Source organism: Trachypithecus francoisi, unplaced genomic scaffold (genome assembly GCF_009764315.1).
Source record: "Trachypithecus francoisi isolate TF-2019V2 unplaced genomic scaffold, Tfra_2.0 Lachesis_group21, whole genome shotgun sequence".
NCBI lineage: Eukaryota > Metazoa > Chordata > Mammalia > Primates > Cercopithecidae > Trachypithecus > Trachypithecus francoisi.
Genome location: NW_022681467.1, coordinates 25,074,496 through 25,188,095, shown reverse-complemented (window position 1 = coordinate 25,188,095; position 113,600 = coordinate 25,074,496). Strand labels below are relative to the sequence as shown.

Below are 113,600 nucleotides of genomic sequence, written 5' to 3'. Positions count from 1 at the left end.
ACCTTAAGCAGAGGCTTGAAGGAGGGATGAAGGGAGCCATGCAGCTGTGTTGGGGAAGAAGCAACAATTTGACTTTTCCAAAAATCACTGTAGCTGAAAAATGAAAGCCAATAGAGGCTACAGAAGTGTTCCCGGAAGAGATGATGCTGACCAGGACAGGGAGGAGTGGTGGAGGTGAGAAGTGCTCAGGTTAGGGATGGAACTCAGTGTTGTCCTGCAGCAAGCTTGGACTGGCCCCTGAAAGCCAACCGTTAAATTTCAGGAATTTTGCAATCCAGTTGTTAAACTTCTAGTAGCTTGAAACTGGCCATGTTGGGGGTGATTACACCACAGAAATTGTCAAGCACAACAAATCAGTTTTTATTTTTTTTCATTTAAGAGAGTCCGTTTTTAAACACTTACCATCTCATGAGTGATCATAAGTATTCTGAAGGCAGATTTGAATATGGGGTGTAAAGCGACATCAGGGAGGACTCCAGGAGTCAAGGAGGCTTTTGGACCGTGGCAGCATTTCCGCCATGAGCAGCAGGGCTGGGAAGCCTGCAGGATGCTAGAACTAGTGTTCCCATCACAGAGAGAGCAGGGAGAGCTTCTTTGTTTCTGAGTGTGAGGAGAGCTTCTTTGTTTCTGAGTGTCTAAGGAGGACCCTTAGACAAAGAGGAAGGAGAATATTTTTGTTTTCTTAAAACCACTTTGGGAGTGCATTTGTATTCAAGAGGCAATAGAGAACCTCGACAAGGCTGGGGAGTTGGGGTAGGCAGGAATCTGGAAGACAGGATAACTCTTGAAAGCCTGGAGAGAGTCTGTGGTTTACGGCCAGTCCCAAGGCGATGGATGGGAGGAGTCCTGGTGTGTTTAGATATGGCGTGTTTCTCACATTCTAGGGAGGTGTCATAAGTCGGCGCCCAGAGCCCAGTCCCATGGCCCCTGCTCAGAACCATGAATGAACACCCTGCTCTGGGGCATCAAGGTCTGTGTGAAGGAGCAACAGGAGCCTGTGGGCAGGCAGATGTCTTGGGAGGGAAGGCGTTTGGAGCCAAGTCTAGAGAAGCTTCTCACTGACTCATTCTCTCAAGCTGAGCCTCTCAAGAAAGCAAGGAGGCAGCAGAGATGAGGGTCCCACGTGGCAGGGGAGGAAGGAAGGAGCTGTGGGAAAACACATCCACATTTAGTCATCTGCTCATCATTCAAGAAATGTTTCCTGAGAGTCTGTTATGTTCCCGGGGCTGGTCTCCTGTGATGCCTGTCACGGGTGGACAGGCAGACCTGAGATAGAACTCTGCGTGCTCAGCCATCCTGCCAAGTCCTGATGACCTTTCCCATATTCCTTCCACTCAGACACACAGAGGGTCAGAGCACAAATAGCCGTCAGAGCTTCTCATCTGGGCTTCTCAACATTGGTCTACAATGTGGATTCCTCTGACCCCATCGAGTCTCAGCATTCAAATAATCTACAGATAGCCTGGAAGGAACCACCCACACATCACTGCCTCCATGAAACTCCTAGGGCACTGTGGACACCTTTGAACACGTTTCAAGCATCCCACATCGTATACCACCCACATAATTTCTGGGGGTTGGGAGCCTCTTAGAGGGTTCCCCAAAACTTCCCAGGGTGTGGAGGGAGCTTAACTCCATGGACACTGATGCTGCATGGCATGTGGGCTGGGCCTCCCTGTTGGCCTTACCCTTCTGGAATAGCCCTTGGTCGGTCCTCCCTTCCTTGTACTTACAGTCAGGTCTTCTGCTTCCAGGGGACGTAGATGGGGCCCAGGAGGACAGCTATGAGGAGCAGCACAGTAAGAGATGATGCTGGGCCTGGAAATCACGGAAGAGGAGGAGCTATGAGAGAGGCCACTTGGGAGGCCATTGTAGGGACCTCAGCCTCCACTTATCCCATCTGAGGCTGTCTGGGCCCATCTATGCCCCGCCTTTGAACCTGCATCCTGCCCTGGCTATCCTCACTCCAGCACAAGGCAGAAGCCACAGAAAGAGGCTCCCCATTCTCACTCATCCTGTCCCGGGTTGCCACCTTATTCTCCTGGAGGGAAGAGGTGGAGGGAGCGTGTACTCAGGTATTCATACATGTGGCAACTGGGTTCCTTACTTGACCCTCACAAGCTTGTGGGAGCAGGGACTATCATTCCATTCTGATAGGGAAACTGAGGCCCATGGATTTTAGGGAGGGTCACAAGGTTACTTGCATTCAAATCTAAAGAAGCTCATCACTAGTGTTCCTTAGGATGATCCATGAGACCGTATCTTTTGGAACAAAACAAGTCCAACTTCCCAGGGAAATTTTAATGACTGTAAAAGCGTGGGCGGGTGGCTTGAGGATGGCTTCACAATGAGAGTTGCAGGTTCCCGGTTTAGCCCCAGAAGTAAGGGGAGGACTCCGTGTTCTCGGAACCTGGAGGAGCCGTGGAGCGCTGGACATAATGAAACCATCTGGCTAGAAAACACCCTGGTGAGTCATGGAAATGGGTCTCATGCTTGCGAGGGCCTCAGACGTCACCTAGGCCACCTCCACCCCAGTGCAGGTGTCATCTGAAATCTTTCTGTTAGTTGGGCACATGGGGAAGCACATGTTTGGACTCTGCATTTTTAACATGAGCAGTTCGGGCTTTTAAAATCAACATTTTTAACACGAGCAGTTTGGACCATTAAAGATACTACAGTGTATTTTACATAAATAAAATGGTGCTGGTGGGTCCTTAAGGAAGAAATGGAAATCTCAGCATCTTTGGCTGCTGGGGTATTAGAGGCCAGCAGTTCTCGGCTGGGTGGCTCTCTGGGGCTTCTCCCTTGAGGAGAGCTGCACTGCCCAAGTTCACTCCTCCTTCTAAGGGACAGCCCACAAGAAAGATTGGCTGAATTGAAAATAGGAGGGCCACGCCTTTCTCCTCAATTAAAAAACCCTCTCAGCTCTTGGGATCTCCCCAGGAGCAGCTGGGTCTTTGTCCTACCTGCACTACAGCTCAGCACCTCCCTCCTCCTACAGTCCTGCCTCCCCATTTCCTGAGGCATGTTGACCCTACAGCTCTTCAGGAAGCTTCCTGCATTCCTGTATCCATCTCTAGTCTGCCTTATAGAGAAACTGACCTTGGTAAGTGGTCTGGAAAACAGACTCTAAAATATAAGTTTGAAACCTGTATACTCATCAGCTCATAATGAGGACCCCAGGGCTGGCAGTGAGTGGGGCTAGGCACCATGGCTTGTGGCTGTGATGCAGTTGATAAAACTTTCACTGGCAGTAAACTGGGATGGTGTAACCACAGGCAGGAAATTCCTTGGCATCAGACTTTTGAAACAGATTGGGAAATGGTAGTTATAAGGACTAAGTTGTTCAATGGCTATCACTGGGCATCAATTTTTGGGGGGAAAGATGCTGAGAAGCTAAGAGTGATTGATTATGAGTTAAGGTTCGCTGTGAAAGCAAGAGGACTTCTTGGCAGCGCTGTACTTTCTTATCTCTTGTGACTAGAGGGCAGAAAGAACAGAGGGTTGGGCTCTGGACATCATTAAAAGAGTAGCAGAATCACAGAGGAGGATGAATCTCAGCTTCAACGGTTGCTATGCTGGGGTAGGGCCCTGATGGGGAAGTTGTGGGACCCTGAGATGTGGGAGTGGACATTTGGGTCAAAGCACTTAAAGATCTTCAGTTGATGTAGGAGCTGCCAGGTACAACTGCAGCAGCATAGCTACTTATCTCTACAAAATATCCTCCCCAAATCAAAATAAAAAATGAAAACAAAATAGTAAGTTCTGCACAACCCTGCTCTCAGTATTACTTGAAGATAGAAGGCCAAACTGCAAAATGACTGTGAGTCAAAAGAGAACACTCATCTAACCCTAGTGCACAGTCTGTCACCAGGCTCCCACACCAATGGCGCAGCACTTACATAATCACAAGGCATCTTGCACTTTACCTGCCAGCCTAGACAACTTAAAATGCATTTCCAGCCTTAGTACCTGAGCAAAGATGCTACATCTGGCAAACCAAAAGCACCCAAAAATGGCAGCCCTGGTCCTGGTCCAAGCCAGTGTGGATGAATAACTAAAAAGCAAATGCAATCCAGTCTTGATGGTGCAGTTTCACCTCCCTGAGAAGTAAAACTATGAACCTTAGAAACATCACAAGGAACAGGAATAGGAGAAATTTCAAGGTGGGAGAGGAAGAAGGGAGACTGACTAGGGCCCTCAGGACAGAGGGACAGCCCTGCAGCCAGGCACCTGGAACCCACCCCCCAATACCAGCCCCAGCCATAAACAGAGGCAAAGGAATGACATAGAAAAGAGCAAAAGCCTCAAGTCAATTAAATCACCACTTCAAGAAACTAGAAAAAGTAGAACAAAATAAACTCAAAGCAAGCAGGAGACAGGAATTAATGCAAAGAAGAGTGCAAAAAATTAATAAACTGAAAACAGAAAAACAATTTAAAAGCTCACTGAAACAAAGTGGTCCTTTGAAAAGATCAATAAAATGAGGGGAAAAAAACTATAGCAAGGCTGATGAAGAAGAAAACAGAAATGGCATATTTTCAATATCAGGTTGAAACAGGGGATATCACCATAGATCCTTCAGACACCAAAAAGATAACAAGGAGATATTATGAACAATTCTACACACAAAAATATGACAACTTAGATAAAATGGACACAAACTTCTTCAAAAAGCACCACTTACCGGAACTCACCCAATATGAAATAAGTATTATGAGTAACCCTAAACTATTGAGGAAATTGAATTCATCATTTTAAAACACCCCCCAAAATTCTTGAGACCGAAGTGTTTCAGAGGAAAATACTGCAAAGCATTTAAAGATGAATTAAATCCAAATTTAGTGCACAGAAAAATAGTCATAATAGAAATTTGAGGAAAATTTGCATGTATACTCCATTTTAGATGATATAAGGGAATTGTTTTAATAATTTTATGAAATTCAGTGATTAAAAATTTGAAATAACATAATATATATTATATATATAACTATAATAATGATACTGGTTTTGTAAAGCTGTCTTTAGTCATAAGATCACCCAACTATGGACTCCATTTGCAACTGAGTGTACACGCATGACTGAGTTAGCTGTGGACGTGATCACATGCCTTCCATACATCTCTGATTATAGAAGACATTGTTTGCCCTCCATTTCCTACATCTACTCTTCCAGCAGGCAGGGACGTGGACAAATCTGTGACTTAGCACTGACCCAGCAGATAAGACTAACCACCATAAGGTATGTGGGAGGAACCTGGGCCTCTGAAAAGTCTCCTGGAGTTAAGACCCCTCTTGGTATTACCTAAGAGGGAAGTAAGACATATTTTGGTCATAGAGAGGGGAATACAGGCCAACTTCAGGTCCATGGGACAATGCCCAGCAGAAGAGGAATGTTTCTCTAACTAGCACAAATTTGCATTTTAGGCTGATACTGACCTTGTCCTCAGGGACCCAGATTTACTTTAATTAGTTTGAACCAATCACCTGACCTAAAGGCAAGAGGTCTTCAACAACATCCCCCATGACTTCCCAAGTCCTGGTTTCCCCTTCTTTAAAACTCCAGACTCACCGGGTGATTGAAGCAAAAACAGAGATCATAGAGGAATGGAAATTTGCACTTAATAAATTTGCAGAGGAGGTTGTAATTATTGTTGCTCAAATATCACAATCAGGACACAGAAGAGGTCGGTTCTGTGACCATTCATGGTCACCTGCAGGCCTGGTACAGTTTTAAACTACATTTGTCTTTCTGAAATATATACACAGCAGATGTCAGGGTGTACTGGGATGAGGTCATAAATGTGGATGGAAAAGTTTAGGATGAAACAGAAACAAAGCAGAAGTTAGAAAAAGTAGGGAGCACGAGGGTGGGTTGATGAGAAACAGGGACATAACAACTCTCAAGGAATAAGGGAAGGCAAAGGACTCTATGAAAAGATGGTTCCCCCTGCCTCCCTCTTTGTTCCTTAAATATCTATTTATGTCAAAAGTTCTACTAACTTGTGCATCAAATTCTTACTAGTGGTGACTCTTGGTATGTGGGATTTGGGGGGATGGAGCTGACATTAAAATTTTACTTTGTATTCATAGGCTTCTAGCTTATTTTATAACAAGCATGGATATTACTTTTAACATGAAAGAAAGAGACAAAATTTAAAATTTTTGAATAACCTCACCAGGGGGGGCATCTGAGCTCTGGTCCTTCTGGTGGGCTGAGACCTCCAGGACAAGGCTTTTGTTGACCGCCAGCTGTCCATCATGCTTCACCTGGCAGGTGAGGACCACATCATCCCTTTGGTCAGATGTGTCCACCAGGAGCCAGCTTGTCCAGTTGTAGGTACCATCCTTGTTCTCTGTAAGGGTCGAGGCCATTTCTGTCTGGCACACGTTTCCATTCTCCAACCAGGTCAGCTGTAGTCTCTGGGGGTAGAAATTCCTCACCTGGCAGGTGATGTTTACCTGGTTCCCTGCCCTCATGGGCTGTTGAGTAACCTCCAAGGTGGGTGGAACTGAAACAGGACAGGGCAGGAGCTCTGACCTTGTGGCACAGACAGATCACAGGGAGGGCTCCATAACGTAGCTCCCACCACCACGGTGAGGGCCTCACCAGGACAGTGCTAGGCAGGCAGCAGGTGCTCAGACATTGAGGGCGCTCTTTGCACATGAGTGAAATTACAAAGCACAATGCCTGGCACACAGTAGGTGCCATAGGACTGGTAGCTCCTACTAGGGTAAGATTGAGTGAAATCTACAAGTACAACCCCTGGCATGCAGTTGGAATGTCGTAACTGTAACAAAATCAGTGCAACCACCAAGGACGTAGGGGCTTGGCTCATAGTAGGTGCTCACTAATGGTAGTTGTTCTTGGTGAGATAAATTAAGCTCTCTAGTGGAGAGCTTGGCACGTGACCAAGTGCCAAGGTCACCGGTCCCCTTGGTCCCATGACTGCTGCCAATAAAATGGTAGTAAGTGACCAGCACACCTAGGTGCATGGGAGGTGGGCAGCACAATTAGGGAATAGATTCCGGGCCATTCAAACTCTGGAGCAATAGCATGGGGAGAGGGGAGTGGGTATGGCAGCCAGATGTGGGCTTGGGCTGGGTGTGAGGGTCCTCTACCTCGGATGGCTTCAGACAAGTTTGCAGTCCCACGAAGAGGGTCCCCCTTCAAAGTGACGTGGGCCACCTCACACGTGACCTGAGAGCGAACGTCCCAGGGGGCCAGAACCACCCTGGCTGTGCTGCGGATGCTGTAGGACACGCTCTCTCTTGCGGGGTCCACTTTGGTCTGGAAGTCTGAGAGCTCATTCCCATTTTTGAACCATTTCAGGGTGATGTCTCTGGGGGAGAAGCCGTGGGACTCGCAGGTGAAGCTCACTGTGTGCTCAGCTGTGGCCCTCGCTGTGGGGCCCGATACCACGGGGGCAGAGGGTTTGGCTGCAAAAGGAGCATCGATAAACAAGAGACATGACTGAGATGATGATCACTAATGATGAGTGTGTGACACTGTTAAGAACCTTCAGATACATTAATTTTAATCCTTCTAATAATGTGGAGAGGGCGGTGTTCTTATTCTCATTTTACGTAGCAGGATGCAAAGGTTGGAAGAGGTGAGGACCAGCCCCAGGTCAGACAGTGTAGGGGAAGGTCCCAGAGGGAGGTCCAGGCCTGAGTTCAAAGTCCTCCTCTCCACACAGGGTGACTTCCACCAACCTGGGCACAGGAACAAAGTTACTGATTGGTCTCCCTTTGTGTATTAACTGGTCCTACCCTGTTTCCCCAGGAGAGCTCACCAACCTCAGAGACGGTGTTTACAGAAGTCAAAGTAGGGAACAATGGCAAAGTGGCGCCACCGTGAGACCTGCAACCAGGCTGTTCAGCCCATGAGAGGGGTGGCCTGGCATACCCAGCTCCTCATCTGCAAAACGGGACAGCAGTATTTTTTCTTCCCGGGGTGCAACAAGGATTAAATGAGGCAATGGAAAAAGTTTTGCTTTTGATCAGTCAGAAGATGCTTCATAAAAATAAACACAGATCTGTCTTTAACCCAGACTTTATATACACCCAGAGCTGTCTCTTTGTGTATTTATGAATTTATTTCATATTTTTCATTCTTTTCATAATATTCCAGTAGAGTTTTTGAAAGAAAATGAAGTAGTTAAGGTTAAAACTTTAACATGGAGTCAAGCGTTTGTAAGAGCATTGCACTCACACCTGCTAAAGGTCAAGCCACAGGATGTTGCTGTAGACCTGGATAACAACGCACTGAAGTCAAGGTACATGGGATTTTGATCACTCTCATCCTGGAGTGTCCTAATTAAGTAACCAAAGAATACGAGTTTGCAGTTTAGCATTTCTGCCAGCCAATGAACTGTTTTCAAAAATAACCTTTTATGAAAGTCCCCTGTAAAAAACCTTTCCTGCATTGCCCTATGGGGCACTATTCAGGGCTGCCATGACTCGGGGTTCCCAAATTGCAACTCTTTAATTCACAAATAAATGCTATTTCCTTTGGCCTTCCTATCAATCATTATTTTTTTTTTAGTTAGCAGGTCTAATCTGTGACAAGTCCCAAATTTGAAAAGAGGGAAGGTTTTTTGGAATCTAGGTCTTCAGTTGGGCCAGTTTGGGGTCAAAAACAATGATCACTGAGTACTAAGAAAGCCAAAGGCAGGTGATTTCTTCATCGTTAATCCATTACAAGAGACAAAGATCCAGGCCACCCCAACAGGCAGAAATCTATCCTGGGTCCTGAAAGCACACAAACTGGAGAATCAGAAAAATGAGGGTAGTTTCTCCCTGTAGATGAGTCCTAAACGTGTCTCCAGATTGCTAATTATTACCCTGCACCTCCTATAGCAGTCACCAGGAAACATGTGTTAGGCATACTTGCATTTGTAAATATTAAGTTACTCCCAACCACATGCAAACAGTTTATGGGCACAGTAAGAAGGGTGTCACTTGAAGAAGTCAAGTCTTCAAGACAACAGCAGCATTGGGCATCCCTAGAGGGCTGAGAGTCTGCAATCATTTCCCATTTGTTGAGGGCTTCTCAGGAGCTGGCTGCTCCCTCTGTACCTCTCAGCTCTTTAATCCTCCCTTCATTGCCTTGAGGGGGTCCTCGTGTGAGTCCCTTCTAGGACCAGGGTCTGAGGGGACCCCAGCTGGCAAAGGGCCAAAAGTGAATAAAAATCCCACCTTTAGGAACAGGCTTGATACATGAGACACATGCAGGATCTTTCTGATGGCAGTGTAAAGCTAGCCCCTCTTACCCCTTCAGGGCTTTTTTTTTTTTTTCATTTTGTTTGTCTGCTTGTTTGTTTGTTTGTTTGACTGACAGAGTTTCACTCTTGTTGCCCAGGCAGGAGTGCAATGCTGCGATCTCGGCTCACTGCAACCTCCACCTTCCGGGTTCAAGCGATTCTCCTGCCTCAGCCTCCCCAGTAGCTGGGATTACAGGCATGTGCCATCATGCCTTGCTAATTTTGTACTTTTAGTAAAGACGGGGTTTCTCCATGTTGGTCAGGCTGGTCTCAAACTCCTGACCTCAGGTGATCCACCGGCCTTGGCCTCCCAAAGTGCTGGGATTACAGGCGTGAGCCACTGCACCCAGCCTCGGTTTTGTTTTTAATGCTTTTTGCTATAGAACTGAACAATGCCAGAGTTTGGAAAGAGAAGTTTGGAGCATTTCTCCACACTTGAAAAACCAGAGCTGAGTGAGTACTGCAGAGACAAGGGCGGTGAGTCAGGCTGGTGGGGAGGAAACCTTGGCTCCCTGACCTGCTCACCACTCAGGTCTCCTATCTGAGCCTCAGTGTCCTCATCTTTAAAGGAGGCAACAAATGGCTCCTCCCTCATAGCGCTGGTTATAAGGAGACTTTGGCACAACTGTAGCTCCCTGGCCCCCTTCCCTGCCTCCCTCCTTTGTCATCCAGGGCATCATTTAGGCTAAGAGCATGGCAAAGAGGGGTGAGCACCCTACTAGGACTTAGCAGATCTGAGTCACACCTGAGCTACTTTCTGGCTGTGATTGCCTGGGCAGGGGAGGCACCATCTGGAAACTTCAGTGTCTTTGCCTATATTATCTGCACAATCAGGATAAAGCCACTTCCATATCTATGTTCAAGGGTTGTGGGAAGCCCTGTTGCTACACTATCTAGGAGGGAAATTAGACAATATTCTCATATATGAAAACACACACACCCTCTAACTTAGCAATGTCACTTCCAGTGGGTGTCTCCCACCTGAGTAGGGTGATACATGTACAAAGCCATCCACTGCAGGATTGTTAGTAGCTCAAGTTTGGGAACAACTTAAGTATCCATCAACAGAATGCTGTGAAATAAATTTTGGTATTTCCATACATTGGAGTATTCTGCAGCTGTTAAAGAGTGGAGCAGTTCTGTGTCCTGACGTGGAATCTCAATATGGAATGATAGGGCTTATGTTTGGAGGAAGCTTTCCAACCACCAGTGGGTTTTAGTGTCTGAATGTGAGGTGCCTGCTGAACCTTTGGGAAATGGATGGAAAAAGAAATCCTGGCTCCCTGAGCCATGGTTCTGTCTGAGGAGCTTTTATTTAGCACCTGTGATGCACCAGGTTCTTCTATGAAGACAGTGTCTTAACAAATGCTGGGGAAGGAAGGAGACTGCCTCCATCTGGACCTGGACTCTAGCTTTGATTCCATCAATAACTGGCCCTGTGACTGTGGACAAGGCCCCTGTCATCTCTTGGCTTAAGTCCCTCATCTGTAAAGGGGAGTTGGGCCGAAAGCCTGAAGGTCTTTCCCATGTTGAAATGTCAGGATTCAGGAGGTAGGATGAGGATTCTGGGCCTCTGGCTGGAAACCCCAAATAGGTTTTATTGCTGCCTTAAATTGGGCACCCCTGAGCCAGCCATATGTATGACCTCTTTCCTGAGGTGAGGGATATTCTGAGATGACCCAGCCCTGTTCGGAGCCCACAGTGACTGTGTGACTCAGTCCTTAAATCACACAAGGCTTCAAATAGACCCACAGCAAACACCAAACTTGTTGGCATCTCCTCCCACCAGGCCATCAGACTGAAGAGTGAATCTGTGCCTCCCAGGAATTTTCCCTGTGTGATGTTTCTGAAGATTAAATAAAGAAAAACATGATTTACACTCTCCATCCCCTGGATGAATTTCTCCTCATTAGAATGGAAGAAAATGTAAGCTTGGTGGAGGAAGAGCTATTGGCTGTTTCATTCACTGCTGTTTGCACAACATCCAGGGTGGAGTCTGGCACACAGTGGGTTCTCAGTGAATGCCTGTTGCATAAAGAAGAGACTCGGCCAGCCTGAGACAGAAGCACTCTTTGGAGGCAGCAGGTGAGCTCTGGCTCTGTACCCGGGCAAATCACTCAATCTATCAGTTTCCTCATTCGTGGAACTAAAGGGCTGGGCCAGATTGGGAAGGACAAGAGCTGTAGAGCCAGACAGATTGGAGATGCAGTCTTTCCCATCATTTACCAGCCATGGAACCTTGAGCAATAGTGTGATGTCCCTGGGCCTTAACTCACCTGATCTGTAGAAGGGGGTGACATCAGGTCATGAAAATGAGCACCCACCACCACACCTGATTGTTGCTCAAAGAATGGAGGGTGCTATTATTGAGTTATTGTCACACATCAAGGGATGAGGGAGATCCATGCTGTACTCACCACGCAAAGCCATCTCAGTGCCTGGTCCAGACTTAAACTCCACGTTCTCAGGGCTCCCTTTTCGAAACTTCACACAGTAGTAGGTGCCGGCATCTGCTGGGGTGATGCTACTGATGCGGATGGAAAAGTCCATGTTGTTTCTTTTTGTGAGGTCTGAAACTGTTGTTACCCGGGGGAAGTGGCCTTCTTTTTGATTGTAGATTAATTCTCGGCCTGGTCCAGCTCCTTTGAACCACAGGACAGGTCCCACGGGAAGCAGGGAGGTCACAGTGCAGCGCAGAGTGGCCGTCTCTCCAACTGCGACCAACAGGAGCTTCTCAGGCTGAATCATCTGTAGCTCCTCTTCACCTGTCACTTCTGGAAAGGAGCACAAAGCAATCATTTTTTCATCCTTACATAATCCTGTATTTCTTCGTGTTTATCAAAGACATTCAGTGACTGGGTGCACATCAGGAATCAGGAGCAGGACTTGATCTCAGCACACTGCGTGTATTATCTCATTTAACCCTCACAACAAGCCTATAACATGAAGTCATATTACAGTTGAGGGCACTGAGCCCTGAGGCACAGAGAGTTTCAATTTCTTTTTTTTTTTTTTTTTTTTTGAGAGAGGGTCCTGTTCTGTTGCCCAGGCTGGAGTGCTGAGGCATAATCATGGCTCACTGAAACTTCAACCTCTCAGGCTCAAGCCATCCTGCTACCTCAGCCTCCAGAGTAGCTAGGACCACATGTGTACACCACCATGCCAGGCTACTCTTTGTATTTTTGTAGAAACAGGTCACACCATTCTGCCCAGGTTGCTCTTACTTGAGTGCAAGTGATCCACTTGCCCCGGCTTTCCATAGTGCTGGGATGGCAGGTGAGAGCCATCAAGCCCAGCCAAGGGATTCAGTTTCAAGGTAGGGCTTTGGGTTGAGGACCTGAGTAGAACTCCTGAACTCTACTTTGAAGTGTTTATATATATATATATATATACACACACACACATATATACACACATATATATACACACACATATGTATATTGTATATATAATATAATATATTATATATTATATATGTGTGTATGTGTGTATTTAAAAGCTGTCAGTAAAGCTATGTGTCTTCTGCAGGCTGTTTTTTGCCTTTCCAAGTTCTAGAGGCTGCCCACATTCCTTTCTCACTGTCACATCTTCCCATCACTCTAACATCTTGCTTGCATCCTCACATGTCCTTCTCAAATAATTAATCTCCTTCCTCCTTCTTATAAGGACCTTTCTGATACATTGGGTCCACTCTGACACTAGATCCAGTATTAAAACCACTGTCTTAAAAATGCTGAAGAAAGCAAAGGAAACAATGGACAAAGAACTAAAACAGCAGGAATATAAACACATTAACAAAATAAGAACAGCCAGAATGAGAAATTATAAAGAGAAATCCAATAGGAACTTTGAAGTTGAAAATACAACAATTGAAAGTTCAGTAGAGGGGTTCCCCAACAGGTGTGAGCAGGTGGAAGAAAAGTCATAAAGCTGCAAGGTGGAATAATTAAACTTATTAAGACTGAGGTATGGATGGAAAATGGAATAAAGTATAGAGAACAGAATCTAAAGGAATTCTGGGACACTATCAAATGGATTGAAATACACATTATTAGAGTCCCAGGGGGAAAAAGAAGAGGAAGAGAAAAAGGAGCAGACGATTATTTGAAGAAATCACGGCCAAAACCTTCACAAACTTAATAAAATACATGAATGTACAAATTTAAAGACACTGAAGAAATGCAAGTTTAACTCAAGGATAGAATCTGAGACCCACACTAAGATACATTATAATTCAACTGTCAAAAACTAAATTCAAAGAATCCTGAAAGCAGTGGGAGAGAAATGATTCCTCGCATTCAAGAGACCCTCAGTAAGATTATCAGCTGAGCTCTTATATAAAGTATTGGAGGCCAGAAGACCGAGGGATGATGTGTTCAAAACGCTGAAAGAGGAAAAACCTGTCAACCATGAATTCTATACCTGGCGAAAGTGTCCTTCAAACACAAGGGAGAAATTAAGACATTCTCAGATAAACAAAAACTAAGATAGTTCATGACCACAAAACCTTGCTTACAAGAAATGTTAAAGGGAGTGCTTCAGCTGGAAATGAAAGGATGCCATATGGCAACTCAAAGTTATATGAAGAAATAAAGATGTCCAGTTATATGTAATTTTTTTTAACCATATTTACCTGATACCTCAACATCCCACAAACAAGTTGTGAGCACCCTGCCAAACCAGGTACAACACTGTGATAAAGCTGGTCCCAGCCACAATTCCTCTTCTTGTCCTCCTCTACTGTGACCTAGTGATACTGAAACATTTTAGTAAAACCCATCATGCTTTTTCTTTGTGTCCTCCATCCTGACTTCCAGAAAAGGCAATGGCTTCCCGTCTCTCATCTCTCTTGCTTCCCCATCTGCTTGGTTGAGCCTTCTCCCTGGGAGCTCCTCCCATATGGCTTCCTGTGTGGCATGCCCTACCCCGCTATGCCTCTCCAGATGAAATTTTCATAACCATGGTAGAGTGATCCTTTAAGACATAACCTGCAGGACTTACTCTACCATTTTCACCACTAGTGGCAATGAAGAGGGGATTATTCTAAACCAGGGTAGAAAGTTCCTAGGAGATGCACTTTGACTGTTCATGGCTTACTGATTTGCTACTTATTGGCTCCACGAATTTGAGAAGGCTTTTTACCCTGATGGCTTTCCTGTGCTGTGCTATGCACAGTTATGTGTTGCCTTCTGGAGTGCTGCCAAAGCTCTCTATCCTAAAGTGTGTATCCTATTCCAATATCAATAATGACAGCCGCATTTCTTCAGAGCACAGGATGATATAGCAACCTCTTCAAAGAAGACTCATATGATACTTACAATAATGTCACATAATCCAGAATCTCTAAGTTGTTCTGAGGTACCAGTGGCAATGTATTCTTCATTTACAAATTTTACTTACAAATTAAAATCACAGGCACTCCTTTTAGTGCTTTCAAACAAACAAAAATACCTCTTCTCTCTAGAGACTTTGGCAATGATTTTCATTCCTCTTGGAATCTCTAGACCACTCCTGATGGTCATAAACTTCCCCAGGGCTTCTAATGCAAAACAAAAAATAAAACAAAACAAAAAAGCCCCTCTCTGCCTTGTTCTTTACTTCATTCTAACAAAAAATGACTAGAATCTACTGGGTTGTGTTCCAGATCTAGGAGGAATACTTTCTGTTGCAAGCATTAACCACTGGTTGTCTCACAGGCCAGTCCCTGCTCATCTGAAATGGCTCTCATTGGAACTTAAACTTCTACTGAAACACAAAATTTAAATTTCTGTCAGGCACAGCTGCACACCTTTCTGTTGACAGTGGCCTTATTACTACTGGATTTGTTGATGCAACAATCCTCAGCCAAATACTAGATAACTGAATTGAACAGCATATTAGAAGGATAATAAACCATGAGCAAGTGGTATTTATTCCTGGAATACAAGTATGTTTCAATATACGAATGACAAACAAACAATATGGTATGCCATATTTATAGAACAAATAGAAAAAACATCTATTTTGATCCTGATAAAATTTTGATCTGTTTTGATCAAAACATCTATTTTGATCATGATAAAAACATGATCATCTATTTTGATGCAGAAAAGCATCTGATAAATTTGTACATCTACGTATGATGAAAACAATCAATAAAAGGGATATATGAATACTTTCACAAGATGATTAACATTCACATACTCATACTTTATTTTTATTGTACTGATCATTGCCAAAAATTAATTTTTTCATTCACCTATTTACCATGTGTGTTGATTACTGTCTTCCTCCCCAGTGGATGCAAGCAGCAAAAGGGCACTTACTGTTTCTTTTTTATTCTACTGAAGTACCCCATGTTTCTATGTCAGATCCTGGCACATAGTAGGTATCCAATAGATATGTGTATAATGTTTGAATTGCTCAGTGGGACATTTCCCTCGAACACGGAAATCTTCTATTTTAGGTGGTTTACGTCTGTGGAATTTGACAGAAAATGAGTTTCCCACGTAGAGGACTTAGTTAAAAAAAAAAAAACAACAACAACAATCAATTTGCAAACATATAGAAAGTAGAAGAGCCCAGAGAAGAAAACCACAATCCTCCTTCACACCACATCGCCCACTCCACTCCCAAGAGCAGCAGCTGCAGAAATCTCATGGAATAGAATCAAGGCCGGAAGTGTTTGAGTAATGGTGAAACCTGTGACCTCTAGAGTCAGAGTGCCTGAGTTCAAATCATAGCTCTACCAGTTACCAATGAGTGAGCTTGGAGCACTTTGTGCTTCTGTTTTCTTATGTTAGGGAATGTGACAAGAATATCTACTTTGTATATAATGATCACATGAAGAAAAAGATGTAAGGCATTTCCAACAGTGTCTGTCACATGGTGAATGTTCAAAAATTGTAAAGTTATTGCCTGGTAGATTTTCTAAGGCTTGGAGGCTTCAGTGGACATCAGATGACAAGGATAAGGATAAGGATATGGATACGGATATAAATATGACTATAATTATAGGTAATATAGGCAGATCTGTGTCACTTGTATCCCCACATTTTTTTCCTCAACTCTACCATTCATGGAAGAGGAAATTTCAGAATAGAAATGCACAGAAATTCAGTTTTGAGGGAAATGCATTTTACCAAAGGAGAAGTTTGCTTACCTGTTGCTTATATTAACAGATTGGGGGACTTTGAGTGGTAAGATTAGAGAAATAGGAAGGAGGCAGAATGGCTGGGCAATAGAGAAAACCACGCATCTTTTTTATGTGCATTTCATGTAGACTGAAAAAACGAGTTGAAGGTTATAGTAAAGAAAGTGTTTTTAAAATCCTGTGTGTGTTTCAGCATGGTCACATGAGATTTATCTCAGGAATGCAAGGGTGGTACAGCATTCATAAATCTCCAAATGTGATATGCTACGTCAAGGCAATCTTGAGCAAAAAGAACAAAGATGGGGCCAGGCATGGTGGCTCATGCCTGTAATCCCAGCACTTTGGGAGGCTGAGGCGAGCAGATCACGAGGTTAGGCTATTGAGACCGTCTTGGCCAACATGGTGAAACCCTGTCTCTACTAAAAACACAAAAAATTAGCCAGATATGGTGGTGCACACCTGTAGTTCCAGCTACTTAGGTGGCTGAGGCAGGGGAATCGCTTGAACCCGGGAGGTGGAGATTGCAGTGAGCCGAGATCGTGCCACCATACTCCAGCCTGGTGACAGAGCGAGACTCTGTCTCAAAAAAAAAAAAAAAGAACAAAGATGGAGGCACCACACTGCCTAATTTCAACATTGACTACAGTGTCAAAGTAATCAAAAAGGCATGGCACTGGCATAAAAAGAGACATTTAGACGAATGGATCAGAACAGAGAACCCAGCAATAAACTCACACATTCACACTCAATTGACTATTGACAAAAGTGTGAAGAAAACACAATGGTGAAAGATCTGTCTCTTCAAAAAGTGGTGTTGGGAAAACTGAATATCCATGTGTAGGAGAATAAAATTAGACCTTCTTCTCATGCCGCATACAAAAACAACTCAAAATGGATTAAAGATTTAAATGTAAGATCTGAAACTGTATAAGAACTAGAAGAAAAGTTTCATGACATTGGTCTTGGCAATAAGTTTGGATTTGAGCCCCAAAGCACAGGCAACAAAAGCAAAAATAGACAAATGGCATTAATAACAAACTAAAAAAGCTTATACACAGCCAAGGAAACAATCAAGAGTGAAGAGACAATCTACAGAATGGAAGAAGACATTTGCAAAGCATACATCTAATAAGGAATCCATATACAAAATATATAAGGAAGTCAAACAACTCAACCATAAGAAAACAACCCTATTAAAATATGGGCCAAAGATCCAAATAGACATTTCTCAAAAGAAGATATTAAGATGGCAAGTCAGCATATTAAAAATATCCAACCTTACTATTCATGAGATAAATGCAAATTAAAACCGCAGTGAGCTATCATCTCACACGTGTAAGAATGGCTATTATCAATTGATTATTTAGCAAGACCAGATGGCAGGCTTAGTGGCCTGACAGCAGTCATGCCCTGTAGTGCCCCCAAAGGGCACGTGCCATTTATAAACCACCCTGGAATTCTCTGTTGTTGTGTTGATGGAAGTGGCTATAACTAAAGGCAAACGTTTTATGTCAAGAGGAAAGAGGTCAGGCATACAGCTGGCGCAGAAAACCTTGACTGCTTTCTGCCAGGCTCAGCAGTTTTTCAGCTGTTCATCACCCTTAGAACAGTGAGTGGTAGAAAGTGTGGCTATGCTCTCTAAGGGCCCTTGGATTATGGTGGTAAGCAGCATATATGCTTCATCCCAAATGCAAACTCTTTGCAATTTTTAAATCATTTGTATTAAGGATTGGTGAAAGTTTAAACTGTGAGATGGAGAGGGGAAGAGGAGAGTTTAACAAGCAAGTCCATAAAGTGAATGGGATGTTTAACCTCCTTTGATATTTTTTAGCACTTTAAGTATAACTTTGTACCCAAATATTGTAAAAATTGTAGATCAGATCTACCAAAATCTTCTCTTGGCTATCCTTGGTTATTCAACAGCTTATATTACTAAATATTTTTCCAATACCCTGAAATGCAAAGTCTTTATTAATTCAGACTTGTTTCTCTCTCATTGTTAGAATTGGGTTTTAACATATGTACTTTAGTTGCTGAAAAGAAAAATAAATACTGATGTATTTCACTTGAAAAAAAAAAAAGAATGGCTATTATCAAAAAGAGGAAATTTAACTAGTGTTGGAGAAGATGTGGAGAAAAGGGAACGCTTGCAGACAGTTGGTGGGAATGTAAATTAGTAGAGCCATTAGTGAAAACAGTATGAAGGTTCTTCAAGAAATTAAAAATGTAACTCTTATCTGATCTGGCAATCTCACTACTGGCATATATCCGAAGGAAATGACATCAGCATGTCACAGAGATATCTGCACTTCCATGTCCATTGCAGCATTATTTACAATAGCAAAGATATGGAATCAACCTAGATTTCTATCAGCAGGTAAATGGAGAAAGAAAATGTAGTATATATGCACAATGGAATTCTAATCAGCCTTACAAAAAGGGAAATCCTGTCATTTGCAACAACGTGGATGAACCTGGAGGACATTCTGCTAAGTGAAACAAGCCAGGCACAGAAAGACAAACACTGTACGATTTCACTTATATGTAGAATCTAAAAAGTTGAACTCATAGAAGTAGAAAGTAGAATGGTATTTATCCAGAGTTAGAGAGGGGATGCAGTTGAGGAGATATTAGTCAAAGGATACAAAATTTCAATTTAGATAAGAGAAATAAGTTCAAGATATCTATTGTACAATGTGGTGTTTATACTTAATAATATGAGTTGTATTCTTGAAAACTGCTGAGATAGCAGAGTTTACGAGTTCTCAGAATAAAAAATGATAAATATATAAGGTAATGCATATGTTTATTAGTTCAAATTAGTCATTCCACAATGAATGCATATTTCATAATATGTTGTACGTAAGTATATATACTTTTGTCAAATAAAAATAAAATATTTATTTTGTTAAAAATTTCACTGAAAACAGAAAACTAAATAAAATGTTGGAGAAACAATGATTAAAAATGAAATCTCATATGTGAATGTACATGTACATGCATATGCACATGTGCATATATATATGTGTATATGTAATGTGTACACAAATATATATAAAAGTTTGGCCTATCATGTTATTACGTAAGGTTGTTTTATGCATTAATTACAGTTATTACAAATTTAAAAATCTCAGTAAAATATTTGGCACATAGAAATATTCCAACATATTTTTAACAACATTTTGGAAATACATACATATGCTAGCGTTTTACCTCTGGTTGTTTCTGACTGGCGTGATGGGTGACTATTAATCTAATGTTTGCTTCGCTGCATTTTCTAATATTTCTGTACATAGCATAACATGGTTAAAAGGGTGATAAGCTCTGGAGCTGGTCAACCTGGACTTGATCCCAACTGCTCCATGGACTGAGGTAGGGGACAATGAACAAGTTCCTCCCTCTGCCTCACTCTCCATTTGCAAATAGGGCACAAGAGTTGTAGCTTTCACACAGGGATGTTGTGAGGATTAGTTGACTTCATACAAGCAAAATGATAAGTGTGTCTACCTTACAGGAAGAGAGCAATTGCTGAGCTATTACTGCTGTCATTTGGGTACAGTGTATGTGTAAGAAAAATAATTTGAACAGTGAGACCCTTGCCCTCTAAGACCTGTGAGGTAACATCACAGGAAGGCCCACTGGGCAACTGAGAGGCTATTGTGCCCAGCCCTGTGACCAGGGGTCAGCTGCATGGTCTGAAAAGGGGTGAGGACAGGCAGTCTGTCTGGGAGCAGTGAACAGGGCTCTCCCAAGTGGCACCAGGAAAGACCTCCCAATCCTGTCTGCCTGGGGGAAGGGAAAATAAATTCTCCAGAGGAAAGTCAAGATGACTAAGGGAGTTTGTGGTGCCTGTTATAAGCTGAATGTGTCCCCAAAGCAAATGGGTTGAAGCCCCAGTCCCCAGCGCCTTAGAATGTGACAAGGTCTTTAACCCATTTATGCCTGAGGTTGCAATTTTTTTAATTTGAAAAATCAGAACTTAACGATGCTCTTGAGCAGTAGGATATAAATAACTCCCACAAGCTTAGTGATCCAATAATGGAGCACTAGGCATAAATGGGTGAAGCATTTTAGTTAAATGAGGTCATTGGTGGGGAGCCTTAATCCAATATGGCTGATGTTCTCATAAGAGAAAATGAGAATACAGACACATACAGAGGAAGACCATGTGTTAAGACACATGGAGGAGATAGCTTTCTACAAGCCAAGGAGAAAGACCTCAGTAGAAACTAACCCTGCTGGCACTTTGATTTTGCAATTCAGCCTACAGAACTGAAAGACAGAAAGCAAATGTCTATTGTTTTAGTCACTGAGTCTGTGGTGCTTTGTTATGGAAGCCCTAGGAAAGGAATATAGGGCGCTGTAAGCACAAAATGTGGAACTTCTTAAAGAGGAGGAGGGCACAGAAAAATGGGTGGGAGGACTCAAGACAGGTAAGGATTTAATAATGATTCTTCTGTGTTTGTCAAATAAAATACTATAAAAATGTAAGTAATTGTGATGGTGGCAGAAGCATCACAAGGTTTGATGCCTCTGGTAGCCAACTGCAGATCCACAGAGAAAGTGCTCAGCTCCCTGATCTTCTGCTTTTGGACAATGTCCAGTCCTTGACTTTCCTTGGCAGTGCTTGTGCTGATCTGAAATCGCTGCAAGTCCAGGGGCAAGGCTAGGTCCAGGAGGCAGGGAGAAAGGGTTCTAGCCCAATGCAATGCTCACCTGTAAGTCCCAGCAGTAGAGTCAGAAGCAGGAAAGGACCAGGAGGATGGGACCAGGAGGCTGGGACAGGCATTTTGGAGACCTCAGAAGCCTGCTCTGTTCAAACGTCTGTTCTGGGGAGATCTCAGACCCTGCTCTGAAGAGAGAAGACAAGCCCTGCCTCCCTCAATTCAAGAGGAAGTGGCTGTGATGGAGTGCAACAATAACCTGCTTCTAGATTGTGACATACAAATCAGGCACAGCAGGCAGCTACAAAGCAAGGAGTTACTCGTGCTCCATTTTCAGGAGAATCAGACAGCATTAGCAGAAATAATGCTTCCTGCCTGCCTGGGGCCTGTGCTCCCTCCTCATGACCCCAACCCCATTTTCAGGTCTTCTTGGTGATTTGCCATTTGGGGCTTTTAAGCCAAGAAAGACCTGTTGTTAGGAACTGTTTTCTAAAGTCTTTATTTCAAGACCCTAGGATGTGGTTGGCTTGTGGTCTCGTTCTGCCTCAACCAAATGCCACTCAGCTGGAGGTAGGAGAAGTGTTCACAGGACCTGCTCAACACTGGAGAGGAACCAGATCTTCTCCTGAAATGATTTTCTATTCCAACCTTTTATTCCTATAATTGGCAAAACTTAGCCCAAACTCAGTCTCTTGAGGACCTTAGCACTTTCATTTGCCTGCACCCAGCAGAAGGAATTATTTCTTGACTCCTTCCAGGAGAGAAACTGGGTTTGGGGTAATAATCAACTGATTTGTGAAGTGAGGTGGAGATTGTGGGTTCTGGAAAGGGGATAGGGTTATCATGAGGGAAGATTATGGTGGGCAGCTTCCTGGGGCTGTCACATCAATTTCAATACCCTTTCTTCTACATACAGAGCACCTATTTCATTCGCCACTGAGTTCAGATAGGAAATGAGGAAAAAGGAAAAATCCATGCTCCCACCAAGAGTGTGTACCAAGGAGTTGGGGAAGTCGCTGGGCCCTTCTATACTCAGTTTCAATCTCCTAAACTGGGAATAGTAAGTCTTTTTTTGCAGTGTTTTAGTGACGATTAAAGAGATAACGACTATATCATGCCTGAAACCCAGTAGGTCATTATTGATACTCACGGTGCCAGGTGAAGAGCAGGCACTCAAATGTTGTTTTTGAGTGGATCCCTACTGCATGCTGAGTTGCCCACCAGTGGCCTTCTCCCAGCAACCCAGGCCTCCTGAGACCCAGCTTATATGGTATATTTGGACTACCCCTGCCACCTTGAAATCAATTTCTCCCTCTGGATTCTCTAAATCCTGCTCCTTGTTCATCCGTAGATTAATTGCTCCTCTTACAATTTCCAGCTGTATGATTTTCAAAAAGACACTACTTTTCTGAGCCTTAGTTTGATTATATGTAAATAAAGGTTAGAATATGCACCTTGTAGAGCTATGGTAGGAATAATATAAGCCATACTGAATGCTTGAATCATAATTAATTATAAGCAAAAAAAGTGGCTATAATTATTTTCTGTGTACAGTAAGAGTCCACTGGTTCTCTGCCACGGTTGTGCTTTAGAAAAGCCACCTTGTTAAAATAAATGATTTCTCTTCCAGCATCTATGACTAAGAAAGACCTGTCCAGAATCCTTATTTCACATGTGGGTTTTAGATCCTTAATCTGTCATGAATAATTGTCAAATCAAATTGTAAATGTTATCATGTTTTAATTGAAAGTTCTGTTTTAATGTGGCAGATGTATACAGGGTAAAATCTTCCCCTCTTTCTCCACATCCACAGTAATGAAAACACAAAATGAAAAGAATATATGAATCAATGTCTAATTACACTTGAATACAAACAATTGGCCTCTATGTGACATGAAGGAATTATAACAGCTATCATTTATTGAGAGTGTCCTGTGCTCCAGATATGATGCCAAGCATTTTTCCATTGGTAATGTCATTAAATCATTGCTCTGACCCCATGAGGTAAGCTCAACCATTAACTTCCTTTCACAGGTGAGAAAACCCGAGGCATATGGAGAGTAATGAATTTGCTCAAGATCACCCAACTTTTAGAACTGGAACATAGGCTGCCACACTCCACAGCCTTCACTTTTAATGGTTGTACTATGATACCTCTCATAGGAAGGGAGAGGCATCCCTCAGGAAGAAAGCAGAGAAGAAGCCATAGTCTCAATTAGGAGCAGCCCTCACAGTGAGGCTGGGGCAGGTGCAATGCTCCATGAGGCCCTGACAATCCATGATCACGTGAGGAATTATTCCTGGGAAGATGGCAGTGCAAACAAGAATCACCAAAGATTTGAAGAACAGCACTGCAGCTAACAAATTCAAGAAAAACAGTAACTCAAAAACAAATAGCAATCAAAAGAACTTCCCACCTGAGCAAATATGAAAAAATAAAATGTGCAAAGTTCTTTAAAATTAATATACTTAATGATCTTATAAGGAAAAGAAGAGGGAAGTAAATTCATAAACCAACATCAGGCATGTGTTAATATGAAACAGAAATAGGCGGGCATGAAGTAACAACAATCCTCTTGAAAAAATATCAAAACACAGACTTTGGAAATGAAAACATAATCAGTGCTGACATTAAAAAAAAAAAAACTTAATAGGTTGACTAGCTGACTATACATAAATAAGTGTAATAGTAAGTTAGTAAACTGGGTGATTATGTAGGGGAAATCTCCTGTGATACAGCACAGAGACAACCAAACAAAGCAACGTGGATAGGTAAAAATATACCACAATACTGTGGTAGATCTTTTCCTATTGCTCTATTTTTACCTAGCCACATTACTACACTACCTTGAGAGGTGTGAGTCATAAAGTATTATGTCTCCAAAAATAAGAATTGGGAATATATGACTCAAAAATACATAGAATGGTGTCAGGAAGATGGCAGAATCTGTGCTTAGAGCAGCAAATGCCTTCTTGTGAACTTCAATCCTTCAGTAAAGATCAACTAAGTAAATAGATGCTTACAATTTTTGTGGAAATCATGTGGAGAATTGAGTTTTCAATTTAGGCTGACTTGGGGAAGCATGGATAAAATCTGAATGCTTGAGAGGACCAGGAGCCTGGGAGTCCATGAGCTAAAATTCTTCTTTATCTGCCATGTTTCACCCCAACTCATCACAGCAGGTGCGGATAACCAGGGATGACTGTGGGACACATGAGAAACTGGGAGCTGGATGCCCCAGAAGACTAAAGACGGAAGACTGTGGGCTTAGGAATCAAAACTTCCTAGTCTGAAATCCAGCTCTAACAGGTCCCAGCTGTGTGATCTTGGGGTCACTATTAACCTCCCTGTTTCCTGAGTTTCCCCAAGGGTACAACGGAGAGAATAATCATACCATCTTCATAAGTTTGTGATGGGAATTAAATGAACCAATATATGCAAATTACTTAATACTATCTGACCGTGTCCCCCAAAAGTTATATATTCAGTATTACCTTTATCATTATAGATAGTAGTTAAACATTATTGTTATTAGATAGTGTTTTGGTTATAGCAACAATTTTAAAAAACAGATCCTCTGCCCTCAAGCACTTATGATGCAGTGTGACAACCTTGGCCAGTGGCTGGCAGAGGTGGAGTACCACAATAATGAGCTGAGGTCATGTGCCCAGCCCTAGAATCATGGAGTCATTACTAGCACCAGGGGCATGGTACAGGCATGATGTCTGGGGAATCAGTATGACCCCAATAAGGGTCTACACAAATGCTCATGGAAAAGCTGTTCCAAATCTTGTCTCCTGCTGGGATGGGAGAGAAGACATGCTCCCAAACGGAAATCAACAGGAGCAAGTGAGATGGGCTGAGAGGGTGAGGAGGCATCATGTAGAAACACACCCGTGTAGAGCAGGCTGCACTCACCTGTGAGTCCTGGCAGCAGAGGAAGTGGCAGGGGTTGTCCAGATGGGCTGGGAGACAGGGATGGACATGGCCTGCCCTGTCAGACTGTGTCTCATAGAGAGAACCCAGACTCTGCTCTGTAGGAAAGGAGGGCATCTGCTCACCTGCTATGTTGTCTGAGGAGTGAGGTAGCTGTAGGGAGAAAGGACCATGAGACTGAGACCATCCTCCATTGTGAAAGAGGAAGCGGACACAGTTGCCACCTCTGGGAAGTTGTCAATGTCTGTGCTTGGGGTTCCCAGGCCTGGGGAGGTCAACTGCTCCAGAACCTGCTCTCTGTTTCAGAGGCACTCATCTCATGCCAGGGGTCCCATGACCCTTCCTCATTGACAGCCCAGACCGAGAGGGTTCTGCAGCTAAGGACTGAGCTTGCAGCTTCAGAGACCATAATTCCAGGTGTGGCACATTTGAGGGCTTGTGGCTGTAGTAACCTTCTGGGATGAAACCAAATCCCCTGGACAACCCCTGCAAAAGTCCCTTAAGCCAACACCAAGGAACAAGCTGAGCAAATCAAAAATGACAATTCTTCTTAGATCTGTCAGAAAAAATGAGGTCACAGGGCAAACCACTGTCCCCAGAAATGGGGAGTTGGGCAGGGTGATATAGAGAATCACAACTTCCTAAAGCCAAAGCCTCTGTGGGAACCAGTACCGGGGAGGAAAAGCTGCACTGCAATTGAAGAATTTCTTGAGGCTTAGTGTGGGCCAGTCTTAGAAACAGACTCCAGGAGGACCCAATAATGGAGGTCTCCCACACTTTTGTGAGTTTTACCTCTGGGAACTTGATTAGCTCCTCAGAGTGAATATGGGAGAAATACTCACTTGTGCTCCCAGGACACGGAGAGGAAAAGCAATCATTTAAAAATATACCAGAGTGTCCTGCTGTTCTTTCGCTTGTTCCATATAGTAAATACACAAGACAAAGGCAACATTCTTCCAATTACTGTTGATACATTTTTACAAAGAAATAAAACAATTTGACACTCAATGTTTCTAATGCTTTGAATTATAGTGTACTAAATATTTGTTTGAACTTCCTGCTACATTTCTAACTGACAATATGACAGTTTCTAATATTTTGACAAAAATTATGAGGATCACAGAACAACCATTATTTTTCCCACTGAATGTAGAGTTGTTTTCCAGGACTTCATGGCTTCCAGTTATCTTTACAGTCCTGCACTGCCATGCAAAGTAAGAACATGCAGAATAAGCACACGTGGTAATATAATACAGTGCTAAGTAGAAAAACTGATCAGGATAAGAGGAACTGAAATTCTAGGATAAGAGAGGAAAATGACTATTTTTCGTAACCGTGGTTTACAAAATGTGTCTTTAATAAAGTGAAATTTGAACAGAAACTTACTTAAAGGAAAGAAGAGAGTGAGCCATGTAGCTGTTTTGGGGAAGAAGCAGAGGAATGATACGATTTGACTTTTCCAAAAAAAAATCATTGTGATTGAAAATTGCAATCCAGTAGAGACGATAGCAACAGTTTGAAAGAGATGATACTGATTGGGACCAGAAAGGAGTGATGGAGGTGAGAAGCACACAGGTTATAAACACAACTCAGTGGTATACTGGAGCAGGCTTGGGCTGATTCAAGAGAGCCAATTGTCAAACTTTCAGGAATTCTGCAATCCGGTTGCTAAACTGTTGGAAGCTTGAAATTGGCCATATTGGGAGTATTTACACTACCAAAATTGGCAAGCGTTATAAATCAGCCTTCTTTATCCTTTTGAAGAGTCAACTGTTATACGTTTGTCATCTCACCAGTGGACATAAGCATTTTGAAGCAGAATTGAATATTGCATGTAAATGAAAACGAAATCGAGGAGGACTCCAAAGCTTTTCGACTGTCACAGCATTCCTGCCATAAGCAACAGGGTTAGGAAAGTTGCAGATTGTCAGAAACAACTAGTGTTTCCATCCCAGAGAGAGGAGGGAGAACTGCTTTCTTTGTAAGTGGGAGGAGTAGGACACTGTCTTAGTCCATGTGTGTTGCTGTAAAGAAATACCTGAGGCTGGGTAATTTATAAAGAAGATACATTTGGCTTGTGGTTCTGCAGACTGTACAAGAGCATGGTGTCAGCATCTGCTTCTGATGAGGCCCTTGGACTGCTTCTACTCATGGTGGGAGACAAAGAGGAACGGGCATCACATGGTGAGAGAGGAAGGAAGAGAGAGAGAGAAGAGGGAGGTGCTAGGCTCTTTGTAACAATCAAATCTTGTGAATACTAATCGAGCAAGAACTCAATTATTACTGCAGACAGCACCAAGTCATTCATGATGTATCTGCCCCCATGGCCCAAACACCTCCCTTCAGGCCCTACCTCTAACATAGGGGATTAAATTTCAACATGGGATTTAGAGGAAACAAATATTCAAACTATCTTGGATGCTTAAACAAAGAGGAAAGAGAATTGTCTTTTTCTTTAAAACTGGGATGGGGGTTCATTGGTATTCAGGGGACATAGAGAACCTCAACAAGGCTGGAGAGATGGAGTAGGCGGGAATCCAGAAGACAGAGTAACTACTGAAAGGCTGGAGAGAGTCTGGTTTATGGCCTGTCTCAAAGAGACGGATGCGAGGATTCCTGGTGTGTTCAGATTTGGTGTGTTTTTCACATTCTAGGGCGATGCTGTGAGTCAATGCCCAGAGCCCCATTCTTTGGCCCCTTCTCAGTACCATGTGTGAAGACTCCACTCTAGGGCGTCAAGGTGGTAGAAACTGAGGGTTCCACGTGGCAGGGGAGGAAGGAAGGAGCTGTGGGAAACATGTCCACGTTTAATCATCTGCTCATCCTTCAAGAAATGTTTCCGGAGAGCCTGTTATGTTCCTGGTGCTGGTCTCCTCCTGAGATGTCTGTGGTGGTTGGACAGGCAGCTCTGAGATAGGATTGTGCCAGCTCAGTCCTCCTCCTAAGTCCTGGCGCCCCTTCCCGCATCCTTTCCACTCAGGCACTCAGAGGATCAGAGCGGGAACAGCTTTCAGAGTTGCCTATCTGGGGCTTCACAACATTACAGTGGGGATTCCTTAGAATGGAGTTCAGCATCAAATAATCTAGAGACGGCCTGTCAGGGACCACCCACAGAGTTGCCTCTCACTTAGCACCCTCTTCTCACTTCCCGCATAGGCCTCTAAGGCACTGTGGACACCTTTGAACAGCCTTGCTGTAACCCACTTCCTGCAGCACCCACACACTTCCTGGGGCTGGGAGCCTCTTAGAGGGTTTCCTGAGACTCCTGAGGGTGTGGAGGGAGCTCGGTTACCTTCTCTAAACTCCACTGAACATGATGCTGCATGGCATGTGAGCTGGGCTCTCTGGCTGGCCTTGCCCTTATGGGGCAACCCTTGGCCAGCCGTTCTGTCCCCACACTTATAGTCAGTCCTCTGCTTCAGTGGATGTTAGATGGCAGAGACATCAACCACCAGCCGCACCCTGGGGTCCAGGAGGAGAGCTACAAGGAGTGGGGTAGTAGGAGCTGGCATGAGTCCTAGAAATCATGAGACATGTCCCAGGCCATGAGAGGGGCCACCTGGGACAGACCTCCACTTACCCCATTCAAGGCTACCTGCACCCAACAAGGCTCCAAAACTTTTGAATCTGAGTCCTGCCCTGGATGCCCTGGATCCAACCCAAGGCAGAAGCTGGGGAAGGAGGCTCCTTCTTCCCAGTCATCCCATCTCCCAGTGCCAGGCTCTCCTACTGGAAGGAGAGGGCGGAGAGAGCTAGTACTCAGGTATTCATACAATGCAAGGAAGCCATGGACTTGTTTCTGAAAGGAGTGATGCCTCCTCAAGAAGAGTCTCAGGCATGTCCTTCAGGAGGGATTCCAGAAGAAGGTATTGTGCTCCTAGGAGATGACAGTTCTAGGCAGGTTGTGGTCCCTGAAGGCCTTCCAGTGGGACAAGACACGAAGGTGGAAGACAGCATTATTGATGATCCTGACCCTGTGTTTGCCCAGGCTAATATATGTGGGATGTCTTGGTTTTTAATAAAGAAAGTTTAAAAAAGAAAAACAAAAGACAAAGTTCTAAACTAGCAAAAGCCTCATAGAATAAGGATGTAAAAAAAAAATATTTTTGTACAACTATAAAATGTGTTTGTTTTAAGCTGAGTGTTGTTACTAACAAGTAAAAAAGTTAAAAAATTAAAAACTCTATAACATAAAAATTTTACAGCAAGCTAAGGTTAATATATTATTGAACAAGGCAAAATATTTAAAAAATCAATTTAGCATAGCCTAGACCAGGCATTGTGTCACGTGTGTGTAGTCCCAGCTACTCAGGAGGCTGAGACAGGAGGATTGCTTGAGCCCAGAAGTTCTGGACTGAGTGTGTACACTAAGTTCAGAATCAATGTGCTGACCTCCTACAAGAGAAGGGAGCACCAGGTTGCCTATGGAGGAGTGAACCAGACCAGGTCAAAAACGGAGCAGGTGAAAACTGTCGTACTGATCAGCGGTGGAGTCACACCTGTGAGTGGTGCCTGGGCAGCACAGTGAGACCCCAGCTCTTCAAGAAAATTAAAAATAAAAAATGTATATACTTTCAGTGTGGCCAAGGTGTATGGTGTTTATAAAGTCTACACAGGGTGATTTCCTAGGACTTCACATTCATCCACCACTAACTCACTGACTTAACGAGAGCAACCAGTTCTGCAAGCTCCATTTATGAGAAGTGCCCAATACAGGTGCACCATTCTTAAAAATCTTTTTAAAAATTATTTAAAAAGTCTTTTATACCATACATTTACTGCACTTCTTAATGTTTAGAAATATTTATTTACTTACTTTTTTTTTTTTTGACACAGAGACTTGCTCTGTTGCCCAGATTGGAGTGCAGTGGTGTGATCGCGGCTCACCACACCCTTTAACTCCTGAGCTCAAGTGATCCTCCCACTTCAGCCTTCCAAGTAACTGAAATTACAGGTGTGCATCAACACACCTAGTTAATTTTAATCTTTTTTTGTAGAGACAGGGTGTCATCATGTTGCCCAGGCTGATCTCGAACTCTTGGGCTCAAGCCATCCATCTGCCTCAGCCTCTCAAAGTGCTGGGATTACAGGTGTGAGCCAAAATATCTGGCTAGAAATGTTTAGATACACAAATACTACTGTGTTCTAATTGCCTAAGTATTCAGTACAGTAAAATGCTGTACTGGTTTGTGGCCTAGGAGCAAGGAGCCATACCATATGGCCGAGGTGTATAGTAGGCTATCCCTTCTAGGTTGGTGTAAGTACACTCTGTGATGGTCACACCAAAAGCAAATTAGCTTGTTGAAAGCTGTTGTGAGACCTTGGTTCTTGTCTTCTGAGTTTGAAAGAATTTAAACAAGAGACACACAGCAAAGGAGATGCAGCATAGAGTAATTTATTGCAAAAGGAAAATAATATTTTGAAAGTTAGGTGCAGAATAGACAGTACTTACTGAGAGAGAGAGAGGATTCAAGATGGGCTATTCATAAGGATAAGACAGCAAAGACTGGCACTAGCGAGGCTCCCTTTATGGGAGTCTTCAATGATTATTCATAAGGAGGTGGAAAGAGGTGTTAGAAGTAAGCATGTTCTGGGCAGTCCTCTGGGTGCACCTGAGCAGTAGCTGTACATGCTTGTTCATACATTGCCTAGCTCATTAGCATCTTAAATCTCCACCCAGGGATGTGTTTTTTACTATTATAATGAGAAAAGGGTCAGTTTGAGGACAGGTAAAATCAAAATGCACAGAGGGGAAATCCCTACTATAGATAGCTTTGTTTTAATCAGCTCAGTTAGAATGCCAGTGCTGAGTCTTACTGTATTGACTGTTCTACCACCACTGTTGCTGCATCATGAGAACATGGTCACTTCTTTGACTACCTATCCTCCCTCAAGGTAATGACACATTTCTTAGGATGTATCCCCCTCGTTATGAAATGCATGAACATGTTAAGGAAATTGAATTGATAATTTTAACACTTCTGAAAATATTTCTTGAAGACCAGATATTTTCACGGGAATATTTCTTTCTTTCTTTCTTTTTCTTCTTTTTCTTTTCTTTTCTTTTCTTTTTTTTTTTTTGAGACAGAGTCTTGCTCTGTCACCCAGGCTGGAGTGTAGTGGCATGATCTCAGCTCACTGCAATCTCTGCCTCCTGGGTTCAAGCGATTCTCCTGCCTCAGCCTCCAGAGTAGCTGAGACTACAGGCATGCGCCCACCATGCCCAGCTAATTTTTGTATTTTTAGTTTCACCATATTGTCAGGCTGGTCTCGACCTCTTGACCTCATGACCCACACGTCTCAGCCTTCCAAGGTGCTGGGATTACAGGCGTGAGTCACCGCACCCGGCCTTTCACAGGAATATTTTACCAAAAAATTAAAGAGGAATTAAAACCAATTGTAGCACACACACACACACACACACACAACAGGAATGAAGGAGATTTGAGAAAATTGTAAAATATACCCAATTTAGATGATATCAGGAAATTTTTGTTAATTTTATTAGCTGTGATAACAATATTGAACTTGTAGGAAAACGTCCTCAATCATCAGATCACCCAGGATGGACTCCATTTGCAACTGCAGGTGCATGCATGACTGAGTGAGCAGTGGACGTGACTATGCACCTTCCATGCATCTCTGATTACAGGGGAAATTGTTTGTCCTCCAATTCCTGTCTTCACTCTTCCAGCAGGCAGGGACATGGACAAATCAGTGACCCAGCATGGACCCAGCAGATGAGGCTAATGCCTTAGGGCATGCAGGAGGAATCTGAGCCTTTGAAAAGTCTTCTGGAGCAGAGAGCCCTCCTGGTATTGTATGAGAGGGAAACAGGACATATTTTGGTCAAAGAGAGGGGAATATCGGCCAACTTCAGGTCCTTGGGACAATGCCTAGCAGAAGGGAATATTTCTCTAATTAGCACAGTTTTGCTGTATAGGCTGATACTGGCCCTGTCTTCAGCGACTCAGATTTACCTTGATTCGTTTAGACTAATCTCCTGGTCTAATGAGGAGACATCTTCAACAACGTCTCAACATCCGCCATTGCTCCTCAAGTTCTGAGTTTCCCTTTGGTAAAACTTCAAACTACTGGATGTTTGAAGCAGGAAAGGAGAGTATAGGTGAACAGAAATTTGCACGTAGTAAATGTGCAGAGGGATGTCGTGATTATTATTGGTCAAATATCAGCATCAGGACACAGAAGAGGCTCATGCTGTGACCAGTCATGGTCCACATGGGGCCTGGTCCAGTCTTAAATGCCTTTTCTGATTTTCACACAGCAGATGCCAGAGTCTGCTGGGATGAGGTCGCAGATGTGATGGAAAAGTTTAGGACAGAACAAAAATGAGGCAGAGAAAGAACAGCAGGAAGGCTGATCTGACAAGGAATGGAGAACATAAGTAACCGTCCGAGACAGAAGGCAAAACACAGGACTCCATGAACAGATGATCTCCCTGTATCCCTCTTCCTCCTTTAATATATGTTTGTGTCAAAAGATCTACCAAGTTGTGCATCAAACTCTTAGTAATGGCGACTCTTGGAGTGTGAGATTTGGGGTAGACAGCTGACTTTAAAAAGCTACTCTATATGTATACATTTTCTAGGTTATTTTATAATAAGCATGACTATTACTGTTAACATGAAGGAAACAGACAAAATTTTAAAACCAGGAGTAACCTCACCAAGAGTGGCCTCTGAGCTCTGCTCCTTCTGTTGGGCTGAGACCTCTAGGGCAAGGCTTTTTCTGCCAACCAGCTGCCCACCATGCTCCACCTGGTAGGTGAGCACATCATCCCTGTGGGCAGATATGTTCACCAGGATCCAGCTTGTTCAGTTGTAGGTGCCATCCTTAATCTCAGTGAGGGTGGAGGCTGTTTCTATCTGGGACACGTTTCTGTTCTCCAACCAAGTCAACTGTAGGTTCTAGGGGTAAAAATTCTTCACCTGGCAGGTGAGGTTCACCTGGTTCCCTGCCTTTATGAGCTGTTGAGTAACATCCAAGAAGGGTGGAACTGAAACAGAACAGGGCAGAAGCTCTGACCCTGCGGCACAGACAGATCACAGGGAGGGCTCCATAATGTAGCTCCCACCACCACAGTGCGGGCGTCACCAGGACAGTGCTAGGCAGGCAGCACGTGCTCAGACATTGAGGGTGCTCTTTGCACATGAGTGAAATTATTAAGCATAACACCCAGCACATAGTAGGTGCTCAAGGACTGGTAGCTCCTACTAGGCTAAGAATAAGTGAAATCTACAAGCACAACCCCTGGCATACAGTTGAAATGTCATAACTGCAGCAAAATCACCAAGCACGTGGGGCTTGGATCATAGCAGGTGCTCATTAATTGTAGTTGCTCTTGGTGAAATAAATGAAACTATCTAGCACAGAGCTTGGCACCTTGTGGGTAGACATCTAGCTGCTGCCATGACAATGATAGTAAGTGACCAGTACATCTAGGTGCATGGAAAGTGACCAGCACAGTTAGGAATTAGATTCCAGGAAATCCATGCCCTGGAATAAAAGCCAGAGGGGAGGAGCAGACTTGGCAGCCAGATATGGGGTGAGGCTAGGAGTGAGGGTTCTCTACCTTGAATGGCCTCAGACAAGTTTTCAGTCCCACAAAGAGGGCCCCCCTTAAAGTGACATGGGCCACCTCACAGATGACCTGAAAGCAAAGGTCTCCAGAGGCCAGCACCACCCTGGCTGTGCTACAGATGCTGTAGGACATACTTTCTCCTGCAGGGTCCACGTTGATCTGGAAGCCCGAGAGCTCATTCCTATTTTTGAAACATTTCAGGGTGATGTTTCAGGGGGAGAAGCTGTGGGACTCACAGGTGAAGCTCACTGTGTGCTCAGCTGTGGTCCTCACTGCAGTGCATGATACCACAGGGGCAGAGGGTTTGGCTACAAACGGAGCATCGAAAAACAGGAGACATGACTGAGATGACCATCACCAATGATGAGCGTGTGACACGTTAAGAACCTTCATGGACATTAGTTTTTAATCCTTCTAATAATACAGAGAGGGCGGTGTCCTCATTTTACAAACCAGGCTGGAAAGGCTCTGAGAGGTGAGGAAGTCCAGACTTGAGTTCAAAGTTCTTCTCTCTAAACAGGGTGACTTCCACCAATCTGGGCACAGGAACAAAGTTACTGATTAGTCTCCCTCTGTGTATTGACTGGTCCTAGCCTGCCTCCCCTGGAGAGTTTACCAATCTCAGACAGTGCCGAGACCAGCTGGGTTGGGGAGACCCTAACCCAGGGCACTAGAGGAATTAAAGACACACAGAAAATATAGAGGCGTGGAGTGGGAAATTGGGGTCTCACAGCCTTCAGAGCTGAGAGCCTTGAACAGAGATTTACCCACATATTTATTGACAGCAAGCCAGTGATAAGCATTGTTTCTATAGATTATGGATTAACCAAAAAGTATTCCATATGGGAAATAAAGGAGTGGGCCGAAGTAAAGGGATGGGTCTGGCTAGTTATCTGCAGCAGGAGCATGTCCTTAAGGCACAGATCACTCATACTCTTGTTTGTGGTTTAAGAATGACTTTAAGCTGTTTTCCACCCTGGGTGGGCCAGGTGCTCCTTGCCCTCATTCCGGTAAACCCACAACCTTCCAGTGTGGGCATCATGGCCATCACGAACATGTCACAGTGCTGCAGAGATTTTGTTTATGGCCAGTTTGGAGGCCAGTTTACAGCCAGATTTTGGGGGGCCTGTTCCCAACAAGAGAGGGCATTTACAGAAGCCAATACAGGGAACAATGGTGAAGTGGTGCCACTGTGAGAGCTGGAACCAGGCTGCTCAGCCCAGGAGACAGGTGGCCTGACACACCCAGCTCCTCATCTGTAAAATAGGACAGCATTTCTGCTTCCCAGGATGCAGTGAGGATTAAATGGGGCACTGTTTGCTTTGGATCAAACACAGAGGATGCTTCATATAAGTGAACAAAGTTCTATCTTTAACCCAAATTTCATGAATACACAGAGATCTCTTTTAGGTATTTATTAATGTGTTCCATATAGTTCATACTTTTCACAAATATTCCAGCAGGATCTGTGAAAGAAAATGAAGTAATTAAGGCTAAAGCTTTAATGTAGAGCCAAGAGTTTGTAAGAGCATTGCACCTACACCTGCTAAAGGTCAAGCCACAGGATGTTGCCATAGATCTGAATAACAACTGAAGTCAAGGTACGTGGGATTTTGATCTCTCTCATCCTGGAGTACTTTAAGTAACCAATGAAAACAGGTTTGCAGTTTAGAATTTTTGCCCAGCCAATGAACTCTCTCTAAAACCAACTTTTTTGAAAATCCCCTATACAAAACCTTTCCTGCACCGCCGTATGAGACTGTATTCAGCGCTTCTCTGACTCTGTACACAAAGTACAATTCTTTATTTCTCGAATAAATGCTATTTCTTTGGGCCTTTCTGCCAATATTTTTGTTGTTGTTGTTAGCAGGCCTAATCTGTGCCAAGTGCTGCCTTTCAAAAGACGGAGCATTTTTGGAATCTGGGTCTTCAGTTGGGTCAGGTTTGGATTGACAAACAAGATCACTGAGTACTGAAAAAGCCAAAGGTGGTTACTTTTTTCATCATTAGTTAATTACAAGAAACACAGACCCAGGCCATCTAAGCAGGCAGGAACGTGTCCTGCGTCCTGAAAGCACAAAGGTTAGAGAATCAGGAAAATGAGGGCAATTTCTTTCCATAGACAGGTCCTAAAGGGCATCTCCAAATTGCTAATTACTACCCTACCTCTTCTACAACAATCACCAGGAAGCATATATCACACATATTTGCCTTTGCACATATTAACCTGCTCCCTAACATGTGTCAAACATTTTGAGGGCACAGGAAGGAGGGTGTCACTTGAACAAGAGAAGTTATCAAGACACCACCAGCATGGGGACCCTAGCGGCATGACAGGCTGTAATCAATTTCCAATTATGGGAGCCCAATGCCGCTTGCTGCCTCTATACCTCTCTTTACTCTTTTTAATCCCCCTCCATCCGTGTGAGGGGCTCCTCGTGTGAGCCCCTTTATAGGATGAGGCTCAGAGAGGAGGCCTGGCTGGCCAAGGGCCAAAAGTGGATACAAACCCCACCCTGGTAAGATAAGAGAAGACAAATGAAAAGCACAGAGCCTGGCATGTAGCAGGTGCTTAACAAATGACCCCTGTGACTGTTATCAGGAGGTTTGGTCATTACTGCTTCTGAATCTACACATTTATCCTTTAGGCAGAAGAACAAAGAAACCCTGCTCCCTGCAGCTCATGACAAACCCAAATGACAATAGGAGCAGAAACCGAGTGAGGATTCTCTCCCCTTTACTGAACAGTCCCCTCAGGAAACAAGTTTGGCAAATTGGCTTTCAAAACACAAACAACATCACAGACGCCTCTCTCCAGAGGAACTACTTACAGAAGCTGGAAGCATTTTGGAAGGCATAGGGAACAGACTCCTCCATGACATCTTGGTGTGTGGGGGGCAGGGAGGATCCTGGGGCTGAGGAGTGAGTATTTGCTGGGATTCCAGTGCTTGTTTAAACACAAACATGTTGAAATTGTTCCCAACACTGAGGCTGGGACCTGAAGCTTAAACCAGGCTTCTCCTCCTCAGCCCCTATGGCCTGCTCCATGGGAGGGGTCCTGGCCAGGCCACTGGGGCCTTCTGAGATGTCTCTGGCCCATGTTGTTCTGAAGCATCCACACCCAGAAAAACTGCTCTCAATGCTCAGCAAAATGGGGGACCACTTTTGCTAGGGGGCTGTGTATTAGAATCTTCTGGAGTCATTAAGAACTTTGGATGCCCAGGCTAACGTCAGACCAATTAAACTGGCATTTTTAAAGGAGGGAGCCTTGGGCTGGATTAAATTTTTGTTTTTCAAATTTCCCAGATGATTCTAACGAGCAGCCAAGATCGAAAGCCGCCAGACCCCACCCCAAACCCCATGTATCCTTGAGGCCTGGAGGAGCACTGACCCATCTGAGGTCTCATAGCTTCAGCATCACATAGTTCACATTTATGGAACATTTACTGCACTCCAGGTGCTGCTATGAGCATTGAACAGGATTTCACTCCTCCAGTCTCTGTCCCCAGTCTGTGAGGTCAGTGTCATCATCAACAGGTGCAGACACTGAGACTCACTGTGGTAGAGCACCTTGTCCCAGGTCACAGAGCCAGGAAGTACCAGAGCCCGGAAGTGGCCCAGGCAGTTGGGCTCCTGTCTGCCCTGCACTAACCACTGTTCTGCGGAAACTCAGTAATAACCTGAACACCACCACCATTCAGGACGCTGTGCACATCCTCTCCCATCTTCACAGAACCCAGAGGGGGTTTGGTGCATGATTATCACCATTGCACAGATGGGGAAACTGAGGACTCAAGGGAAGGCAAGAGTGGCCCAAGATAACAAAAAATAACAGCTTGATTTAGGGGTGCCTACAATGTGCTAGGTGATTTACAGAGAGAACCTCAAATCCTATCCCCTCTCCTAAAGGAGTCGTGATGATCACCATTTTACAGATGAGGAAACTGAGGCTGAGAGAAATGAAGGCGCTGCCTCCTTGTCCTCCATGTGTCCCAGTGGGCACCTCCTGTGTCCCACCAAGCACTTATGTCCATTAACAGAGCAAGTAAGTGCCCTGAATTCTTGAGTCCCAACACTGACCGCACACCTAATTGTCCCTTTGAGATTCTTGACTTCATGCAATTCTAGACAGAAGCCTGCCTCCTGGATACCCAGGCCCAGATACCCTGTAGCCATAAAACACTGTGGGCTCCTGATAGCCCGAGGGGAGAATGGAAACTCTTGCTCACAGTGGCCCCACTCACCCACTACAAAATACCTCATCTCCTCATCTTTAGTCCTCAGCACCAAGAAGGGGTGGGCACATGCTCTGCTGGGCTGCAGGAGGCCTGACTTTGCTCCACAGATGCTGCTCAGTGAAGGAGAAACAGCACAACACGGGGGAAGAGTCCTAAATGCTTCATGTGTGCTGAGACCTGTCCTTTAGGAACAGGCTTGACATAGAATGAGCCATCTGCAGAACTTTTCTAAAGAGAATGTAAAGCCAGCCCCTCCTACCCCTACAGGACTTATGTTTTGTTTTGTTTTGTTTTGTTTTGTGTTGAATGCTTTTTGCTGTAGAACAGAGCAATGCAAAAGTTTAGAATGAGGTTGGAGCATTTCTTCACACTTTAAAAAGCATAGTTGAGGGTTGCAGAGACAGGGGCTATGAGTCAGACTGGTGGGGATCAGACCTTGGCTTGGCTCCCTGACCTGCTCACCTCTCAGGTGTCCTCTCTGAGCTTTAGTGCCTCATCTTTAACCCATACTCTGTTTGCCCCAAGAATACTCTTGTCTCTAATCCTAATGTAACAGAAATGTATATAATGTTACATTAGAATTAGAGACAAGTTCTGTTTAGGAATAACTCCAAGAACAGTTTTTATATTTTATTTTCACATTGAATATCAGTCAGATTTACTTCAACCTCAGAGAGCATGTTTATGTAAAATTCAATGAGCTCTGGCAGGGAGCTGCACTTTGTTTTTCTTTCTAAATGGGTTAAAAGAAGCAACAAATGGCTCCTCCTTCCTAGCACTGGTTATAAGGAGACTCTGGCACAGCTGCTGCTCCCTGCTTCCCTCCTGCCTCCCTCCTTTCTCATCCAGGGCATCAATTAGGCTGATAATAAGACAAAGAGGAGTGAGCACTTTACTAGGAGGTAGCAGATTGGGGTCACACCTGAGCCACTTACTCGACGTGATTGCCTAGGGTGGGAACACATCAGCTGGGAACTTGTGTCTTTATCTGTAATAAGTGCAAAATCAGGATAAAGCTACCTTCTCCATCTGTGTTTAAGGGTTGTCAGGAGCCTTGATTGCTAATCATCTAGGAAGGAAATTAGGTAGTATTCTTATATATGAAAACACACACACCCTCTGACCTAGCCATGCCACTTCCAGTGGGCATTTGTCACCTGAGTAGGATAACACATGTACAAGGTCACCCACTGCAGGATTGTCTTAATAGCTCAATATTGGGAGCAACTTACATATTTACCAACAGAATACTGTAAAGTGAATTTGATATTTTCATAAATTGGAGTATTCTGCAGCTGTTAAAGAGTGGAACAACTCTCTATGTCCTGACATGGAATATCAATAAGGAATGATAGGGCTTGTGTTTGGAAGAGTTTTTCCAACCACCAATGGGCTTTAGTGTCTGAATATGAGGTGCATTCTGAGCCTTTGGGAAACTGATGAAAAGGAGAAATGCCGGCTCTCTGGTCAGTGGTTCTGTTTGAGGAGCTTTTATTTAGCTCCTCGAACCTAGTCCGTGTTGTTTCTCTTTGTCTAGTCTGAAATAGTTGTTGCCTGGGGGAAGCATCCTTCTCTTGGACTGTAGATTAATTCCTGGCCTGGTCCAGCTCCTCTGGACCGCTGGACAGGCCCCATAGGGAGCAGGGAGGTCACAGTGCAGTGCAGAACGGACGTCTCTCCAGCTGCGACTGACATGAACTTCTCAGGCTGAATCACCTGCAACTCCTCCTTAGCTTTCACTTTCACAACAAAGCAGTCATTTGTTCATCTTTACATGATCCTGTGTGTTTCCTCATGTGTATCAAAGACTTTCATTGATTGGGTGCACATCAGGAGCAGGGCTTGAGCTCAGCCCACCGCATATATTATCTCATTTAACCTTCACAACAAGCCTGTAACATGAGACTGTATTAGAAGTGAGGACAATGAGGCACAGAGAGGTTCGATTTTATGATACAGCTTTGGGTTGAGGACCCGTATGGAGCTCCTGAGCCCTCCTTGAAAGTGTCATGCTTTGCTAAATATTTTTGCCTTCACTTTCTGGCCATATGGAGTGTTTCACTTTCTGAACCATTTCATTGACTGAGGCCATGTAACTGCTTTAGACCATTGAGTTGTAAGTAGAAATGATGGGTATAATATGTGGACTAGGCATTCAAATGCAAGAACCTCTGTGGATCACCTTGTCCCTTCCACAGAGACCCACAAGGCTCTAATAGGGTCTGCTCCATCAGCCTGGATTCCTGAGCGATAGTGACATGCAAAATCCCCAATACACAATGAAAATGCAGCTTAAAAAGAAATAACATTGTTTTAAGCCCCTGGGAGTTTTTCACCCATAGGGTAAGTTTCCTAATGCTGATGTGACTAACTACCAAAACTTGGTGTCTTACAACAAAAGAAATATATCATATTGTAGTTCTGGAGTTCAGAAGCCCAAAGTTGTGTGACTGCATTACAGTCAAAAAGAAAAGAAGAAAAGTCAAGTAAGTAAAGGTGAAGAATAAAATGATAGTGACCAGGGTGAAGTGCAGGGAGGTAATGGTGAGATACAGGTCAAAAGATACATAATTGAAGATAGGTCGGATGAGGAAGTCCAGAGATTGAACATGCCATATATCAACGACTGGAGTTAATAATATTGTATTGAGTTTAGTATTTTTGCTTAAAGAGTATATTTCACGGGCTCTTGACACACACCCACATGCAGGGTAACTATGTGAGATGATGGATATGTTAATTTGCTTGACTATAATAATCATTACACTATGTATATGTATATGAAAGCATCATGTGGTACACCTTACATATATACAATTTTTTTTTTTTGAGACGGAGTCTCGCTCTGTCGCCCACGCTGGAGAGTGCAGTGGCTGGATCTCAGCTCACTGCAAGCTCTGCCTCCCGGGTTTATGCCATTCTCCTGCCTCAGATATACACAATTTTTAAAAAGGTATCAGTACAGCTATATGTTTTCTGGAGTCTCTGTTCTTTGCCTTTACTAATTCTGGAGGCTGGTAACATTTCTTTTCTCATAGTTACATCTTCCCATCACTCCAGCCTCTGGCTTGCATCCTCACATGTGCTTCTCTAACTCCTAATCTCCTGCCTCTTCCTTCTTGTAAGGACTCATGTGATACATTGGGCCCACCCTGATACTAGACCAAGATGTTAAAACCACTGTCTTTAACATGTTCAAAGAGCTAAAGGAAACAATAGACAAACAACTAAAATAATTCAGAATTATGATACAGTAACAAAATAAGAACTCTAATAAAGAGAAATTATAAAAAGAAATCAAACGAGAACTTAATAGTTGAAAGTGTTACAACTAAAAGTTTGTTAAAGGGATTCTCCAACAAGTGAGCAGGTGGGAAAAAATCAGGAAACTGGGAGATGAAATCATTGAAATTATTGAGAGTGAGGTATAGATACAACAAAAATGAAAGATAATAGAATCTAAGGGAATGGTGGTACATTATCAAACTGATAAAAATACACATTACTAGAGTTCTAGCAGGAAAAAGAGGAAGAGAGAAAGGGGCAGAAGATTATTGGAAGAAATTGTGAACAAAATCTTCCCAAACTTGATAAAATACATGAATCTACAAGCTTAAGATGCCAAGGAAACCCAAATTTAACTCAACAATAAAGTCTTAGAAACTCACGTTAGGCCGGGTGTGGTGGCTCAAGCCTGTAATCCCAGTACTTTGGGAGGCCGAGACCGGTGGATCACGAGGTCAGGAGATCGAGACCATCCTGGCTAACACGATGAAACCCCATCTCTACTAAAAAATACAAAAAACTAGCCGGGCAAGGTGGCGGGCGCCTGTAGTCCCAGCTACTCGGGAGGCTGAGGTAGGAGAATGGAGTAAACTGGGAGGCAGAGCTTGCAGTGAACCGAGATCCGGCCACTGCACTCCAGCCTGGGCGACAGAGCGAGACTCCGTCTCAAAAAAAAAAAAAAAAGAAAGAAAGAAATCCACGTTAAGACACATTATAATTCAACTGTCGACAATTAAAGATAGAATTCTGAAAGCAGCAAAAGAGAAGCGATTCCTCTCACACGAGAGATCCTTATAAGATTATCAGCTGAGTTCTTATCAGAAGCACTGGAGGTCATAAGACAGAGGAATGATATGTTTAAAATGCTGAAAGAGGAAAACCCTATCAACCAAGAATTCTACACCTGGCAAACTGTTCTTCAAACACAAGAGAGAAACTAAGATATTCTCAGATAAATCCTCAGCCATGGATCCTTAAGTGAATAGCATGATGTCTCCAGGCCCAAACTTCCCTGATCTGTAGAAGGAGTGGCATCAGGTCATGAAAACGAGCACCCACCACCACACCCAATTGGTGTAGTGAGAGTTTATGACCGCTAAACCTTACTTACAAGAAATGCTAAAAGGAGTGCTTCAGGTGGAAATGAAAGGATGCTATAGGGCACTCAAAGTGGTATGAAGAAACAAAGATGTCTAGTGAGGTGTACATTTAAAAAATTCATATTTTCCTGATGCCTCAACATCCCTGAAACAAGCTGTGAGCATCCTACCAAATGACCAGGTACAGCAGTGTGATAAAACTGGTCCCTGCCACAATTCCCCTTTTTGTCCTCCTCTACTGTGACCTAGTAAAGTAGTGTCATTAAAACATACCAGTAAATCCCATCATGGTTTTTGTTTGTGTCCTCCACCCTAATTCCCAGTAAGACACTTGCCTGGGGTTCCAATCTCTCTTGCTTCCCCATCTGCTTGGTTGAGCCTGTTTCCTGGAAGCTCCTTGCATATGGCTTCCTACCTGGCATGCCATACCCCACTCTCTGGGAACTGTGAGTAGAATAAATTGTTCATCTTCATATGCCTCTCCAAATGAAATTTTCACAGCCATGTTAGAGTGTTCTTTATAGACCCAATCAGCAGGACTTACTCTACCATTTTCAACACTAATGGCAATGAGAATGGCATCATTCTAAGCTGGGGTGGAAAGTTCCTAAGAGATAACTTTTGAATGCTCATGGATTGCTAATTTGCTACTCTGATGGGCTCTACCACTTGGAAGAGCTATTACCCTGATGGCTTTCTTGTACTCTGCTTTCTTCAGCTTTGTGTTGCCTTTTGGGAATGCTACCAAGACTATCCATCCTAAAGTGGGGATCATGTCTCAATATCAATAATGGCATCCACCTTTCTTCAGGAGCGCAGAGATGACATTACGTTGATAACAACATTTTTAAAGCAGATTCACTTGACATACTTATTAATGTCATATAATCCAACACCTTTAAGTTTCTGTTAAATGCTAGTGGCAACATATTCTTTTATACATCATCAAAAACAATACTCTTGTTAGTGCCTTCAAACGAATAGACAAACAAACAAAAATACCTACACTATATAAATTTCATCAACTTCTTTCATGTCTGTTGAAGTCTCTTCACCACTCATGATAGCCATCAATTTCTCCAGGGCTTTTGATGCAAAAATAATGCTCCACTTGGCCTCATGCTATACTCTATTAGAACAATGAATGTCTGGTTACCCACTGGGATCTCCTGGTCTGGAGTACAGCTCTATGAGGCATACTTTCCTGTTGCAATCATTAACTGTAAATTGTCCCACATCCAGGCTTTGCTTATCTGATATGAAGCCCATTGGAACCTAAACTTCCACTAGAACACAAAATTAAATCACCGCCAGGTGCAGCTGCACACCATTCTGTTGACAGTTGGCATTATTGCTACTAGGTTTGTTAATGCAACAATACTCAACCAAATACTAGTAAACTGAATTGAATAGCATAGTAGAAGGATGATATACCATGAGCAGATAGTAGTTATTCCTGAAATCCAAGGATATTTCAGTAAACAAATGACAACAATGTAATATGCCATATTTATGGAATAAAGAGAAAAATACATGATTATCTCATTTCATGCAGAAAAGCATTTGACAGATGTGGCTATCTTCCTATGAGAAAAATATCAATAAAAGGAATGTATGAAAACATTCAAAATTATAAAAATTATATACTCATACTTTCTTGTTTTTTGCACTATCTATTTTACTATTCACTGTCTGATTTACTATTTTATTTACCTATTTATCATGGATATTGGTTACTGTCATTCTCCAGTGGATATAAGGAACAAAAGGGAAACTACTATTTCTATTTTATTCACCAGTGCACCCCACATTTCTATGTCAGGTCCTGGAACACAGTAGATATCCAATAAATATGTGTATAATGTGTGAATTGCTCAGTGGGATACTGTCTTAGGAGACTGAAATCTCTTATTTTAAATGGATTGTTTCCGTTGAATTTGGAGAAAATAAATTTCCCATGTAGATGAGTTGGTGAAGAAAAAGTCAGTTTGCAATCACACAGAAAGCAGAAGAGCCCAGGAGAAGAAAACTACACATCCTCTTCCTCATACCACACCCCTGCACACACTCACACTAGCAGCAGCTGCAGAAATTTCATGGAATAGAATTAGGGCCAGAAGTGTTTGGGAAGAGTAATGGTGAAACCTGTGATCTCTAGATGAAGAGTGCCTGAGCTCAAATCATAGCTCTGCCAGTTACCAATGAGTGACCTTGGAATGCTTTGTGCTTCTCTTTCCTTATCTATGTGTATGTGTGGTGAGGGGCAGGGGGTGACAAGAATCTCTACCTTGGGTATGATGATCATCGAAGGTAAGAGCTGTAAGACATTTCCAACAGTGTCTGCCACATGGAGGGTGTTCAAAAATTATAAAGTTGGCCAGGCATGGTGGCTCAAGCCTGTAATCCCAGTACTTTGGAAGTCTGAGGTGGGCAGATACCTGAGGTCAGGAGTTTCAGACCAGCCTGGCCAACAGGGCAAAACCCCACCTCTACTAAAAATAAAAATTAAAAAAATAGCTGAGGGTGGTGGCATATCTCTGTGGTCCCAGCTATTCAGGAGGTGGAAACATGGGAATTGCTTGAACTCAGGAGGCAGCAGTTGCATTGAGCTGAGATCACAACACTGCACTCCAGCCTGGGAGACAGAGTGAGACCTTGACTCAGAAAAAAAAAAAAAAAAAAAGGAAAGTAAAATTTTTACTCAGTAGATTTCCTGAAGTTTGGAAGCTTCAGGAAACTATAGATATAGTTACTATATAGACATAGATGCTATAGGCAGAAGTTTCTGTAACTTTATCCACTTTTTTCTTCCTCACCCCTACCCTTCATGAAAGTGGGTACACTAATACACCAATGCACAGAAGTTCTATTTTGAGGGACTATGCATTTCACCAAGACAGAAGTTTGCTTGTCTGTTGCTTACCTTAACAGATTGGGGGACTTTGAGGGGTAAGATCAGAGAAGTAAAAAAGAAGACAGAGTGTGGGCAACAGGGAAAACCAAACATCTCTTTAATGTGCATTTCATATAGACTAAAAAAAGGTTAGAAGGGAATAATAGGAAAAGTATTTTAAAAATCCTGTGTGTGTTTCGCATAGTCAAGTGAGATTTATCCCAGGAATGCAAGGATGGTTCGACATTCAGCAATCTCTCAATGTGATACACTACATCAATAGAATGAGGGACAAAAACCATATGATCATCTCAACACAGGGTCCAAAAATGCATATGACAAAATTCAACATTTTTAAATGATAAAAACTGTCAATGAATTACATATAGGATGATTGTTCCTCAACATAATAAATGCCATATGGGACAAATCCATAAAAATGAACTCACACATTTACAGTTAATTGACCTTTGATAAAAGTTTCAAGGATACACAATAGGGAAAAGTCAATCTCTTCAAAAATGTTATTGAGTAAACTGGATATCCATGTATAGAGAAATAAAATTGGACCTTCATCTCATATCACATATAAAAATCAACTTGAAATGGATTAAAGACTTAAATGTAAGATCTGAAACTGTAAAGTACTAGAAGAAAAGTTCTGTAACACTGGTCTAGGCAATCAATTTCTAGATATGAGCCCCAAAGCACACACAACAAAAGCAAAAATAGACAAATTGAATTACAACAAACTAAAAAGCTTCTACATGTGCGTTTCTCGTGGATATAGAAATGAATGTGTGATTACATACATAGCCAAGAAAACAATCAACAGAGTGAAGAGACAACATACAGAATGGGAGAAATATATTTGCAAATTATACATTTGATAAGGAGTCAATATACAAAACATATAAAGAACTCAAACTCAATTATAAGACAACAACTCAATTAATATATGGGCTAAAGATCTGAATAGACATTTCTCAAAAGAAGACATTAAAATGGCCAGTAGGCATATAAAAAAATCCAATCTTACTTTTCATCAGAGAAATGCAAATTAAATCCACAGTGAGGTATCATCTCACACCTGTTACAATGGTTATTACCAAAATGAGGAAATTTAACTAGCATTGGAGAGGATGTGGAGAAAAGAGTACCCATGCCCACTGTTGACGAGAATGTAAATTAGTACAGCCATTATTGAAAACAGTATGGAGTTTCCTCCAAAAATTAAAAATAGAACTATCATTAGATCCAGCAATCTCCCTTCTGGGTGTATATCCAAAGGAAATAACATCAGCATGTCACAGCAATATCTGCACCCATGTCCATTGCAGCATTATTTACAGTAACAAAGATGGAATCAACCTAAGTGTCTGTCAACAGATGAATGGAGAAAGAAAATGTGGTATATATACACAATGAAATTCTGATCAGCATTATAAAAGAAGGAAATTCTGTCATTTCCAACCTGAAGAATATTATGCTAAGTGAAATAAGCCAGGCACAGAAAGACACATACCACATGATCTCACTCATATACAGAATCTAAAAAAGTTGAACTCATACAAGTAGAGAGTAGAGCCTATAATCACAGCACTTTGAGAGGTTGAGGCAGGTGGATCACCTGAGGTCAGGAGTTCGAGACCTGCCTGGCCAACATGGTGAAACCCCGTCACTACTAAAAATACAAAAAATTAGCTGGGCATGGTGGCAGGCACCTGTAATCCCAGCTACTTGGGAGGCCGAAGCAGGAGAATTGCTTGAAGCCGGGAGGTGGAGGTTGCAGTGAGCTGAGATCTCACCATTACACTCCAGCCTGGGCAACAAGGGTGAAACTCTGTCTCAAAAAAAAAAAAAGAAGTAGAGAGTAGAGTGGTGGTTACCTGGGGCAGGGCAGTGGGTGTAGTTGGGAGATACTGGTCAAAGGATACAACATTTTAGCTTAGATAAGAGAAATAAATTTAAGAGATGTATTGTACAATATAGTTTCTAGAGTGAATAACATGAATTGCATTGTTGAAAATTGCTAAGACAGCAGAGTTCATAAGTTCTCACTATAAAAAGTGATATATATGTATGGTAATGCATATGTTAATTAGCTCAAATTAGTCATTTGTCAATGTACACATATTTTATAATATGCTGTACATGATAAGTACATGTGCTTTTTTCAAATAAAAATAAATTTCTTTTCTGAAAAATTTCATTGCAAATAAAAAGACAATGATAAAAGCAAAATCTTATGTACATGTATGTACACTTATAGTCACTTATACACACATGTATGTATATATACACATGCATTCACAAATATATATAAAAGTTTGTTCTGTCATTATAGTATATAAAGATGTTTTGTACATTAAATAAAATTATGAAACCTGTTAAAATCTCAGTAAAATATTTGGCACATAGAAGTCTTCCAACACATTTGTAACGTATGTTGGGAGTATATACACCAGAGTTTTAACTCTGAGTATCTCTGACTGGTGTGATGGGTGATGATTAATCCTGTGTTTACCTCCCTGCATGTGCTAATATGTCTACAAGTAGCATAACATGGCTAAAAGAATGAATTCTGGAGCTGGTCGACCTGGACTTGAAACCCAGCTGCTCCACTGACTGTGGTAGGGGACAATGGACAAGTTCCTCCCTCTGCCTGACTCCCTGTTTGCAAATAGGAGTTAATGGGTGTAGCTTTCAAATAGGGATGTTGTGAGGATTAGTAGAGTTAAAATACACAAAATGCTAAGAACTATGTCTAGCTAGTAGGAAGAGCTCAATTGCTGAACTCTTACCACTGTCATTTGGGTAAAGTGTATACATAAGAAAAATAATTTGAAAAGTGAGAATCCTGTCCTCTAGGACCTGTGAGGTGACTCACAGCAGGGGCCAGTGGGGAGCAGGGAGGCTGCTGTGCCCAGCCCTATGATTCTGGGGTCAGCTCCATGGCCTGAGTGGGGCATGAGGACAGGCAGCCTGTCTGTGAGCTGTGAGCCAGGTTCTCTCAGGCTGTACCAGGAAAGGTCCTCCAATCCTGTCTGCCCTGGGGAAGGGAAAATAAATTCCCCATGGTAAAGTAGAGAGAACCAAGATAGATTGTGTTACCTGTTATGGGCTGAATGTGTCCCCCAAAATGCATGTGTTGAAGCCCCAGTCCCCAGAACCTCAGAATTTGACTGCATTTGTAGACAGGGTCTTTAAGAAGCAATTTAGTTAAATGAGGTCATTTGGGTGGGTCTTAATCTAATATGACTGGTGATTTCAGAAGAAAAGGAGATGAGGACACAGACACACACTGAGGGAAGACCACGTAATAAGACACAGAGCAGAGATGGCCATCTACGAGCCAGTAAGAGAGACCTCAGTGCAGACTAACCCTGCCAACACCTTGATATTGCATTTAGCCTCCAAAAGTGCACGAAGTAAATGTCTGTAACTTTAGCTGCTCAGTCTGTAGTACTTTGTTATGCAAGCCCTAGGAAAGGATTACAGGGCCCGGTAAGCAGCAAATTCCTTCTTAAAGAGGAAGAGGGCACAAAAAAAGTGGGTGGTAACACTGAGATTACAGAGGAGTGGGAAGCAGGGGGAACAGAGGGCAAAGTATGCAGCATACTGAAGAAGGACAGTGGCTGAATATCCCCGGGAAACATTGCTCCCCTGCCCAACTCAGGCACTGTTTCAGACTTCACATCCTCAGGGTGCTGAACAGAGGGCTGGGCCTGGAGCCACACACCCTGTCAGGCTGTCCCTTAGCTCACTCTGTGGCCTTGGGCAGATGGCTTTGCGTCCTGGAGCCTCAAGACTGGTAAGGATTTAAATAATGATTCCTCTGTGTTTGTCAAATGAAATATTATAAAAAATGTAACTAATTATGGTGCTGGTTGAAGGATCACCTGATTCCATCCCTTGGTAGCCAGCTGCAGATCCACAGAGGAAGCGCTCAAGCTCCCTGATCTTCTGCTCTCAGACAATGCCCAGTCCTTGGCCTACCTTGGCAGCACTTGTGTTTGTCTGGAATCCCTGAAAGCCCACGGGCAGGCTATGGCCCTGCAGGCAGACAGAAAGGGTTCTAGCTCAAGGCAGTGCTCACCTGTGCGTCCCAGCAGCAGAATCAGCAGCAGGAAAGGACCAGGAGGGTGGGGCCAGGAGGCTGGGATGGGTATCCTGGAGACCTCAGGAGCCTGCTCTGTCCAAACGTCTGTGCTGGGGAGATCTCAAACTGCTCTGAGGAGAGAAAACAAGCACTACCTCCCTTGATTCAAGAGGAAGTGGCAGTGATAGAGTACAACAGTGAAATAGAAATCAGGCACAGTAGGCAGTTACAACGCAAACAGTTACTCATGCTCCATTCTCAGGAGAATCAGACAGGCTTAGCAGAAATAGTGCTTCCTGCACACCTTGACCATATGTTCTCTCCACATGGCCCCTAACATCATCTTCAGGTCTTCTTGGTGATTCACCATTTGGGGCTATTAGTCCAAGAAGGACCTGTGATTAGGAACTGTTTTCTAAACTTTCCATCTCAAGACCCTAGGATGTTGCCGGCTTGTTGTCTTCTTCTGCACCAGCCTCAACCAAGTGCTACTCAGTTTGGGGCAGGAGAAGGGTTCACAAAACCTACTGCTCAATATTTGAGAGGAACCAGGTCTGCTTCTGAAATTGTTCCTTATTCCAAACTTTTATCAATATAACTGGCAAAACTTAGCCCAAATTCAGTCTAATCTGGGAGCTTAGCACTTTCATGTGCCTGCATCCAGCAGAAGGAATCATCTCCTGACTTCCTCCAGAAGAGGAAGTGGGTTTAGGTTAATAAGGATATGCTTTGTGGGCTGAGGTGGGAATTATGGGTTATGGGTTATAGGTTATGGTTTATGGAGAGGGGATAGGGTTATGATGGGGGGAGAATATGGTAGGCAATTTCCTGGGGCAGTCACATCAATAGTCTTTGTTTGGCACACAGAGCACCTATTCCATCCAACACTGCGTTCAGATTGGAGGTGATTTGGAGGTGAAGAGAGAGAAAGAATAAATACTCCAACCAAGAGGGTGTGTTAAGGATTTGACGAAGTCACTGGGCCCTCCTAGGCTCAGTTTTGCTCTCCAGATTGCAAATGATAAGTCTTTCACTGCTGTGTTTTTGTGGATGTTAAAGGAGATAATGACTAAACCACACATGAAACCCAGTAGGTCATTATTGATACCATGGAGCCAGGTGAAGAGAAGGAACTCAATTTTTTTTTTTAATGGATCCCTACTGCATGCTGAGTTTCCCACCAGTGGCTTTCTCCGAGATTTCCAGGCCGCTGAGACCTGGCTTATATGGTGTACTTGAAATATCCCTGCCACTCTGAGATCAGTTGCTCCCTCTGGATTCTCTACACTCTGCTTCTTGTCAACGCATAAATGAATTCCTCTCTCACAATGTCGAGCTGTGTGACTTTAAACAAGACACCTAAGTTCTCTGAGCCGTAGTTTGATTATATGTAAATAGAGGTTATAACATGTGCCTCGTAAATATATGGTAAGAATAATATAAACCATACCGAATGCTCACCTCATAATTAATTACAACTAAAAAATTATGGTTATATTAATATTTTGTGTACAGAAAGCATTCACTGCTTCTCTGCCACACTTGTGCTTTAGAAAAGTTACCCTGTTAGGAGAAATGGTTTCTCCTTCATCATCTATGACTAAGAAAGGCCCACATGGAACCCTCCCCATCACACACTGGGTTTGAAGTCCTTCATCTCTCAGAATTAACTGTCAAATGAAATTATCCAAATTATCATATTTCCATCCAAATTTCTTTTTCTATGTGGCAGATGTGCAGAGAGTGAAATCTTCACCTCCTGTTTCATACCCAAAGAAATGAATATAAAAAATGATAAAATTATCTTAATCAATGTCTAATTACACTTTAAAACAAGAAAGTAGTCTCTATATACCATGAAGGAATAGTAGCAGCTATTATTTTTTGCAGATGTCCTGGACACCAGACATGGTATCCAGCATTTTATGTCAGTCACCTCATTAGTTCAACACTCTGACCCTGTGGTAAGTGCTACCATAAACCTTCATTTAGAGGTGAGAAAATCCGAAGCACACAGAGAAGAGCAAGTTTGCCCAAGATCACTCAGCTTTTTTTTTTTTTTTTTTTGAGACGGAGTCTTGCTCTGTCACCCAAGCTGGAGTGCAGTGGCCAGATCTCAGCTCACTGCAAGCTCCACCTCCCAGGTTCACGCCATTCTCCTGCCTCAGCCTCCCGAGTAGCTGGGACTACAGACGCTGCCACCTCGCCCGGCTAGCTTTTTGTATTTTTAGTAGAGACGGGGTTTCACTGTGTTAGCCAGAGATGGTCTTTATCTCCTGACCTCGTGATCCGCCCGTCTCGGCCTCCCAAAGTGCTGGGATTACATGCTTGAGCCACCACGCCCGGCTGATCACTCAGCTTTTAGACTGAGACATAGGCTGTCACACTCCACAGCCTTCACTTTTAATGTTTGCACTACAACCACCTCTCATAAGAAAGAAGGGACATCCCTGTAGAAGTAAGCAGTGAAGAAGCCATAGACTCAGAAGCAGTCCCCACAGTGAGGTTGGGGCAGGTGCCATGCTTCACAAAGCCCTGATAACCCATGAACACGTGGGGAATTTTTCCTGCAAAGACAGCAGTGCAAGGAGAAATCACTAAAGATTTGGGGAACAGCAGCACCATGAGGGATAGTTAACCAATCCAAGAACAATAACTCAAAAACAATAAAACAGTAATAAAAAGAACTTCACACCTGAGAACACGTGAAAAAATAAAATGAGAAGGTTTTCAAGATTAGAATATTTAATAACCTATAAACGTGACAAAAAAAGCAAATCCATAGAACAAAACAAACCATGTATAAAACAAGAATAGGCAGACATGAAGTACAACAGGTATCTTGGAAATGTAACAAAGCAGAGGATTGAAAACATATATATAGGTTTTTAAAAATAACTAGGTTGACGTATTAGTTTGCTCTTGCATTGCTATACAGAAATACCTGAGACTGGGTGATTGATAAAGAACAGGGGTTTTGTTGGCTCACTGTTCCACGGGCTCTGCAGGAAGCATGAGGCTTGTATCTCCTCGGCTTCGGGGGAGGTCTCAGGAAACTTACAATCATGGCAGAAGGCGAAGGGGAAGTAGGCTCATCTTACATGGTCAGAGCAGGAGGGATAGGGAGAGTAGGGAGGTACTACACACTTTTAAACAACTAGATCTCATGAGAGCAGCACCAAGAGGAAAATCCACACTCAAGATCCAATCACCTCCCACCAGGCCCACCTCCAACACTGGAGATTACAATTCTACATGAGATTTGGTGGGGATACAGAACCAGACCATATCAGTTGAGCAGCTGACTATACATAAATGAGTAGTAAGTAGTGAGCTGGGTCATCATGCAGGGGCCATCTCCTAGGACCCAGCACAGAGAGACACACCCAAACAAAGTAATGTAAACAGGTATAAATATAGCAATAGCAAAAGAAATACCATAACATACTTTGCAAATGTTGTGCTAGAAATACTAATATCTTAAGAAGTATAATTTGAGGCAAAAAGTACAAATGGTTGAAAGAGGAATATTTCCTTTTATGAAAGTAACAACTAGCCTGGAAGATATGAGTCACAAAATATTATACCTCCAAAACTATAATTTGGAATATATGACTCAAATATTGATAGAATAGTTTCAATAATTTGGCAGAATCTGTACTTGGAGCAGCAAAGCAACTTCCTGTGAACTCCAGTCTTTCAATAAAGATCTATTAGATGCACAGATGCTTATATGAGTGAAACAATTTTGTGAAAATCATATGGATAATTAAGTGTCAAATTTAAGTTGACTTTGCGCAGTACAGATACAGCCTGAATGTTTAAGAGAAACAGGAGGCTGGGAAACCATGAGCTAAAATTCTCCTCCCACCAAATTTAGCCCTGCACTCATGATACAAGGTGCAGATAATGAGATAAGGCTGTGGGACAAGTGAGGAGTTGGTGGATGTTTGAGAAGAGCACAGTTTAAGCTTATGGGCTTAGGAATCAGAACTTCTAGGTTTGAATTTAGTTCTATCAGTCCTAGCAGTGTGACCTACGGGAACTTGTTTAACATCTCTGTTTCTTCAGTTCCCTAAAATGGAAATAATAATCATATCAACTTCATAGGTTTGTTACAGCCATAAAATGGATTAATATATGCAAGTCACTTAATAACAGCTGACTGTGTTCCAGAAGTTAGATATGATTCTTATTAGATAGTGTTTTGGTAATAGTAATAGTTTTAAAAAACAGAGTCTCTGCCCTCAAGGATTTATGATGCAGTGCAACAACCCTGGTCAATGGCTGGGGGGTGTGCAGGTACCACCACATAATGAGTGTGGGTCATGTGTCCAGCCTTATAATCACAAAGTCATTATTAGCACCAGGGTCATGGTGTAGGCTTGGCCTCAGGGGAATCACTATAACTAGAGCGAGTCTCATCCCAGTAAGTGTCTACACAGACATTTATGGAAAAGGAGCTCTGAATCTTGTCTCATGCAAGGATGGGAGAGAAGAAAGTCCTCCCAAATGGAAATCTATAGGAATAGGTGAGATGGGCTGAGAGGGTGAGAAGACACCATTTAGAAATACACCTGTGTAGAGCAGGCTGCACTCACCTGTGAGTCCCAGTAGCATAGAATGAGGCAGGGGTTGTCCAGGTAGGCTGGGAGACAAGGATTAACATTGCTTGCTCTCTTCAAATGTCTACATGGAGACGCCCTGTCCTCTGTGATCTGGACCTTGCCTGTCATGATGTCCGAGGAGGGAAGTTGCTGTGGGAGCTAACGGCCGTGAGACTGGTGCAGTCCTCCATTGTGAAAGAGGAAGCAGACATGGTTGCCACTGCAGGGAAGTTGCTGATGTTTGTGTCTGCAGTTCCCAGGCCTGCAGAGCTCAAGCCAATACTGGAGAAAGGTTGACTAACCTAAAGCCTGTTTTCTGTCCCAGAGGCAGTCTTCTCATGCCAGGTGTCCCATGGCCCCTCCTCATTTGACAGCCCTGATCCAAAAAGCGCTGCACCTAAGGACTGAATTTGGATCTTCAGAGATTGATTCTAGGTGCGGGAAGATTGAGGCTCTGTTGCTGTAGCTGCTTTTCGGAATGGAACCCAAACTCCTGGATGACCTCTGCACAAAGTCCCTCAAGCCAACAAGTAACAAGCTGAGCAAATCACAAACAACAATTCTTTTAAAATCTATCGGTGAAATGAGGTCACAGGGCAAACCACTGTCCCCCAGGTTGGAAATTAGACAGGATGATATAAAAAATCACAATCTCCTAAATCCAAAACCTCCATAGAAACCAGTGCTGGGGTAGGAAAGCCTACACTGTAATTGAAGAATTGCTAGAGCTTGGTGTGGATCAGTCTGAGTTACAAACTCCAGGAGGACCCAAACACAGGGGGTCCCACACTTCTGTGAGTTTTACCTCCTAGAGCTTGATTAGGGCCTCTAAGTGAATATGAGAGAAACGCTCACCTGTGTTTCCAGGGAGGAACAAGGAAGTATTTTGAAATACACCGGAGTGTTCTTCATTCTTACCATGCCCAGCTCCCAGGAGAAACTATTTTACCAGAGCCTAACCTGCTGGGGTTTGACCAAAGCCTAACATGGGGAAGGGAAGGACCCAACTCCATTCCCCTGGAGCTATTCTGGGGGCACAGGCTAACAAGATTGTGACCTCTTCTGCCAGTGATGAGTCCACATAACATTTTAGGGAAACACATAATTGAAAGAGAGATTTGACAACAAAGATGAAAATGCAGTGAAGAAATGAAAAGTGAAAATGCTAGACGTGAAGGTCAAATTGAATGTGAATGGAATTATAGAAGTATAAATAGCTGACAATGGCATTGTAGACCCTGTTACTATTCAAGAGACTTCAGATGGGCACCAGGGGGACTTAGAAAAGGCAAACTTACCATAAATGAAATAAATGAAACAGGAGTGGTGACAAACAAAGTGTTGGTGTCCCAGAGAATGTGACGCCAGCAACAATCTTCACATAGAAGGAACTTTTGCAGAGATTTCACCACATTGAAAGTACAAAGGGAAACAGCTGGCAAGATGATTGAATAGGAACAGCACCAGTCTACAGCTCCCAGTGAGACCAACACAGAAGGTGGGTGATTTCTGCATTTCCAACTGAGGTACCCAGCTCATCTCATTGGACGGATTAGACAGAGGATGCAGCTTACGGAGGGTGAGCAGAAGCAGGGTGGTGTGTCGCCTCACCTGTAAAGCACAAGGGGTTGGGGAACTGCCTCCCCTAGCCAAGGGAAGCTACCAGAGACTATGCCATGACGGTGCTATCCGGCCCAGATACTATGCTTTTCCCATGGTTTTCACAACCCGCAGACCAGGAGATTCCCTCGGGTGCCTAGACCACCAGGGCCCTGGGTTTCAAGCACAAAACTGGGCAGCTGCTTGGGCAGACACTGAGCTAGCTCCAGGTTTTTTTTGTACCCCAGTGGCACCTGGAATGCCAGTGAGACAAAACTATTCACTCCCCTGGAAAGGGGGCTGAAGCCAGGGAGCCAAGTGGTTTAGCTCAGTGGATCCCACCCCCATGGAGCCCAGCAAGCAAAGATCCACTAGCTTGAAATTCTTGTTGCCAGCACAGCAATCTAAGGTTGACCTGGAACACTCAAGCTTGGTTGGGGGAGGGGCATCTGCCATTACTGAGGCTTGAATAGGTAGCCGCCGGGATGTTCAAACCAGGCAGAACTCACTACAGCGCAGCAAAGCCACTGTAGCCAGACTGCCTCTCTAGATTCCTCCTCTCTGGGCAGGGATCTCTGAAAGAAAGGCAGCAACCTGTAAGAGGTTTATAGATAAAACTCCTATTTCCCTGGGAGAGAGCACTTGAAGGAAAGGGTGGCTGTGGTCACAGCTTGAGGAGACTTAAACTTTCCTGTCCACCAGCTCTGAAGAGACCAGCGAATCTCCCAGCACAGCACTGCTCTGCTAAGGGACTGATTGCCTCCTGAAGTGGGTCCTTGACCCCCATGCCTCCTGATGGGGAGATACCTCCCAGCAGCAGTCGACAGATACCTCATACAGAGAGTCCCAGTTGACATTGGCAGGTGCCCCTCTGGAATGTAGCTTCCAGAGAAAGAAGCAACTTCACTGGATGGCTAGACTCAGAGGAACAATAACACTCACAGTAGCCTGGCTCCCAGGGATCCCCACTCCTAGGAGAAGGGGCAGTGCACCACATCAAGGGAACATCCTGTGAGACAAAAGAATCCAGACAACAGGCCTTGAGGATCAGATACTTCCATTGGTGGGAAGTTTAGCAGAGGCACAATTGCAGTGCTGGACTCAACAGGGAAAGTCTTCAGCTCTAGCCCAACAGTCAGACAGCCTTGGTGCACATTAAGGGCCTTGAATAAGGAAATATATTTTCTCCCTTTTCTACCATCACAGGCTCAGTTGGGGCTTCTCTCATGGGAGCTAAGTGTGGGTGCAGCTATAGACACCCTTTCTGGAACACGTCAGGATGATGGCATCCTCACAGGAGAAGCATCCTCCAGGTGCCAGCTTGCACAATAGAGAGTCACAATTCCTCTCTACTTGAACATCAACAATCCTACCCATGAAAAGAGGTGCCTGTCTGATCTGAATGCTGGAGTACTGGGACGGGAGTGTGTCTGAGGATGAATAAATTTCCTGCTGATCTGGCAGGGGATCTAAGGTGGCTTCAACCCTTCCCTCTGATAAGATCTCAGTGCAATTCACTGAGAGCTCCTCCAAGAACCTCTGTCAAAGCTGGGACCTCTGCCCACCATTTGGTATTGCATTTATCCACCTGCTGTAGCCACAACTAGTTCCTACCCAAGGACACCTCCCCTCCTGGCCCCTACTGCAACTAGCATGTGGGGAAGCCATTATACAAAGACTTTATAACCAAGGAATTCTTACAGTCTTCATCCCTGGAAGCACCAACAACCAAATTAGGCTGTAACTAACTATAAGTATTAAAGTCTCATCTTTAAGGGGAAAAAGAAATTAAAACAAACAACAAATACAGTCAAATCAAAGATAAATTCAAGAATAGTTAGAAGAAATAGTCTACTCAAATGAGAAGGAACCAGAATATAAACTCCGGTAATATGACAAAATATGGTTCCATAGCACCCCCAAAGTATCACACTAGCTCTACAGCAATGGATGCAAACTGAGATGAAATATTTGAAAATGCTAGATAAGGAATTATTAAGCTACTCAAGGAGATATCAGAGAAAGGTAAAAACCATAATAATTTTTTTTAAATTTAGGATATGAATGAAAAATTTTCTAGACAGATAGATATCATCAAGAAAAACCAATTTGAATTTCTGGAAATGAAAGATGCACTTAGGGAATTACAAAATGCAGTAGAAAATTTTAACAAAATACTAAAACAAGTAAAAGAAAGAATTTCAGAGCTTGCAGACAAGGCTTTTGAATTAATTATATTAGGCAAAATTTTGTTTAAAAAAGGATCAAAAGAAATGAACAAAGTCTCCAAGAAAGACAGGATTATGTAAAATGACCAAGCATAAGAATAATTGATGTTCCTGAGGGAGAAAAGAAAATAACAAGTCTGGAAAAGATATTTGAGGGAATAATTGAGGAAAATATCCCTGGCCTGGCTAGAGATCTAGATAGCCAAATCCAAGAAGCTCAAAGAACTCCTGGGAAATGCATTACAAAAACATCTTCACCAAGGCATATAGTTATCAGGCTATCCAAAGTCAACATGAAGGAAAGAATTCTAAGAGCAGTAAGACAAAAGTATCAGGAAACCTACAAAGGAAAACCTATCAAACTAACAGCAGACTTCTCAGCAGACACCTTACAAGCTAGAAGGGATTGGGGACCTCTCTTCAACCTCCTTAAACAGAACAATTTTCAGCCAAGAATTTTGTACCCTGCAAAACTAAGTGTAATAAATAAAGAAGAAATGAAGTAATTTTCAGACAAACAAATGTTGAGGGAATTTGTTACTACCATACCAGCACTACAATAAATGCTAAAAGGTGTTCTAAACCTTGAAATAAAAATCCAATATGCACCAAAACAGAATCTCTTGGAAGCTTAAAACTCACAGGGCCTACAAAACAATAACACAATGAAAAAAAAAATCTATCTAGATAACATGTAACATGATGAAGAGAACAGTACCTCACTTCTCAATATTAATGTTGAATGTAAATGACCTAAATGCTCCACTTAAAAGATACAGAATGGCAGAATGGATAAAAAAATCACAATCCAAATATCTTCTGTCTTTAAGAGACTCACCTAACAGAAAGATTCGTATAAACTCAAGGTAACATGCTGGAAAAAGATATTCCACATAAATGGAAGCCAAAAGCCAGCAGGAGTAGCTATTCTTATTTCAGACAAAACAGGCTTCAAAGCAACAACAGTATAAAAGGACAAAAATGGTCACTATGTAATTATAAAAGGATCAATCCAACAAGAAGATATTACAATCCTAAATTTCTAAGCACCTAACACTGGAGCTCCAAGATTCATAAAACCATTACTAATAGACCTAAGAAATGAGACAAACAGCAACACAATAATAGTAGAAGACTTTAATATATCACTGACGGCGCTGGGCAGACCATCAAGACAGAAAGTCAACAGAGAAATAATGGACTTAAATTACACCCTAGAACGAATGGACTTAACAGATATTTACAGAACATTCTACCTCCAAATTGCAGAATATATATTCATCTCATTAGCACAAAATAGACCATACGTTAAGTCACAAAACAAGTCTCAATAAATTTTTAAAAATCAAAATCATATCAAGTATCCTCTCAGACTACAGTAGAATAAAACTGGAAATTAAGTCGAAAAGAAACACTTCAAACTACACAAATACATAGAAATTAAATAATCCACTCCTGAATGATAACTGGGTTAAAAATGAAATCAAGATGGAAATCAAAAAGTCATCTGAATTGAATGATAATAATGACACAAGTTATCAAAACCTCTGGGAAACAGCAAAAGCAGTGTTAAAAGGAAAGTTTACAGCACTAAATGCCTACAACACAAAGTCTGACAGAGCACAAAGTGACAACCTAATATCATGCCTCAAGGTACTAAAGAAACAAGACCAAACTAAACCCAAAGCTAGAAGAAGGAAAGAAATAGCAAAGCTCAGAGCAGAACTAAATGAAATTCAGACAATAACAACAACAAAATACAAAAGATCATTGAAACAAGTAGCTGGTTCTTTGAAAAAATAAACAGATAGACCATTAACTGGATTAACCAAGAAGAGAGAGGATGCAAATGAGCTCAATTAGAAATGAAACTGGAGACATTACTACCAACACCACAGAAATACAAAAGATCATTTCAGACTACTATAAACACCTTTATGCAAATAAACTAGAAAACCTAGAGGAAATGGATGAATTCCTGGAAAGATAAAACCCTCCTATATTAAATCAGGAAGAAATAGAAATTCTGAACAGACCAATAACAAGTAGTGAGATTGAATTAGTAACCAAAAAAGTGGCAAACAAAGAAAAGGTCCAGGACCAGATGGATTCACAGCTGAATTCTATCAGACATTCAAAGAAGAATTGGTATCAATTCTACTGAAAGTATTTCAAAAGATAGAGAAAGAAGACTCCTCCCTAAATCATTCTATGAAGCCAGTATCACCCTATTATCAAAACCAGAAAAGGACATAACAAAAAAAGAAAACACAGACCAAGTTCTCTGATGAACATAGATGCAAAAATCCTTAACAAAATACTAGCTAACCAAATTCAACAGCACAACAAAAAGGTATTTCATCATGATCAAGTGGATTTCAACCCAGGGATGCAGGGATAGTTTAACATACATGAGTCAATAAATGCGATACGTCACATAAACAGAATTAAAAGCAAAAACCATATGATCATCTCAACAGATGCAGAAAAAGCATTCGACAAAATCCAGCATTCCTTTATGGTAAAAGCTCCCAACAAACTAAGCATAGAAGGGTCTTACCTCAAAATAATAAAAGCCATATATGACAAACCTATGCCAGTATCCTACTGAATGGGAAAAAGTTGAAAGCATTCCCCCAAGAACAGAACAAGACAGGGATGCCCACTTTCACTACTTCTATTCAACATAGTTCTAGATATCCTAGCCACAGCAATTAGGCAAGAGAAAGATAAAAGGTAAAGGGCATTCAAATGGGAAAAGAGGAAGTCAAACTATTGCTGTTTGCAGATGATATGATTGTATACCTAGAAAATCGTAAAGACTTCTCAGAAAGACTCCTAGATTTCATAAACGAATTCAATAAAGTCTCAGGTTACAAAATCAATGTACACAACTCAGGAGCACTGCTGTACACCAACAACCACCAAACTGAGAATCAAATGAAGAACTCAGTCCCAAACAACTGCGAAATAAAATACCTAGGAAAACAAACAACAGCTGCAAAATAAATAAAATACATAGGAATGTACTTAATCAAGAAGGTGAAAAATCTCTACAAGAAGAACTACAAAACACTGCTGAAAGATATCATAGGTGACACAAACAAATGGAAACACATCCCATGCTCATGGATTGGAAGAATCAATATTAAGAAAATGACCATATTGCCCAAAGCAATCTGCAGATTCAATGCAATTCCCATAAAAATGCTAGCAACATTTTTCACGGAATTAGAAAAAACAATCCTAAAATTCACATGGAACAGCAACAACAAAAAGCGCCCGCATAGCCAAAGCAATACTAAGCAAAAAGAACAAATCTGAAGGCATCACATTACCAGACCTCAAATTATACAAGGCTATAGTTACCAAAATAACATGGGACTAGTATAAAAGTAGGCACATAGACCAATGGAACAGAATAAAGAACCAAGAAATAGAGCCCAATACGTGCAGCCAATTGATCTTCAACAAAACATGCAAACATATAAGCTGGGGAATGAACACCCTATTTAATAAGTGGTGCAGGGAAAACTGGCAAGCTACATGTAGAAGAATGAAACTGGATTCCTATCTCTCACTTCATACAAAAATCAATTCAAGACGAATCAACGAATTAAATATAAACCTGGAACTATAAAAATTCTGGAAGACAAGGTTGGAAAATCTCTTCTAGGCATCAGCCTCATTAAAAAATTCATGATTAAGACCCCAAAAGCAAATTCAACAAAAACAAAAATGAATAAATGGGACCTAATTAAAAAGCTTCTGAAGAGCAAAATAAGTAATCAGCAGAGTAAACAAACAGCACGTAGAGTTGGAGAAAATATTCCCAAGTCGAGTTACAATTGACTGGTAAGGATACTGAGGCCCACGATGGCACAGTGCCTTGTCCCAGATCACAGAGCTGGGAAATGGCAGAGCTAAGATGTGGCACAGGTGGTGGGGCTCCAACCCATGCTCTCCTAACCACTGTGCTACTGACACTCAGTAATAACCCTAACACCACCACCATCCAGAACTCTGTGCACATCCTCTCCAATCCCCACAGAGTCCATAATGGTGGCCATAATCATCACCATTTTACAAATAGGAAAACTGAGGACTCGAGGGTAGCCAAGACTTTACGAAGATTACACAACCTTGGGAAAACAACCCCATCATTTACTGAAGTCTATTCTCTCCCCAGGCTTGCTGTATCCTCTTAACATCTTGGACTGGTTGGTATAATTACACCCCACATGTGAAGAAACAGGCTCAGCAAAGGGAACTGGGTTGCTTGAGATCACACAGCCTTGAAATAACACATGATTTGGCCTACAATGTGCTAGGTGATTTACAGAGAGAACCTTAAGTCCTTTCCACTCATCTAAAGGAGTCCAGGATTGTCATGATTTTACAGATGAGAAAACTGAGGCTAAGAAAAATGAAGGCATTGTCTCCTCATCCCCCATGCATGACTTGGGCATTTCCTGTGTTTTGCGAAGCTTGCCTGTTCATCAAAGAGTAAGCACTAGAACTTCAACATCCTCAACACTGACTGCCACCTCCCTTGTCCCTTTGAGATTCTTGACTTCATGCAACTCAAGGGAGAAGCCTCCCTCTTGGCTGCCCATGGCTGGTTACTGTGTAGTTCTTCCCTTGGGCTCCCTATGGTTACTCTGTAGCCATAAACAGAAGACCTTGGGTTCCTAACAGCCCAAGAAGAGAATGTAAACTCTAGTTCACACAGAACACAAGAACTCTAAGAAATGTCTCATTCCCACATCCTTAGTCTTCAGCACCATGAGTGGGTGGGCACGTTGTAATTGCCCAAGGGGTTCACCTTGCCCACTGCCTAGACAGAATCAATTTATTAAGACCGGGGAACTGCTTGAAAGAGTAATTCACGCAATGCTGGCTGTGCAGGAGACCAGAGCTTTAGTACTATCCAAATCAGTCTCTCCGAGCATTCGGGGAGCAGAGTTTTTAAGGATAAGTTGGTGGGTAAGGAGAAACCAGTGAGCCGGGAGTTCTGATTGGTCAGGGATGAAATCATAGGGAGTCAAAACTGTCTTCTTGAGCTGAGTCAGTTCCTGGGTTGGGGGTCCATAAGATCAGATGGGCCAGTTTTGTTTTTTTTTTTAATCTGGGTGGTGCTACTGATCCATCAAGTTCAGGGTCTGCCAAATATCTCAAGCACTGATCTTAGGAGCAGTTTGGGGAGGGTCAGAATCTTGTAGCCTCCAGCTGCATGACTCCTAAACCATAATTTCTCATCCTGTTGCTAATGTTGGTCCTACAAAGGCATTCTGGTCTCCAGGTAAGAAGGTCTGCTTGGGAAAGGGCTGTTACCGTCTTTGTTTAAACTAAGTTTCTCCCAAAGTTAGTTCAGCCTATGTCCAGGAATGAACAAGGACAGCTTGGAGGTTAGAAGCAAGATGGAGTCAGTTGAGTTAGATCCCTTTCACTATCTCTCATAATTTTGCAAAGGTGGTTTCAATGTGGTCTGCTGAAAGGCAGGAGGCTGGACTCAGCTCCATGGATGCTGCTCAATGAAGGAGAAACAACACATGTAAGAAGAATCCTAAACGCTAAGACACATCTTTTAGGACAGGTTCAACGTAAGATATAATGCCTGCAAGATCTTTCTGATGGGGGTTGTCAAGCCAGCCCCTCCTACCCATACAAGAAGAAGGCTTTTTCTTTTTAATGTTTATTGATATAGAACAGAACAACACAACAGTTTGGAACGAGAAGGTTGAAGCATTTCCCTACACTTCAGCAAGCACAACTGGGTGTTGCAGAGAGAAGGGCTGTGTGTCAGGCTCCTGGGGGTCAAACCTTGGCTCCTCTACCTGCTCACAAGTCAGATCCCCTCTCTAAACCTGTGTCCTCATCTATAAATGAGGCAGCAAATGGTCCCTCTCTCATAGCACTGGTTATAAGGAGAAAATGCCAGATGAAGACACAGCATCTGGGACAGCTGCCACTCTTTGATCCCCTCCTTACTTTTCTCCAATCTCATCCAGGACATCGTTTAGGTTAATGGCTTGGGAAAGAGGAATGAGCACTCTACTAGGAGTCAGCACGTCTGAGTTACTCCTGAGCCTTGATAAGGGTGCTTACCTAGGCACAATATGAACCATCAGGGAACTTCAGTGTCTTTGTAATATCTGCAAAATCAGGGTAAAACCACCTTCCCTACCTATGTTCAAGGGATGCGGGGCGGGAGGGGGTGTGCTGATTATTACAACATCAAGAAGAACACATTAGCAATAGCTACACATCTTAAAACACACATACCCTCTGACCTAGCAATGCCACTTCCAGTGGGTGTCTTCCACTTGAGCAGGATGATGCTTGTACAAGGCCACCCACTGCAGCATTGTTTTAGTAGCCCAAGGTTGGGAACAACTTACATATCCATTAACAGAAGACTGTAAAATGAAGTTTGATAGCTCCATAAGTTGGAGTACTCTACAGGTATTAAACAGTAGAGCAGCTGTCTGTGTCCTGATATAGAATCTTCATATAAAACGAAATGTGTCAGGTGCATTGCTTCATACCTGTAATCCCAGCACTTTGGGAGGCCCAGGTGGGTGGATCACCTGAGGTCAGGAGTTCGTGACCAGCCTGGCCAACATGGTGAAACCTTGTCTCTACTAAAAAGACAAATAATAGCCAGATGCAGTGGCAGGCACCTGTAGTCCCAGCAACTCAGGAGGCTGAGGCAGGAGAATCACTTGAATCCGGGAGGTAGAGGTTGCGGTGAGCCGAAATTGTGCCACTGCACTGCAGCCTAGGTGACAGAAGGAGATCCATCTCAAAATAAAAATAAAATAAAATAAAATGCTTACTGTTTTCCAGTCAGGCTCAGGGTCTGGATGCCAGGGGTATTCTGAACTTTAGGAAGGTGATGAAAAGGGGAAGTGCTGGCTCCCTCTCAGTGGTTCTGTTCAAGGAGAATTTATTTAGCACCTAGGATGCACCAGGCTCTTCTATGGAGATGATGTCTAACACCGGGGCAAGAAGAATCTGCCTGGAATCAGATCAGAGCTCTAATTTGGATCCCATCATTAACTGGCCTTGTGACTGTGGGCAAGACCCATGTCACCTCCTGGCCTCAGGCTCTCATCTGTCAACAGGGGGTTGGGCTGACTGGTCTGAAGATCCCTCCTGTGCTAACATCCCAGGATCAGGAGTTAGACTGTGAATCTGGATCTTTGGCAGGAAACTCAAAGTGAGCATCTTTACTAACTCCACTGGGGAACCTCTAAGTCACTCACATGGGGGGCCTCTTTCCCAGAGTGACGGATATTCTGAGATGATCCAGCTCTGACTGGAGCCTACAGTACCTGTGTAACTCAATCCCTGAATCACACAAGAGTTTCTCTAACAGACCCACAAGCACCAAAGCTCGTGGCATCTATGCCCACTAGGGCCATCAGATTAAACAATGAATCTGTGCCTCTCAGGAATCTTCCAAAGGTGATGTTTTTTGAAGATTAAACTAAGAAAAATACAATTCCCCTCCCACCCTTAACAAATTCCTTCTCATTGGAAGGAAAGAGAGGGTAAGTTTTGTGAGAGAAGAGTTTTTCCCTGTTTTGTTCATCGCAGCTTGCACAGCAACCAAGGCAGAGCCTGGCACATAGTAGGTTTTCAGTGAGTACCAGTTACACAAAAAGGAGACTTGGCCACCCAGAGGGGGAGAACACTCTTTGGAGGCAGAAGGCAAAGTCTGGCCTTGTGCCTTGGCAAGTCACTCAATCTTTTGGTTCCCTCATCTGCGGAAGCCAAAGACTGGGTCAGATGAGAAGAGATAAGTTGTGGAGAAGGCACACAAGTGTTGCAGACTTTACCCACCATTTTCAGGCCATGGGTACCTGGGTGAATAGTATGATGCTTCAGGCCTTAACTTAACTAATCTGTAGAAGGGTGTGACATCAGATCATGAAAATGAGCACCCACCACCACACCCGATTGTTGCTCAATGGATGGAAGGTGTTACTATTGACTTATTGTCACACACTGGGGGACGAAGGAGGCCCACACTGTACTCACCATGCATAGACAGCTCAGTGCCTGATGCAGACTTCAACTCTACGTCAGGACTCCCTTTCCAGAACGTCACACAGTAGTAGGTGCCAGCATTGGCTTTTGTGATGCTAGTGATGCACATGGAAAAGTCTGCATTGTTTCCCTTCGTGATGCCTGAAATGCAAGCTATCCAGGGTAAGTGGCCTCCTTTTGAACTGCAGATTAGTTCCTGCCCTGTTTCAGTTCCTTTGAATAATCTATGGGGAACTGGGAGGTGACAGAGTGGTCGAACCTCCAGCTGTGACCAACACTGACTTCTCAGGCTGAATCACCTGCAGCTCCTCCTCACCTGCCACTCCTGGAGGGAAACACAAAACAGTCATTTATTCATCCTTATGTGGTGGTTATGTTTTCTAAAGTGTTTATCAATGACTTTCATTGACTGAGTACACCCCAGGAGTAGGCTTTGAGCCCAGCACACTGCATGTATTATCTCATTTAACCCTCACAACAAGCCTGTAACATGAGACTGTATTACAAGTGAGGACACTGTGGCACAGTGAGGTCCAGTTTAATGGTGGAGTATGAGGTTAAGGACCTGAGTAGAACTCCTGAATCGTCCTTGGAAATTTCATGCTTTGCCAAATATTTGTGTCTCTACTTTCTGGCCAAATGGAGTGTTGCTTTTTCTGAATCATTCCATTGGGTGGGGCGATGTGACTTCTTTAGACCACTGAGTTCTGAGCAGAACTGATGGGTATAATTTGTGGTCTGTGCATTTAACGGCAAGAGCCTCTGTGGATCAACTGCTCCATTCCACAAAGACCCACAAGGCTCTGATGGAAGCTACTTCCTCAATTTGGATTCCTGAGTGACTATGAAAGACAGAACTCTCAACACACAATGAACATATGGCTTAAATAAGAAATAAAACATTTTTTAAGGCCTGAAATTTTTTATCCATAGCATAATCACATTACATTAGTTTCCTAATGATGCTGTGACAAATTACTAGTAAATTTATGTACTACAACAACAGAAATGTATTATTGTACACTTCTGGGGGTCACAAGTACAAAATTGGAATTGTTGAGCTATAACCAAGAAAAAAGAAAAGAACTCAAATATGCAAAGGTGGAGAATAAAACTTTGGTTTCCTGGAGTAGGGTTGGGGAAGGTTATGGGGAGATGTATGTCGAAAGATACAAAATTGCAGATAGTTAGGATGAAAAACTCTACAGATGTCATGTACAACATGAAGACCCTAGTTAATAATATTGAATTGTTCTCACAATTTTTACTAAAAGATAAGATTTTAGATGCACTTGGCATACACCCAAAACAAGGCAACTAGTTGAGATGATGGTTATGTTCATTTGCTTGACTATAACAGTACCTCTCCCTATATATATCTCAAAGCACTTTTAAATATATACAATCTAAACAGGTATCATCAGAGATAATAGTTTTGGGTCCCTGTCTCTTACCTGTCCAGTTCTAGAGGTTGTTCACATTCCTTTTCTCACAGTTTCATCTTTCCATCACTCTAACGTCTTGCTTTCATTATCACGTGTCTTTCTTTAATTCTTGCTCTCCTGCCTCCTACTTGTAAGAACTCTTGTAATATATTGGCCCCATCCTGATACTAGACTAAGACTTTAAAACAACTGTCTTAAAATGCTCAAAGGGAGCTGGGTGTGGTGGCTCATGCCTGTAATCCCAGCACTTTGGGAGGCTGAGGTGGGTGGATTGTCTGAGGTCAGAAGTTCAAGACCAGCCTGGCCAATGTAATGAAACCCCATCTCTACTAAAAACACAAAAAATTAGCTGGACATTGTGGCAGGTGCCTGTAATGCCAGCTACTAGGGAGGCTGAGGCAGGAGAGTCACTTGAACCTGGGAGGCAGAGGTTGCAGTGAGCCAAGATCATACCATTACACTCCAGCCTGGGCAACAAGAGCAAGATTCCATCTCAAAAATGCTCAAATAGCTAAAGGAAAACATGGACAAAATCTAAAGGAATTAGGATAAGATATATTAATAAAATGAGAACATCAGCCAAGAGATAAAAAATATTTTAAAAGAACCAAACAGAAATATAAGAACTGAAAGTCATGATAATGAAACATTCACTAGAGGAGTTTCATAACAGATTTTAGCAGGAGGAAGAAAGAACCAGAAAACTTGAAATTAAATTATTGAATCTCTAGGATAGAAAGACAAAAAAGAATAAAGAAAAAGGAACAGAACCTGAGGGACTTATGGGATACCACTAAGTGGATGAACATACACATTATGAGAATAACAGAAGAGGAAGAGACACAGAGAGGAAGAAGATGGTTATTTGAAGAAATAATATCCCAAGTCCTCCCAAAGTTGATTAAATATGTGAATCTACAAATATAAGATGCTGAACAAACACCAAGTAAGATAAACTCAGAGACCCACACTAAGATATATTATAATCCAACTATTGAAAGCTAAAATGAAACAAAGAGTCTTGAAAGCAGCAAGAGAGAAGCCATTCCTCACATACAAGAGATCCTCAGTAAGATTGTTGGCTGAGTTCTTATCAGAAGCATCGGAGGCCAGAGGCAGTGGGATGTTAGGTTTAAAGTTCTGAAAGAAAAAACAAGCCATCAACTAAGATTTCTATACCTGATAAGACCATCATTCAAAAACACGGGATAAATCAAGATATTCATGGATACACAAAAGCTGACAGAGTTCATCTCCTCTAGACCTTCCCTACAAGAAATCTTAAAGGGAGTCCTTTAGGTTGAAATGAAAGGATGCAACATAATACCTCAAAGTTGTCTGAAGAAATAAATATTTTCGGTTGTGGTGTACAATTTTAGAACTCCATATTTTTCTCATGCCTTGATGTCCCCACAAACAGGGTGTGAGCACCCTGCCCAGGCAACAAAGTGCCAATGTGATAAGGCTGGTCCCTGCCACTAGTTCTTGCCCTCCCCTACTGTAACCTAGTGATATTCAAACACACCAGTGAAATTCCCTCATGCCATATGCTTGTGTACTTTACTGTGACTCCTAATAAAGGCATTTTCCCAGGGGTCCACCCAGCCTCATCTCCCCACCTGCTAAGTTGAGCCCTTTCTCTAGGAGCTCCTTCTAAATGGTTCCCTGTGTGGCATGTCATGCTTCACCTTCTAGGAACTATGAGTAAAATAAATCATTTAATTTTATATGCCTCTCCGAGTATGATTTCTGCAACTGTGTTGGAATGATCCCCAAAGATCCCACCAGTGGGTGATACTTACTCCACCATTTACAACACAACTGGTGATGAGAATGGATCATTTAAAATGGGTAGAAAGTTCCCAGAAAATGTTTTTCTTAACTGCTGCTGGCTCACTAATTTGCTATCCCAATTGGCTCCACCAATAGAGAGGGCTTTATATCCTGCTGGCAAGATGTGCACTACTTTGTGCTTCTGCCAAACTCTCCATCCTATAGTGTGGATCCTGTCCCAATATCAGTAACACACTCCAGGATACCACTTCCTATCCATGATTCCAGCAAAAGGGGGATAATTAAACTATCATTGCCAGGGATCTGAAGTTACTGGGCCATGTGGATTGGCTACTTCTCAGTGTACTTCGGAGTGATTTTGATTTGAAGAAGAACTCCTGCTGATAGAATGGAGATCTCTTTTGGTGCTGAGTGCGTATCACTCTGTTCCAGCCTCAGCAATAAAGACAAGTTGAGGGGTCCGGTGGGCTACAGCTTGGGTGGGTGGCGCTGTCCCCACTGTTCAATGTGTTGTTGAATTACAGCAACACAGATGCTTCTCAGCTTGTGATGAGGTTATGTCCCAGTAAACCCATCCTAAATTGAAAATATTGTGAGTCAAAAATGCATTTAACATACCTAACCTACTGAATATCATAGCTTAGCCTAGTCTACCTTAAACATGCTCAAAACTTAAATTAGCCTAGAGTTGGGCAAAATCATTGACACAAAGACTACTTGATAAAAAGATTATTGGATATCTCCTGTAATTTATTGAATACTGTACTGAAAGTGAAAGAATGGTTGTATGGGTACCTGAAGTATGGTTTCTGCTGAATGTATCACTTGCACACCATTGGAAAGTAAAGACTTAGAAATCGAACCATTGTAAGTCAGGGACCACTCGTAATTTCCTCTCTTCTCTCTTGGTGTCAGGCAGCCTCCTTTCTCAGAGAGTCCTCCATAGCACCTTATAAAGCTCTGTGCTTCCAGGGCTGGTGAGAACTTCTCTGTTTCATCCCCTGTTGCTGTTGCTTTCATCTCCCAACTCCGTTGGATATCTCAGATCTCATCCACAGACATAGGTGGCTCAATATTTTTAAAAAGTAGAGAAAAGACAGAAGGGGCACTTTGATCTCACTCCCCCAAGACACTTGGTTTCTTAGATCATTTGAGATTATAAATCAGGATAGGAAGCCACTCAGGACTACCAGGGGCTTCTCAGGTAAACATCCAAAGAGAGAGAGGAAATCTGTATCCACTCATAGATGCAAGCCGTCCTAAAGGATTTTGCATCCTGGGCAACATGGCAAAACTCTGTCTCTCCAAAAAAAAAAAAAAAAAAAATCAACCAGGTGTGGTAGAGCAAGCCTATAGTTCCAGCTACTTAGCAGGCTGAGGTGGGAGGATAGCTAAAGCCTGAGAGGAGGAGGCTGCAGGGAGCCATGATCGTACCACTGCATTCCAGCCTGGGTGACAGAGCGAGATCCTATCTCAAAAAAAAAAAAAAAATATATATATATATACACACACACACACATACATACATACATACATACATATATATATATAAAATAAATAAATAAAGGATTTTGCTGAAGAGAACAGAAAAGGGAGGGGATGGACTGATTATACTGGAGTCATCAGGGCCATCTCAGGGAGAGGCTACTGCCTAGGGGAGCCATCCTCTTCTTGCTTTTCCTCTTATCAACCAGAGACAGAAATAAAAGCATAGCTTCCAGAGGCAATAATCCCAAAATAGGAAAATAAAAAAAAAAAAGAGAAGGAAAGGAATACATTAACACTTATGTGCTGAGCAAGTGTTAGGTTTAGAAAACATAATGCTACCCTTAGATTACATGATGATTTAAAAACAATACACAGCAGGAAAAAGTAAAAGATAATTAAATAAATTCTGGGTACATCTATATTGTAATATAAATTGCGCAAAAGCCTTTTAATCTGAGGAATGCGATGCCCCTTTCAATGAGAAAGCAGTCATGTCCCACTTCCCTCCTTCAGCTAAGTAATCATCTCCTGAGGCTGCTTGCCATGTGGACTCTAGACTAACTGATGCCCCAAGTAGCTACAAAATAATGTGACAATGCCATATGTGGACACCACAAGTCATACTTTATAGTTAAATAATGTATATAGGTTACTAATCGGTGTTATTTTTGTAAAACAATGAGAATTCCTGACAAAAACTTTTGTAATCATCCCCTCCCCTGGTCTGTCCTTTTTCCTTAAAAGCTCGAGTCTGTTCTTTATTCTCCAAAGTGACTTGGAGATGTTTCCTGGGTTACAGTCTTCAAATTTGGCCCAAATAGACCTTCTACTTATATTAATTTTACCTAAGTTTCTTCTTTTAGTTAGACATGTCTGTTATAGTCAGCAGGATTCAGAGTGACCTCCCAACCCTGAACACGCTGCCTTCCCTTTTGGGCTCAGTGCTTGGTACCAGCATTAACGCACTATGTTCCTCACACTCCATAGGCTTCACAGGGTGCAAAAGGGTGTGTCCTCCTGAATTCAGATCTCCCTTTCTTTTTTAGTGAGGTTTTGCCATTATTTGGGCTGTTCTCTCCAACCGTCTCTTTTTAGAGTGGAGGTTTTGATCTCTGTCTATGGGCAGGAGATTCTGGTTTCAGGAATAAAACAAAAGATAACTGTCTCTTCTGCTGCTATTTCACAGCAGGTGTTCCAGGTCACAGCATTGGCAGTCTTGCATAAGTAGTTTCATTTCTTTTGGCCTAAAATTACACAGCATGCTGTTAAAATTGTAGCTGTTTCCTATTGCATGAAATTCAGACTTGTATTTTCATTTGTGACCAATTCCTGTTTGTTCACAACCAAAAGAAACATGAGGATGAGTTCAATTCTCCCAAAGAGAATTGCATGAACAGTCGTTACATGCGAGAGAGGGATTCATGACTCACTGGTGACACTTTGTGGAGTAATACTCACACAGCAACACACTTTGACCTGATACATTGTCCTAGCCTTAGCCACTTTTGAAAAGGAAATTCTAAAATTACAGGAAACTGCTGGACAAAACTGAGCTTTCCTTTAAGGGGCAACCACCCTTAGGAAGACCAGCTGCATTTGTGTATAATATATATTGTGTTAGTCTGTTATCACACTGCCATAAAGAAATACCTGAGACTGGGTAATTTATAAGAGGTTTAGTTAGCTGGGTGTGGTGGCTCATGCCTGTAACCCCAGCACTTTGGGAGGCAGAGGCAGGGGGACCACCTGAGATCAGGAGTTCGAGACCAGCCTGACCAACATGGTGAAACCTCGTCTCTACTAAAAATACAAAATTAGCTGGGCATGGTGTGGTGCTGTGCCTGTAATCTCAGCTACATGGGAGACTGAGGCAGGAGAATTGCTTGAGCCTGGGAGACAGATATTGCAGTGAGCTGAGATCACACCTTTGCACTCCAGCCTGGGCAAACAAGAGCAAAACTGTCTAAAAAAAAAAAGAGAGAGAAGAGGTTTAATTGGCTTGTGTTTCTGCAGGCTGTACGGGAGCATGACAATATCTGTTTCCAGGGAGTCCTTAGGAAGCTTTTATTCTTGGCAGAAGGCAAAGCAGAGGCAGGCATCTTACATGGCAAGAGAAGGATCAAGAGCGGTGGGGTAGGTACTACACGCTTTTAAACAACCAGCTCTCAGGAGAACTCACTACCACCAAGATATCAAAAGGGATGGCACTAAGCCATTCATGAGAATTCCACCTCCATGATCCAATCACCTCATATCAGGCTCTACCTCCAACCGTGGGGATTACAATTCAACATGGATTTAAGGACACGGATCCAAACCATATCACATATAGTTTTCCATCTTGCAAATGGCTAGGTAAATGGACTCATGTGGCTTGAGGTGACCCCAAAACATATTGACCAAAATGGAGGTCCTTTTAAATTTTTAAATTCATGTATTTGTGTACACAATTGGAAAAAGCAGGTTTCGTAACTGAATGGGAGACCTACTTTCTGTTCGTCTTAATTGAAATCTGATAATAAGATATTTGAAAGTACGTTTAAATGCTAGTTCTCCTCGAACTCCTCCAGAAAATTCTTTACATGCTCAAACTGACTCTTCAACTTTGCTACAAGATTTACAAAAGTCACTCTAGCCTTCCTCAGGCCCTTCTCAGTCTATTGGAGATGTAAATATAACTATGTCTTTGAAATGTTAACATCCAAGGAATTAGATAAGCAGCATTCCAACTAACATTGGATTTGAAAAAGAGTTAAAGTTTAGACCCACCACCAAATTCCTTTTCTCAGTGGATAAATTTAGGTCAGGAAAGAAACATTTGAAATAATTAATTTGAATTCTTTGTTTTTGATTATTTGTATGACTCTTCACATTTAGGGGTATCCATTTCTAATTCTTTCTACCCACATGAGCATCTTCTGATTTCCTGTTTTACCACTGTCTCTTTGTGTTTTTTGTTTTTTGTTTTTTTTTTCAGACAGATTTTCACTCTTGTTGCCCAGGCTGGAGAGCAGTGGCGGGATCTCGGCTCACTGCAACCTCCGCCTCCCACGTTCAAGCGATTCTCCTGCCTCAGCCTCCCAAGTAGCTGGGATTACAGGCACACGCCACCACGCCCAGCTAATTTTTTGTATTTTTAGTAGAGATGGGATTTCACCATGTTGGCCAGGCTGGTCTTGAACTCCTGACCTAAGGTAATCCACCCCCCCTTGGCCTCCCAAAGTGCTGGGATTACAGGTGTGAGCCACTGTGCCCAGCCACCACTGTCTCTCTTCATCTTCTGTTTGGCCTTTGTGTATGGTGGTCAGCTAAGAAATTGAGACCCTAGAGAATATGGCCAGATAGATTTGTGTTGCACTACCTTGAGGCTAGTGAAACTCTCCTTTCTTTTTTTCTTTTCTTTTTTTTTTTTTTTTTTTTGAGACGGAGTCTCGCTCTGTCGCCCAGGCTGGAGTGCAGTGGCCTGATCTCAGCTCACTGCAAGCTCTGCCTCCCGGGTTCATGCCATTCTCCTGCCTCAGCCTCCCGACTAGCTGGGACTACAGGAGCCTGCCACCTCGCCCGGCTAGGTTTTGTATTTTTTTAGTAGAGACGGGGTTTCACCATTTTGGCCAGGATGGTCTCGATCTCCTGACCTCGTGATCCGCCCGTATCAGCCTCCCAAAGTGCTGGGATTATAGGCTTGAGCCACCGCGCCCGGCTTTGAAACTCTCCTTTCTTTGAGCTGTTCTTGGAAGAGATCTGGATCTTGAATGGCTGCAAATATTTTTGTTCCATTTTGGAGATCTTGGATAAATCCATAAAAGGCATTTGGGGTTTGGTCTGTGCATTGGTTTTGAGTCATCCGTTCAGGTATAACTTTGATTTAAAACTTGGGTTTATATTTAGAATATGATAAGAACTTTTGGTTTATTTGTTTAGCCTTCTCTCCAGCTAATAAAAACATATGCTCAAAAAGAAAGTAAACAACCAAGCAAATTTCAAAGACAAACAGCTTTAAATAGTGATTACCCTAGAACTCTAATAAACAATCATGTCCCACTCCCAAAACTCCTTCTTAATGTAAATTTCAGAAAGAAGAAGAAAAGAATCAGGAATGTTTACTGTTTGCCCAGCTAAAGCCTGATAAAACAATTTTTAACAGCTCTAGAGTGAAAAGTTGAATTATTAATAATTAAAAGCTGATATTTAGGATGTATATATTGAGACCTCTGTTCACCCTGCAAAAGCTTCTCAGTAGACTGTATTTCTCTCTTCTTAAGCCGCTGCTAACTATATGTGCTCTCTCTACCTACTTCTCTTTTTATTGACTTGATTTTTGCTATGGATGATGTAAAACTTCACTGGCCTTTTGGAAAACAGGATCTCCTAAATTGGCTCCTCTAAAACTTGTTCTATTTCTTTTCACTTCTGCTCCTTCTTTCTTTCACCATCTCTGATACCATCTGAAGAAATACAGAGGAGACTTCTAGCAGCCCTGAGACCCCTTGAGGAACCTAGAAGGAGGTGCCACAACCCCCGTTTTGAATGTTTTTTGTCTTCCTTGTGATGTTCCCCAAGAGTCATGGGTAGGCTTGTCTCGGGTCTAAAGCTCTGCTGTCTTTGAAATTGAGTTCCTTGAGCTCTATGGCTAGTGTGAGAGAGAATTTGACCCTGGTGTGTGTGATGGCTGGCAAGTCACTGGTGAGAGCTGCAGCTTTGGAAGTAGCTGACAGCATGTGCAAGGTATGGTTATTACTGCAGGAAGCTATTTGTTTCCTTGTGTGTTTAGAAGAGACAGGCACAGTTTAAACACTTGGAGGCTAAGGAAATGCTTATCAATAAGGGCTAAGATTCCTCTGAGGGATGAACTGACCACAGAGGAGGCTAATTGGTGTTGGGTCTCCCACCAGCTTCAGGGAACCTCCTTGCAATGAGGTATGTTGTGAAAGTGTTCAGCAGGCCAGTGCTATGATATTTTCCTCTTTGTGGGGACCGGGGATTCAGTGTAAAAGTGAGATCCATGATTTTTAAAGATCTAGATGCTCTGCTCTCCAGCCATGCCTGCTTTTCACACATTCAAACACTAGGTGCTGAAAACTGCAAATGCTTTCTTGGCCCCATTTGTTAGTGGGCTTGGCCCTAAACTCAATGATCTAGGTTTTAAAAAAAGGGAAACTAGTTTTTCATCCCTAACGTAATACTTTCTGGCATTTGACTGGCTGTTTTGAAAGGGTTTCTGAATTTTCTCTGGGCACCTCTGTTTGTTTCCTCATAAAATCCTGTAGTGAGTTCCCATGGTTTTGTGTTTCCTTGGCATGCATTCATTCTTAAGCTCCCTCTAAATAACACACCCGAATTCCTCTTTGAAAATGTTTAAATTCTCTCTCTGCTTTGAGATGTAAATTGGATACCACAAACTTGGTAAGGGTTTTGGCCATGTGGGAAAGATAAACTTTAACTAGTTTAATTTATAGAGGCACAGTTTAATCCAATTGTCCTTTTAAATTAGTAGGTTTTAGCTAAAACTGCAAACTCAAGGCTAAATATCTTTATTTGTATCTGTCTGTATTTTTATGTGTACATGTATACATGTCTGTTTGTATATTGTCTACATGTTGCCCACTTCACTTAAAGATAATTGAATCATCATAAATTAAGTAAGCTCAAATACTTTTAAAGTTCATATGACTTTAGTAATTTTTGGTAAATAACATTAATTTTTTTTTTTTTTTTTTTTTGAGACGGAGTCTCGCTCTGTAGCCCGGGCTGGAGTGCAGTGGCCGGATCTCTGCTCACTGCAAGCTCTGCCTCCCGGGTTCACGCCATTCTCCTGCCTCAGCCTCCCAAGTAGCTGGGACTACAGGCGCCCGCCACCTCGCCCGGCTAGATTTTTGTATTTTTTTAGTAGAGACGGGGTTTCACCGTGTTAGCCAGGATGGTCTCGATCTCCTGACCTCGTGATCCGCCCGTCTCGGCCTCCCAAAGTGCTGGGATTACAGGTTTGAGCCACCGCGCCCGGCCTGTAAATAACATTAATTTTAATATTGTTGGTGAAGTAAAATTAAAATGCCTTCAGAATTATCAATATTAAATATGATTCAGACTTTTTTTGCATGGGCCATTGGTGAGACAGATTTTCATAGTTGGATCTGATTGAAAACTGAATTTATATTGTCTCTCCTAGATGTTTTAATGTCATAAAATTGTTGCCTCTGTGACACCTTTATACTTATTTAACTTGTCTGTGGCCTTATGTCTTTGGTATTGAGCCCATAGATTCCAGGGTCAAGAAAAGTGGTCATGGTGAGACCTAGGGACATAGGTGTGCTTCCATCACTGGGGCCCTATCCTTCCTGGCCCAGCTGTGCCTGTTGGCAATTCTGGGAGGGGTCCAATCCTTCAGGCATTGCCTTCACAACTCTGTCCTCTCTCCTGGGCTCTGCATCTTGTATGTAACAATTAAATAAAGAAATATTTTGATCAAAAGAGAGAAATGAGAAAGCAAAGAAACGTTTAAAAATTTTTTTATTTTTAGTTCTGGGGTATATGTGCAGGTTTGTTACACAGGTAAACGTGTGCCATGGTGGTTTGCTGCACCTATCAACCCATCACCTAGGTATTAAGCCCAGCATGCATTAGCTGTTTTTACTAATGTTCTCTCTCCCCAGGCCCCACCCCCATCAGGCCCCAGTGTGTGTTGCTCTCCTCCCTGTGTCCATGTGTTCCCATTGTTCAGCTCCCACTTATAAGAGGGAACATGCAGTGTTTGGTTTTCTGTTCCTGTGTTAGTTTCCTGAGGATAATATCTTCCAGCTTCATTCATGTCCCTGCAAAGGACATGATCTCATTCCTTTTTATGGCTGCATAGTATTTCATAGTGTATATGTACCACATTTTCTTTATCAAGTCTATCTTTGATGGGCATTTAGGTTGATTCCATGTCTTTGCTATCGTGAATAGTGCTGCAATGAACATACATGTGCATGTATCTTTGTAATAGAATGATTTATATTCCTTTGGGTATATACTCTGTAATGGGATTGCTGGGTGAAATGGTATTTCTGGTTCTAGATCTTTGAGGAATCACCACACCATTTTCAACAATGGTTGAACTAATTTACATTCCCACCAACAGTGTAAAAGTGTTCTTATTTCTCTGCAACCTTGTCAGTATCTGTTTTTTCTTGACTTTTTAATAGTGGCTATTCTGACTGGCATGAGATGGTATCTCATTATGGTTTTGATTTGCATTTCTCTAATGATCAATGATGTTAAGCTTTTTAAATGTTTGTTGGCTGCATGAATGTCTTCTTTTGAGAAGTGTCTGTTCAGGTCACAAATAAACCTTTTATCTGAGTAATGTGAGTCTCCTTTAAAGCATCATGCTCAGAGAGGCATTAGAATGAGACAGCAATCATATCCCACTTTCCTGCCTGAGCTAAGTGATCCTCTCTTGAAGCTGCTTCTCAGGTGGACTCTAGACTAACTGATGCCCACATAGCTATAAATTAATCTAACATGCCTCACACAAACACCATAACTCCTAACCTACATTTCAACCATGTATAGCCAATAGCCAATAACTAATTGATGTTATTCTGTAAGCAATGAGAGTACCTGAAAAATGTAATCACCCCTTCTCCTAATTCATTCTTTTTTCTTTAAAAGCTCAAGTCTGTTCTTTGTAGTCCAGAGCACTTCCCAAGTTAACATGGAAGTGTACCATGGCTTGCATTTCTCAAATTAGGCCCCAATAAGCTGATTTTGGTACAGTGAGGCTCTCTCTACTCCATTCGCAGACAGATTTCCAGGCATTTGCCTGATTCAACAGCCTGAACTGCCCAATTCTCCCTAGACATAAATGGTGGTGTAGTGAAGCTGTCTGTGCTCCACAGACAGACAGATATCCAGGCATTTGGAGCACTCATTTGCATGGGTCAACTGTCTCAATTGCTCCACCCCTCTTGTGCAGAGACCCTGTTTGCTACACTCCCAGGCAGATCTCCAATCAGAGCACTGACTTGCCTGCTGTAACAGGCAAGTTGCCCCACACCTCTTGTGCAGAACTCTTGGTGCAGGAGAACCCTCTCTGCTCTATACCCAGGCAGATCTCTAGACATTTGGAGAATCCACTTTCTTAGATTAAAATGGACCCTTGAATCATCAGGGAGGGCTGCTTACAGAGGTGGCAGGGGCAGAAGTTCAGCTGGTGCCACTACCCATCCCTGTGCAGAGATCTTGGGACCGAGGAGGTTTCCCAGCTCCACATGTAGGCACACCTCTGGGCACTTGGGAGCTGCACACTGGATTCTCTCTTGGCACTGGTGCTGGGGCCTGCTACTGGGAGACAAGAAGGCAATCTGCCCAGTCAGGCCCCATGCATCATGGCCCTTACCAACCTGGGGTTGAGCAGGGAGCTCAGAACATTGTGCATTCCACAAATCAGCCCATTACCTAGGGCAACATGAGGGCTTCTGCCAGTAAACAAAGATCAAGAGTATACCCACCACTTTGGGTAACAAAGATCAAGAGTATACCTGGCCACAAGCCCAGAGATGATGCTTACAGGTCAAATAGCCCAGGCCAATATAAAATCTGCCAGAGGAAGTGCATAGGGCTCTAGAAGCAAAACCAAAAGATCCTATCCAGCATTCTCTATAGTTACAACCCCTGGGGTGGGGGAGGGGCAAGGAAAAAAGGAAAGGAAAACAAGAAATATATATTATAGGGAAAGGAAGAAAAACGAAAATCTTACCCACCTTAAAATATTTACAAAAATCAGAAATGCCAGAGTCTCCAGATAAGAATGAACGAGCACGAGAATTCTGGCACCATGAAAAATCTGAATGTAGTAACATGTTGATACCGCTGCCAGTGCAGATGTGCACATGGATGCCAGTGGGCCTCCCCACCAGCAGGATAAAAGGGAAAAAAACCCATCCAAAGGACAGCAGCTTCAAAACTCATCCAGAGGATAACAGTTTCAAATATTGAAGGAGCATCAGCTCACAAAGATGAGAAAGAACCAGCACAAGAACTTTGGCAATGAAAAGAGCCAGAGTACCTTCTTACCTCCAAACGATTGTACTAGGTCCCCAGAAATGGTTCTTAACCAGGCTGAAATAGTTGAAATAACAGAAATAGAATTCAGAATATGGATGGGAACAAAGATCACTGACATTCAGGAGAAAGTTGAAACCCAATCCAAAGATTCTAAGACATACAATAAAATGATACATGAGATGAAAGACAAAAAGGCCATCATAAGAAAGAACGTATCTGATCTCACAGAGCCAAAAAACTCACTTCAAGAATTTCAGACTATAATCGCAAGCATTAATAGCAGAATCAGCAAAGCTGAGGAGAGAATTTCAGAGCTTGAAAACTGCCTCTGTGGAATAACTCAGTCAGACAAATATAAAGAATAAATAATAAGGAAGACAGAATAAAACTTCTGAGAAATGTGGGATTACATGAATACACCAACTCTATGACTCATTGGCATCCCTGAATGAGAAGGAGAGAAACCAAGCAGTTGGGAAAAAATATTTCAAGATATCATCTATGAAAATTTGCTCAACCTTGCTTGAGAGGCCAACATTTAAATTTAGGAAATGCAGAGAACCCCTGTGAGATACTACATAGAAAAGAGCATCCCCAAGACACATAGTCATCAGATTCTCCAAGGTCAAAATGAAAGATAAAATGTTAGAGGCAGCTAGAAAGAAGGAGAAAGTTGCCTACAAAGAGAAACTCATTGGTCCATTAGCAGAAGCCCTACAAACCGGAAGAGATTGGGGCTATATTTAGCATTCTTAAAGAAAAGAATTTTCAACAAGAATTTCATGTCCAGCCAAACTTAGCTTCATAAGAGGAGAAATAAGATTCTTTTCAGGAAAACCAATGCTAAGGGAATTTGTTACCACCAGACCTGCCTTATAAGAGGTCCTGAAGAGGGTGCTAAACATAAAAAGGAAATACTATTAGCAGCCACTGCAAAGTACATAGAAGTGACATTATAAAGTAACCACACAAACAAGTCTGCATAATAATCAGCTAAAAGCATGATGACAGGATCAAATCCACACATATCAATACTAACCTTGAATACTAAATGTGCTAAATCCCCCAATTAAAAGGCACAGAATGGCAAGCTGGATAAAGAAGCAAAACCTAATGATATGCTGTCTTCAAGAGACTCATTCCACATGCAATGACACATATAGGCTCAAAGTAAAGGAATGGAGAAAGATCTACCATGCAAACAGAAAACAAAAGAGCAAAGATCGGTATTGTCATATCAGATAAAACAAGCTTTAAACCAACGACAGTAAAAAAAAAAAAAAATCCAAAGAAGGGCAATAAAGGTTTCCATTCAATAAGAATGCTTAGCTAAATATATATACAACCAACATTGGAGCACCCAGATTCATAAAACTAGTACTTCTAGACTGACAAAAAGACTCAGATAGCCACACAACAGTAGTGGTAGCTCAAATTCTGGATTTGAACTCAGCATTTGACTAATTGGACCTAATAGATATCTACAGAATACTCCACCCATCAACTACAGAGTTTACATCCTTCTCATCTATGCATGGAACATAATCCAAGATTGGCCATATGCTAGGCCATGCAGTAAGTCTAAATAAATTCAAAAAATCAAAATCATACCAACCATACTCTCTGACCACAGTGGAATAAAAACAAAAATTAATCCCAAGAAGATGTCTCAAAACCACACAATTACATGGAAATTAAACAACTTGCTCCTGAATGACTTTTGGGTAAACAACAAAATCAAGGCAGAAATAAAAAATTCTTAAATGGAAACAGAGAAACCATCTACCAAAATATTTGGGATGCAGCAAAAGCAGTGTTAAGAGGAAGGTTTATGACACTAAATGCCTATATCAAAAAGTTAGAAAGATCTCAAAATAATGATCTAATGTCCCACTTACAGAAACTAGAAAAACAAGAAGAAACTAAACCCAAAGCTAGCAGAAGAAAAGAAATAACTAAAATCAAGGCAGAACTGAACAAAATTGAGACTCAAAATCCCATACAAAGAATCAACAAAACCAAAAGTTGGTTCTTTTAGAGGATAGCTAAGACTAATGGAACACTAGCTAGACTAACAAAGAAAAACAGATAAGATCCAAATAAGCACAATCAGAAATGACAAAAGTGGCAACAACGAATACTACAGAAATCAAAAAGATACTCACAGACTACTATGAACACTTCTATGCACACAAATTAGAAAATCTAGAGAAAGTAGATAGAGAAAGTAGATGTTCCTGGAAACACAGAATCTCTCAAGATTATATCAAAAAGAAATTGAAACACCAAACATCGATATCAATTTCCAAAACTGAAACAATAATTTTTTTAAAAACCTGCCAAACAACAAAAGTCCTGGACAAGATGAATTTTACCAGACATACAAAGTAGAACTTGTACCAATTCTACTGAAACTATTCCAAAAAATCAAATAAGAGGGATTCCTCCCTGACTCATTCTATGAAGCCAGCATCTCCCTCATACCACAACCTGGCAAAGGCACACACACACACACACAACACACACACACACACACTACAGACTAATATCCCTGATGAACATAGACACAAAAATCCTCGACAAAACACTCATAAATTGAACTCAACAGCACATCAAATGGTTAATTCACTGTGATCAAGTAGGCTTTATTCCTGGGATGCAAGGTTGGGTCAACATCAGAAAATCAATAAATGTGATCCACCATATAAACAGAATTAAAAACAAAAATTTTTTTTTTTAATTCTGAAAAAGCTTTTGTTTGAAAAAGCTTTTGACAAAATCCAACATCCCTTCATGATAATAATCCTAAAGAAACTAGGCATCAAAAGAATACACCTCAAAATAATAAGAGCCATCTATGACAAACCCACAGCCAGTATCATAGTAAATGGGCAAAAACTGGCAGTGTTTCCTTTGAGAACTGGAGCAAGAAAAGGATGAGGATGCCCATTTTCACCACTCCTATTCAACATAGTACTGGAAGTCCTAGTCAGAGCAATCAAGCAAGAGTAAGAAATAAAATACATCAAAATAGGAAAAAAATAAATCAAACTATCTCTCTTTGCAAATAATATGATTCTATACATGGAAAACCCTAAAGACTCTGCCAAAAAGTTCCTGGAGCTGATAAACAACTTCAGTAAAATTTCTGAATATAAGATCAATGTACAAAAGGCAGTAGCATTTCTATACACCAACAATATCCAACACAATCCCATTCACAATAGCCACACACAGAAAATACCTAGGAATACATCTAACCCAGGAGGTGAAAGATCTCTAAAAGGAGAACTGTAAAATAATGCTGAAAGAAATCATAGATGATGAAAACAAATAAAAAACATTCCATGCTCATGTATTGGAAGAATCAATTTTATTAAAATGGCCATACTACCCAAAGCAATCTACAGATTGAAACTACTGATTCATTTTTCACAGAATTAGAACTACCAATGTTCCCTATCATCTTGATAAGACACCTGTGATATTGTGAAATATATTTGGTTTTGGTCTCAATTTCTTTTCCCTGTAGCTGCCATGAAAAGTCCAAATAAAAACAGGAGCAGAAAACACCAAATTAGAATTATCTTTCTCTTTTCTGAATAATCCCCTCAGGAAACAAATTTGGTGAATTGGCTTTTAAAATACAAACAAGAGCACAGGCATCCTCCCCCAACCCAGAGAGGCTATTTACAAAAGCATTTTTGAAAGGAGGAGGAAAGATTCCTCAAGGACATCTTGGTGTGTGGTGTGTCAAGGCAGGAAGGGTTGTGCGGCTAAAAAGTGATTTCCTGGGATTATGGGTGCCTGTTTAGACACAAATATGCTTTAAGACTGGAAGGTTGGAGCCAAGCGCAGTGGTTCATGCCTGTAATTCCAACATTTTGGGAGGCCAGGGTGGGTGGATCACCTGAGATCAGGAGTTTGAGACCAGCTTGGCCAACATGGTGAAACCCTGTCTCTACTAAAAATACAAAAATTAGCTGGGCATGGTGGTACATGCCTGTAATCCCAGCTACTCAGGAGGCTGAGGCAGAAGAATCACTTGAACCCAGGAGGTGGAGGTTGCAGTGAGCCGAGATTGTGCCACTGCACTCCAGCCTGGGTGACATAGCAAGACCCCATCTCAAAATAAATAAATAAAGAAAGACTGGAAGGTTTCAACACTGAGGCTGGTATGTGGGCAGGACTTTGCCTGAGCTGCTTCTTTTCAGCACCCAATGCCTGCACCCTGGGAGTGGCCCTGGCCATGCCACTGGTGCCTCAAAAGAGTTGTACCCAGCGCACACAATTCTAAAGCACTTCCACCCAGAAATGCTGTTCTGAAGCCCAGCATCATGGGGGATCACCTGTACAAGGGGGGGAAAAAAAACTTTTCCTCTGTGACCTCAAGATGTACAAATCAGGGGTTCTCAGTCCTGGCTGTATATTAGAATCTGCAGTCGTTAAAATTGTCAGATGCCTATGTCAGACCAATTAAAGCAGCATTTCTACAAGGTAGACTGGGTCTGGGAATTTTTTTTTTCAGTTTCTCAGGTGATTCTAATGAGAAGCCAGATGGAAAACTACTTAATCCCACACTAAACTCATTTATATTTCAGGCCTGTGGGAGAGCTGATTCACCTGAGGTCGCATGGTTTCAGCATGACATAGCTCACATTTCTTGAACATTTACTACATGTCAGAGCTGTTCCAGCACATTATATAATTTAAATAATTCAGTCATTACCCCAGTCTGTGAGGCAGGTGTTATCAACAGATGAGGACATCAAGGCCCATGTGGGGTAATGCCTTGTCCCAGGTCACAGAGCCAGGAGGTGGCAGACCTGGGATGTGACCCAGGCAGTCAGGCTCCTGCCCATGCTCTTCTAACCACTGTTCTATAGCTGCTCAGTAATAACCCTACACCAACACCATTTGGGACTTTGTGCCTATCCTTTCCAGTCCTCACAGAACCCAGAATAGTGGCCATGATCATCCCATTTCACACATGGGGAAACTGAGGACTCAAGGGCACCAAGGTTTCCCCAAGATCACACGACCTTAGGAAAACAACCTCATCATTTACTGAGGTCTATCCTCTCTCCAGGCTCAGTGTATTCTCATAAAATCCTGGAATGGTTGGTATAATTATCTACATTCTACATATGGGAAAACTGAGGCTCAGCAAAGGGAACTGGGCTGCCCAAGATCACACAGCCTTGAAATAACACCTTGATGTGGAGGCACCTACAATGTGCTACTTGATTTACACACAGGAACCCCAATTCTTTTCACTCTCCTAAAAGGAGTCCATGATTATCATCATTTTGCAGATGAGAACTGAGGCTGAGATAAATGAAGGCCCTGTCTCCTCTTCCCCCACTGCATCCTACTGAGCATCTTCTGTGCCCTCAAAACTTTTTTATTTCCATCTACAGAGCAACTGCCTTGACATCTCAAGCCCCAACACTGATTGACACCTCCCTTTTCCCTCTGATGCTCAGCACAGCTGTTTTTCCCCAACACCCTTCTGCCTTCCTCTCTTCTCATTCAAGTGATCATTTAGACTGATGGCATGAAAAAGGAGTGAGCACTCTACTAGGAGTTAGCATATCTGAATTACTCCTGAGCCCCTTACTAGCTGTCATTGTCTAGGCATGGGATGAACCATCTGGAAACTTCCATGCCTTTGTCTGTAATCTCTATGTATTAGCCCGTTTTCATGCTGCTGATAAAGACATACCCGAGACTGGGCAATTTACAAAAAGAAAGGTCTAATGGACCTAAAGAAAGAGTTCTGTGTGGCTGGGGAGGCCTCACAATCATGGTGAAAGTCAGGGAGGAGCAAGTCACATCTTACATGGATGGCAGCAGGCAGAGAGAGAGTTGTGCAGGGAAACTCCCGTTTTTAAAACCATCAGATCTTGTGAGACTTATTCACTATCACAAGAACAGCATGAAAAATCTTGCCCCCATGATTTAATTACTTCCCACTGGGTTCCTCCCATGAAACATGGGAATTGTGGGAGTTACAATTCAAATGAGGTTTGGGTGGGGACACAGCCAAGCCATATAATTCCACCCCTGGCCTCTACCTCATGCCCTCACATTTCAAAACAAATCATGTCTTCCCAACAGTCCCCCAAAATCTTTTTTTTTTTTGAGACGGAGTCTCGCTCTGTCGCCCAGGCTGGAGTGCAGTGGCCGGATCTCAGCTCACTGCACGCTCCACCTCCGGGGTTTATGCCATTCTCCTGCCTCAGCCTCCCGAGTAGCTGGGACTACAGGCGCCCGCCACCTCGCCCAGCTAGTTTTTTTGTATTTTTTTTTAGTAGAGACGGGGTTTCACCGTGTTAGCCAGGATGGTCTCGATCTCCTGACCTCGTGATCCGCCCGTCTCGGCCTCCCAAAGTGCTGGGATTACAGGCTTGAGCCACCGCGCCCAGCCCCCAAAATCTTAACTAATTTCAGCGTTAACTCAAAAGTCCACAGTTTAAAGTCTCACCTGAGACAAGGCAAGTTCCTTCAGCCTATGAGCCTGTAAAATCAAAAGCAAGTTACTTACTTCCTAGATACAATGGGGTACAGGCCTTGGGTAAGTACAATCATTACAAATAGGAGAAATTGGCCAAAACAAAAGGACTTACAGGCCCCATGCAAGTCTGAAATCCAACAGGGCAGTCAGATCTTTAAAGCTCCAAAATGATCTCCTTTGACTCCATGTCTCTTTTTTTTTTTTTTTTTTTTTGAGACGGAGTCTCGCTCTGTCACCCAAGCTGGAGTGCACTGGCCAGATCTCAGCTCACTGCAAGCTCCGCCTCCTGGGTTCACGCCATTCTCCTGCCTCAGCCTCCCGAGTAGCTGGGACTACAGGCGCCCGCCACCTCGCTCGGCTAGTTTTTTGTATTTTTTAGTAGAGACGGGGTTTCACCGTGTTAGCCAGGATGGTCTCGATCTCCTGACCTTGTGATCCGCCCGTCTCGGCCTCCCAAAGTGCTGGGATTACAGGCTTGAGCCACCGCGCCCGGCCCCATGTCTCCTATCTGGATCACGCCGATGCAAGAGGTGGGTTCTCACGGTTTTGGGTAGCTCTACCCCTGTGGTTTGGGGGGTACGGCCTCCTTCCTGGATGCTTTCATGAGCTGGTGATGAGCATCTGTGGCTTTTCAAGATGCATTGTGCAAGCTGTCAGTGGATCTACCATTCTGGGGTCTGGAGAACAATGGCTTTCTTCTCACAACTCCACTAGGCAGTACCCCAGTGGGAACTCTGTGTGGGGGCTCCCATCCCACATTTCCTATCCACAATGCCCTAGAAGAGGTTCTCTGTAAGGGCCCTGCCCCAGCAGCAAACTTCTGCCTGGGCATCCAAGCATTCCCATGCATCCTCTGAAACCTAGGTGTAAGTTCCCAAACCTCAATTCTTGGCTTCTGTGCACCTGCAGGCTCAACACCATGTGGAAGCTGCCAAGGCTTGGGCTTACACCCTCTGAAGCCATAGCCTGAGCTGTACCTTGTCCCCTTTCAGTCATGGCTGGAGTGGCTGGGATGCAGGGCACCAAGTCCCTAGACTGCACATAGAAAGGCTACTGTGCCCACCCCTGTGACTCTGGGGTCAGCTCCATGACCTGAGAAGGGGTCAGGACTGGCAGCCTGTCTGGGAGCTGGGAAGGAAAGTTATGGTACCCATTATGAGCTGAATGTGTCCCCCCAAAATGAATTTGTTGAATTCCCAAACCCCAGCACCACAGAATGTGACTGTATTTGGACACAGGGCCTTTAAGAAGGAATTAAGTTAAATAATATTGCTGGGGTGGGCATTAATCCGATATGAGTGGTGTTCCCATAAGAAGAGAAGATGAAGAGGCCGGGCGCGGTGGCTCAAGCCTGTAATCCCAGCACTTTGGGAGGCCGAGATGGGCGGATCACGAGGTGAGAAGATCGAGACCATCCTGGCTAACACGGTGAAATGCTGTCTCTACTAAAAAATACAAAAAACTAGCTGGGCAAGGCGGCGGGCGCCTGTAGTCCCAGCTACATGGGAGGCTGAGGCAGGAGAATGGCGTAAACCTGGGAGGCGGAGCTTGCAGTGAGCTGAGATCCGGCCACTGCACTCCAGCCTGAGCGACAGAACAAGACTCTGTCTCAAAACAAAACAAAAAAAAAAGAAACTCACTTTAACTACAGAGGCACATATAGATTAAAAGTAAAGGGATAGAGTAAGGCATACTATGTTAAAACTAATCAAAAAGAAAGCAGGAGGAATAATATTAATTTCAGACAGAGCAGACTTCAGAGCAAGGAGAGAGAGACAGTACATCATGATAAAAGAGTCAATTCTCCAAGAAGACATAATAATCCTTAATGTGCACGCACCTGACAATAGAGCTCCAAAACACATGAGGCAAAAATATATAGAACTGCAGAAGAAATAGATTAATCCAATATTATGGTTGGAAACTTTAGCACCCCACCATCAGAATCAAATGGCTTCAGCAAGCAGGAAGTCTGTAAGAACATAGTTGAGCTCAGCAGCACTATTAATCAACTGGATACAACTGACACCTATGGAGTGCTTCTTTCAACAACAGCAGAATACACATTCTTCTTGAGTTTGCATGAAATACTCACCAAGATAGACCATATTTGTATAAAATAAATTTATATAAATATTTATTTATATATAAATATACAAATATATATTTATTTTTATAAATATGTAAATTTATATTTACATATAAACTTACATTTTATATAAAAGCAGAAATCTTTTCAACTGAAAAATATAAATTCAGAGAAAATGAACAAAACCAAAGTGGGTTCTTTAAAAAAAAATCAATAAAATTGATAAGCCTGTAGCCAGGCTAAAAGAAAAAGAAAACATGAATTACTAATATTAGAAATGAAAGAGGGGATATCACTATAGATTTCGTGAACAATAAAAGTATAAGAAAGGAACTTTATGAACACCCTATGCTCACAAAGTTGATAATCTATATGAAATAGACAAATTCTTTGAAAGACACAATCTACCAAAACTCACATAAGAAGAAATAGACAATCTGAATAAGCCTCTTTCTAATGACCTCTCACAACAGAAAGCATCAGGCCCAGATGGGTTTACCAGTGAATTCTACCAAATATTTAATGAAGAAATTATGCTAATTATTTACACTCACTTTGAGCATATAGAAGCAGAGTAAATGCTTCCTAACCCATTTCATGAGGCCAGTATTAACCTAATACAAAAACCAGACAGACTCATATCTCTCAGGAGCATAGATCCAAAACTTGTCAAAAAATATTGGCAAATTGAATCCAAAAATATATATAAAGAATTATACATGATAACTAAATGAGATTTATCCCAGGCATTCAAGGCTGGTTCAACATTTGAAAATCAAAAAGCTAAAGAAAAATTATATAGCCATATCAAAAGATGCAGAAAAATATCTAACAAAATACAACACAAATTTCTGATACAAACTCTCAGCAAACTAGGAATAGAGATCAACTTCCTCAACTTGATAAAGAACACTTGCAGAAAAACCTATAGCTAACATCATATGTAATGGTGAGAACCCTGAATCATTTCTTCTAAGATCAGAAACATGGCAAAGATGGCTTCTTTCATCATTCCTTTTCAAAATTGTGCTGCAAGTCTAAGCTAATTCAATAAGGCAAGAAAAGGAAATTAGAGGAATACAGATTGGGAAGGAGGAAAAAATAAAACTGCCTTTGTTCACGGATGACATAATTGCCTATGTGAAAAATCTGAAACGACTGACAACAACAAAAACTCCTAGAAATATTAAGTAATTGTAGTAAGGTTGCAGGATACAAAGTTAATATACAAAGTCAGCCCCTTTCCTATAAACCTGCAATGACTGAACAAGTGGAATTTGAAATTAAAAACACTTTACTATGGACATTAGCATACCCCAAAATGAAATACTTAAGTATAAATCTAACAAAATATGTGCATGACCTATATGAAGAAAACCATAAAATTTTGATGAAACATATTAAAAAATACTTAGTAAATGGAGATGTATTTCATATTCAGAGATAAGAAAACTCAATATTGTCAAGATGTCAGTTCTCCCAACTTGATGTATAGAGTCAACACAATCCCAATCAAAATTCAAGCAGTTTATTTTGTGGATATCACCATATGCTTTTAAAGTTTAGACTGAAAGGCAAAAGGCACAGAATGGTCAGCTCAATATTGAAGGAGAAGAAAAAGGATTGACACTACCCAACTTCAAGACTTACTATAAAGCAACAGTAAGTAAGACAGTGTGGTATTAGTGAAGACATAGACAAGTTGATCAAAAGAACAGAAGAGATAGCCCAGAAATAGACCTGCATAAATATAGTCAGCTGATCTTTGACAAAGGAACAAAGGCAATACAAAGGAGAAAAGGTAGACTTTTCAACAAATGGTGCCAGGGTAACTGGACATTCACATGCCAAAAAAAAAAAAAAAGAATTTAGATACAGACCCTTCACTAAAATGAACTAAAAAATGGATCACATTCCTAACTATAACACAAAACTATAAAATTCCTAGAAGATAGCACACGAGAAAGCCTAGATGACCCTAAGTGTGGCAGTGACTTTTTAGATGCAATACCAAAGGCACAATCCATGAAAGTAAAACTTAATAAGATGAATTTATTACAATTAAAGACTGCTCTGCAAAAGATAATGTCAACATAATGAAAAGATAAGCCACACGCTGGGAGGAAATATTTGCAAAAGACATAAATGATTTTTAAAAACTGTTTTCCAAAATATACAAAAAACTCTAAAAACATATGAAAACAAACAACCTGATTGAAAAATGGGCAAAAGACCTAAGAGACACCTTACCAGAGAAGACAGTATGCAGCTTGGCAAGTAAGCACATAAAAAGATGTTCAATATCATGTCATTAGGGAACTGCAAATTAAAACAACAGTGAGATACCACTACATGTCTATTAGAATGGCCAAAGTTCAAAACATTGACAACAGCAAATGCTGGTGAGGATGTGGAGCAACAGGAATTCTCATTCATTGCCCATGGGAATGCAAAATGGAATATCCACTATGAAAGGTAGTTTGGCAGTTTCTTACAAAACCAAACACACTCTAACCATACAGTCCAGTAGTTGTGTTCCTTGGTATTTATCCAAATGAGTTGAAAGCTTATTTCCACACAAAAACCTGCACATGGATGTTTATAGCAGTTTTATTCATAATTTCCAAAACTTGGAAGCAATCAAGATGTCTTTCAGTAGGTAAGTGGATAAACTGTGCTTCATCCAGACAATGGAATGTTATACAGCACTGAAGAATGAGCTATCCAGCCACGGAAAGACATAGAGGAAGCTTAAATGCATATTACTGAATGAAAGAAGCAGATTTGAAAAGGCTAAATATTGTATGATGCCAACTATGAGACATTCTGGGAAAGGCAAAACTATGGAGACAGGAAAAAGAGGAATTGTTGTCAGGGGTTGGAAGAAAAGAGGCTAGGGCCAGGCACGGTAGTTCACGCTTGTATTCCCAGCACTTTGGGAGGCCAAGACCGGTGGATCACGAGGTCAGGAGTTCGAGACCAGCCTGATCAATATGGTGAAATCCCGCCTCTACTAAAAATACAAAAATTAACACAGCATGGCGGCACGCGACTGTAATCCCAGCTACTCAGGAGGCCGAGGCAGGAGAAACGCTTAAACCTGGGAGGCAGAGGTTGCAGTGAGCGGAGATTGTGCCACTACATTCCAGACTGGGTGACAGAGCGAAAGAGAGAAAGAGAGAGACAGAGAGAGAGACAGAGACAGAGAGAGAGAGAGAGAAAGGAAAGAAAGAAAGAAAGAAAGAAAAAAAGAAAGAAAGAAAGAAAGAAAAAGAAAGAAAGAAAGAAAGAAAGAAAGAAAGAAAGAAAGAAAGAAGGAAGGAAGGAAGGAAGGAAGGAAGGAAGGAAGGAAGGAAGGAAAGCAAGCTCTCGTCACCTGGACTAGGTGGAGCACACCCAAAGCTCACCTTAAATTGTAATAACCCCCACATGTCAAGGGTGGGGTCAGGTGGAGAGAATTGAATCATGGGGTCAGTTTCCCCATACTGTTCTTGTGGTAGTGAATAGTCTCATGAGATCTGATGGTTTTATAAGTGAGAGTTCCCCTGCACAAGCTCTCTTGCCTGCCGCCATGTAAGACATGATTTTGTGTCTCCTTTGCCTTTTGCCATGATTGTGAGTCCTCCCCACTCATGTGGAACTGTAAGTCCATTAAACCTCCTTTCCTTTGTAAATTACCCAGTTTCGGGTATGTCTTTATTAGCCGTGTGAGAACAGACTAATACAATCCCCAATATTGGAGGTAGGGCCTAATGGAAGGTGTTTGGATCATGAGGGCTGATCCCTCATGAATAGATTAATACCCTCCCTGCAGAGGGTGGAGGGTGAGCATAGTGAGTGATTTCTTATTATTTTAGTTCCTACAAGAGCTGGTGGTTCAAAAGAGGCTGGCATCTCCCCTGTTCTCTCTGTTGCTTCCTTTCTTGCCATGTGATCTCTGCACACGCCAGCTCCCCTTCTTCACCTTCTGCCATGAGTGGAAGCAGCCTGAGGCCCTCACCAGATGCAGATGCTTAACCTTGAACTTTCCAGCCATCAGTCATGAGCAAAATAAACCTCTTTCTTTTTAAATTAAAAAAGTAAAAACAGCCGGGCGCGGTGGCTCAAGCCTGTAATCCCAGCACTTTGGGAGGCTGAGACGGGCAGATCACGAGGTCAGGAGATTGAGACCATCCTGGCTAACACGGTGAATCCCCGTCTCTACTAAAAAAAATACAAAAACTAGCCGGGCGAGGTGGCTGGCGCCTGTAGTCCCAGCTCCTCGGGAGGCTGAGGCAGGAGAATGGCGTAAACCCGGGAGGCAGAGCTTGCAGTGAGCTGAGATCCGGCCACTGCACTCCAGTCCGGGCGACAGAGCGAGACTCCGCCTCAAAAAAAAAAAAAAAAAAGCAAAAACAAAGTCTCTCTAGTAATATAAAATGATAAAACATAAAATTGAATCAGATGCAAAGTATGCTGTGGACCCCTGACGTTTTTGCAACACAATCAAAATCCATTTCCTCTCTCTTGCCAGTAGAGGAAATGGGTTTAGTTAAACAAGGATGTGTTTTTGGAGGGGTCATTTGGAAAGGGAGAATTGACAGGAGGAGAAAACGATGATCAGACCTCTGTGGGAGAGACAGTCACACAGATTTTAAGCCCTTTAACATGTGAGGTCACCATTCCCATCTGCTCCTCATGTAGGCAGAGAAATGGGGAGAGGCAGAGGAGAAATGCCCAGAACAGGAGGGAGTGGCCAGGAATTGGGCAAGTCAGTTGGCCCCTCCTGGACTCAGTTTTATCCCCTGTAAACCAGAAGTGGCAATACTTATCTTGCACTCCTTTGTGGAGATTAAATAAAATAAAGTGTTTGTTATGTAATGATGCTGAATAAATGGTACTGATTGTCATACCTGATGCTTGGCAAACAACAGGAAATTGCTAAGCATTGAATGAATCTTACTGCATGTTGTCTATCACTGATCTCTGGCTTTTCCAGGTGCTGTGGACCTACTGACACTTTTTCTTATCCAGTATTGTAGAATTTCTCTTGCCTCTCCAAGGCCAACCTCTCCCTCTGGGATTCCTTTGGTCCCTCCCACTTGTTAATCCACAGAGCTGGCATCCTTATCATCAGCTATGGATCAGCCTATGCCTTGGTTTCACAGGAACAGTTTCGGGTTGTACCTGTTGTCCTCATGTTTTGTTTGTTTGGGTATTTGTCCTTTTTGTTGTTGTTTTAACAGAGTATTATTGTCAATAGTTGCATTAAATGAAGCTGGGGTGGATTTAGTAAACCTCCACTTTGTACTTGCAGCTTCTGCCATGCTCTCACCTTACAGGCTGTGAGATATATGTGTAGTGAGCAAAATGCTTTTTTTAGCAGTTGGTCACAGTGTAGCTAACCCTCCTTTTTGAGAACAGCATGAGGGGCACTCAATGATAAAGCAAAGTGCAGTCTCATGCCAGCAGCCTAGGAAAAGCTTGATTAGATGGAAATCAGAAGACACAGATTGCCAATCACGAGAACCATCAGCATCTACTTCAAAAGTTAATAGCTACATTAAGAAGATGGTGCTAAAAGATAATGATTAAAATGAGGGCTACAAAAGGTGAGCCTACATATTACTCTATGAAGCATGACTTCATTTAGATCAAAAGACGGTTCTTCTAAGTTAATTATACTCATTACTTTCTCCAAGTTTTTTTTATGCACACATGAAAAGTGATGCAACGGTTGTTAATGTGTTGGCTCCGTTAAGAGAAGTCAACAGTTAAATGATGCCATCAGGAGATTCAAATAGAAAATCATGATTTAATTTTTTTCATTTAATTCATGAAATCAAAAGTCTTTTGGAAATTCACTCTGGCAGTTTAAGCATTTGACATTATTGTGATTAATATTGAATTCAGTTGACAAGTGCAACACTTAAGGTAAAATTACTTATATTGATAAAAATAATGTTCTTACTAAATTAAGAAACCTGTGACGAGAAATGCATTTGGACTTGGTTGTTGCGTGTGTCTGATTTATAACTGCATCCAAAGAAGCTGCACCATTCCATCACTTGAAACAGAAGGTACAGTTGTCATAATTTACAAAGATTTTATACAGTTAGATTAACTGAGCTAAAAAAAATTATGACAGCTGAACACGAAAGGATATTTCCTAATGGCAGTACATGTTTTTGTCCCCTTTTCCAATTACAAAACAACTTCACATTTTATGTTATAAATATAGTCATTTGTTGAGAACACTAAGCCTAAGAGAATGGGTAGTTTGATACAAACTCTGAACAAAACACCACCCCTGCTACTTCCCTGCACAATGATTATGTTTAATGAACAGCTCATCATCCTGTACACAAGCTATTTCATTCATGAGAACTGACGCTGCTTAAAAACATCGGTAACTTCCAAATTCCCCAGAAGAGGCCTTATATATAGGCAATGTATAGGATATTTATTAAATTGGTGTCATATATACTTAAAATTACATATCCAAGAAAAGAAATTTGAGAAATTAAAATGCACTTGTGCATTTTTTTCTTGCAACCAGTGTTAAATTCAGCTCTCTTTACCTGTGGAATGCAAAACAAGACACCCAAGAACCCCACTGTTGTTAAGTTACAAATTGCTGTATGTAAGAAACAGTTTCTTTGAAGGAAAATGCACTTATTTTTAAATTAGTATCACACCATGTATAACCTAAAGTTAGAAAAGTCACTTATTTGAAGGCACAATTCTATTCCAGCTCAAATACGAATCAAAATCTTACAGACTTCACCTGGCAAGAAAAAGGAGTTCACTGGTCTATCCTGTGGTTCCAGAGCCTGTGTCACAGTCACACCCCGGCCTCCTTGAGCAGTGTCTAGTTCTATCAGACAGAGAGTTCTAGTTCTTTATTTCCTCTTTCTTTCTCTTTCTTTGTCTTTCTCTTTCCTTTCCTTCTCTCTTTCCTTCTTTCTTTTTCCCTTTCTCTTTCCCTTCCTTCCTTCATTTTCTTTCTTTCTTTCCCTCCCTCCCTCCTTCTCTCTTTTCTGTCTCTTTCTTTTCTTCTTTCTTTCTTTCTCTTTCTTTCTTTTTTCTTTCTTTTTCCTCCGTCCTTCCTTCTTCTCTTCCTTCCTTCATTCCTTCCCTCCTTTCTTTTTTTTCTCCCTCCCTCCCTTCCTTTCTTCCTATTATATTCACCATGTGAAAAGATTCTGCAGTCTTCTCAGGGCTGTCTTTATTTTATCTGAAAAGGCAAATGACTTCACTTTCTAAAGTAGCATTAGCAACCATTCTTTGTGGCAGGAGGAACAGGAATTGAAGACCCAGCAGAAAGCAGAAGTCAGCTGCTATAGACAGCCTTGACATAGCTTAAGCTAAAGACTTTGAACAAGAATAAAACAAAATACATAAGCCCTCCAACATGTCAGAAGAAGATAGATTTCTAGAAAAAATAAGGGCAACTTTCCTTTCATCTGCTTAAGGAAAAAAAATAAGAGTGGATTGGGGCCGTGACTGGCTTCATCAAGCCAGTAAAAGACAATGAAGGTACATAAAATACTCTATGGTGTTACTTTACTTCAAAATAGATTTCCTCAGGCCACTGAAAAATGGTAGTAACCTATAAATGTATACATTTGAAAAAAAAAAGTTTAAGTCCAAGGTAATGACTAATCTCTGAGTCTGTGCCTAGAAAGAGAAGCAATTATCATACAAAAGAAGATATTAGAGAAGGAAAATGGAAAAACGTAAGTGGAAATGTATACACAAGTGCTCCCCATTCTGGTCTCATGCTTCTAAGAAGCCTTTTCCCTGAAAGCCTTCCAAACTAGTTCTACTTGGGCAAGATGCATGCCTAAATTCTTTTTCTTTTATCAGTTGTCTTTTATCAGTTTCTTTTCTTTTTTCAGTTGACAAGAACATAATGTTGAGTTCAAATGATAACCAAACCTTGGATCTGATTAGCTTTTACCCCATTCTCACTTGCAAAAATCATGAACTAAGCTGTATTTTGCCCTTCACTGGGATATTTGTAACGACATGGATCAGACTCCTTGAAGTGACTGGGATGTGGCCAGACATCACAGAAAACTGTGCTGAATGATGGAGACTCTCAGTATTTATAGAAGAGTCATGTATAATGAAATGGAACTTCTACAAATGAATTCTGAACTTCTCACCACTGGAGGAAGTGCAGCTGCCCCCAGTGCAGCCCTGCCTCTTTCTTTGTTTTGCTGCCTTAGGCCATTGGAGCTACAGCTTCTAGTACAAACCCTTCTGCTCTCCCAAACCCTTGGTGTAAGTGTCAAAATCTCTGAAGTGTTGTCCGAACGTTCTCTTGCTTGGTTTCAGGTGCTTCCCCCTTACTCCTAACCCTGAGGACGGGAGGAAAATTGCTACAGCCCTTAACGACTCCTTCCAAAGATCTTTCCTTTCCCTGCTTCTCTGTACTTTTCAACTTCTTATGTAGGTTGGAGGTGGGTGGTTGCTAATGCAGGCACAACTTGTTTTTGTAGCCTCTTCCCATGTTCTGCTTAAGTGGTCTAAGGTCCTGGAGGTATTTGCCATGGGCTCAACGATCCTTGACCTTCTCAACTTGTGAAGACAATAGAAATATTTGCTTCTAACAAAATTTCACTATTCACATAGCAACTTATCTTCTTGAGGAAATATTCAAGAAACCAGACTCCTGTCCTTAGAAACATGTGCCACCTTCATGAATGCATGCCTGAAGGTCCTCATTATTCTTCCTTCTTGAGATGGGGGAGACCCTTATTATTCATTTGCAATCCTGTTGGAAGTGCAGGGAGACTTTCCTTTAGAAAATATGCTATTTATCTAAAGGTGGAGCTTTGAAGAACAGAGAAGATTTTTAAGCATCACACTCAGAAACAGAAGTATTATGAGAGACAACAGGGTTTCCAATGACAGCCCTAAAACTCAACATGTTCAGAATTAAACTCCGGATCTCCCCATCCAAAGGTGCTCCATGTGCTGCTTTTTCTAACACACTTGACGGCAATATATTATTCCAGTCTCTTAGGCTCAAAGTCTTGGGGACATCCCTGACTTCTCTCTCTCTCTCACTCCATAGATTAGCAAATCCTATGAGCTCTATATTAAAAATACATCCAGGGAAATTCAGCTTCTGCTTAGGATGATAAAATTCAGAAAGAGTGTCATCTCCACTCTCACAACAAAAATTTAAAGTTGTATAATCTACAAAATAAAATCTTTTCTTGAACTGATCACAGAGCTGAAGTTGCAGGGCAATTAGCTAACCTGAAATCTAAAGGAAAACAGATGCCTCCAAGAAGACGTGAGCCTTGAGCAAATGCCTCCTTGGGGCAGAGGCTGGACACCAAATAAACTGGTAAGAAAAATTCAAAGTTTTTTTGCCAAATTGCTGAAGTGACTATGTGTGGGCTAACATGAGAATACAGAACACCAGGGAGCCATGGACATAAAAGAAATTTACATGTACATGCAGGCTCTTCTCCACAGACTTTACTGGATTCTCAGAAAGGATGGATCAGGATGAGAGTTCAGAGAAAGGTTCCTTCATGGTACAGACCTAGGGGATGTGAGCAACAGCTACTGTTGGAAAAAGCCCGAAGCTCCTCCCAGACCCTTCACATCTGTCTCCCATATGGAACAAAACATTAAGCAGCTGGAAAGAACAGCAAATCTGCTTTTCCTCAGATACAGGAGCAGAAAGAAAATCCTTTTGTACCACTGGGGAAAGGATAGAAAAATGTCCTGGGCCTAAACCATTAGAGATCTCCTACTGAGATGCCCAAGGGAAGGACCACTGAGAGGTCTCCACTTCTGCAACCCTGGACCATAGTGACTAAGACTGTGACTGAATCATAACAACAGAGCTCCCTGTGCACATGCACCCCACCCTAACCAGGTTAACAGGTCCTGAGTAATAAGTAACAGCAGTCTACTACTGATAAAGGGGAGATAAAAAGAAGGACAAAGGGGAGATGCAAAGGAAAGACCTAAAGCAGAGGGTAAAGCACCCACTGAGAAAAATCTCCTGCAAACAAGCCCATCCAGAACACAAGGTAACAGAGGAATTAGAAGCCTGGGTGCATTGAAAGTAAATGCAGCATTAACAGTACCCAAACTTAGGGTACTGTTCATCTAATAACTAGATTGACTCAAACTCATACAAAAACTGCCTAGTAAGGGATAATTGGCAGGCCATATGCAGAAGATTGAAACTGGACTTCTTCCTTACATTACATACAAAAATCAACTTAAGATGTATTAAAGACTTAAATGTAAAATCTAAAACTATAAACTATAAAAACCCTGGAAGAGGTCAGGAGATCGAGACCATCCTGGCTAACACGGTGAAACCCCGTCTCTACTAAAAATACAAAAACTAGCCAGGCGAGGTGGCGGGCGCCTGTAGTCCCAGCTACTCAGGAGGCTGAGGCAGGAGAATGGCATAAACCCGGGAGGCAGAGCTTGCAGTGAGCTGAGATCCGGCCACTGCACTCCAGTCCGGGCGACAGAGCGAGACTCCGCCTCAAAAAAAAAAAAAAAAAAAAAAAAAAACCCTGGAAGATAACCTAGAAAATACCATCCTGGATATAGGGCCTGGTAAATATTTCATTTGTTGCAATGGCAACAAAAATAAAAATTGACAAATGGAACCTAATTAAACTAAAGAGCTTTTGCACAGCAAAAGAGACTATCAAGAGAGTAAACAGACAGCTTACAGAATGGGAGAAAATATTAGCACACTATGCATCTGACAAAGGCCTAATATCAAGGATCTACAAAAACTTTAACAAATTAACAAGCAAAAAACAAACAACCCCATGAAAATGTAGGCAAAGGACATGGACAGACAATCTTCAGAAGAAGGCATACACATAGCCAACAAGCATATGAAAAAATGTTCATTGTCCCTAAACATTAGAGAAATGCAAATCAAAACCACAATGAGATACCATCTCACGTCAATCAGAATGGCTGCTATTAAAAAGGTTAAAAAAATAGATGCTAGGAAGGTTGTGGAGAAAAGGGAATACTTATATGCTGCTAATGGGAATTAGTTCAGCCATTATGGAAAGTAGTCTGGCAATTTCTCAAAGAACTTAAAATTGAATTAGCATTTGACCCAGCGATCTCATTATGGGGTATATCCAAAGAAATACTTAACTATGAAGCAATAGTAACCAGGAAAATTCAGTACTGATAAAAATAGACATACATATCAATGGAATGTAATTGAGAGTCAAGAAACAAATCCACACATGTATGGTCAAGTGATTTTCAACAAGCATGCTAGGACCATTCAATGATGAAAGAATAGTCTCTTCAAAATGATTCTGGGACAACTGGATAGCCACATACATACACAATATAAATAATTTAACTCAAAGTGGATCAAAGATTTAAATGCAAGAGCTAAAACTATAAATCTTTTAAAAGAAAATGTAGGGATAAATCTTCATGACCTTGGATAATAAAGTTAAAAAAATACCTCACAGAATGGGAGAAAATATTCCAAATTATAATATCTGAGAAGGAACTAGTATGGATGATAGATAGATAGATAGACAGATAGATAGATAGATAGATAGATAGATAGATAGATAATCATTTACAGCTCAATAATAAAAATACAAATAACTCAATTTTCAAAAAGAGAAAGTATCTAAGTAGATATTTCTACAAAAGCATATGAAAAGATCCTCCATGTCATGAATAATCAGGAAAATGCAAATAAAACCACAATGAGATACCCTTATATGGTAGTGGAAACTTAAAATGGTATTTTTGCTTTGGAAAATAATCTGGCAGTTCCTCAGGTGTTTAAACATAGAATTACCATATGATCCAGCAATTACACTCCTAGAGAATACCCAAGAGAAATAAAAATAAATGTGTCTGCACAAAAGCCTTTCGGTTATTTAGCAGCGTATTATTTATCTTCAAATTTCTTGTGATCTAGACACACACACACACACACACAAATGAATATGTGAGATACAGCTAAAGAAATGCTGAGAGGGAAATTTCAATCTCTAAATTCTTACATTAAGAAAAAAGATCTCAAATCAATAATCGAAGCTCACACCTTTTAAAGCTAGAAAGAAGCTGGGCACGGTGGCTCACACTTGTAATCTTAGCACTTTTGGAGGTGGGCAGATCATTTGAGATCAGGAGTTTGAGATCAGCCTGGCCAACATGGTGAAGCCCCATCTCTACTAAAAATACAAAAATTAGCTGGGCGCGGTGGTGGGTGCCTGTAGTCCCAGCTACTCAGGAGGCTGAGACAGGAGAATCACTTGAATCCAGGAAGCAGAGGTTGCAGTGAGCTGAGATCATGCCATTGCACTGCAGCCTGGGTGACAGAGTGGGCCTCCGTGTCAAAAAAATAAAATAAAATAAAAACCTAGGAAAAAATAGCAAAATAAACCCCAAACGAGCAGAATGAAGATGCATGGCTGATTCTATGTTTGAAAATCTGTCAGTATAGTTCATTGCAATAACAGGCTAAAGAAGAAAAATGAGATGACTCTATTAAGTTATTAGAAAAAACATTTGACAAAATTCTACACCCTTTCATGATTAAAAACTCAGAAAGCTAGATATTATAGAGGAACTTTCTCAACGTGATAAATAACATCTACCAAGGAGACATCATGGCTGACTAGAGATGCCCAACATTCACCTCTTTCACAAAGAAAGATCAAAACAGAGAGTGGACAACCACATATTGAATAGAGTGTCTAAGAGAAAACATTGGAATTCATCAGGGAAGTGACAGGAACCCTCTGAGGCACTGAAGGAAAGGGAAGTGAGCAGCTGGCCTGGCTGGGATCAGCTCAGTTCCAGGAAGAACTCCCCATTGTGGGAAAATGGTAAGCAAGAGATTCACGGTGATGCACATTCTTACCGTGGACACCTATAATCCTAGCCACAGGAGAACCTCTTGGCCCTTACAGGCCATAAGCCTAGTATAGGAGCTGCCTGGAGTTCATGTGACTACATTGTTTCAGGGAGAAAATTCACACTGGATCTCACTCACCTCTCAAGACCCAAGCTGCTTAAGGGAATTCTACATTTGGAAGTTAAAGGAAAATGTCTACCATCATGAAAACACACAAAAGTATAAACATCACTGGTAGAGCAGATAAACAAAAGAAAGAAATAAAATGTTGTCACTACAGAAAACCACCAAATCACAAAAGTAACCAATAAGAAAGGAAGAAAAAACAAAGGATGTACAAGTCAATCAAAAACAAATAAGAAAATGACAAGAGTACATCCTCACCTATCAATAACAACCTTGAATGTAAACAGTTTACATATCCAGTTAAAAGACATAGACTAGCTGAATGGATAAAAAAGATAAGACACAACTACAGGCTGCTTACAAGAAATTCACTTCACCTGTAAAGACACATAGATTGAAATTGATGGGGTAAAAAAAGATATTTTACGCAAATAGAAACCAAAAGCAGGTAGGAGTAGCTCTATTTATATTAGGCAAAATAGACTTTAAGTCAAAAAATATAAAAAGAGGTAAAATGGTCATGGTACTGGTATAAAAATAAACACATAGACCAATGTAACAGAATAGAGACCCCAGAAATAAAGCCAAATACTTATAGCCAACTGATCTTTGACATAGCAAACAAAAACACATAAGTAGAGAAAGGACACCCTATTCAACAAACGGTGCTGGGATAATTGGCAAGCCACATGTAGGGGAGTGAGACTGGATCCTCAAATGAAAAAGGAGACATTACAACTGATACCACAGAAATACAAAGGATCATCATAGACTATTATGAACAATTATATGCTAACAAATTGGAAACCTAGAGGAAATAGATAAATGCCTGGACATATACAACACACCAAGATTGAACCAGAAAGGAACAGAAAATCTGAACATATCAGTAACAAGTAGCAAGATTGAACCAGTAATAAAAAAGTCTCCCAACAAAGAAAAGCCCAGGACCAAACAGCTTTACTGCTAAATCCTACCAAACGTATAAAAAACTAACATTAATTCTTCATAAACTGCTCAAAAAAATTGAAGGGGGAATTTTTCCTAACTCATTCTATGAGACCAGCATTACCCTGATACCAAAACCAGACAAGGAAACAACAAAAAAGAAAACTACAGGCAATATCCCTGATTAACATAGATACAAAAATCCTCAGCAAAATACTAGTAAGCCAATCCAACAACATATCAAAAAGATAATACATCTTGATCAAATAAAATTTATCCTAGGGATGCAAGGATGGTTCAACACACATGAATCAATAAATGTGATACATCACAGCAGCAGAATGAAAGACAAAAAACATGTGATCATTTCAATAGATGCAGAAAAAAGGATTTAATAAAATTCAGTATCCCTTCAAAATAAAAGCTTACTCTCAACAAATTAGGCACAGAAAGAACATATCTCAACATAATAAAGACCATATATAACAAACCCACAGCTACTGAATGGAGAAAACCAAGAGCCTTTCTTTCTCTATGCACTGGAACAAGGCAAAGATGCCCACTTTGACCACTCCTATTCAGTATAGTAGTGGAAGTCCTAATCAGAATGATCAAGCAGAAGAAAGAAATAAAAGATCCAAATTGGAAAAGAAAAAGTCAAATTGTCCCTCTTTGCAGATGACATGATCTTATATACAGAAAAAAACTAAAGACTCCACCAAAAAATCTCTTAGAACTAATAAACAAATTTAGTAAAGTCACAGGATGCAAAATCAACATTAAAATTAGTAGTATGTTATACATCAACAATAAATAGCTGAAGAACACATTTAAAAAGCAATCCCATTTTCAATAGCTATAAAAATAAAATAAAATATCTCGGAATACATTTAACCAAGGAGGTGAAAGACCTCCACAATAAAACTGATGAAAGAAATTTAAGAGAACACAAAATAGTGGAAGAACATCCCATGCTCGTGGATTGTGAGAACTGATATTGTTAAAATGATCATACTGCCCAAAACAATCCACAGATTCAATGCAATGCCTATCAAAATACCAATGACGTTCTTCACAGACATAGAAAAAAAATCCTAAAATTTGCATGGAATCACAAAAGATCCCACATAGCCAAAGCAATGCTGAGCAAAAAATCAAAGCTAGAGATATCACACTACCCTACTTCAAAACATACTATAAAGCTGCAGTTACCAAGACAGCATGGTACTGGCATATAGACACATAAGCTAATGAAACAGAATAGAAAACCCAGAGACAAATCTGTGCATTCATCTGACATTCAACAAAGGCACCTAAAACATATATCAGAGAAAGGATATCTTCTCAATAAATGGTGCCAGAATAATTGGATATCCATATGCTGAAGAATGAAACTAGACCTTTGTCTCTTACCATACACAACAATCAACTGAAAATGGATTAAAGACTTAAATGTAAGACCTGAAGCTGTAAAACTACTAGAAGAAAATATAGAGGAACTGCTTCAGGGCATTATTATAGCCATAGATTTTATGGCTAAGACTTCAAAAGCACAGGCAACAAGGCAACAAAACAGACAAATAGGACTATATCAAACTAAAAAACTACTGCACAGCAAAGAAAACAATCAGCAGAGTGAGAAGACAACTTGTAGAATGGGAGAAAAGTTTGCAAACTATTCACCCAACAAGGGACTGATATTCAGAATACACAAGGAACTCAAACAACTTAACCAAAAAACAAATAACCGAATTTAAAAGTGGGCAAATTATCTAACTAGACATTTCTCAAAAGAAGGCACACAAATAAATGGGCAACAAATATAGGAAAAGATGTTCAACATCACTGATCATGAGGAAATGCAAGTCAAAACCACAATGAGATATCTCCCCCCAGCTAAGATTGGTCATTATCAAAAAGACAAAAAATAACAAATGCTGCAAGGATGTGAAGAAAGGGAAATTCTTACACACTGTTGGTGGGAATGTAAACTAGTAGAACCATTACTGAAAGTAGTATAAAGACCTTCTCTAAAAACTGAAAAAAGAACTACCATAAAATCCAGGAATCCTACTACTGGGTATTTATCCAAAGGAAAGGAAATCAGTTTCTCAAAGGGATGCTCATGTTTATTGCAGCACTATTCACTATTGTAAAGGTGTGGAATCAACCTAAATGTCCATCAACAGATGATTGAATTAAAAAATATGGCATTATATGCACAATAGAATACTACTCAGCCATTAAAAAAAAAAGAAAGAAAGAAATCCTGTCATTTGTAGCAACATAGATGAGCCTGGAGGACATTGTTAAGTAAAATAAATCAGGCACAGAAAGACAAATACCACATGTCCTTACTTATATGTGGGAGCTTAAAAAAAAAAAAAAAAGAGCCCATAGAAGTAGAGTGTTATGGTTATCAGAGGCTGGAAGGGTAGAGGGGTAGGGAGGATACAGAGAAGTTTGTGAATGGTTACAAATTTCAGCTAGATATGAAAAATGAGTTCTGATGTTCCGCAGCACTGTAGGGTGCATATGGTAAACTATAAGTTATTGCATTTTTTAAAAAGCGAGTAAGCACTAAATGCCCACAAGAGAAAGCAGGAGAGATCTAAAATTGACACTCTAACATCACAATTAAAAGAACTAGAGAGGCAAGAGCAAACACATTCAAAAGCTAGCAGAAGGCAAGAAATAACTAAGATCAGAGCAGAACTGAAGGAGATAGAGACACAAAAAACCCTCCAAAAAATCAATGAATCCAGGAGTTGGTTTTTTGAAAAGATCAACAAAATTGACAGACCGCTAGCTAGACTAATAAAGAAGAAAAGAGAGAGGAATCAAATAGACGCAATAAAAAATGATAAAGGGGATATCACCACCGACCCCACAGAAATACAAACTACCATAGAGAATACTATAAACACCTCTACGCAAATCAACTAGAAAATCTAGAAGAAATGGATAATTTCCTGGACACTTACACTCTCCCAAGACTAAACCAGGAAGAAGTTGAATCCCTGAATAGACCAATAACAGGCTCTGAAATTGAGGCAACAATTAATAGCCTACCCACCAAAAAAAGTCCAGGACCAGATGGATTCACAGCTGAATTCTACCAGAGGTACAAGGTGGAGCTGGTACCATTCCTTCTGAAACTATTTCAATCAATAGAAAAAGAGGGAATCCTCCCTAACTCTTTTTATGAGGCCAACATCATCCTGATACCAAAGCCTGGCAGAGACACAACAAAAAGAGAGAATTTTAGACCAATATCCCTGATGAACATCGATGCAAAAATCCTCAATAAAATACTGGCAAACCGGATTCAGCAGCACATCAAAAAGCTTATCCACCATGATCAAGTGGGCTTTATCCTGGGATGCAAGGCTGGTTCAACATTCGCAAATCAATAAACGTAATCCAGCATATAAACAGAACCAAAGACAAGAACCACATGATTATCTCAATAGATGCAGAAAAGGCTTTTGACAAAATTCAACAGCCCTTTATGCCAAAAACGCTCAATAAATTTGGTATTGATGGAACGTACCTCAAAATAATAAGAGCTATTTATGACAAACCCACAGCTAATATCATACTGAATGGGCAAAAACTGGAAAAATTCCCTTTGAAAACTGGCACAAGACAGGGATGCCCTCTCTCACCACTTCTATTCAACATAGTGTTGGAAGTTCTGGCTAGGGCAATCAGGCAAGAGAAAGAAATCAAGGGTATCCAGTTAGGAAAAGAAGAAGTCAAATTGTCCCTGTTTGCAGATGACATGATTGTATATTTAGAAAACCCCATTGTCTCAGCCCAAAATCTGCTTAAGCTGATAAGCAACTTCAGCAAAGTCTCAGGATACAAAATTAATGTGCAAAAATCACAAGCATTCTTATACACCAGTAACAGACAAGCAGAGAGCCAAATCAGGAATCAACTTCCATTCACAATTGCTTCAAAGAGAATCAAATACCTAGGAATCCAGCTTACAAGGGATGTAAAGGACCTCTTCAAGGAGAACTACAAACCACTGCTCAGTGAAATCAAAGAGGACACAAACAAATGGAAGAACATACCATGCTCATGGATAGGAAGAATCAATATCGTGAAAATGGCCATACTGCCCAAGGTGATTTATAGATTCAATGCCATCCCCATCAAGCTACCAATGACTTTCTTCACAGAATTGGAAAAAACGGCTTTAAAGTTCATATGGAACCAAAAAAGAGCCCGCATTGCCAAGACAATCCTAAGTCAAAAGGACAAAGCTGGAGGCGTCATGCTACCTGACTTCAAACTATACTACAAGGCTACAGTAACCAAAACAGCATGGTACTGGTACCACAACAGAGATATAGACCAATGGAACAGAACAGAGTCCTCAGAAATAATACCACACATCTACAGCCATCTGATCTTTGACAAACCTGAGAGAAACAAGAAATGGGGAAAGGATTCCCTATTTAATAAATGGTGCTGGGAAAATTGGCTAGCCATAAGTAGAAAGCTGAAACTGGATCCTTTCCTTACCCCTTATACGAAAATTAATTCAAGATGGATTAGAGACTTAAATGTTAGACCTAATACCATAAAAACCCTAGAAGAAAATCTAGGTAGTACCATTCAGGACATAGGCATGGGCAAGGACTTCATGTCTAAAACACCAAAAGCAACGGCAGCAAAAGCAAAAATTGACACATGGGATCTAATTAAACTAAAGAGCTTTTGCACAGCCAAAGAAACTACCATCAGAGTGAACAGGCAACCTACAGAATGGGAAAAAATTTTTGCAACCTACTCATCTGACAAAGGGCTAATATCCAGAATCTACAAAGAACTCAAACAAATATACAAGAAAAAAACAAACAACCCCATCAAAAAGTGGGCAAAGGATATGAACAGACATTTCTCAAAAGAAGACATCCATACAGCCAACAGACACATGAAAAAATGCTCATCATCACTGGCCATCAGAGAAATGCAAATCAAAACCACAATGAGATACCATCTCACACCAGTTAGAATGGCAATCATTAAGAAGTCAGGAAACAACAGGTGTTGGAGAGGATGTGGAGAAATAGGAACACTTTTACACTGTTGGTGGGATTGTAAACTAGTTCAACCATTATGGAAAACAGTATGGCGATTCCTCAAGGATCTAGAACTAGATGTACCATATGACCCAGCCATCCCACTACTGGGTATATACCCAAAGGATTATAAATTACTCTACTACAAAGACACATGCACACGTTTGTTTATTGCGGCACTATTCACAATAGCAAAGACTTGGAATCAACCCAAATGTCCATCTGTGACAGACTGGATTAAGAAAATGTGGCACATATACACCATGGAATACTATGCAGCCATCAAAAAGGATGAGTTTGCGTCCTTTGTAGGGACATGGATGCAGCTGGAAACCATCATTCTTAGCAAACTATCACAAGAAGAGAAAACCAAACACCGCATGTTCTCACTCATAGGTGGGAACTGAACAATGAGATCACTTGGACTCGGGAAGGGGAACATCACACACTGGGGCCTATCATGGGGAGGGGGGAGGAGGGAGGGATTGCATTGGGGAGTTATACATGATATAAACGTCATGCACATGTACCCTAGAACTTAAAGTATAATAAAAAAATAAATAAATAAAATAAAAAAGCGAGTAGAAGGAATTTTGAATGTTCCCAACACAAAGAAATGATAAATGTTTGAAATGCTGGATATCCTAATTACCCTAATTTGATCATTATACTTTGTATGCATATTTCAAAATATCACTCTGTGTACCATAAATATGTATAATTATTATGTGTCAACTAAAATTTTTTTAAAGAAAGAACATCTACAAAAACAAAATGCTACAGCTAATGTACTTAATGATGAAAGACTGAAGCCTTTCTCCCTAGGTAGGATACAGATAAGAATGTTTTCTTTCATCACTCTTTAAAAGCAGGAATAAACAAAATACTAATGATTGTTTAAAGGATAATACTTAAATATTCACAAAGTTAAAATTTAAAATATCTTGACCAGGGTTTTCTATATATTATGTTACCATGATGACTCTGATTTTACCTTTCCTAGAGCAGTTGCTCAGAAAAAATAACTTATAACAGTCTCCTGCATTACCTCTCAGGCCACTGTCCCCTGGCAGATCAAAGCACTGAAATGAAGAAGCAGTGTCCTCATCCCTTTCTCCTCCTCACCTCTCTCTCTTGCCCCTTTTGTTTTTACTTTGAGCATTTCTGAATAATAAATGCAAAATTAGGTTTGAATATAAACCAAAAGAGCCAGATGACCACCCCAATTCAAGATTGCATTTCATTCCAGGAGACCTGGCACAGAAAGGATTACGGTTCATCTACAGGGATACTGTGACAGAAATCAAAGATCATACATAAATGTCATTTGCAGGCTCTGAGCAAAGACAAACCTAGTATAAATTAATCTGCAAGTGAGGAGATTTGAACCAGGTGGTCTGTTATGTCCCACCTAGCCTGGCAAGCCAGTGTGAAAGCTCAGTTCTTCCACCCTGAAAGGACTTACCCTCCCTGCTAAGGTGGATGCAGAAAGGAAAGACCATCATACTGTGGCACCAACCTTCTAATATAAAAAAGAACTATGTTGGGGTTAAAGTACATCAACAAAGTACAAATTTTTACCATACTTATGGGATAAATTGATTCTCAATAATTTGAAATTTATGTACACTCTAAAACTGTGGCAAACTACGGGTCTTAAACACATATACCAAAGACTTTCCTGTGGGTATAGAAAACCTGAGTAAGCCAGGTGAATTACTTGAAATCCTGAGAGGCCATACATAACCTTCTGCATCCATTATGCCTCCCTATTATACATTCTTTTCCAGGTCACTTGAACAAGGGCATTTCTTAGCTCAGAGGGTCTAAAATACCTTTAAAAAAAAAAAGCCTCCAGAAATTATGATTCAAGGATTTGAAACTCTAATGTTACAGGCAAAATCTCACTTTTATAAAGCATAAAATGCTGTGTTTCTTTCACTCCTAATAGCTCGTCAAGGGAAGTCACTACTAAATTGCATTCCTGCAGTCTTTCCAGGTAGTTGGATACTGCTTGTTTCATCTCCACCGAACACCATACAGGAGTGATAAGTTTCATGTCTTGCAATTCTGCCACTTCACTTATTCCAGGGTTAGAGCGATCTACAATTTGATACCAGGATGATTATCCTGTTATGCCTTCATTATTGGGGGTGTTGCTGTAACCTGTTGCTTTGTTTTTTGTTTGTTTGTTTGTGTTTTGGAAAGGAACAAGATTTTCCAGATTCCATCTTCTTGGCCAACTCTTCTGTTGATGTCATATCAGTCTTAGCAACTAAAAAGTCAGAGGTAATTCCTTCCACGGTTTTGTTTGGATCTTGCAAAATATTAAGAACAACTTCCTGTAACACTTGTGTTGGTATTGCCCCCTTTGTAATGGCCTTTTCATATAGCCCAATAGCATCGTAGGTGCCTTGACTGGCTAACAACTTTGCTTTGTAGAACCAGAATTTAGCAGTTCTTTGGCCTCAGGAATACTGGACAATATGGCAAATATTTCATTAAAAACCACACCCCTTTCAATGAGCTGCACATATGCCGTCAGAGTGTTGTTAGTTTTATTGAGCAGTTGAAGCTGTGCTTTCTTTTCTTCCTCTTCTTTTTCAATGCTCTTCCAGCATATTTATTTTCTCTATTATTTTTCTTTCTGTTTTACGTGTTATAGGAGGCCACTTACAAATTTTCCCCTTTGATTTCTGTTATTCTTCCAGTTGTTTCCTTTGATCCTCTGCTATTGTCTTCTTTTCAGTATTTGGATTCATTTGGGTCCCTTTTGAGACTCCTTTTCCCTTCATGATTGTGTCACCAGCTTGAGTTTGGGGAGCTCTCTTGTTTAGAAAGTGGAAGAGCCTTTTTCAACTGGAAGTCCAACGCCTGTGCTTTGTGTTGTAAGCTGTTGTGGCATTTGTCCCCATTAGTTCCATTTGCTCTTATGCCATGAGTGCTGAGAATGACTGAATTTAAGCTGCCAACTGTCAAACTAGGCCTCTGGCTTGTGGCTTTTGATTTTTGCAGTACACACGACCAAGGCCCAAAACAAGGTTGAATGGACTGCTGATTTTGCTTAATGTTTAAATGTCTGTTACTATATCCTCCCTGAAACAAACTGGAGTATGTCTTGGTTTTGATATGTTTTACTTCCTGTTCACTAACTTATACACGGTTTTTAATAATTAACCCTATTAACCTTTGTACCCTTGACCATTAATTTTTTTTTTTTTTTTTAATGCTTGAGTCCTACTAAGGGTCTGAACAAAGACAGAGAGAACTGTCTTGGGGTCTTTTCTCCAAGTCTTGCAAGATCTCCTTGGGAGAGTTGCTATGGCTTTACTGATAGAAACTTGACTTGTGTTTCTCTAACAAATTGTTTATTAACTGTCTTTCATGGCAGCACTAGTCACTCAATATCTGCCCACGGCTTGTTTAGGAACCAAATTGCTCTTGGTTCAATTACGAAAGTTATTCTTTAACTTCTTTATGGTACATAATTGAGCATCTGGCTTCCTCTTAGGGTCTGACAAGGTATGAGGCAAATTCTCTTCATTAATCTCTTTCAGAAAGCTAACCAAAGATTAATTTTCAGTGCAGGTATTTCCTATGGAGTCTGTACACTTAGCATTCCTTGATATGTTAACTGCTGCTTTGTAGTCTTCAAATCCTGTGCATTAAGTGACCCCATGAGTTTTCTTGACAGTTCTTCCATGGTGAATGATCCAGCTTTGTGCCGCTGTCAACACCGCTGGAGGCTTATGGTTTGTATTAGAAGAAACACATCCTGAAATCAGCCTTTGGCCCAGTTTTAGTGGCTCCAACTTTGGCTTCTGGGACCTTGTAATATTGTCTGGTCTGGCCTGGAGCTTAATGCTGATGGGCCTTATGCTTTAACAGGCAAAATAGCATGATTGATAACATTTTCTTGGGTAGATTTGGGCATTTATTTTTGGCTTTTAGATAAGGCTCAGTGTTTGGCACTTGAAGTTCCTTTTGACTTTCTTTGATGTTCAGTGGCAGCAGTGGTAGTGACAGGCCCTGGCCTCACCATGACTTCTCAGTCGCAGTGTTTCTTCCTCTCTCACCACTTTTATTGAGTATAGTACTGGAAGTCCTAGCCAGGGCAATAAGGCTAGAAAAGGAAATAAAAGGCATACATATCAGAAAGAAAGAAATAAAACTATCTCTATTTGTAGATGGCATAATAGCCTTTGTGGGAAATTCTACAGAATCTACAGAAGAGACTCTTAGAACTGATAAATGAGTTCAGAATGGTGGTAGACTACATGATCAACATGCAAAAAGTTAACTTTAATTCTTTTTTTTCAGACGGATTTTCACTCTGTCGCCCAGGTTGGAGTGCAGTGGTATGATCTTGGCTCACCACAACCTCCGACTCCCAGGTTCAAGCGATTCTCCAGCCTCAGCCTCCTGAGTAACTGGGACTACAGGTGCATGCCACCATGCCCAACTGATTTTTGTATTTTTAGCAGAGACGGGGTTTCACCATGTTGGCCAGGATGGTCTCAATCTCCTGACCTCAGGTAATCCAGCCGCCTTGGCCTCCCAAAGTTCTTGGATTACAGGCATGAGCCACCGTGCCCAGCCAAGTTAACTTTAATTCTATATACTAGCAATAAACCCATGAAAACCAAAATTTAAAATATAATACCATTTAAATTGCTCAAAAATGAAATAGGTACAAATTTAACAAAACATATATAAGACTTGCATGCTGAAAATTGCAAACACTGATGAAAGAAATCAAAGAAGATTCAAATAAAGAGGAATGTATTAGTCAGCATTCTCCAGAGAAACAGAACCAATAGGAGATATATATATATCAATAGATGGATGAGATGTGATTTATATATATCTATTGATATGTATATCAATAGATGGATGAGGTGGGATTTACTATGGGAATTGACTTGTGTGAGATCATGGAGGCCGAGAGGTTCCACGATATGCTGTCTGCAAGTTGGAGAACCTGAGAAGCTGGTGGAGTGGCTCAGCCCGCATTTGAAGGCCTGAGAACCAGGAGAGCTGCTGGCATATCTGTCAGTCAGAGGCTGAAGGCTTCAGACGCTACAGAGGTAGAGATTGGGACTGGGGAATCTCATAGCACTTGTATAAGTCTTGGAGTCCAGCGGCCAGGTAACCTGCAGTTCTGATCTCCCAGAGCAGAAGATTGGTGTCCCAGCTCCAGAAGAAAGAGCGAATTCACCTTTCCTCTGCCTTTTTGTTCTATCCAGGCTCTTAACTGATTGAATGGTGCCCGTCCTCACTAGAAGAGGGCAGATCTTCCTTACTCAGTCCACTGATTCAAACACCAGTCTCTTCCAGAAACACCCTCAGAGACACACCCAGAAATAAAGTTTTGCCAGCTATCTGGCTATCCCTTAACTCATCAAGTTGACACCTAAAATTAACCATCACAGGGATACATGCTGTATCCATGGACTGGGAGCCTCAGCATAATAAAAATGTCAATTATATCCAAACTGATATATAGGTTTAACACAATTTCTATCAGATTTTTAGACATATTTTTGTAAATATACATAAGACTATTAAATTTATATGAACAAACGGTAAAAAAAGAGAACTTAAAAAGTCAAAACAGAATAAAATGGAAGGAATCAATGTACCTGATTTTAAGACACGACAAAGACGTAGTAATCAAAACTTTGTGATATTGGCGGAGGAACAGACACATAGATCAATAGCACAGAATAGAAAACCTGGAAACAGCCCCATACAAGTACAGACCGTTGATTTTTCAAAGTGGCAAAAACAGTTCAATGGAGGAAAGATTGATTCCTCAAGTGAAAAAGTCTTTTCAACAAAAGGTGCTGGATATCCATAAACAAAAAATGAACCTCAACCTAAACCTCATACCATACCTTACACAAAAATTATCTCAAAATAGATCATAGGTTCAAAGATAAAACAAAACTACAAAACATTTAGGAGAAAATCTTCAGGATCTAGGGCTTGATGACAGATTGATTCTTTTTTTTTGGATGGAGTCTCACTCTTTTGCCCAGGCTGGAATGCAGTGGCGTGATCTTGGCTCACTGCAACCTCCGCCTCCTGGGTTCAAGCAATTCTCCTGCCTCAGCCTCCTGAGTAGCTGGGAGTACAGGCGCCCACCACCACACCAAGCTAATTTTTGTATTTTTAGTAGAGATGGGGTTTCACCATGTTGGTTAGGCTGGTCTCGAACCCTGACCTCGTGATCCACCCACCTCGGCCTCCCAAAGTGCTGGGATTACAGGCGTGAGCCACTGCACCCAGCCCGATGACAGATTCTTAGACCTTACATCAAAAGCATGATCAATTTTAAAAATTGATAAATTGGATTTCATCAAAATTTAAAACTTTCACTTTCCAAAATACCATGTTAAGGATGAAAACAAAGCTACTGACCAGGCGAAAATATTGCAAACCACACATCTGACAAAG

At 41.6% G+C, this 113,600-nt stretch overlaps 1 protein-coding gene and 1 pseudogene across 5 annotated transcripts; both read right to left on the bottom strand.

The window, feature by feature from the left end:
* Positions 1-659: 659 nt before the first annotated feature.
* LOC117068571 (signal-regulatory protein gamma) lies at positions 660-53,923 on the bottom strand. Of its 5 annotated transcripts, XM_033185935.1 has the most exons (8): positions 53,820-53,923; positions 49,216-49,377; positions 24,981-25,151; positions 11,683-12,039; positions 7,122-7,439; positions 6,179-6,511; positions 1,734-1,818; positions 661-1,146 (listed from the first exon to the last, which is right to left on the bottom strand). In XM_033185935.1, exons 4-7 carry the CDS (start codon positions 12,011-12,013, stop codon positions 1,736-1,738), a joined length of 1,065 nt encoding a protein of 354 aa, XP_033041826.1. In that variant the 5' UTR covers positions 12,014-12,039; positions 24,981-25,151; positions 49,216-49,377; positions 53,820-53,923; the 3' UTR covers positions 661-1,146; positions 1,734-1,735. The 5 variants fall into 5 exon arrangements, with proteins under 5 accessions (XP_033041828.1, XP_033041826.1, XP_033041825.1 ...); XM_033185934.1 differs by lacking the exon at positions 53,820-53,923 and having other exon boundaries at positions 49,216-49,399; XM_033185936.1 differs by lacking the exons at positions 24,981-25,151; positions 53,820-53,923 and having other exon boundaries at positions 49,216-49,399.
* Positions 31,906-69,966, bottom strand: LOC117069097 (annotated as a pseudogene).
* Positions 69,967-113,600: the final 43,634 nt, after the last annotated feature.

Bases quoted from the DNA above. Each gene is read 5' to 3' on its own strand.
- LOC117068571 (XM_033185933.1), bottom strand. From the start codon at position 21,186: ATGCCTGTCCCAGCCTCCTGGTCCCATCCTCCTGGTCCTTTCCTGCTT. The intron at 6,512-7,121 runs GTAGAGGACCCT...GTCCTGTTTCAG, and splicing joins CTTGTCTGAAGCCATCCGAG to TTCCACCCACCTTGGAGGTT. The intron at 1,819-6,178 runs GTGAGGTTATTC...CGTGATTTCCAG, and splicing joins GAGCTCAGATGCCCCCCCTG to GCCCAGCATCATCTCTTACT.